Source organism: Bacillus rossius, chromosome 7 (assembly GCF_032445375.1).
Source record: "Bacillus rossius redtenbacheri isolate Brsri chromosome 7, Brsri_v3, whole genome shotgun sequence".
NCBI lineage: Eukaryota > Metazoa > Arthropoda > Insecta > Phasmatodea > Bacillidae > Bacillus > Bacillus rossius.
In genome coordinates, this window is record NC_086335.1 from 52,739,679 (window position 1) to 52,872,474 (window position 132,796).

The following is a 132,796-nucleotide window of genomic DNA, read 5'->3' on the forward strand; positions in this document are numbered from 1 at the left end:
CTTTATCTGAACCAAAAACAAACCATAGTTATAAATTTGTTTTTGAGAATTATATTTTTTTTGAATAGTACAAACATAACCTAGATTTTACTTCGACAACAGAAACAAAATCCGAAGATGCACGAACGTTGATTTCAATGAATACATAGTAGGTTTCTCGTCCGCTGGGCTTGTCCACGAGGCATATGTTAGAATGACGTAAGAGCGAGTGTGCGCTTCTGCGAAACGCGCCAGCACATGCCTACGTCACTGCGTAGACAATGCTTTGGTTTGGATACGTAAAGTGAGTATGAGCACCTGATTACTCAAATAAAATTTCTATGGACATTTAAATTACAGTTGGGTAGGGGGAAATGTGTGACAATATATTTCACTGCAATTTCGACATACAATTCACCTAATATGTTTATAAATTAAAAAACAATAGTGTCAACTCTAAAAATACCAAATATCTTGCAGTGGGTTCCGTCGCCGCTCACGAACGCACTGGCGATTGTGTGTCGTCATCGTTGGTCTGCAATGGCGTAACGATAAGAAGTAAACAACTTTGTCTGCTTCATCAGTCATTTCGGGACTCACTGCAGTGATTTTAGTGCGTATAAAACAGAAACCTTTTATTTTTGAATTTTGTTTCCCTGCATTTTCTATTTAAAACAATTCTAAAAATAAATTGCCTAGCTAAAATGTTTTAGTTAGAATCTAGGTAACTTATATTTAAAAAATTCATATTAAAAAAATTTATTCTGAAGAAAGTTTTATGTCGCATTATCCCAAAATATAATGTAGGTTACTCTACATGTAATACAATCCTAATCTGTCTACATATTTTTTTTTACAAATGAAAATTAAATGGCGTACCAAAACCCGATATCACTGAAAATACTCAACCTTTACAGACGCTGTCGTAAATATTTTATTTGTACATCTAGTTCGTAAATATGTTCAAGTACATTAAAATGTGTTTAGAATTTCACGAAAAAAAATACTGTCAAATTGCACTTTTGTTTCATTGTTAGCTAAAAAACAGCCACAAACCTGATAAATACCTACCTTTCTCTTATTTTAATACACTCACTTAACGTATTGAACCAAGATTTATCAAGACAAACTATAATATGTGTTTTCGTATTTTGCCACTACCCAATATTGATTTTGTAGCAAATTTCTCGGATGGGTTTAGCATAAACAATATATTTAAATACTTGTATTTACAAGCGGCTATTGTTTTGAAATAAAAATATTATTTGAATAATTCGACTATTTTAGGCAATTGATTTATTGACTTGGTTGTTCTCAAAGTTGAAAATGGTATCAGTAGCCTAGCCCGTAAACTTCCTTTATCATGTCTAGAGCTACATGTAATACATTTACTGAGACTTTTGCAGTGCCTTTCTAGAAGTCAGTGTGTGCTGTGCAAACGTGCCTGGATGAACCTTATTGCCTGTATATTCGCGAGTTGCGTTGGTGCTTTATTTTATTTTTTTAAATTTTATACAGCACAGGGATACTCACTAGTGCCTTGAAAACTTTTAAAACTTGTAAGGCGCATGCCTCTGTTGCTACTGTAATTCATATCAATAGGCTTCTTCCACGCTTGTACTCATCCACAAGTTCCAATATGATGCCTTCGTATTTTGTACATTTTTTGTATATAAAATGAAATAAATAAAAAATAAACTAATTTTCTTTCGTGTTCATTTTTCTGTTTTCTTATTGTGATTGTTTTGGTAACCATCAAAAGCAACAATTTGAACTTATTTCTAGTCACATTAATCGAAGCAAAAAAACAAACAAACGATCATATAAAACAGCAGATGCTACAGACATACCAAACATATTTGTAGGAAAATATAACTTTAGGCAAATTGTGAGCAAATAAATAACTGGAAACAATATGAGAAAAACAAATAACATTTCAACGTATTCTAGCACGTACTTGTTCATTGGGTGATGCATTTAGTTCTGTACGAATTCTTGTTTGTTTGTCCCGTATGCGTTTCTAAAAAATTCATCCCATCTCGATTAAATTTTGCACACTTGACCTTTAAAACACGAGGAAGGAAACCGTCTAGGTGAGATTTCGAAAAACCACCCCATTCGCCTTTTCCACACTTTAATGCAGAAATGAGGTATTTCTAGATGAAAATTGGCACACATAAAATTGAAAATAATAAGAAAATAACTGTTCAATATATAATTTTAAAAAAAGTGTAAGGCCACTGCCTACGTGAGATTTTTAAAAACCTCACAATTCCATTTTTTATTCCTTAAAGCATTCATTTCTTTGGTACAGATAAACAAAATTAAGCACAATTAATGTTAAACGCAAGATGAAATATACTGCTTTATCTGATTTCAGAATAGCCACCCCATATTCCTGTCTACATACGGTATCAGAAAAAAAAACCCTTCCCCTTTTCCAGTCCTTAAAACAGGATACTGGTATTTATTTATGACATTTTTGTTATTTCCACCCCTTGCAGTAATGTTTTGTATGATTAAAAATTATTCAGACAAAAATTTTAAGTAAAAATTATAAGATTTACAAAAAAACATTTGAATGGATTTGATAGTGTACCAACTAAGGGAGGTATGAACTTTTATTTCAAATTCTGCCACGACATTTTTTCAACCCTTTGCAACAATGGTCCGTCTAATCAAAAATTGTTTCGGACAAAAGTTTTAGATAAAAATTATAAAATAAATATAAACTTTGTATGTATTCGATGTTGTGGCTACGAAGACCTTCCCGCCTATTCGTCTGGAGTTTGTCTGAAAAATCAACTTGAGAATATCCCATTACACCTCCTCCCCCATGCAGGCTTTGACGTGAGTGTGTAAATACTAACATTTAAACATTTCAGAACTACATGTCATAAAGATATTTTTAAGCCTAGCTCAGGTGACGTGGTTTAATCACGTATCAATCATGTGGACACGAGATAAAGACGCTGTCAGTTATTTTTTCTACACGCTCACCTCTCGCTATCTTTCAAGTACGCAAGGATGATCACGTGCCGAACACAATACCACGAGAAGGGAATATAAAAATAATTGATGGAGCGGGGTTCTTCTGAAGGCTCCCGGTGATCTCCGAGTGCCGCAAGCGCAGCGCTGAACCGGGAGGTTGTCGATAAAAAGGAGCTCCCGCCGGTGTCCGGTGCTATCGTCACGATGCTGCTGAAGACTGCGGCGGCGCTGTGTCTCTTGGCGGGAGTCCTCGCCGAGAAGGCTCGCTACGACAACTACAGGGTGTTCCGGCTCACACCGGCCACCCAGTCGCAGGTGGAGGCGCTCAGAGCCCTCGAGGAGAACCCAGATGGGGTGAGCACTTACACACCCCTCGTTACATTCGTGCGGATATATTGTCTGTTGTCTATTTTCTCAACAACGTCTTTCTCTTGAGATCACTCAAGGCCGGTGCAAGGTAAATTGGCGCCCTAGGCGAAAAACCTTTATTTCCCCCCCCCCCCCCCCTCCACCCTTCGGAAACCCAAAAAAAAAAATTGTCCTTGCCCTAAAATACACCACGTAAACCTAAGATTTTGTCAACAATCAAATGTAAGCAGGCTTGTTATTTTTTTTTTCTTTTTTACTTATTACAAATCATAAACAGGTCACCGTGGACTTTAAATAATTACTTGTATCAATATAAACATTCCAAACTGTTACAAAAATCCATTTTCAGCTAGTTTCAATAATCGTTAAACATATTATATCAGCTGTTATGTGTCGTGCTGCGCCGCCCCCAGCTACTTGGCGCCCTGGGCGGTTGCCTAGTTCGCCTATATGGACGCGCCAGCCCTGAGATCACTTGCTCTTTTTCTTGCGATAATACCAAGCGGAAAAATGAATTTAATTTAGTATTTCGTTACGAATTTGTTTCAATGCAGCACGTCAAAAAATATTTGTCAGATTTAAATAGCCTGTATCTTTTCGGAGGGATTCGGCGTCGGATGTTCAAGCGAACTAATTGGTTCCACCGAGTCCAGGGGGCGCACGGAGACTAACCTCGGGGCGTGACGTCACCCGTGTGCAAGCACCAATAGTACCTGGACCTGGCCCGCACTCGGCGTCGGGCAAGCTATAGTCGTCGCTACAGCGAGCTCTGATGGCGTCCCACACGACCATGGAGGTATTAGTCTTAAGGAGTGGCTGGTATGTTCTGAAGTTGAAACCACTCTAGGTAGCAATTTGTTAACAAAACAAAACAAAACGTAGCTGCAAAAAGAGCAATGATATCTTGACGGAAACTCTCTATAAGGAATAACTGTAAAATGGCCATCTTGCCAACAAACAAATATGATAACAACACGTCAGCAAGGAATTAGCGTTAAATTCCAGTATAACCAAAAATTATTTTACTATCCAGAACGGGAAGAAAGGTTGGGGGGAGGTTGAAGGGTCGTTATAATTTTATTTATATATTCAAATTTTGTTTGGCGCAGTTAAGGCGTGTACGCCCTCCCTTACACTATACCATGATACATAAACAACGTGTATTAAGTTATATCTAGGAATCAAACATGAAATTACATACTAACAAATTACATCAATTACTGATAAATAAATAAGAATTTAACATCAAATTGTAATATTAATATAAACCATATTGTTATGATTCAACCTTAAGATGATCTCAATTATTTACTATTCTAAGACAGGGTGATAGGGGGCTCAAGACTAACAATGAAAGACAATTCAATATGGAGACTTGATTTACTGTCACGTACTATTATAGAGTTAGCGGTCACCAAATTAGACAATTATCGGGGAGCCTCGCTACCACACCTCGGCAGGTTCCTTACCCACGCTGTGCTGGGTCGCGCTCGCGGCAGGAATTCGACGACGGACTGCGGCGGCCGAGGACCACGGCGCTCCGTGGTTCCGGCGTCACGACTTCAGCCGTCCAGTCGCCGGTGACCAGAAGAAGCCCCTCCTCGACGGTGGCTGTCGTTTTTATTCTTCCGTCCGCGTTCGTGTTGACGTTCCGTGTTGTCCTCTTTTCTCTCGCAGCGGCGGTCGGCCTTCGGCGACCCGCGTCGCTGTTTCGCTGGCGGTGTTGAAATTGCTGACACCTCGTGTTTGACTCAGGGCGAGCCTCGAAGCCGCTTGCCAGAGTGCTCAGAGCGAGTCATAACAATATAAAATAATGTATTAAGTATAAAAATTAAAAAAAGTATTAAAATATAATCAATATTACCTTTAACTACTGGAAATACTAAGATAACACAAAGCATAAATGCCCGGGTAAGAATCTGAATCCAGTATCAATGGGAACACGATTTGAAAGTGACCCAGTTGTTTTCATTCAAATGTTAATATTAACAAATATATGTAATTTCACATGAATATTTCTGTTACAATTAAAATAATAATAATAATTACAGTGCTTTAAATAGCAAGGAGTGACGGCTGTCCTCTTGGTCCCGCGAAACATTCTTAAATTTCTGAAACTCACGAACATACCAGGGACACACAAAATTCAATCTTTCGTTTGTACAAGGAATCGAAGTGCGTATTTGCAGAATAAACTTGTTTTCGTCTTCAGTTGGCTGATACATCAGTCAGTCAACAAGTGACTAACATTATCTTAGCACACGGAGCAATAAACACATTGCTACACGCCAAACAGCTTCTTAGACCTGCAATTCGCCTTCCCATGCGAATAGTTGTAAGCACAATAAAATATATGGCTTGGGAATGACTGCTAATAAATTATAATGGTAGGAATATTATGGTAGACTAATGGTAGTATATACAGGCGTAGTGACGTAACAAAATTACTAGATTTAGCTTCGCGTGTACTTAGCGATGTCCGTTAGCCGGTCCCCGGGTACAGCGGTGCGTAATGTTTACGTTCGAATCACTGTTTTCGGATCGTACATCGAGCACAGATAGCAAGGGGAAAGCTGCTCGTACAAACGGCCAGAAATAGTGCTGTGTCGTTCGTGAACGATTCGTTCACAATGAACGATTCTTTGAGAGAACGAAGAATGTAAGAAATCTGTTCTTGAAGAGTCAATTACTCGCAAGCTGAACACGTTTCGGGAGAATATAAAACGCAGAGAGAACGAGAGAAGTACCGGCAAGTCTGATTCGTTCGTAAAATGACTCGTTACGTCGGGAGCACGGCAAACAAGTGATCGTAGCGTGTGCGTGTTCACAAAGGCAAATGATAAATAATCAAAGAATAGGGTAACATGGAAAGAGTAGGAATATTCCGTTCGTTACAATTATTATTCATGTACTGTCTAGGATTTTTAATAAAATTATCTGCGAGAGCTTTGAAACGTGTTCACGCACAATTTTTTGTCTCAGCTAGACGTCTGGAATTTCATATATCCGCCCAATCACCTAGACGTAACGAATACTTGAATGGACGAATGAGTTATGACTCTTGAGATGTGCCATATCCCGTTGTCGGTGGTCATAACAAAATGAGCGAATGTTTTGAAAGAATCATTTCACGGAACTGATTCAAATGAATCGGTTCGGTCAACGGAATAGCGCCCATCTCTAGCCAGAAAGTCTCAGAACGAACGTTTCTTGTTAATGTAAAAATGAGTGTTTATAATAGTGTGGGCTGAAAGTCTTCCGTGATGTCAGCATGAAGACGAGGGGGACGCACCACAACGCCGAAAAACCACAACGCCGAACGTACAATAACGCCGAAAACCATAACGCCGAATGCCAAATTGACTACAACGCTGACAGCTAGAAAACTGCTGTGTACCACATCGCCGAATTACCATAACGCCGAAATACATTAACCCCGAAAAATGTCATTGCAGGACTGCCACAAAGGTTAGGTTAGGTAAGGTTAGCACACAAATTCATTCAGTTGTTTTTCATTTTGCTCCTGTGCCCCCCCCCCCCTCCCCGCAGCAACATTTTTCGGCGTTACTGTATTTGGGCGTTGTGGTACACAGCAGTTTTCTAGCTGTCGGCGTTGCGGTCAATTTGGCATTCGGCGTTATGGTATTCGGCGTTATTGTACGCTCCGCGTTGTGGTATTTCGGCGTTGTGGTAACGACCCGAAGACGAGTAGTGTGAGGGTCAAGCAGGACGGAAGGGGAAGTAGGGGAAGGGAATACCTATCAGCGGGGAAGCACTCAAGGAGGGTTTAAAAATCTCCTTGGGCGCGGCATTTTTCTTCGGGTGCTATAACACGTTCAAAATGTGTTCACCATGTAGTGCTTAGCTAGCGATACTTCGATAGAAGAGAATTTTTTTTCTAAACAGTTGGTGTGTAACCGTGCCATGCTTCCGTAGGACAGCGCCTGCTGTTTGGCTGCGGCGGTCCGCCCCGAGCAACGAGGTCCCGTCTGACCACGGAGCCCTCGCAACACACGACGCCACAGTTCGCGACCGCCCCACTTACACGATCATATTACACAGCCACAATGAGTGCTAACTGGCAGCACGACGGGAAACGGCATAAGCCGCCCCCAAAAGACCAGACCTGACCAAACCAATGCGGACTAAAAGTCAAAGTGCCCCACCCCTTGCATAGCAGAACTTCTACCACGCCCCACTCTTCTTCCAGGACCATCCTTCTATTCCTGTAATCCACCTGCTTGTAATAATGCATGACCTTTGCATCCCGCATGTATGTGCCCAGGGTTTTCCCTCTGTCTATGGAGGTTTTACCTGGGCCCAACTTATCTAGTTTTAGTCTAGAATTAAGAGTGAGGGGAGTTAGTCATGGCGAAAACGTCTGCCATGGCTGGCCAATCCCCTCCTAGCACATGATGCACGTGACCTTTTCTGCATGGTTAAAAACCCGCATGTTTAGAGCGTATAGGGCTTGCCCTGAGACGCACTTAGAGTCTTCCCTACCTAGACCCCTTCCTTACACACTTAGTTTTAACTTAGGTTAGGGGGGGAAAACGCGCTCCAGCACGGAGTGACTGAGCACGGACTCGTGTTGCAGCTTTCCTTCTGGACGGACGTGCGAGCCGCCAACCTCTCCGTGGATGTGATGGTTCCTCCGCACAAGATCTCCGAGTTCTCGGAGATCATGGACGAGCTGCGGATGGAGAGCAGTTTGTTCATTTCTGACGTTCAGAAGTGAGTGACACGTCTGCTGTGTTTGAAAAAAAAATTATAACCTAATCATAGCGATCTTAAAAAATATTGTTACGTATTTTCAAGTAAAAGAAAGGGGGGAAAAATGTGAGCGACTTTTTCAGTACAGATGTGTAACATCTAACTTCGGTAACGAGCTAATGTGTTCTTATATTGCAAATACACTTAAAATACGTAACTCGGCCACTAATTATAACGTGGAATTCTTTTAAATAATGATGATCGTGATATATATATACACACAAATTGTGTTTTCAACTATATTTATATACGAGAATCATACGTAGTTTCCGCACCTGCCGCTAGAATTCGTTGCCGGAGCAGGAACGTCGACTATAGAATCATTCCATTTGAACACCGAAACTTTAAACTATAGAATGAAAAGGCTCGACAAGAGGGGAAAAATAATTGAAAACAATACTAAACTCCGATTTTGGTCCTGATTTTTGACAATGAATTTTGTTAAAATACTGCTTATTGTGTTACAATTCATTCAACAATCGATTGTGTGTTTGTGTGTGTGTGTGTGTGTGGTGTGTAGTCATGTGTGTAGTGTAGTAGTGTGTGTCAGTGTCGGTGTGTCGTGGTTGTGCGTGCGTGTGTGTGTGTGAGAGCGTGACGTCCGCCAAGTTTCCCACTTGCGAAAAAAAAAAAACTGGTTTATCATTACCTAAAATCGAATTCGGATTACCTTGGTAGGAGGGCGAGTGTTTTGATCACTCAACACCGATTGCAGATGCATAAAAGAAATCAAAATACATACTGTTAACAGTTTTATAGGTCATGTCTGGGAACTGGAGTGATTGCTTTCTCTTTGTTCTAGACTAGTCGATGCTGAGAAGCCAGATGGATACGCTCGAGCTACAGGGTTTGGTTGGGACAACTACTACCGTCTTGCAAATGTAAGTGAAACTACTCCAACTTTCCCAGGCTTACATTATAGTGCGGGGAGGATGGAGAGAGAGAGAGAGAGAGAGAGAGAGAGAGAGAGAGAGAGAGAGAGAGAGAGACTCAGAAACACGCAAAATTAGTTTCTACAGTTTTTAAGCAGTTATTTTTTTAATGGTTTTAATATTAAACATTTGCCTTCTTCAACTTAGAGGTCATAAATAAATAGATTTACAAATACAATATCATAGTGTATATGAAGACAATAATTATAACTAGTCTTTCCCTGAAATGTTTTCAATACTAAACGCGAGTGAGTTCACAGGGGAAAATATCTGAAGCAGCCAACCACCATTAACTTCAGGCCTTTGCATTAAATTACCTACTATGTTTTAACTAAACATTTTTTAAAAATAAATCAATAGGATACATTTATGACTTGAGAAATGTTTAAATTATCATGGAAAATTACGGTTCATATGCCTCCACCTTATACTGAAACGTTGTTACAGATCTATAACGATTTGACTTGGGGCAAAGGAATAAAATAATTAGTCGTGTAATTGTTCAAGTGAAAGCGTAGAACCACGTCAGAATCATGCACATCAGAATTCTAGCATATTTTCTGTTATATTGTCGAAGATTTATACAATTTTCTTTATTTATTTTTACCAAACAATGAATTTTTAATATAACTTCTCATGACTGTGACTGGTGACTCAACGATATATTATAATAATTAAACAGTGACTAACTCGAAACAAATGGGTGGTTTGAATAAAGTTGTTAGAACAAACATTTGCTAGCTCGTTGTAGCTATTATGCAGTGTAGTGTGTGAACTATACTCTGAACTAAACTGTTGTCAGAAATATTAATATTATAAATAATAAATACAAATACTAATAGTTCTCTCTGGATATTAATTACTCTTATTAATAATACACTGTCGAGTATAGACTCTTTGGTTATTTTAAATTTGTATCTGGGTGCCACCCTTATGTACAACTTAGCTTCGTTACTAGAATATGACTAGTGTAGTGTGGTACATAAGAGAAAAAGGAAATAATTTCACACTTCAAATCTAGAATTGGCATGAGATTGACAACAGGTAAATTAAGGTCATTAAGAAAACAAACATATACACTGTAAAAATAATAACAGGGTAACATAGGATTAAACAAATAATCTTTAATCAGACAAAATATAGATAACTATTGGTTGGACCAGTGGTATACTATTATGTTTTCTTAAATAACAGGAGGTATGTTGCACACATGATAAAACACAACAAAAGTTCATAAGTTCAAATTAATAGTGTCTGTTCTCAATCTATAATCGAATTTTAGTGTGTAAAAAAAATAATGTTTATTATCTTCGTAATTTAATTTAATTTTAGTGTACCTCGGCTGAATTCAGTATATAGATGTGGTAGAGCATCATGAGAGCTCCGTCTCATTTCACCTCTGGGTTAGAACTATTTAAAGTGTAGATCAGAATGGTAATTGGCTTAACAAAAACTTTTATCTCAGTAGGGCTTTAATGTGTTCAGCACAAAACTCAATGTTTATATTAAAATACGTGTATGCAGAAAGACAGTTCATTCAGGATAGCATCATGAGTCAGTATTTTACTCACGGTAATTCACTCCTAATTACACGTCATATAGGACGTGCCCTATTTTAAAAAAAATGTAATTTATATTCAAACGACGATTGAAAACATCCTAGTAATAGGATGATCTAATTAGCTCGTAGATATTTCTGATTTTTAAGGGGATTGAAACCCAGGCTATCTAGCCAACGCCGTCGTTGTTCCAAGACTTTTTTCTTGATTACAGTAATGACGCTTATCTTAAGTAACATGGCCTCTCATTGGCCGAGACACAAATATCGATGACTTAATTATCACATCAAAACAAATACAGACACTTAACAATACAACTTAATATGCTAAACTGTCATAATTTTAAAACTTGATTTTTCAACAATGAAAGTTTTGTTATGCAAATTACGTATAAAAAGTTCAATTTGCCGTTTCAGTCAATTTCTCCCTTAAGGGGTCTTGCTAATTGAGCTTCAAAGTCACTTGGGCTACGCCATAGAGTATGGTAGTCGTAGATATGTCCAAATACACAACAATAGAGCAAAACATAAAAATGTCAACAAATAATAATATTAATTATAAAATGTTATTTATAATAAAAACAATACACTTTCTGTGTGTGTGACAGTCATGTAACAGCACATCGTGTTTTGCCACTAATAAAATAAACGGATACAACTCCCAAAAAATTAAATATTTATATTTTCGCTGGGATGCTTACATTCAAAGTATAAATGCTTCATTCATTACAGGCTTAAAGTTTACGATGCGACAGCAAAATATCGCATTATAGTGAACATGCGATTTTTAATCGCGTGACAATCTGAAACAAACAGATAAAAAATGTTTCTTGTCAATACACATATGACAACCATTAGTGTTTACAAGTTTTTAAGAGCCCTGTGTGAGAAACATATTTTTATCCAAATAAAACATTTGTTCGGAAAGGTGATTGTTCGTGAACGTATTGTAACGAGTTGAAAAACACGTTCGAAAAATAGAGCCCAATTAACCAAATACTATTTATACTGTTAATTAGGTTACAACACTTAAAACTGTTGGTTTACAAATTAAACACTCTTTCGTTTAGTCCACAGTTTACTCTTTCCACTGGAGCTTGACTCGACAATGGCTCTCTACTGCTCGTCTTTCACCACGCACCTCTGTCTCAGCACACCGCCTCGTGCTACTCACTCGTCCGTCAAACACAAACCACAGTCCCGCGTGCTTCGGTATCCAATGCACCAGTCTTCGCACACGAAGCCCGTGTTCGACAAATCTGTGAAGTCAGCACGACCAAACTGGTGTACGCGACAGACTGGCAGATTTTTCTATTTTCATCCGTGTTACTGAAATAAGCATGATCATTTGTATATAGATTTTGGATTTTGCTGCATTGGTAGTAAATTTATTACTCGTGTACTTTTGAGGGTTTTACTTAATTAGGTTGGGAAATTTATTAAATAGGTCCATGCACTTCGACTTTTCGGAACAATATGATTAACTTTAGTCCAGAAAAATGTTTTTTCTCAAACAGGACAGTTTCAACAAATTTGTAATTATTGGTGGCTGTCGTATATCTAGTGGGAAAATATAGCGAAAAAAAATTAATATTATCTAGTTACTTGTTTCTGTTTGTGACAGCATGTTCAAAATAAAACAATATTGCATGGCTTCATCGCGTATTTCGCGACGCATCTGTAGAAATGTGATTCTAGGGTTATTGAAAGGATCCACAGGTTCTTTGACTGACTCATTCAATGGGAAAGATTGATTTAAACAATTTTTTTTTTGACATGTGCCACTGCTGGTTTACACCGTAAGCCATGGAGAAACTTCAAGAATGGACAAAGAGATGAATAAAAAAAACACACAGAAAAACCGATTTCAAAAGATAATTGCATGGACAGCAAAAAAGAAAAATTAGTCAGAAAAACACCACACCACATACGAACACAGTGGGCTGGAAAAAACGAGACAGTTGCGATAAGAAACTCGTTTGGACAACAACAACGACAAACAAACGATACCATCAAAGACACTAAAAATAATTTCTGGACAACACAACGACGACAGCACAGACGACAGCACAGACGACAGCACAGACGACAGCACAGACGACAGCACAGACGACAGCACAGACGACAGCACAGACGACAGCACAGACGAACACATTAGGCATCCTAAGTCGGAACAGTTGCCAAGTACCGAGAACTGACATCTGCTCTCGTCATGAGGCACTGTCATTTTCCTGTGTGTTTGCATATTCATATCATTTGTCAATTGTTTAGGTTTCTCTGTGACATACAGTGTAAACTAGCCACGGCGTATGTAAAAAAAAAATGAACGCGTGTAACTCAGTACACGTGATGGAAGTGAAACTTCTTTGGCAAACCAAACCTCGACTTGTGAGTGCTCTCTATATACCTCTTTGGCGTCAGAAATGTATCAGCACAATGTTTCACGACTTGTGAGTGCTCTCTTTATATCTCTTTGGCGTCAGAAATGTTACAGCACAATGTTTCACGAAAACGTTCCATCAAAATTCGGCCGTGAAATTTCACACCCATCGAAACCAAAGAGGTTTCAATCCAAACATTTCTGTTCAAATGGTGGGCTCCGTGTTCTCCTGCAGATCCACGACTGGCTGAGGTCGCTGGTGGCAGCCTACCCTGAGCAGGTGTCCCTGGTCAACGTGGGGAAGTCGTACGAGGGCCGCGACCTGCTAGGAGTGAAGGTGTCGTACCAGTCCAACAACCCCGCGGTGGTCGTCGAGGCAGGTGAGTCCCCAACTCCTGACAGCCGACCACTCCTCAATCAGATCCACCTGCACTGTCAGCAATTTCAGTAATTTGCTGACTTTGTAACCATAGTTCTTCGAAAATTTAAAGTGAAAACTTTTAACAGTGTACTACCCTGTAAATATATATATTTTTTAAATGGCAGAAACTCTGTCCTTGTGTGGGCAGGAATCCACGCCAGAGAGTGGATCTCGCCTGCCACCGTCACCTACATCCTCAACCAACTGCTGACCAGCACCAACACCACCGTGAGGAGTGTCGCCCAGAACTACGACTGGTACTTCTTCCCCACCACCAACCCCGACGGCTACGAGTACACTCACACCACAGTGAGTACCCTCGTAGCCAGTAGCAGAGCACCAACACCACCGTGAGGAGTGTCGCCCAGAACTACGATTGGTACTTCTTCCCCACCACCAACCCCGACGGCTACGAGTACATTCACACCACAGTGAGTACCCTCGTAGCCAGTAGCAGAGCACCAACACCACCGTGAGGAGTGTCGCCCAGAACTACGACTGGTACTTCTTCCCCACCACCAACCCCGACGGCTACGAGTACACTCACACCACAGTGAGTACCCTCGTAGCCAGTAGCAGAGCACCAACACCACCGTGAGGAGTGTCGCCCAGAACTACGACTGGTACTTCTTCCCCACCACCAACCCCGACGGCTACGAGTACACAAACACCACAGTGAGTACCCTCGTAGCCAGTAGCATAGCACCAACACCACAGTGAGGAGTGTCGCCCAGAACTACGACTGGTACTTCTTCCCCACCACCAACCCCGACGGCTACGAGTACACTCACACCACAGTGAGTACCCTCGTAGCCAGTAGCATAGCACCAACACCACCGTGAGGAGTGTCGCCCAGAACTACGACTGGTACTTCTTCCCCACCACCAACCCTGACGGCTACGAGTACACTCACACCACAGTGAGTACCCTCGTAGCCAGTAGCATAGCACCAACACCACAGTGAGGAGTGTCGCCCAGAACTACGACTGGTACTTCTTCCCCACCACCAACCCCGACGGCTACGAGTACACTCACACCACAGTGAGTACCCTCGTAGCCAGTAGCATAGCACCAACACCACAGTGAGGAGTGTCGCCCAGAACTACGACTGGTACTTCTTCCCCACCACCAACCCCAACGGCTACGAGTACACTCACACCACAGTGAGTACACTCGTAGCCAGTAGCATAGCACCAACACCACCGTGAGGAGTGTCGCCCAGAACTACGACTGGTACTTCTTCCCCACCACCAACCCTGACGGCTACTAGTACTCTCACACCACAGTGAGTACCCTCGTAGCCTGTAGCATAGCACCAACACCACAGTGAGGAGTGTCGCCCAGAACTACGACTGGTACTTCTTCCCCACCACCAACCCTGACGGCTACGAGTACACTCACACCACAGTGAGTACCCTCGTAGCCAGTAGCAGAGCACCAACACTACCGTGAGGAATGTCGCCCAGAACTACGACTGGTACTTCTTCCCCACCACCAACCCCAACGGCTACGAGTACACTCACACCACAGTGAGTACCCTCGTAGCCAGTAGCATAGCACCAACACCACTGTGAGGGTTATCTTTGTGGTATTTTTCAAACTAAAAGTTACATTTTAATGGATCCCGGGTTAGGACTTGATTTTTCAAAAAAAAAAAAAAAATATTTTTTTCTCAATTTCTTCCTATTATGTTAAAATTCATTAAACATTTATATTTATAAAATTTTTACACACGTTAGAAGTTATTTTTTGGATGGAATTATTAAATCTTAACCTGATACATTTCATACCACATATTATAACACTAAGTATATATTTGTACAGTTGATTTTGCTTAAACTGTAATAAACCTGTAAATAGTACCTACAAACAAACATTAACCTTATTGAGTTGATTCAACTTTAATATATGAAAGTATTTTTAAAAGTGTAAAAAAAAGTTCATATGGCGTGATTGGAACCATGGCCCCTTTGGGGTTAAGAAGCGCGTGCTATACGTCTGTGCTATTAAGCCAATTAGAAATTTAGAAGAAAAAAAAGTTTATTATAATCATTGTAATGCCTGTTTTCTTAGTTATTTTAAAACTTGGGTTCACTTTTTACTATGACTACTTTACCAAATATATTCCACTTTCATATAAATTAATTTGGCACACCAACACTTTTGGTATGTCCCCTAATGTTAACGAAAGTGACTTATATGGGTTTTCTATACGTGGGTCCGCTGTCTTTGTGTCACTTTTACGTTTTATTTTCACGAAATTACTACCACCAAATGCCGTATAGGTACAGAGAGCTAAGATGTGTACGCATAAAAAAAATTTAACATGTAATTAAAGACTGAGCCTTATTTAAAAACTATTGCATTGACTTGAAGTTATTCTGCCTCCTTATGATCGGAAGGTTATTTGATAACACTTAACAATTGCTAAAGGGACGGACAAAAAAAATGCATAATCCCCTAAGTGCTTTCCATCTCAAAGCCGTACAGGGTTGTTTCAAACCTTCCATATGTTTATCAATTTTTTTAAATGACCAACCCTTATTGAAAGAGTTGAAATTTTGTCGGAATGAACTTTGTATGGTCCCTGCTCTTGTGCACCGAGCTGAAATATGTATTTTTTTTTTTTACTTTAGGGTAGTGGCCCTCCCAACTTTCAACTGTGTTTAATCGCTCACTAGATCACAGTTCACCGCTTGTAACGTGATGTGATGGACATATGGTGATTCGATATGAGTTAATGTTGTGCCGGTTCACAAAACTATGTATCTGTATTGTATTTTCTGTGAGCTAATGCCACATCGTTCTCTACAGAACCGCATGTGGCGCAAGACCAGGAGTCGTGGACGTCTTCTGTGCCACGGGGTGGACCCCAACAGGAACTGGGGCTTCCACTGGATGGGTGAGTGTCTGTGATAAGTACTCTTAAATTTTTAATCTCAGGGGTTGGGTCTATGTTTACAGAAATTATAAAAAAAATAATTATTTTATTTTATTTTTTTTTATTTTCAGTGTAGTAATATTTTCTTTCAATGTTTGAAAACCACGCAAACAGTTGGAATTTCAAAATTTAGTACCATGTTAGCAACGTCTCAGACATTCGTGAAAGTATTTAATTATTTAGCTCGACATTAACGACACTGGTTAATGCGTAGCTTCATGAATGGTTCACGTTTTGTGTAGTCATAATTCATCATGAATTGTTTCACAGCATTTTAAGCTGTCGCAACTAAAATTAAATTTGTTTTGTAAGTGTTCCAAATTAATTCTAATTCATTATGGATATGGTCATGATTTTATGGTGATTTGCGATAGCACAATTATACACCGAAATGTGTGCAAACATGCCATGATACACTAAAATAAATCTAAATAAATAAAATAAATAAATCCTGCAGCTTAAATAACTATCCTTTTCTACTTTATAAATTTAACGAAAGCCATTATTTTATTAATTTGTACCAATAATAATTTATGGATCTAGTGGACTGGAAAAATAAGTTACATTATCAATTTGTTTAAATGTTAGGAGTAGTGCATTCTTAGTACAAATATAGAATTGTATTTCAAGTGGTTTTTGTAGTTCTGATTGAATATTTCCTAAACATACATGTTAAAATATATTTCGTTTACTTAATACAGGTAGCCTAATGCCTTATTAAAAACGACACATTTTTGGTGACGCAAGGATACATGTCTTGTTATGAATGTTCGAATGCGATGAAAAAGTAAAGAATAAAACTGTTTAATCCCTTTACGATGTAATGATGCAGACGATGCCAACCCCTGGTTCTGAGTGAGCGCTTCCATCATACTATGCAGCCCTGTTCCAAAGACTATAAATATTAAAATTAAAACAAATTTTGACTTAAAATAAAACTGTAAAATATGCCCTAGCTCGAGGCCTGTGCAGGGGCTAACATTAGACTGACACTAGATACGCGCAACGAAGTCCTCTGCTATTACCTGCCCTAGCGATTCTTTCCTTGTGATTGGCGACTGTCTGCAAGAGAAACCATTTTCCTATTTGGAAGGACCATTCAGGATACCTTTGTTTCCGCACTGGACGGCTATGACTGGTGTGTTGACAGTAGACATGCACCTGAAAAAACCCAGCCAACCACTAAACACTGACAATGTTACACAGTTTTAGTACACAGTTGGTCTGGAAATCTTTTCGAGAAAAAATACATGGACCTACCAATAGGGAAGTTTCGCCAGAATGGGAGTGACGTACCGGTCCTTGTTTGTCTGTCTAGTTTTCTGTGAAAGAAATGTTGACATTTATGAGAAAAAGTGAGAATTCAGTTGTTATTAGCCTCTAATTTCAAAGTGCTGGTAAATATCTCGAGTTTTCATGTAATGACCGAATTCACTGGGATTTGATCATTAGCATTTATAAAACTAACTCAACTGTAATTTATTAGGAAAGTCTGCCATAATTTCGTAAGATGAATCAGCAAATTTCGCCAACATTCAAGGTTCGGAGTTGGTTTATAAACGTTGCTTTAAATAGTTTATTTTTCAAAATTTCCGTGGGGAAAGCTAATCCATACATTTCCAAAAATATTTGGGGCCCCGCAAAAGTAAGTGGCCCAGGGCCCCGCAAGGTCTAGGGCGGTGACTGGTGACGCGTTGGTCTCTCCTCATGTGTTGGGGCTGTGACTGCTGTCTCGCAGATGGCGGCGCCAGCGCCAACCCTTGCTCCGAGACGTACGCCGGGCCCTCGGCCTTCTCGGAGCCGGAGACCAGGCTGCTGGCGGACTACGTGAAGACCATCCCCCGGGCCAAGGTGTACCTGTCCGTGCACAGCTACAGCCAGGTGCTGCTCGTCCCGTACGGCATTCTGAACTTGAAGCCGGACAACTTTGACTCGCTGGTGAGCGCGCCGTTCCGATAATGCGTTTGCCGACCACTGTGCACAGACATCCGGAAATTTCGCCCATTCATTTAGTCGCACTGCTGGAGTGCAAACCTTCACACTGTCACCCTGGGTTCATGATCGGACCGCAGTTATTTTGGACACGGCCCCTCTGCGACCGTGAGCCATCGATTCCCAACTAGGAGCTAATCAGGTAGTTACAATTAACAAGGATGAAAGTGTTCTCGCGAAGAAATCAACAAATGGGAAAGCAATCATGGATTGAGCATACCCATGATTTTGAGTTCTACCCTGAGGCCAGACGAATCCGCGAAATGTCCGGGTCTCTAACTATGTACTCGGAGACCCGGGAATTCCGTGGATACTTTTTGTTCACCAGTTAGACTGAAAACATTTGTAAATTAGCGTTGCTTTGGTGATAGGTAGAGACTGGAAAATTTCGCGATTTCAACGACCTCTAGGATAAACTCCGCGAACCTTTACGTACGTGGGCAAATAACTCCTGCTTATTGACTACTAACTCATGACACCTGAAAACTGGGATGCTTGTGATTTAATACTTCTTTTGTTGAGGGTTTTTCATTGGCTCAGAGTACTTTAGGTAAACTGTGGTACAATCACTAAATAAACATGAATGTCAATGAGTGATGAATCTAGCCTATACGGTCTCTAGTGATAAGTTCACACTTTTCCCACCACTTTCCAATATGACTATGGGCCAGCCAGCTATCAGTTAGCAGTTGAGAGACCAAAACGAATACCTACTCACAAAAAGGGGAGGTTCTACAGTACCTAGCATGCTAATAGGAAAGCTTATGTGGGTACAGTATACATAGGACTGTGAATGAAATTTCCTGGCCTCTTGTACATGCCCAACTTTACCTTGGTTTCTAGATTCCAATGGTGTTAAAGTCGATTCATATGTTCTTAGATTCTTTGCTATCGAAAATCAAGAGGCCTCGATTACAGTTATATATATTTGCACGTTAGACATAATCCACGGAAATTTCAATAATTATATTCTCACTTATCAAAATTGTTATTCACAATGTTTTTTTTAAAATTTATTTTTGGAACTCAATAATTTTGTAAACCAATGATCTGGAATTAGAATGGCTGTGAATAAAGGTAATAATAGATATCAGCATCAGAATCGTTTAAATGTCTACATCAGGTTGTTCCTGCAGTATATATAATTTATTTGTTGGAACTTTTCTTCTCCTTGACAGCGAAATCACCATGGACGGACACATACTTGCGTCATGTTACAAGGCAGATGAGGGTAGGGATTGGCCATGGTATATCATAAGGACAACCATTGAAAACATAAATCATTGAGGCTATTCGTTTTCGGTGCTATTCGAACGCTAGTCTATGATATGGGATGTCCATAAACATAAACAACTGGTCGTTTTGAATTTCCTATACCATCGGAGGATGTTTTTGCCACATGGAGGATTACAGACTTCTACGAAACCTGAATTATGAATTTTCAAGATGGCGGACCAAATTTAATTTCAAATTTGCAAAACCTTTGTTATTAAATTTTTTTATTAATTTTACATTTTCCCCGATTTTTTGGCATAAAAACACGCGTTTTCAAGATGGCGGCTGTAACGAAAAGTGCAATCGGGACGTCATAGTTCAAAATAGCGGCCATTGCATCCTAATGGTCGTGGTTATGACCTCGGCGGCTTGTGCGGCTTTCTCATGGGTAATTTATGCAGCTTTGGGGAATTTTCAAGCCGCTGATATTTTTGAGGACTAAAACGGGAAATTTTCCCGCTAAACGAAATTTTTTTTCTTCGAAGTAGGGAAATTTTTGTTTTATATTTTTTGAGATTTTTTGGTGAGTATTTTTTCTCAAAAACTGGGGATTTTTGTGGTATTAGTGAATTTTGGGCAAATTTTGAGGAACTTTGAGACTTTTTTTTTTTTGCAATTTTGGCCTATTTTGAAGGTATAGATAAAGGTAAATGTCAAAGGTCAACGTCAAAGTCATCCAAGATGGCCGCAATGACGTCTGGGTGGTCGGCCATTGACCCCATCCTCAATCCACACTCGGAACCCTGTAGCCGGACCTACTATTATATACTTCTTATGAGCCCAGGCAATCAATCACTTTTAACAGAACAACAGAGGCAGGATACCATTAATACCATTAATAATACTTTTAAAGTTGTCAAAATTGAGGAAGTTACATGAGACTGACCACAAAGAACTTGTATTGTAATTCCTTGCAACTTTCTCAAAATTCGCAGATGGACATCGGTCGAAAAGCCGTCGCCTCCCTGGCATCGAAACACGGCACCAAGTACGAAGTTGGCAACACTGTCGACCTCATGTGTAAGTATCATCCCGAAGACGGTTACAAATGTAGGAGGCAGCAGTCGGAGAGTGTTTTACTGTAAAAACACGAATAAAAAAACTGTGCGTGGTAGCAAATCCGAGAGGTGGGTCCTCAATGGCCGAAGTCGCTGACACGTCACGCTTGTGTGAGGGTCATGGGTTCTAACCCGATTCCCCACATGCATGACTTGAAAATTTGTGAAAACCGTGTCGGTGTTCCAAGTGATTCGGAGCCTGTTGTAATATTGAAGGATGTGTTAACGTAAGGCACGGTCTCACTCGCCATGTTGATTTTTTAACGTGTTACAACCATGGTGCTACCATCTGTGATGGATGGCGCTTACCATAGTTAACAAAGACCAAGGTAAACTTTATAGTATTGACTGTTTAGTTTTTTTTAAAAAGACGGACAGTATTTTTAATAAATGAAATGTCGGAAATCAGGTCCAAGCCGGGGTCAAGTATTTTTTTTTTTTTTTGCTTTTTTTGGAGCCGTTAAATTTTAGATCTGGTAAACAAATGATTCAATAGACGTCGTAGCTTCTTCAGCAGCGAATTATAGAGGCGGGTGCGGAATTATGTGTGATTTGCTTTAATAAATGTAGTTGAAAACACAATTTATATATATTTATCACACAATGCATTATTTTAGAGTTCTACGTTAAATTTTGTGTCAGTGTTTCGTATTATAAGCGTATTTGTAACATGAGAACACATGAATTTGCTCGTTGCCGAGGTAAGATGTTACACATCTCTGGCAAGTACTGAAAGACTCACAATTTTTTTTTTTTAATTTTCTTGTCTTTACTATTATGTAAGTCCCTTATATCTGATATTTTATAATGATATCTCCCTTTAATTTATTCTGTCAGTAATATTTTTAACATATATTCAGAAAATGTCATATAATGGGTTTGAATAGTCGCGCAAGTGATAGAAATTACGAAAAATTGCGCGAATTTTTACATGCATTATATTACACTTAGTGAAAATCTGTTGAAATTATTAGTAACAGAACAACAAATACAAGTGATAATTCGTGTTAAAATTTCAGGGAAAAAAAACCCTTAAGTACGAATAACGACGAGAAAATGAACAAAATCAACACGGCATGTGATCGAGTCTTAAGGGTGTTTGGCACAAAGCATATCGTTAGTTAACATTCATGTGAAACGTTATCATACTTGCAGACTCTTTTAATTAGGGTTTTCTTCTTTAAATTAAAACTATATGCTTTGCACATTTTTCTTGAACAAGTCCCAATCTAACATTTTGTTTACCAATACAAAACCAAAAAAGCCAAACAGGCTAAGATAATTTAAGCTGAAATGTTCGGGTATTTATCATACTTGTGTGTAAGCGTTCCAATAAATTACGAATAATTAAGACGTTTCTGATGAATCCATTGTAATCAAGGACAAGTTTATTCGTGACCAAGGGGATTAAACGGAGAAGCTGGTGACTGTAGTTAATTGGAGTTAAAAAAAAATCAGCATGGACTGTAATCGCAATACGTACGCCGACGCACAAAAAAACACTCGAGTGTGAAGTGCGCGTGCTTGCACCTTTGGACCGGGGAGTCCCTCAAGAGCACACGCTACGCGCACAGTTCACATGCGTGCGGGGCGCAGCATTGCCGCCACAGGCGGTGTGTTCGAACCACTGCCGCAATAGATAACCATTAAAACGACGTCATTTATCACTTGCTTCATTTGTTCCACTTCGCCAACATATACTCCCATTGCAAGTTAAGGAAAATTACCTAAAAAAATACTATGATACAGGCTGTATACAATGCCAGGTGTGCAAAATTTCATTTGAGGGTGGGGGGGGGGGTGATAATGATATATATTTTTTGAATTAGGGTCCCTGGTCAACGCTACTGATTAATTCACGATAAAAGTATTATTTTGTCCCTGGCAAATTTGTGTATTAAATACACTGGACTAGACTGAGGCGTCAATTAGTTCAAATGCTCACCTTGCAGACGTGTCGAGCGGCGCCAGCGAGGACTGGGCCCGAGGCACGGCCGAGATACCCATCGCCTACTGCTACGAGCTGAGGGACCTCGGCGCCTTCGGTTTCCTGCTGCCGGCCACACAGATAGTGCCCTCTGGCGAGGAGACCCTGGACTCCTTCATCACGCTCGTCACCGAGGCCAGGAAGACCTTCTAGAGCCTCTGCACCTTCTAGAGCCTCTGCACCTTCTAGAGCCTCTGCACCTTCTGGAGACCTTCTAGACATCCTAGACTCTCTATACCTTCTAGAGCCTCTGCACCTTCTGGAGACCTTCTAGACATCATAGACTCTCTCTACCTTCTAGAGCCTCTGCACCTTTTGGAGACCTTCTAGACACCCTAGACTCTCTACACCTTCTAGAGCCTCTGCACCTTCTGGAGACCTTCTAGACATCATAGACTCTCTACACCTTCTAGAGCCTCTGCACCTTCTGGAGACCTTCTAGACATCATAGACTCTCTCTACCTTCTAGAGCCTCTGCACCTTCTGGAGACCTTCTAGACATCCTAGACTCTCTACACCTACTAGAGCCTCTGCACCTTCTGGAGACCTTCTAGACATCCTAGACTCTCTACACCCTCTAGAGCCTCTGCACCTTCTGGAGACCTTCTAGACATCCTAGACTCTCTACACCTTCTAGAGCCTCTGCACCTTCTGGAGACCTTCTAGACATCCTAGACTCTCTACACCTACTAGAGCCTCTGCACCTTCTGGAGACCTCCTAGACATCCTAGACTTTCTACGCCTTATAGAGCCTCTGCACCTTCTGGAGACCTTCTAGACATCATAGACTCTCTCTACCTTCTAGATCCTCTGCACCTTCTGGAGACCTTCTAGACACCCTAGACTCTCTCTCTACCTTCTAGAGCCTCTGCATCTTCTGGAGACCTTCTAGACATCCTAGACTCTCTACACCTTCTAGAGCCTCTGCACCTTCTGGAGACCTTCTAGACATCCTAGACTCTCTACACCTTCTAGAGCCTCTGCACCTTCTGGAGACCTTCTAGACATCCTAGACTCTCTACACCTACTAGAGCCTCTGCACCTTCTGGATACCTCCTAGACATCCTAGACTTTCTACGCCTTATAGAGCCTCTGCACCTTCTGGAGACCTTCTAGACATCATAGACTCTCTCTACCTTCTAGATCCTCTGCACCTTCTGGAGACCTTCTAGACACCCTAGACTCTCTCTCTACCTTCTAGAGCCTCTGCATCTTCTGGAGACCTTCTAGACATCCTAGACTTTCTATACCTTCTAGAGCCTCTGCACCTTCTGCTCGTTCTAGACATCCTAGACTCTCTAAACCTTCTAGAGAGCTTCAAGTCGGCCGGCCATGATTTACCAACATCACAAATGAAAACACCACCAGTTGTCGACAATCCTACACGTATTTTTTTCTGAATGACTTTTTACAAATAATAGCAAAATTTAATCATATTGATGAATAAAATGTATAATAATAACAATTTTAATCTTGCTGCTGTTGAATCCAAGCCCATAAACAGTATTTCCTTCTTCCTGAATTTAATCACATTCCTTGCTATCATAATATTCTCATTTTAAATTTTTCATTTCCCAATAATTTTTATAACCAGTAAATATTTTTTTCCCTTTTTCCTTTCTCCTGTCTTAAAAAAAAAAACTTTTCTTAGTTCTTGTAAGTTATTTTACGTTTTATAGTCTACACCGTGTCCCAAATATACCTATCCACTCTTTTCATATTTTTCTCCTCCACTTCCCCTTCTTCTCTCCTGTGTACTCTCTTCGGTTTCTCTAACGCCGCTGTGTGTGAATCCCACAATGCTGCAGCATAGTCCAACATGAGCTGCACCAGTTATATTATAATTATTTATGTTATATGAACAAATAAATTATTGTGTATTCTCAAACGTATAACGATGATTATGATAAACCTTGTTCCTCTTTTCCTAGCTTTGCCACTCCACCCAGTGTGGAGCGGTGGTGAAAGCCTCAAAAATCTGAGGTTCTTTTGGCAGGATTATTCTGCGATGGTTTGCCATCGTCTATCGTCCTAATCCGAACCCGAGAAGAAATTTTCCAAGAGGGAATAAAATTAAAACCCATCCGGAAATTGACCCCGTAACTTTTGGCCGAAATTTTTAAAAGTAGAAATAACACTGTTTACTAAACTTATGGAAGTCACTGCAACGGATTAAAATGCAAAATTTTATAAACACAGAGGAAAATTTGAATAATATTAGGTTTACTTTAAAAAAGGAATTGTCTTTGCGAAAATATAGGCTTATTATATACAACTATAACATATTTATTTGCGAACAAATTTTTAGCACAGCACTATGTTAGGAAGTTATATTTATTCATAAATTTTTATTTATTTATGTGTCGAATTTTCTGAATAAGGAAAAGAAAATTCGTTTACATAAAGCATCATAACTATATGGCAGAGTTACCTCTAGGGAGTACTTTCAACTATCGAGCTCAACTAGATATTTTGCGATTAAAACAAGAATCGCGCAACTAAAGTATCAGAAGCTATTTCGAGAGAAACTCTGCCAGTGATAATAAAGCCCTAGAATTTTTTTTTCTCGCGGCAGCTACTATCACTACACTGTCATTACGTCAAGTCAAGTTTCGATGGTCGACGACATACTCGTGAAAGTTGTCCGCACCATTTCACTGACTTGATCCGCGTAAATAGTTATCTTTTCTTCTTAGTTCTGTATTGAGTGACTGCACTATTTGGTGCGCAGAGGGAACTCGACTGAAGTAGTTTCAGGTAAGTGGGCGACGCGATGTCAGAAGCCCTAAGAATACTTTTATCAGCTTTTATCAGCCAGTTGGGCTCTTGTGCAAGGAACGTGACATCGAACTGGATGGATCCAGTTGAACCATGCTCTCGGACTTGGGGGAGGCTCGAGAAAGAGACCGACAGTGCAGCCTCGATTTATCACCGTTATCGTCTCCACAAGCACCTGACAACCGCCACTTACTACCGCCAATAAAATACAGCACGTAGACAATTCTAGATAAGAGCTGACAGCATGAATTAGATAAATAACATGTTATGCCGTACGAGCTTTCAAAGAAAATCAGATACGCCAGCTTTACGACGTAGTGAGTGCTTTTCCGAGGTGCATAAGTATAATACTGGGTTTAAGAACTTCGTAAGGAACGTAAGATCGCAAGGCTGCAACATGCAGCGAACTAAGTAAGTCTATAAAACAAGCAAAGTCGTAAGACGATATCAACTCCTCAACTTGAAACAGTAAAACTGCAGGGGAAAAAAACCTTTTCTCCTTCGGGCTTCTTTATCATTAGAATTTTTCTTTTGTCCCGCGAAAACTCTACGAATCCTTAATAACTTGATTTAAAAGCATCATGTGCTTTCACTGTGCGATAGTTGAGTACATTAGTGATAACGTGATGTGTGAGGTAAAAGCAAAACTGTAGCCTTCTATACACATTGCGTCTCCAGCTGTCAAAGTTTTCTGTTCTTCTACTTTAAATATGAAACGTAAGCCGAAACGCAAGAATTTGAAAGTTGGCAGATGCTTGCTTTGCGTTTTTACGTCTTGTGTGATTCATAGAGCCATGTATTTTTCGCAAAAATATTTCCAGACCAACTGTGTGAGGCATTGTTTCGTGGTTGGCTGGGTTAATTTCAGGTACATTTTTACTGTCATCATACCAATCACAATGGCTTCTCTTGCAGACGGCCACCGGTTAAGAGGGAGGAATTATTAGCTTGGGCAACCTTACTGCAGTCAAATGAGCGTCCTGATTATTTCACGAACAATACATGCCCCTAGTGATTTATACATGGATATATGAAAATTTCGCTATTTAACTGTTTGTATTCTTGCGTGTCTTGCGTATTCTATAAACTCGGCCTAGTACCGGTTAATTGGCTCATCTGCCCACCGCCGTGCCAGGCCTATAGCTGCTGGCGAATCAGTGGGTTTACCCGCTTGCGGGGCCTGCCTTGCCGCCTTCTGCCGCTGTGAATATTGCTATAACTGAGGCTGTCCCGCTGGCCTAGCCGCGGCTCCGGCGCGAGGGGAGGGGAATGTTTGCAGCAGCCCCATTCTTTTTTACAGGTGGCTGCCTGGGCAGCTGGGCTGGGCTGACGAGTGAAGTCGCCCGCCCCTGGGGGCGCAGGCGCCCCTGGTAACAACAACCCAGGTGTGCCCAACAATAATAATGCGGGCCGCAAGGCCCAAGCGCCTAACCTCTGCATGGTTGATTCTTTCTGCCCCACCCAACTCTTCTTACCTGGACCTTTTCCCTATTGTCCAATAGTTTTCTTGCATTAATGCATGATTAATTGATCCCCGCATGGCCCGGCCCAGGACTCTCCCTGTGTCTATGCACGTTTTACCTGGGTCACATTAGTTAGTTTTGAGGCTATGCAACCAAAGAGGTACCAGCCCATGGTGCCAATCGCAGCCATGAATGGCCAGTAAACCCCAATAAGCACATGATACACGTGCCCTTGTCCTGCATGGTTAAAACCCCTCATGGTAGAGTGTATAGGCTTCGGCCTGAGACACACTTAGGTCCTCCCCTAACCTGGACACTCTCCTCTTAGGCTAGAAAAAAAATAACCTTAGTACGTAACTCTACCCTGATGATGACTGCAATGTCAACCGAAACGTCGCTGATATATTCGCTTTGGACGCGGCTACAACCCAGAAGCCAAGCTATTGCAGAAAATTGCCACGAAATCCTACGATCTTTACTGAAAAATAAATTTAAGTTCAATTTTACATACTCAACTATTTTTTCCAAGGTTTAAAATTTATTTTTGCCTTTGTAAAACATCATTAAATTTTTAAATTATGCGCCAATTTTGGTAAGCGTGAACAAATATATTTTTCCCAAACACGTATTCCATACAATCATATAAAAATGACCATAGCAATATGTTGTACAAATTTACAATTATTTTCTTCAATGATTACGAACTATTTATTGGCAAATAATTTCCAAAGGAATCTATTGTGAAAGTACAAAATAAATTATGTGTGGAGAATATTAATAAGATTCGACTCTAGGCTTCAAAGACATAATTATAGGCTTAATCATATTTGCTGATTGCCGTCAACCAATCTATACAGGAAATTCCATGTCTAGCTGATAAAGTAACAAGAGTCTAAAAGTCATTTTTGTTCTTTCAGCACCGGTAACTCAAACATCTGTCATGTCATCACAATCGATAGTCAAAATTGTTGGCATTAAACAGATAAGATATCGCCATAAAGAATATTTTTGAGCTTCAAATCAGAAAATTCAAACCACACTGAAAGCACGCAAAAACGTGTGAGTAAGGTACACACATATATATCATATACCAGCCTTCAATTTATCCTCAGTAACTACCGAGAACATGTGTCTTAAACAGATTCACCCTGCATGTTGGGCTGTTACATTATCAAGCTATTGTTTTACATGTTATACTGTATAAGCATCTCAAATTACTTTCTTTTAAGATCTGCACTAAGTATAGCCTACTCTACACGTTATTTGCTATTTGTAAATTATCAGACAAGTAATCACACTAAACATTTTTACTGAATGATTGTATCATGATAACTATGTAAATAATTGATGGAAATCAATTTACTGTTTGTATACTGCTTGGTAATATCTACAATAACTGTTCCTCAATCCACTTTACGAACAGTTCAACATAAAATTCTACAGTTCGAATATTTCACGTCGTTAAGCATTTTTTGTTCGCACAATAAAGAGAAAACACCAAGTCTGTCTTTGTCTCCTGCATATAACACATAATACAAATTTATGGAATCTGAAAGTGCCACTGCGCCTGAAACTGCACTTTAACAGTTACTTTTTATTTTCTTTCGCTAAAAAATTTAAGATATTAGATATATAACATGGCTCAGATCAATTAAATGTCACTTCTAGTAGGCGTGTTACCACATTGACTTTTTTTTTTTAATCGCTGGTACGGTCACTTTCATTCTCTTTAATTTCTCACACTTGACATGCAAGCATTCTTGTGTGCCTTTAAAGAGATATTCCTTGGCACAAGGGTGTAGTGAGGCAAACTTTCGGTTGCTATCTTTCCCCCTTCAGTGTCATAAATGAGGTTTTTGGGATATCAAAAAAAAAAAAAAAAAGGTAAGGCTTTACAGAATATAATTTTATTGCTGTTATTAGTAGCAGTATGATTCATACACTCCTGGTTAAGACAACGGCGCGATGCAGTTTGGCCGTCTAGAAGGTCCAGAAGGTTCAGAAGACCTAGAAGTTGTAGAAAGTCTAAAAGGTCTAGAAGGTATGGAATGTCTAGAACGTGCAGAAGGTGCAGAGGCTCTAGAAGGTGCAGAAGCTCTAGGATGTCTAGAAGGTCTCCAGAAGGTGCAGAGGCTCTAGAAGGTGCAGAGGCTCTAGAAGGTCTTCCTGGCCTCGGTGACGAGCGTGATGAAGGAGTCCAGGGTCTCCTCGCCAGAGGGCACTATCTGCGCGGCCGGCAGCAGGAAGCCGAAGGTGCCTAGGTCCCTCAGCTCGTAGCAGTAGGCGATGGGTATCTGGGCCGTGCCTCGGGCCCAGTCCTCGCTGCCGCCGCTCGACACGTCTGCAAGCACGACCCACAATGCTACCCTGCAACCAGCGGTCCATATCATTGGCCCAAGTGTAGTTATTTGGCAGTGACGGTGTTTAGCGACGAAATACATTTGAAATATATCACCAGCCTTGGACAAGCGTCATTTCCGCGATGTCGAGATATCCTTTTAACTACATTGTCTCGGCCTTATTGTAACTGCGTATAGATGTGCGTTATCCATCTTATTATATATATTTTTTTACTGTAACTACTTTACCCATCACGGGTATCTCGAGCACCGTGGCAACGCCACAGTGATGACAGCCGTGACGTCAGAATGATTCTGCATTAAAATGCCATTGCCTTCTGCAGGTTTGAAAAATCGCTTTCCTCGGCCGGGAATCGAACCCGGGCCCCTTGGTCCACCAGTCAGACACGCTAGCCACTAGACCAAGCTGGTGGACTACTATTCAATAGGTTGCAGAAAAAATACTTGTTATTTAAAATTAATAATTGTGACTGAAAAAGAAGTGTTCAATACAGTAATACTACAGAAAATGTACCTTTAAAAAATGTTTTCAGTAGAGTGAAAAACTTTTTCAACTAAAAAAATAAAACGTGTTTCCTGGCACGGCTCTTAAAATTATTGTTAGTGATGTATGTACTGAGTGATATGGAAGTGTAAATATTTTGAACGATGTCTAAACACAGTTCAACTACTTCGATCAAAAGTGAAGGTCTTTTCATGCACTTCGCCAACACAAATGCTTTCTTGTTTGTACTTACACATAAGGTCAACGGTGTTACCAACATCGAAGACAGTGCCGTATCTCTTGGCTAATGACGCAACAGCCTTCTCACCAATTGTCATCTGAAAATATTGCATGACATATCGAGTACTGGTACTTACTGGAATCTTCATAAATTTTGAATAAAATGTACTAACGACTTAATTTTTTAACTCACTTTTTCACCTAAGGTAAATACAATGAAGTTAAGTTCTGGAATGCCAGTAACAAATTAATGTTCACCTTAAAATGAAATGAAGTTATTCTGTACTCGAGAAGACGAAGTGGTCACAAGCAGAAAATATTAAATCAGTAAAAGTTTACCACCAAAATAGACTTGTGCGGGGCGTTAAACTTGTAGATCATATAAATAGGGTCATGGAAGAAGTCACCATGTGAGGATATTTTCTCCCTTGTATGCTATTATAAAGACTCCCGTATCCCTCTTGCAACAATGTTTTTGCACAATATTTCAAACATTATTTTAAAAGCCCAACGACGAACACGAATGTGCATTGTATGCTGGAAGCCACTTCTGTACTGAATCATCCCATTTTAAAATTCCGTGTGTGTACAGCTACTGTACCATGTAGGGTTCACTTTCCCTAGTTGCTAACCCGTATACCTACTCTACCAATATAAACGTCCCCTAAATAGAGGCCCGCAAATTTCGCGAATTCGTTTGGTGCCAGTATAAAATTCAGTCCTGTACCCACATATACTTTTCGATTTGCTGATTTTTTTTATTGTAGTCCATCCCCATCTTTGGAGTGGGTTATTATGATACGGCCACTTCACTGCTGGCTGGTGGTTGACTGGTCCATAGTCGTAGAGGGGAGTGGCGGAACTATTGTGAGCCTATCACCAAAGAAACGTTAAGGTAGATGTGTTTGCAGTCCAACCAGTGACCAAAACAATCCGCAGAAATTTCCGGATCTCTACCCATAAACTCGACTGTCGCCAAATTATAAAGCTAATTTTGCAGCTCCCTCATGATTGTTTATTCTCGTTTATCCTTCGTCTTTGATCAAACTTGATTCTTTGGTTCCATGGGCGTAGATCGGCAGGAGGGGACAGGGGGACCCGAAACCCCCTTGGAGCTAAGAAGTTCCTCATTAAGAGGGCCCCCCACCTGCGCTTGCAAAAGCGCGACTGAGAATTGGGTTTGATGTCAAAACTATGTTTTATGGAACATTTTCTGTATATCTTTTTTTTTTTGTTTTCTAGTTATTTTATCCACAATAGACCTAAATATGGGCAGTGTACATCACACAAGCACCCTGACCAGAGATGACTTGTGTCGGTTAACACCACTCCCCTCCCCCAACCCTTCCGAGCCGCGACTTTCCGCGGGCCCTCCCGGAGAATCCTCGAGATCCGCTCTCCTGGTCGCTCACCAGCGAGTCGAAGTTGCTGGGCTTGATGTTGGCCACGCCGTACGGGACGAGCAGCACCTGGCTGTAGCTGTGCACGGACAGGTACACCTTGGCCCGGGGGATGGTCTTCACGTAGTCCGCCAGCAGCCTGGTCTCCGGCTCCGAGAAGGCCGAGGGCCCGGCGTACGTGTCGGAGCAAGGGCTGGAGCTGGCGCCGCCCTCTGCAAGCACATTCACACATTCACACATTCACACCTCGAGTCCGCCAACAACACCGGCTGCAAGTCATCCGGGGATCTGCTTAGCTACGGAATTCTTAACAACATTTACGGTTGCCGAGTTAGATTTTTCTTTTCCTTTTTTTAACGTGAACCCACAATGGTCATCTTGGAATGTCACTTCCTACTTAAGAATCAAAAATCCATTCCCATCATCTTTTCCACCTATTAAAGTGGAATTATCGAATTAAATGATTTTTTTTTACAAATAACATTCAAAATAAGAAGAACATTACCGCGTATATCTTATTTATGTAGGAGGGAAAAAAAGTAAATAGCCACTGCCAAATTTTGCAAGACGTCAAACAGTGAACTGGATATGTGTTTAAAACCTTTAAAAAGAAAAAAAAAAATAGTCTATCACACTAAACCTTGAAGATGATGATGAAAGGAATGTCTGTCAACACTTTGGTTTTTTTTATGTACCTAAACCCACATGAAGCACGAAAACAGAGGAATAACTTCTCCTATTTTCATTTTGTTTATTTTAAAATATTAGTCTGAATCAAAGGTCATAATAAAAATAGTGTCTGATGCATTCAATATGCATTCATAGATAATATCCTTTATCAGTTGCATTTTGTTTTCTCCATCATGTCAAAATAGGTTTGTCGAGCTAAACAGGATCAATCAACACACCCTTCATGACACAGGGTGAGTAGATAAAAGTAAACAGCACATTACACTCACCCATCCAGTGGAAGCCCCAGTTCCTGTTGGGGTCCACTCCATAGCACAGCAGGTTCGAGCGGCTTCTTGTCTTACGCCACATGCGGTTCTGTAACGAGAACTCTTTTAAATTAATTATTATTATCTCAGAAAAAATGTCAGTGCGTTAGAAAAAAATGATCTTGAATCTTAAATGAACATTAACAACAGCAAACTCAAAACATCGACTGAAAGAACAGAAACCTTAAACAAAGATTGCGACGAATATTTAAAAGAAAATAAGACCGATGAGAATTCAGTTTTGTTTTGATACACCAAATAATTTAGCGACCAAAGTATTCGGAAATCTTTTCCCGGCTAATTTCTCACTGAATGCAGTATTCATATAGAATTCATCCATTCTATTCGGGAACAGCAGAAGTGGTGTAAGTGTACTCGTAGCCGTCGGGGTTGGTGGTGGGGAAGAAGTACCAGTCGTAGTTCTGGGCGACATTCCTCACTGTGGTGTTGGTGCTCTGCTACTGGCTACGAGGGTACTCACTGTGGTGTGAGTGTACTCGTAGCCGTCGGGGTTGGTGGTGGGGAAGAAGTACCAGTCGTAGTTCTGGGCGACATTCCTCACTGTGGTGTTGGTGCTCTGCTACTGGCTACGAGGGTACTTACTGTGGTGTGAGTGTACTCGTAGCCGTCGGGGTTGGTGGTGGGGAAGAAGTACCAGTCGTAGTTCTTAGCGACACTCCTCACTGTGGTGTTGGTGCTCTGCTACTGGCTACGAGGGTACTCACTGTGGTGTGAGTGTACTCGTAGCCGTCGGGGTTGGTGGTGGGGAAGAAGTACCAGTCGTAGTTTTGGGCGACACTCCTCACTGTGGTGTTGGTGCTGGTCAGCAGTTGGTTGAGGATGTAGGTGACGGTGGCAGGCGAGATCCACTCTCTGGCGTGGATTCCTGCTCACACAAAGACCACCAATCAGAGTCGAGCTTTGTTGCGACTCCTCGTTGTGCATGAAAGTCATTCGTTTCGCCAGTTAGGCGCATAAGTGTACATGCAATTTACCTAAGGAGGTATTATTTTTCTAAAGATAATTATTCTTGTATAGTTTTTTTGCACTTCATTTAAATTCATTTAATAACATAACTAATGGATATTTCAAGTGTATTTTCATACCCAGTGTGTTTTTATAAGTTCAAATAACGTTTTGAGCCTTATTTACAAATAAATGCTAGTGTGAAGGGAGAGCACATATATTAACCATTAGTATATATTGCCATTTCTTAGTTCTGAGATTTATGGATAAAACATTCATATACTTATTTTCAACTACATTTTTGAACGCGAATCACACGTAGTTTCAGCACCCGCACCCGCAGCTATAATTCTCTGCCGGAGCAGCTACCTCGGCCATCGAATCATTCGATTTGCAGACCGAAATTTTAAAACCTATGTAATGAAACGGCTCCATCAAAAAAGAAAAAAATTCTTGGAAAAAATATACTAAACTCCGGCTTTGGACCTGAATTTCGGCAAGTGAATTCATTAAAATACTGCCCATCTTGTTGAAGTTTCCCTTTTATGTTTGTGAACTATGGTTCGCGCCATCCGCCACAGATGGCAGCACCGCGGTTACGTGTATTGCGTTCCATGCGACTTCAGTTCACGAAATGAAATGACTTCCACCCAGTGGCGTAGCCGGGATTTGTGTATGGGGGGTGTTAAGAAGCATGGCCCCCCTCCCCCCGTATTAAAGCGGGGTCCGGGGGTCCTCCCCCAGGAAAGTTTGGATTTTCAGGTGTAAAATAGTGCTATTTTAGCAGTTTTGGGTTCTTAAATTTAAATATTGTAATAGTAAAAATGTTATTAATTTTAATATGAAATTTGTTTGAGTGATGAATAAGAAATGAATTAAAGATTTGGTGCTAGGGGGGGAGGGGTTAACCCCTAACCCCCCCCCCCCCCTGGCTTCGCCCCTGCTCCCGCCGAGAGCTGAGACGTGACGCGTGGTGCTCCTCACCGGCCTCGACGATGACGGCGGGGTTGCCGGCCTTGTAGGAGACCTTGACGCCCAGCAGGTCGCGGCCCTCCGTGGACTTGCCCACGCTGAGGACAGTCACCTGCCCCGGGTGCGCGGCCGCCAGCGACCTCAGCCACGCCTGGATCTGCGGGCGCCACGGGTCACCGTCACTACATTGACGTAGCTCTGTTCATAAGGTTGCCCAGGGGGGGGGGGGGGGACAAATAATGATTTTGATGTCATGTAAACCCATTCCTCTCTTACTCCGGGGGTCCTCCACAGGAAAATTTTGATTTTAAAAGTGCAAAATAGCGCTTTTCAAGCAGTTTTTGTATCTAACCATTGGATACATTGATGTTAAAATTATTATTGTTTCCTTAAGATAAAATTAGATGAGTGAATAAATTACAAATAATGTTGGGCAGAATAATATTATAAAATAAAAATATCACGGTCTAAGTTGGGGGGGGGGGGGTTACAGTCCCCTCCACCCAAAAAGTTCAGGGGGACACGTCCCCCGTTCCCCCCCCCCCCCCCCCCCCCGGTTCCTACGCCCCTGCGCGTCACACTCGGCTCGTCGAGGGAGCGACCAACGTGGCGAACTCCCGCGGAGTGGGGCGTTCGAGGGCCGACAGCAGGGATGGGGAGTGGACCAACACGGTGGAGGGACCCTTTTGAAGATTTATCGTTGCCTTGTTCGCCACAATCGCGGACCTCCAGCGTGAACGTTTACTTCGTTCCGTTCTATCGTTCACGTAAGCCACGCATCCGAGCTGTAAGAGCGAAAGGGCGCTAAGGGCGACATTTGCTCGCGGATCGCACGCCTCTTATTATTTTATTGTTTCACAATGAATAAGAACGGGTTTAATATTGGACATGGTACGAAAGTTATGATTTTTTTTTTTTTAAATTTCTATCTCTATTTTTCAACCCCTTGCAGGAATGGTTTATCTTATCAAAAAAAGGTTTCAGACAAAAGTTTTAGATATAAAATACAAGATTTACAACAAATTCGAACGGATTCGATTTTCGTTGCCTACCGAGGGAGTTAGGCATTTTTTTTGGTCTTCCAACCCTTATTTTTCCACCCCTTACAGTTATGGTTGGTCGTATCAAAAGTTTTCAGACAAAAGTTTTAGATACTATTTTTACGGTTTACAAATTTTTTCAAACAAATTTAATAGTGGACACGTTACGGAAATTATGATTTTTTTTTTAATTCTACCCCTGTTTATTTTTAACCCCTTGCAGCAATAGTTCATCATATCAAAAGATTTTTAAGACAAAAGTTTTAGATACAAATTGTAAGATTTATGAACAATTTTAACGGATTCAATTGTATTCCTATAAAAAAATTAAATTTTTTTTTGTCCTCCAACCCTTGTTTTTTTTACCAATCCTTGCAGTTGTGGTTGCTCGTATGAAAATTATATTCAAACAAATATTTTTGGTATTACTCCTACGAGTTACAATACGGTCAAACGGAAGCGATATTCGTCATATTTATAGAAGTTATAACGATTTTTCTGGTTTTCAAAAAAAAACTTCCCCATTTCTCCCCCTATAGTTTGATTTTGCCCATTAACGAACTCGACCGAGATTTTCCATAACTATATTTTGTGTATCATTTTGTAAGTGATTTGTACAAAATTACGGCAGTTGTCTGGTTCATAAATTGTGATATATATATATATATATATATATATATATATATATATATATATATATATAAACTTTTGAGTTGAAGATGGTTTTGGGGTCTATGGACCATAAAACGAAAAACTATATAAAAATATTCCGGAAGTCGCTCCACGGTAATGGTTACAATAGGTAATATTTCTTTTAACTCTACCTAAAAGTGAATGTTAAAATTAAAATAAAAAAACGTGAGCGAGTCTTTCAGTAGGTACTCACCAGAGATAAGTAACATCTAATCTTGGTAAATAAAAAAAATTAACGTTTCCTCGTGTTGCACAAACACTTATAATAAATACTAAACTAGGACACGAAATTAAACGTAGAAACATTTAAAATAATGACGAGAGTGATAAATGTATATGCTAATTGTGTTTTCAACTACAATTCTGGATGCGAATCACACTTAGTTTTCGCACCCGTCACTAGAACTCATCGTGGGAGCAGGTACGGCGACTATAAAATTATTTAATAAATTAACAGAACGAAATTTTAAACTGTAGACTGAAACGTCTCCGATAAAAGCGAAAAATACTTAAAAAAAAAAAAAAAAAAACTAAACCCCAGCTTTGGACCTGATTTTCGACAAGAAATTTTTATTAAAGCACTGTCCATCTTGTTAAAAAAATTCGTTAAACAGTTAATACTTTAAAGTTTCCCTTTGGCTTTATGAGATTTTATTCGCGCTATCGCCACAGTTGGCAGCACCGTGGTTACACATTTCCATTTCCACGCGACTTCCGTTCCATTCACAAAAGTACTCCAGCCAAATGCCGTATTCCGAGAACTAAGACGTTGCACATATAAAATAATAATAATAATAAAAAAATGCATTTATAAAATACATACATTTAAACAATCGCGAGTAAAGATATCCGCAATTTTTACAATACCTAAACACTGTTTGTTAAGGAATACAGAACAACTTGCCGCTTAACTTACGTTGTCAAGGCGATAGTAATTGTCCCAGCCAAAACCCGTCGCACGAGCTCCGGCTTGTGGTTTCTCGGCGTCAATGAGCCTGGAAAAAAAAAAGTATTTATTATGTCTTCCATTCGTGTCTAAAATTCTGCGGTCTAACTGGCAATGGAATTCCACCCCCCCCCCCCCCCCTAATTATAGAAGAGAGCTACCGAAGCTGCTTTATAACTAAATCTGGAATCACAATGATCCGTCTCGCCAGTCCGTGAAGGGAGGTTCCAGGAAGACTTCTCGGGAGGGGCTATCCCACAAAGAAAGGATGCAGGTGCGAAACATTGCATTGTTGCATTGAGGCTCCCATCACACCGGGCAACTACAAGCGCGCCAATAGAAACGCGCCACGCCGCGGTGACACACAACTACTCGCATACTGATTGGCACGCCCACACCAACGGGGATCGTGTACTCACTGGCGCGTTTACAATCACGCCACTTCCTTCAATACAGCTCTTTCCTCGAGTGATGGCGGGATTAAGCTTCCGCGCCGAAAGGTTTATTTTAGAAGTGCAGGCGGGAATCGCAATCTGCGACATGCTTGCCAAGCAAGCAAGTTTCGATGTTAAATTTAGACTATTCACAACAAATCATATATAAAATTGAAGTTAAACTAACCTAGTTTTTCTTACACAACATGTGCACCTTTAGTCTTAAACAGCACACATTTAACCTAAAGTCAAATTCTTCCGACACTTTAAACTGTAAACAGTAAACTGAATAAGGGTTTCCCCCCTTTTGGTTTGTTAACCCAGCGCTCTTAGCATACGCCTTACCGCCCTGGGGCCCCCACGGGCGTGGATGCGGATACGCCGCATACGCAACCAGGAAGAGCGTTAGAGCTTTTGGCTATGCAAAGGGACTGAGGCTACCCATCTCAGTTTATGCACCACCTCCGGCCCCCTACTCCACTTTGGTTAACAAGTTTGGACTAATGGAAGCAATAGCCTCTCCCATTCTATGTCTCAACTCTGGCAAATCATTAGGTAGTGGCGGAACGAAGACACAATCTTTTATAAAGCCCCAAAGGAAAAAAAATCGCATGGCGTTGTCAGGAGAAAGTGCAAAAAAAGAGTTCTGTAATCGCGACCATCGGTGCATGTTTTTGTCTCATGGGGGATCACAATTGAATTTTAAACGAATTGCAGAACACAAAACGCATTACGCTCAGGAGTCGCCATTTTGCGTAGATGCCACTGCAAGCGAGAAAACAACCAAGCAGTACTCGCGCGTGCACTTGTCTAAAACGGTTTTGAGTTACTCTTTAATTGTGACCTTTAACCACCAAATTACAACGCCTACAGAGTTGATAGTATTAAAATTTACAACTGGGACATTCTTTTATGGACACGCTGCACATGGCGTGATGGCCAGCTCTCTCACTTCTGCACGTCGGCGATGAACAGGCTGCTGTCCATCCGCAGCTCGTCCATCAGCTCGCTGAACTCGGGCGTCTTGTGCGGCGGCACCATCACGTCCACGGAGAAGTTGGATCCCCGCACGTCCGTCCAGAACATCAGCTGCAACACGGGCGTCAGGACGGACTTCGTCTTCCGTCACCATCCCCGCCCCGTGCGCCCATGAAACTTGTCTCAAAGTTTACGGTTCTCAAAAAGTGTAACGGGCCCCGCCAGTTTTCTGCATATTCTCCTGCCACTGTCGGTTCTGTCAACAGAGTTTGTGGACACCCTTCGTGTAATTGTCATTGTTCGTAAAAAAAAATATGTTTAGCTTTGCAAGTGACATTTGGGAAATGGGCAACCACTGCAGTAGTCAAGGGCGTCGCCAGGGGGGGGGGGGTAGGGGGGCAGTTGCCCCCCCCCTTAGAGCCCTAGAGATTAAAAAAAATGTAGCCAAATGCAAAAAAAATACACAATTTTCCTACAACTTGCCCCCCCCCCCCCCTTCCTAGGCCATCGGCTGGCCACGTCCTTGGTAGGTACTACTTTTGAGAAGTGTCAAATTTAAAAAACACGTTTCATGTCACACACTGGCATATGGGCTTACAGAAGTAGTAATATGCGACGTGGCTTCTCCGCAGTTGAAACTGCAGGTGTTGTAACGGCTCACTCTGTATCACCCAAAATAACATACTGCCTTCTCTGATATTTTGCAATTTTATTTTAAACCACTGCGCCCACCATATTGATAATTTTGAATACTGTAGGTGTATCTTAGTGTTTCTATGCGAGTTAAAATCTTAATTTGTGTAAAAGATATAGGCTATTTATATCTGATAAATATTTTTGACATGCTATATTGAAACAAATTCGTAATGAAATACTAAATTAAATTCATTTTTTCCGCAGAGTATTATCGTAAGAAAAAGAGCAAGTGATCTCAAGAGAAAGACGTTGTTGAGAAAATAGACAACAGACAATATATCCGCACGAATGTAACGAGGGGTGTGTAAGTGCTCACCCCATCTGGGTTCTCCTCGAGGGCTCTGAGCGCCTCCACCTGCGACTGGGTGGCCGGTGTGAGCCGGAACACCCTGTAGTTGTCGTAGCGAGCCTTCTCGGCGAGGACTCCCGCCAAGAGACACAGCGCCGCCGCAGTCTTCAGCAGCATCGTGACGATAGCACCGGACACCGGCGGGAGCTCCTTTTTATCGACCTTCAGCGCGAAATCCCAGAACGTGACCAGAGCGTGACTTTTGAAGTGCCCCCCTTCCTTCACCAATTGTCGGTTACCATCTTATCGCAACTCCTTACGAGAAAATAATCACATCTGCTCAAGCATGAATGAGTTCAAAGGTAATCACTGTTGAATTACGCAGCATTTATTTTACCGGCAGGTGCAATATTTGTATGTAGTTCTGAAGTTTCCAAATCAACTACGCCTTTCAAGCTCAAGCACGCTGCTAAGGCCCGTGATTCAATGACACGGAAACGGATCATGTTAACGGAGACGGATTTCACGGAACATGAGTATCTACGATGGCACGCGTGCGGACACGAACCCGTACGGATTAGCTCGGAAATGCTCAGCCCTTTAGTTTACCTAATTCCGAATCCAGTATTTGGCAGCAGTGGTAGCCATGTTGGTTAGCAACTTAAATACGTGAAAAATTGTTTCAAGTGCAATCATATCTAGGGTTTATTTTTTAAGTGGAAACATCTTACCTCTCCGTATACGGAAATTTTTAGGAGTTATTTAGTGAATGAAACGGAAGTACAATTAAAGGAAATTATAACCACTTTCATAAGGGCGGCAGAAGCTGTCCCATAAGTTACAGTTTGCAAATCACAGATCTTGACTGGATAATAGGATTTGCTGAAGTCTTGTGTCATTAGGATGACTGTTGATCCGTCTCTAAATTTGTGCAATATCTGCTGTAAAGGCTACTGCGTGTGTTCTGAATCACACAATTATTGAGTACAAGTTCTGCAATATGGTTACACCAACCATTGAGGGATACACCTGTTTTTGTTTTCACAGATGCAACGAAAACGACTCGTGTTTTTGTTGTTTAACTTGATGCCTTTACCACTGCATGATGGGGTAGATAACACTGGCCAACAAAAAAATATTTTTGTCATGTTTCCTTCACTTCATGAGTCAAATCTTACTAATTTTGGGTTGAAAAAAACGAAAATGACAATGAAAAAATTTATTAGCTCTAGTTTCTGTGATACACAATAGGTCAAAATATATAATGTTAACAAATTGTGGCAAATCTGTAAATTTTAAACCATAAGTTTATCAACATTATAAATTAATTTGAATTTATTAAATAGTAGTTAAATTTGTTTAAGAGTTGAAAATTAATGGCAAAATACTTGGCAGGTTGGATATTATTACCATCATGTGGATTTCATTTTTCTTTTGGCCTGTCTCTTGTAGGTGAGTTCTGGAGCATCCCTACACACGCACGACGCACCAACAGTAATCTGCAAGCATTGATTCATTCCAACGGCCCTGATATCTTTGTTACATTACAGAAATATCCTGATGGAATCTCTCACCGTGTTCATCACTGACCGCACCACAACTAGGAGGGAAAAGGCCAAATGAGAGTGGAGAAAATGAATTTTGAGAGACATGTTGCATCCAAGTTCATGATATTTTTGTAGAAGTATCCTCACCAACTGAACATAGTTATCTTCTCTTTTGTTCCCCAAAAAACCTTTAATAACTCCCTTGAACGCATTCCAAGCTTCCTTTTCTTTCCCCTCCAAAACTCTGTCAAACGCAGGATCCTTCACAAGCTCCCGAATTTGTGGCCCAACAAAAACACCTTCCTTAACTTTTGCATCACTTAAGAAAGCAAATTTTCCCCTCAAATATCTAAAGGCTTCTTCTTCTTTGTTCATGCATTTGACAAAGTTTTTCATCAAACCGAGTTTTATATGTAGTGGTGGAAGAAATATATATTTCGGGTCGACGAGAGGCAGGGCAACAACATTATTTTCACTAGGGCCAAGATTTCTTGCAGGCCAGTCTGTTTGAATGTAATGTGATTTCCTATCCCTACTGTCCCACATAAATAAAAAGCAGCAGTATTTAGTATACCCCAGTTGCATTCCTAAAAGTATAGCGATGACTTTTAGATCACCACAGATTTTCCACTTGTGTTCAGCATATTTGATTGAGTGGAGGAGGGCTTTCATGTTTTCATAAGTCTCTTTCATGTGAACTGCATGTCCAACAGGAATAGAAGGAAGACGGTTACCGTTGTGAAGTAATACAGCTTTCAAACTAAGCTTCGACGAATCTATTAATAGCCTCCATTCAGTAGGATCATGGTTCAAATTCAAAAATTTCATCAAGCCATTAACGTTGCAGCATACTACAAGGTTGTTTTTCTTTTCAAAAAAAGGAAGGAGATCCTTCGAACGCTGTCTATACTGTGATACCCTGACATCATGCTGGAGAAGATTCCATTGCTGTAGTCTTGAGCCTAGAAGTTCTGCCTTATCCTTTGACAAATCAAGGTCTCGAATGAGATCACTTAATTCCTCTTGACTCAGTATGTACGGTTTATCATCTGTTTCCTTAAAATCAGGGTCGTGAGATGTGCTAGGCTGGCTGAGTTCTTCTGCACTATCTACATTTTCCACTTCAAGTTCATAACTGTGGGGTGGGGTAGGTATTGGTAAACCATCTGAATGTGGAATTGGTCGAATAGCCGATGGAATATTTGGGTATTGAACTGTCCTTTTTTTCCTTTGTTGACAATCCCGACTTTATTTGTGGAGTCAAGCAGAAATAGCAATCATTTATATGGTTTGTAGGCTCCCACCAAACCATGGGCACAGAAAAAGGCATAGATCGTTTATTTTTTATTTTTCAGCCATTCTCTTAAAGTAACTGAACAAGAGTTACAACATATAAATGGAGCCCACGACTTATCTTGGTCACCTACCGTAACTCCAGAATAATGCTGATAAGCAGTCTTAACAGCAAGAGTAAGATTGCGTTTCTGTGACGAAAATGTTACTTCACCACAAATATAACAAAAGTTATTTACTGAATTCACACAACTACGTGGCATTTTGGTTTAGTACACTTAAATATCACTCCAAAACATTAAATTTGAATAAGAAAACAACAGAAACCACATCAAGCACTATCTGAAGAACAGAAATCACTTATATAACCTCAAAATAGCTGTACAATGTTTGGTTTTGTCAGTTAACAGGTGTACCAACATCCAAAAAAAAAATCTCAACAAAGTGAAAGTTGAGCATGTAAAAAGTGACATGTTACTGTATCTTGAAAACAAGAGCTAGTTGGTCATTTTCGAGGTTATTTTTGAACTCAGGGGGTGAAAATACATAATAATTGGGTATTTTTAAGCCCAAAACATATTCATTGTTGGCCAGTGTAATATACCATATGCTCATCTCCAATCTTATTCATTACTTCTGACATAGGCCTATTACCTAACTTCTCATACTCCTCCACAAATTTACTGTATTCAGTTACAAAGTTCTGGTTGCTTATGCGGGCGATGTTCCAATTGTTGCAACCTTATAAGTGCTTGTTCATGCGAGTCACCTAATTTAAATTCATCTTGACAATGTGGTAACCTGACTTGTGTACCTGCCAGTGGAGTCCCTTGTGGTGTGGTTTTTGAAGTGATCCTCACACTGGATTTATTCCTTTGAGCCTAGTGTTTTAGTCATTTATTCTATTTCCCAAAATTTTTGAAGCCTCCTGTCAAGTACAACGCCGCATCTGGAAAGAAATGACTTAAAGGGTGAAGATGGATCTTCTGTGTTATGTGATTTAACATGTCCAGATAGAATATAAAGTAGCTCTGTGTTATAAGTACTGGATAATAACCTTCTCTGGTTCTTTTATCCCCCTTAAATAGATGGCAAGAAAAGCTCCAATCAGATCAATTCTTCCTGGCAGATCAAACTTATCATTGGCTAGCACATCACCATGAGAAATTTTATAGCCTTGGGTGTCTATGGATACTGCTGGAACATTGTCTGTTATTTATTTATTTATTTATTTTAGTATTGCACATTTGAGATTTGTCCAGAAGTTGCTAGTGTTATAATGCAGCTCAATGTTTACACTATGAATTGCTTGAGCCAGGAAATTCCTTGTATGGGTATTCTGATATATGTCCATAAGATTCAGTAACTTGGCTAAGGAGTCTTTTATGAAGTTGCTTTGAAATGCTGAGTCGAGTAGGGCACAGCAAAGGGTGTAGCTTTCCTTAACTGTCGCATACTTTAACTATGGCTGTTGACAGTTGGCTGGTTTTCAAGCTAAAATAACTGGATGTCGAGCCCTTAGTGCTATTTGGACTGTCAATTCCAGACTCTTGTGGCGAAGCAGTGTTGTTCCACGGATTCGACGTTGCATTGTTAAGATTCTGACGCGATTATTAATTTTCTCGGTGTAGCAATGTGTGGTGTCTTTTTGTACATTTTCCACAATGGCTAGACCAACATTTTTCTTCATTGTGTGATGATCTAAGACAATTGAAGCACAAGCTGTGCTGCCTTGCATGTTCGTATCGTTGTCCTACACTGGCTTCAGCAAATTAAAAAAAATGCATGCCAAAGTAATTTATTGAAAAGCATGACATGCGTAATCCATAATGGCCTTCATTAGTGTTTTATCAGTTAAACTTGGTTTTATCATCGTCTTAGACTTGGGACCCCCCTGCTTTCAGACAATACTGCATTGCAATATCATGTACACGATGACGTAAACTAAAACTGTCAAGTGAATTTGTCTTAAGGTTATCGAAAATTTCTGTTCTATCACGTGATCAAATTTATTTTACTTTTTAGAAGTACCTGCACCAAATGTTGTATTTGTGTTGCAATTGCTCAGCTGAGGGCAACGAACCAGTTGTTTTACAGCTCAGCGATTATATATATACATATATATAGGTACACACACACACACACACACACACACATACATATCTTATATATAAAATTCTCGTGTTAGTTACAATACTCCTCCGAAACGGCTTGACCGATTTTTTATGAAATTTTGTATCAATTTTCAGTAGGTCTGAGAATCGGCCACTATCTATTTTTCATACCCCTAAGTGATAAGGGTTGTCCACCCCTAACATTTTTTTAAAAAATTTTTGGACAAAATTTTTATTTTTTATAATATGGCATTAAATAATACATACAACCTTAAATTTTCACCCTTCTATCAACAACCCCTAATTTTTAATAGAATTTTATATTTTTCAACCCCGGTCGATAGCTGATCAACTAACACTTGATCAACCTTCCCCGCCAGGAGTCTACCCGTGTCACTTCTCACCCCGTAAACAGCACGGAGTAGGGATGAGACCGAAGCCGGTCTCCTGTTTCTATCACACAATAAGCCTTCTCTCACTCCCTCCACAGTTTTTGGCCATTATTATTGTTTATGCATCAAGCGTAGTACTAAGGTTTACAATTATAATTTTACTATCTCAGTGTAACTCTCATATTAACTATATTCTCAAGTAAATTTATTATTAATTTGCGCGCGCGCGCGTATATGCGTGTGTGTGTGAGCGCGCGCACGACTCTTGCCACACGAGCGTTACACGTTGTGTCTGGTTTATAAAATACGCAAGACAAAATGTTCAGCAACCACGCTATAGAGTACCTGTTCATAAACTAATCAAGACACAATAACTCAACACAAATATTATTCAACTTCCAAATTTCTTGCGTTTTCGACGTTCGTATTTGAAAGAAGTATTCCGAGAACTTTTAACTGCACAGACGTTATGTGCATAGACGAGCTCAATATTCTTTTTTTTTTTATTATATACATCATCTTTACACTTTTTAAACTTTAACTTATTGAAATAAATCACACTATTAAATGAAATTATTGATAAGCTTCTTTTGTTTTCATGATAAATATGAACTATCAAAATTAATTCGTATTCTGTGATTTTATTATTTTAAGTTTAACAATTTTAACATATAGTGTTGGTGACGTATTGCAAGCTTTATAAACGATGCGCTGATGCTCAATGCAGCCACCGGGATGACCCCAGCAGAAATGGCCCAAGGCCACAATTCGCTCATGCCAGGAGCGGACAGCCCACGAGGTGTCTGACGAAGGGGAAGACCCAGACAAGCACCGTCAGCAGCGAGAGATGGAATTGCAACAGTGCGCGAACACCAGAAGGCCTACAACCAACTGATAATCCCGCAGACGACCCGAACACCGCCGCAACTGCAGCCAGCAGATCAAGTGTACGCCCTCAAGACACATACGTCCCATGCACGAAATAACTATAGTGTCCTATTAACAAAAAGACACTCCTCTTATCCCTTCCCGGCTATTGTATTTTTTTTAAAAAAAGTCCTCTGCCAGAATAGAAAAAAACAGGCAGCAAACTACTCTTCATCAGTTTCTTTTATAAAAACTAGCAGGCACGTTACAATTAGGGAGTAATTTGTGCAAAAGAAATTTGTGCACCAGCTGAAGGAACGTAAAAAGCCGGGCTTTGAAGTGCGGCTTTCAAAGCACCAACGGAAGATGTAGTTTTGTCATGGAATGTTTCATTTGAAAGCTGAGAAATCTCACGTAAAAATAATAATAATAATGTTGGGTCACAGTTGCGTTATAGAAAACCTGTCGAAAAAGACACGAGGTGTGTGGGAGGAAGAGAGCGAGGGAGGGAACTTTCAAGGGCGGACCCAGGATTGACTTCTGTGTGTGCCACCGGTAGCCTGGACCTAGTACAATATCTGTTTACTACTTCAGAAGTCGTATTATCCAGTGCATATTTTACCTTCGCGAGGAGGGGAGGGCATGTGTTCCCCTCTGAATCCGCCACTGAGAACAGTCACCACCACTGCATGGCTACACGCACTCACACAAACAGGCTAGTTTATTTTTAGAATTCCCCTCCTGCCGACCTCCGTAGCGTAGTCGGATGCACACCGGCTTACGGTGCGAGGGGTTCTGGGTTCGAGTCCCGGGTAAGGCATGGGTGTCCCAATTTACATGATGGTAATTGATTGCCGATGATGATTGCACTACGATACGTTTACCAATTTGCTTACTGAGGTTTGCATGATATGATATGATATGATTACGATTTGCATTACGACGCATTACCCTATGGCTACTGGTGTAACCGCTGAAGGCCAACCTAACAATTAATAATTATTAGATATCCCCTCCAGCCGAATGCCAACCCAGCAAAGCAAATCGCGTCACTATCCGGTACCGGCTGGGCGACTGGCGCAGCGGCCGGGCAGACGTGCAAAATGGCGTCATCCATTGTTTTCCACGCACTGCTCTGCTATTTCAAACCAAACCATTTATTCTTACTCGTATCATCTTTATTAAAAACCAACACAGGAGAGTTAAGTACACACATACTCAGACTCACTGCAATTAAATTTTATTTTTTACTCCAAATTATATATGTAAATTCGCATAAGACTCGCACATTTTTTAAAAACTAAAAATCAGCATAAAATGTGCTACCCATACACGGGTAAATATGGCATCACTGGGCTAGGCCCCGAAGGGAGAAGCTGGAGCACAGTACCAGCGATGGAGCAAATCCCAAGGCATGACTACGAGCCCACAGCTTTGAGAAGGTTACTCACAGCCGAAAAAATTTGTGGTGATTGTGTTGATTTTTTGATAAAAAAAATACTGTGACAGGGCTTTAATCCAACATTCTATGGTTTGGCATTTTCTGTACCATGGCACAATCGAGCGCTGACAGAAGCGCGTCAGGTTCGGAGCTGGCTGGCGGCCTTGCTAGGCCGTGCCGTGTCACGTGCCTTCCACTGACGTAAGGCATGCCATGCGTGCCTGGCCGGATCACCAGGGTCGTCGCTACTACCCCCGGCTCCCCCGCATCGTCCTGCCTCGGCGCTGTTATCTATCGCTGAGCGACCTGGGGAATTACGCGGGCCGCTGCGCGGAGAGACGCGAATTGACGCTGCTTTTTCTGAACTGTTCGGGCGTCCGGTAGGTTCGGGATGACGCAACTCGTCACAGCTGCTCTCGTCGGTTCTGGAAAGACGACCCACGAATACTTAAGGCAGCGACGCAGGCCTCTGCGGGAGTTCCGAGCAAGGTCCGAGAGTTCGGCGAGTTCCGTGAGTGAAGGGAAGTGGGGGGGGGGGGGGGGGGGGGACAGGTGGGACGTGTCCCCTTGAACTTTTTGGGTGGAGGGGACTGTCCCCTCCAACTTTCTAGACAATGATATTTTTATTTTATAATATTATTCTGCCCAACTTTATTTGTAAATTCTTCACTCTCAAATTTTATCTTAAGGAAACAATAATACTTTTAACATCGATGTATCCAATGGTTAGATACAAAAACTGCTTAAAAAGCGCTATTTTGCACTTTTAAAATCAAAATTTTCCGGTGGAGGTCCCCGGACCCCCCGTCTTAGTAAGAGGGGAATGTGTTTACATGACTTCAAAATCATTATTTGTCCCCCCCCCCCCCCCCAACTTTATGAACACAACTACGCCAATGGCTCCATCCCCCTCAGGAGTGGTGTGATGTGGATTCTACTGGATCACGAGAGTGCGGCGAGACTGTGTGTGGACAGGTAATACCGTACTTACCCGCGTATGGGCAGCACATATTATGCTGAATTTTAGTTTTAATAAATGTGCGATTCTTATCCGAATTTATAACTTGGAGTAAAAATGAAATTTAATTGCAGTGAGTCTGAGTATGTGTTTACTTAACTCTCCTATGTTGGTTTTTCGCAAAGATGTTAAGAGTGGGTATAAATTATTTGGTTAAAATAGCAGAAACTGTTGAGCCTAACTCCAGTGAGGAGTGCGAACTAAGGAGCTTGACACACATTGAGTGACTTGAGAATAAACATTTTTAAGTGCCAGTGACTCGTGAATGGACATTTTTTTAGTTCAATTATGTTTATGTACTATTTAATGTAAATATTTGTAATTAATAAACTGTAATAAAACTCAATTGGGCTATCCCTTACGAACCCAGTTTCCCTACATTATAGGTCGTAACACCTTTTTGTGTGTTTTACGACTGTTCATCTCGGCAGCCAGGTTGCATTACTGCGCTGTTGGTGTCTCCAGTTCGCTCAGAGTTAATTTTTTACTCTCTGTTTTTATTTCAGTGCAGTGTTTTCCATTTTCTAGTGGGTTACATCTCACAAGTACATTTCTTTAATACATTTTTTGAAGCATAAATCTAAATAATGGACACAAGGTGATATCAGAAACTTTTTAAACAGTAATGCTCATCTGTATATTTTTTCTTGCAATAGAACAGCTTATTACAATTTGACTTAAACACCATTATACTGATTGTGTGAAATTTTCTTCACTTTTCCTCACAAAACTTTCAATGTTCGATAACCTTGCAAAATTGCCAATCTGACTTATTCGCCATGGTCCCTAACTTGCCAGATTAAAGACTTTTTACTGCAAATGTTTTCATAAACTGTAACAGGTGCATTAGTGAGTCCCTCTTGCCGATCTCTTTCCCAATGGGTAGGCATACACTGATGAGAGATGTCCGTATAAAATGCTGAGAACTTCTCAAGCAGACAGAGATGCACAGGCAGGAATTGCATCACCTGCACATCAGGCTCAAAGGTAAATACTGGTTTTTGAACTTATTCCTCCAAAAATTTTTTAAACTAATATATCTTAATTACAACCAAGAATGATTTGACAACTGAGGAAAGTCACCTGTATACGAATAAATAAATAAATAAATATATATACATATACATACATAAAAAGAATAAACAATAAACATGTTGAATGATGTACCTTCTGAGGTTTTCCTCCACGATGACATGAAATCAGCCTAACGTACAAGACACATATCAGTGATTTGGAGAAAGGACAGCCTGGTATGTATTGGTTAGTATCACCATTATATATATATATTTACTGGTATTACCCTCTTTTATCGCATAATCGTCGCACTCGCATAATCGTTGCACCCGTATTTTAGGGTGTCAAAATTTGGATAAAAAAAAAACCTCTCACGTAAACATCGTATGATGTTTTCGGTCCCGCTATTAGATTCCGAGCGCTTTGCGTGGGTATTTTTTCTGTAACTATGTATTTTAAAATAGAAATCTAATATTTATTCGGACATTACCTTACTTATTAATTAACGGAAATACGAAGTTGTCGGATGCGTGAATTTTATTTTAAAGACCTTTAAACATTATAACCTTCATCTGTTCATCTGCGTCGCCACAGTGTACCGCTTACAAAAATGTAGCCAGCGCTCGTTGCAATCATTCATGTTTGGTTATGTTGCTTCCCATATAGAGCGCGCACACGTAGCCGAATATCAATATCTCGCCGAGTGCATGAAAAGCGCGATTTCTGTCGAGTGCCGAGTTAACTACATTTGATGGCCCACACTCTTTTGTGGTATGTACTACGGCGATAGTTACGCGTTCGTTTGGCTTGCATTTGGATCACAGATTTTGTTTTTCTTTTTAAAGTTGAAAGGTTTTTGTTGCATGACTTATTAATTTAAATTGTTGGGCGTGCTCTTTTATAATTCACTTTTAAAATAAACATGATTTCCACGAATGGGTTTTGTTTTTATGAATAACTTTATTTAACAAAAAAAATTTTTCCGCATAATCGTCGCACCCCTACTTTTCAAACAAATAAATTGTGTGACGATTATACGAGAAAATACGGTAGTTTTATTCAAATATTCTGGAAATGTTACAAAATAGAAAAAAATTCAATTTAATTTGGTACCCTCATACAGCAATAAATTTTAGCTGTAAAAAGTTGAATCATATTTTATTTTAATTTTTGACAGCTATCTGTTTAGGGCACAGGTTATTTCTAAAGAGAACTGATCCATAAAAATATGTTTATGTTGATTTGATACTTAAGTACACTGTCGCTTATTGTGTAATATTGCTATAGGTAAAATTAAAAGGAACCTTGACACTCAAGTCAAAAACAATATATCTTTTACTATTCATGCAATTCACAAGTGACAATACGTAGAATAATTGAAAATAATGACAATTGGTAATTGGCTATATCAATTTTCTCTGATGCAGTTGTTGGATGTCTTAGTGAGGTTTCACTCAAATAATTCTATGAAGCATGCATTGCAAATTTTTATGATGTGAGAGCAAAATTAATAGCCACTGTTTGAGTAAGTATGCTAGTTTTTTGTCATAAATTACTGAAAAATTTTTGTGATCCCAATCAACATACCAAAAATATTGATAGGTTATAAGTATGTAATATTACAAACACTTTTACAATATGCACAATAAGTGAATAATTTGTTAAAAGTTGTAGCTAGCACATTTTCCCCACTAATTTTTATGACCATTGTTTTTATCACATTTTAAATGTTTGATAGAAAAAAATAATACCTCATTTTTAAAAAAAAAGTTTTTATTAGGTTATATAATACAAAAAGGTAGGGTAAACATTTAACATAAATAAAGAGTCACACAGTCTTATCATTCAACTAAGATGTTATTACGGTATTTTAATTTAAACAGCCATTTGTATCCATCTATACTGAAAATATAAAATTGTCTGTGGGATAACAGTTGGGCCATATACAAATTAATTTTTAAGCAAAGTACTGTAATAGCATCTTCGTCAAATCCCAATTTGTTTAGACTCCACAGAATCTGGCCGGCGCCCAACAGTCCCTCATCTCAGGAGCCTGGAAGGCGACGCGTCAAGCACCACCGCGCTCCGACACGGACAGGACCAGGAGGCCGGCCGGGCCGCGCGACACGCTCGCCCGGGCCCCCCACGCGTCCTGCCACGCCTCGCGCAGCAGCCGGACGGCGTCCGCCTCGTCGTCGCCGCCGGGCAGGGACAGCGCGAGGGTCTCCAGCCGGCAGCGTGCGGGCCGGAGCGTGGCGGGGTCCACGGCCCGGAACACGGGCAGGGCCTCGCGCGGCCGCCGCGCCACCCCGGGGCAGCCGCGCAGGTCCACCCGCGCCGCGACGTCGCGCTGCAGCAGGCGGCGCAGGGAGCTCGAGCCCAGCCGCGGGTTGTGGGCCAGCCCCAGGAAGGACAGGTGTCTCGCAGCTCCCAGCGTCCTACACCACCCACAAGTACCCCAGCAGACATTACACAAGTTCAATACCATAGTGTGAAAAATTATTTTACTTAACAAAACAAAAAGAAATACCGGTAGTAGTTAGAAGACTTCCTTGAAATTGAAACCGAAAACAATTTTCAGTGTTAAGAATATCCTCATAATGAAAATTATTTTCAGAAAGAAACCTATATGTACTTATATGTGCATGCTACAAGTTATACTTACCTATTTGGTATTATTAAATAAACTATATAGTTAACACAGAAAAGAAGTGATGCCATTTACATTTTCAGACAATTTTCTCGACTAGTAAAATAAGAAAACTTGAAGAACACTATACTGTAGACACTGTGCTGGTTTCAGCAATTTTAATAAAATAAAAACAAGTACTTGTAGTTGTAGCTACTAGTTCAATATTAAAATTACATACGAGCATTTATCTTCAAATTTGTTTGTTATATGAACTATTTTTTTATATCTCTTGCACTTATTTGTAGAATTAATTTCAATAAATTTGGAATTGGGATCACTAGAGACGATGAAGGACGAGATGTTGTGAACAGAGCTTTGACAGAATGAACTGTGAGGGAAACATAAGCAAACTGGGAAAAACCCACAGAATCATTGTAATGACCACCAAGTTTCCCACTCGCGAAAACTCCGAGGTTCAAGCTCAGATGGATATTGAATCCCAATTGCTGTAGTCAACCCCTGTGGCACCATTGACATCCTGCTAGGCTAAATACTGTATTTACACGCATAATGTCCGCAGTAATTAGGCTACATTTTTGACAAAAAAAATGAAGTGCGGACATTATGAGGTGAACTCCGAAAAAAAAAATTTTTCCTCAAAATTTTATGTTTTGTGTAGAGTAAAAAAATTGTTCTCTCATAATTAGTTTACTAGCAGAGCGCTGGTGACTGGCGACCCTCCGCAGCGGACGTGAGAAATGTGACAGGTGTCGAGATAATTGGGTGCCAGCGATTAGTGGAAGACGCCACTCATTTTTTTTCTTCTCTCACTCACGTGTGCGCTCTTACGTTCAGAAGCCGCAGCCAGCCTACACAAAATAAACACTTTGCGTAAAAAGATATTTTTTTAATGTTTCATTGAGATGGCCACTGACGGCACGTGCAGATGTCTAATGTCTGCATTAGCCGGTGCCGGCGAGCCTCCCTCCCAGTCCCTTGCCCACTGTGTGTATAAAAAAACTGTGCGCATGTACCCCCACCACTTCTCCGGTACCTCCCCTACTTTGTGACGTAGTGTGAGATGACGTGTACTGGCTTGTGCTATATATAGCCCATCCCCTTGCAACTCGCGTGACGTCGCAGTGAGTCCCGACGGTTTCACCACGCTATAAAACCCTCTCAGCGACCGCTCCGGAGAAATGAACAACTCAAGGTCAAAGCATTGTTGACAGCGTCGGTAATTTTCCATCCCGTTACTGTGCCTTTCAGGGGTGGCCAAGGTTCCTTTGTCTGGTGCGGACTTTATGCGGATTTAAAAAAATTCCATTTCAAGTATTTAAAAAGCAAGGTGCGAACATTATGCGATGGCGGACATTATGCGATTAAATACTGTAGTCCAAGGGTGAAAGGTGGCCGCGGCGAGCCACACAGACAAACGTCACCTGGTCAGCTCGCAGACGTCGGCATCCCGCAGGTTGCAGCCGGCCAGGTCGAGCGAGCGGAGGCTCTCCGGGGCGCTGCGCTCGAAGAACAGCGACAGCTCTGCGGCCACCGAGCCGTCGTCGCTGCGGTCCTGGGGCGGGGCGGCGGAGTGGGCGAGGTTCAGGCTGACCAGCGCGCCGGGGGAGAGGCGCGCCAGGAAGCTCATCACTCCCTCCCTGCCCACGGCGTTGCGGCTGATGTCCAGCTTCTCCACGCCGTCCACTGCGAACAGGCACACGTCCTCCATCTGACGAGACCTTGCCAGAGTTGCTTCCATTATTCTGGACTTGGTAAGTGTGGGAAGAACTGGACTAAAAGTGCACACATTCGTAAGAAAACCTTGGTTAGTTTACCTTCAGTTTGGCGTGTGATTTGCTGTAAATGGTCTAAATAAAACTGTTGTAACATGCCATTGAAACAGGGACATTCTTTTATGGACATACCGTACATTGCAAATACCGTAATACTGATGCAAACACCACAATGCCCAATAGCGGATCCAGAGGGGGGGCTAAGGGGCTCAAGCCCCTTCCAAAAGCATCTGGGTCCACTATTATTTTAGTGTTTGCCTTGATAAAGCCTAGCCTCAGCTGGGTCAAGCCCCTCCCAAACAAAAATCCTGGATCCACCACTGACAATGCCCAACATGCTTGTAACACATTTGAATAAGAAATGGCAATGTGCAAATAACAGTATTGCAAACATCTACAATATTGCACATATATTGCATTGCAATTGACCAGTTATTATTATGAACACAAAACACGCAATTAATAAAGAAAAACTGTAAAATCAAATCAGGCTAACTAGCAGGGTTCAAGTTAATACCACTTTTGAGTTCATTACACTTTCCAAGTTTTAAGACACAGTTAAAATTTTTTTTTTTTTTTTTTTAAATAAAGACTATACCGTATGAATATTGATATTGATAGCTCACTGATTGCCTATAACGTGCATGCTCTGCCTAGTGCCGAGTTAACTACATTAGATAGCCCGCAATCTTTCGTGGTGTGTACTACGGCGATAGTTGTGCATTAGTTCTGGGTCATGATCGGGGTCACAGTTTTTGTTTTTATGTTTAAAGTTGAAAAAAATGTTTTTGTTTCATGACTTATTAATTTAAATTGTTTGGCGTGCTTTTATATACTACTCTACTTTTTAAATAAACATACTTTCCATGAATAGGTTTTGTTTTTTATTAATTTTCCCTAACAAAAAATGTTTTTTTTTTCCCGCATAAAAATTGCACCCCTACTTTTCAAACTTGATTTTAGTATAAAACGATTATGCGATAAAAACACTGTATTTCCGACTTTCCAAGGTTTTCCTTGCCATTCCAGAGTCGTGAGACTTGAGTATGAATTGCACATACACATTACTTACCACATAAATCTGGGGGTTCTGATTCCAAGAACTTCACTTTGAAGCCATCAAGAGTGAATCCACAGGAAGTCAATACAAGTTCCTTCAGTGAAGCCAGGCTGGAGGTTAGCGCACATAAATGCTTTACGCCACTGTTCCCGATAGGGTTGAAGCCCAGGTTTAGTGTCCTTAGTGACTGAAAAAAACAGTGCAACAGAAATTATACCAACAAAGAATTGTAAATATCATATACTAAAATGTATTACAAAATACATCATTCTTGGTTAACTGTTTTCTTGTGCATAACTAGGCCTGTGTGAATATCAGTTTTTTTTTTTTAAGTTAAATATGAATACGAATATCAAATTATTTGCAAGTATGAATATTTAAGACAAATATTATAATTAGAATTAAAATTCAAATAAAAATATTATTTTTAATGTCATGTTAACAATATCAGGAAAATTAGACTTTTCTAAAGTGAAAGGTTGTTTAAGTCAGCTAAAATAATTTATAGAAAATATTTAAATTAAAAAAATTGTATTTTTTAATTATTCAGCAACCTAACCACCCTTTCATTTTAGTTCCTATTTGCCTTATTTTCCACATCCTGTAACTTACTCTACATATTGATCTGGATAATTTTTGCGAAAGTCAAATACAGTGAAATCCACTGCAATCTACAAAAAAAAAAAGTTAATCTATTTTTTTTTAATAGGTACTGTATTCCCAAATTACTGATTGAATGACCTCATAATATTTGCGTATTTAAATCCTAATTATTTACAAGTTTTCATTGTTAACGGCAGTCAGGTAATTTTCATTTTAATTCAGCAATATTATAAACACAAATTTTGCTAATTTCATCTGGAATGTAAAACCATTATTTACACTTTATAAATATTTTTGAGTCACAACATCTGTTTTGTTTCATCATAGATAATTACAGCAAGTAAGCTGCTACTGTATCACATGGTGTTAGATCGATTGTGACTTTCGATTTATATGCTGTTGAAACTATACTTCTTTTGATCCCCATCTCAATGGAGTGTCTGTATTTTGTGATGTTGTAGTCCAAGGTTTTCGGCATTTATTTTTTTCCACTTCTGGTGCGTGTGACAAAACAAATACAAGTAATATTTTGTTTTCAAGATTGAAATGAAAATATGCTGAGTTTTGGTTAGCAAAACAGTAGCGAAAAAAAAAAAAAAAAAAAAAAACTATGAATAATTGCATGTTTTAAACGTCGCGAATTGTTCATGTTTAAGATTACGAAGTACCATTAAACGATTAAACATTATTTAAAAAAAAAAAGTATTCATATTACACAAATCACTTGATCTCAGCAGCAAATATTGGTATAATGACAAACTCATGGTGTATGCTATGTCAAGTATTCAAAAGCAAACAAATATAATATTCATTATTTCAAAGCGTTAGTATTCGAGTTCGAATTGAATAGTTTATTATTTGTATTTGAAAATTTGAATATTCACACAGGCCTAAATTCATATATTTATTTTTTTAAATTTTTAATTCACTCAATAAAAAAACATTTTTTTAAAATATATATATATATGTTTATTATATAATAGATTCTTACATGAATTAAAATACACAAATGCTTGCTGAGTAATTTTGCCTAAGACATTCACATACTTAATATATTGATTTTAAAATGACATCGTTTTGATGAAAACAGTAGTATTTCTAAATATTTTACTGTCTTATATGTTTAACCTTGCATCCCTTTCATGAAAAAAAAACAGCATTTATAAAATTAAACCATAAAATCTTGTCTCTACAATTACGTTGGCACCAGTGGTATCAACGTTGGAAAACTGTGCCTCACCGCAAGAGACGAAGCAGACCCCTTGGTGAGGTGAGCCAGGCCCGCCGAGGTAACGTTGTTGCAGCTGATATCCAGGACTTCTAGCTGGGACAGAGTCTGGAGACAATCTGCTAGCAACTGCAACATTAGAGTATGTGCCAGAACCCCAGAACGTATTTTCAATACATGGCAATGTCAGTTTTCCCCATTCATAATTACCGTATTTACCTGAATGTAATGCTAAGATTTTTACCAAAACTGTGGAAACTAAAAGTGTGGGGGGGGGGGGGGGGGGGGGTGTCGCATTATAATCGCAAAACGTGTGTCTTGCCATTGGGAACAGCTTAGTTGAAAAACTACAGGCTCTGCTTTTAAATGTTTCACTATGACACTTAAGCTGAACCTCCACTCAGTTGATAAACTATACACTTTGCCCGTAAACTGCACCACTTATGTCACTTTAGTCCAGGGCTTCCTGAACCTCTGCTCAGGTGTGACAGATGAGAGATACAGGTGAAGGAGAGGGTGCACATGGAGTTTTTCACTGGGTTCTTTCTGCTTCACTTCACTGTGGGTGCTGTGGCTTTTTAAAATCAATACATTCTCTGCTTTCTGAACAGCCACCAACTTTGAACTACAGTCATGAAACACAATTTTGTTTTCTAACTGTGGCTTGGTGTTTCAAAAGAGACCATGTAAATCACTCTACTGATGTAAGCTACACTGGAAACCAGAACGGGTATAGTAAATTTCATAATCAAAAAAATTTGGGATCACATTATACTCAGAGTCATAACATTTTTGGGTATTTAATAAGGTATTTTACATAAAAATAGGTTATCTACATATTGGTTATATCGATAACTATACCGTAGTTTGTTGTTATATCAATAAGTATATAAACTTAAAAAAAAAAAAAAAAAAAAGACAGACCTGTCGTTTCCCCGGCCTGAAGAATGCGTGAGGTGAGGTGAGATGAGGTATGTAGCAGTGATGGAATGAACTGGTGGTGGGGGGGGAGCACAGGCCATGGCAACATCCGCCTCATTTCAAACTTTCGAAAAAATTAGGATTTTACCCAGCCAGGAATCAAACCAGGTCTCACTGGTTGGAGCAGTGTTTTCTAACCAATTCAAACACAGTGCCTAAGACCACGTACAAGTAATTGTTAAAATATGACTTGGAAAACTACTATTGAATGTTGAAACTAAATCTTCACAAAACCTACTATACAAATTTAAAATTAATTTTTGAGAATAGTTAGACAATTATTCTATCTAAAAATGATTCAAGCTATAAATCGGTATTCGCACAGGACTACCAGTGAGACGACAAGCAACAGAAGAACTTGGCAGGGTTTTGTGCGCAGGGGTGAAAATCTGCGGAATCACGTGGTCACAGGTAGGTTCCAGAGAGCCGGGACTGCTGGGCGGCAGGCGGCCCCGGGACCCACCTTGACCCCCTCGTCCTGCAGGACGTTACCGCCCAGGTGCAGCCGGGCGAGGGTGGACTGGTGTCGCAGGGCCTGGAACACTGGCCCCAGGGCGCCGCCCCGCAAGGCCAGGTCGGGCAGCCGCAGCGCCCGCGACACTTGGCTGTCTGCCAGCGCCCGGGCCAAGTGCTCATCCTCGCCTGCGGGCACACCTCACACTAACAACACTTTCAACACCTTCTTCTCGTACGTACGGACAATATTTTATGGTTTTAATTTTAATAATACTTACTCCAACAAAATAACTGTAAAAATTGATATGCTGCATTTCACGATAGAATTATTTGTAATAAATTGGTCTAAAACAGATACGTTCACTCCAATAAAAATACATTAGCGAGCATTTGTGGTTTATTTTTACGTGATTCAAAAAGAGATGCACAATAAAACAAATTAGATTTTTCTGATTCATACACTTTGGTACAATTTTTTTGTCCAGAAATAATGACATTACTTGAATTTCAAACATAAAAAAAAAAAAAAATTTTTATTATTTGAATGAGGTTTTGCTTAAATGCTACTTAATTCCACGATAAAACCTGCATTTCGGTGCTATTTGGTGTATTAACTTGCATTCCGGTGTTTTGGGGTGTTTTAACATGCTTTTTGGAGTTATTTCGATTCATCGCAATTCACCATTCAATCTTGACCCTACTCAGAGAGCACACAAAAATAGTACATATTAATGAAAACAGCTGCTCTAGTTGCTCTGGGTGCAATAAAATTTATATGTCACACAGGTAAGAAGTTAGGGAGTGCATGCAAAGCTTTGCCATGTTCAAAATTGAAAATTTAACTGAGAATGACACCAAACTCGCTTTTTCCATCTGGATAGCTGAACATTTGTAGTTTTAATGCTAATTCCTTGTTGATATGTTAACGACTCTTTAAAAAATATTTCACTTCAAGATGGCATTTTTAAAATTCCTCCTAGCTAATAAACAAACTTCTAGAATTAGCTACAGTTTGCTTTAATAATAAATAAACTGCACCTAAAACAATGGGGAACCTAAAATAGGGGTTTTGAAAAACTAAACAGAATTTTTTTTTTTAAATTCTTGCTTTAAAAAGTCTTACACTCTTATTTCAGTATTTCAGTCTGATCTTCCAATTATCTAATAATTACCTAAGAATGTAAACAAAAAAATTAGGTAATGACTGCTTTTATTTATTCAACTGCTAAGTTTTTCGAATAATTATTATTTTTACTTTATTTTTACAATATGCTTGGAAGAAATCCTACATTAGAACTTAAATATCTCTTTGTAGATGGACGCATAACTGTTTAATATGTCGAAACAGAAGCCTAAACTACATATTTATGAATAAAATTTCACATTTTAATAGAAATAATTAGGTAATTCAGGTGAATTTCACTGCATTTCAAATTTATGCAGTGTACTGTCTTCCATTTTGATGGTATTTAAGTTTTGTTACGTACCACCACATGTACAGATCGCTAGCAAGCAGCGGTGAGGAAACGCAACTCACTGGTCTTGGAGCTCCTGCACGCCTTCTTGTAGATCTCGGCGATGGGCGGCACGGCCCACGACGAGACGCTGGAGCTGAGCTCCCCTTCGCCCATGACCAGAGACACCGGGTCCCCCTCCGACAGGATGGCTCCGTCTCGCGTCGCCAGCGTGAGGCTCGGCAACAGGCCCTTCTTGCTGAGGGCAGCATGCATCGTCACGCACTCTAACTGCAATGCAACTTTCCGTGATCCAGTAGACGATCTGTTAAATGTTTCGATCTCTGCTGCCATGTCCTCCAACTCACTCGAAGCAGCGCTGGGTGACCTCCTCGGCCAGCCAGCCGATGGTGTTGGCTTCGGGCGAGGGCACGGGCACTAGGAACAGCATGTCCTCCACCCGCACCTTGATGCCCCACGCGGCGACGGGCGGGGGCGGGGGCGGCGCCTCCGGGGCCCCGGACCTCTCCCCGGCCGCTGCCTGCCTCACCGAGAACCCGGCGTCCAGCAGCGACTTCTGGCCGGCCCTGCCCTTCCTCTGCAGGCTGGACACACCCGCACACCCGCCGAGCTTACTGCTGTCCTAGCTCCTGAAGTCCTTGCACGTGTGCTTTCAAGCGGTGACTATTACTTCCTTTGTGTATTTCGTGTTTTGTGCCCGCCTCGAAAGCTTCTCAACTGTTGTTGGGCATGTGTATAAAATATAAATTAAACTCTATCTTCAAAACTACAATGAGATACCATCACAAAGAGCCTCACATTAAGAGAACATAATTCTCTCTTTTTGTGAGAAGTTTCACATTTAATAGTAGTTCAGTATAATTATTTTCACATAATATCACTATTTAAGTACCACAATTTAGAGTTTTTTTCATGGACGTTATAATGATTTTCACTATATGCTATCATCCAAACTGATCTTACATTGGCAGTTCTTTACAAAAAAAATATACTTGCAATAAATATAGAATTTGAGTTTTCTAGTCCTGACTATTTCTTAAACAGCATTTGATTTAGAAAAGTATTTGTATTTGTTAATTTTTTGTATTTTTTTTTTCACTAGATAGGTGTCAAATAAGAATATGCTCTGAAAAACCTAGAAGTACAGTGAAACGTTTTGAATCTGGCACGTTCGGGACCACCACCATGTCAGATTATCGAAAGTAAATATACTTTTAACAGGAATACAAAAGAAATGTACCTGCAAAATGCAAAAGTTAACCTGCTAGAAAACAAGAAACTCTGTAATTAAATGAAATACAACGATAAATTCTGAGCAAACTAAGATGCAGGCATCACAATAATGGAACCTAGAAGTCAAAGTCAACAGCTGGAATCAACCCAAAAATTTTTTGACAGTGCACGGCTCAATTCAAGCTAATTTAATATCACAGAATTTGGCCATCCATAGAAGCATGAAGTGGACGGGATAGAATAAGATTATAAAAAAATAGATTAAAAAAAGAGCCATGGCATTACTTATGCATTAAGATTACATGATATTAAAAAAAAATATGTATTATTTAAAAAATAGGTTTCTTTGAGTATGTATAGCATATAGGTATAGGATAACCTTTACAATTACAGACATATTCAAATATTTTATATTTATATTTGCATGCAGTTTAGCAGAAAAAAAATTTCCAATTTTTTTAAGGCCCAATTTGAATCGGCATTAACACTTACTTCAAACTGGAGGTAGATGGCTGAGACACATGACGACCTGACGAAGACTCGGCAGCTGTTGAAGGTTCTATGAAATCATCTGATGTCACATCTAACGAGACTGCTGATCGAATGTTGGTCGATGTTATCAGCTTACAGCTGAAAATAAGAACAACTCATGAGTCCATGGCCGCCACATGAAATAGAAGTGAAACTTCACAAACTGGTTGTAATTTTACATCAGCTCACTAATGGCACTGTTGCTGCCATCTGTGTTGTAAGCGAATAAAATGATAGCCGATACAGTACAAATAGAAGTTATGTGTAATTTGTTTTTTTTTCTTTCAAATTTATATTAACAAGGAAATTCATTTTTATAGCAGTGTCAAGGAAGTATTAAAATTGCTACAAAGTACAAACCATGACACATAGAATTAACCATAAATATCTATCAAAATTAGCAAAAAATACTTATAGAGAAATGAGGATTTAAAAACCAAAAATATACTCAATACAGCTACAACCTCACCTCAATTCACCAACATGTTTTCTTTTCTTCTTAGGTCTGCTCACATCATCTTCCAACCAATCGTCTCCCACCTCCCGCTCAGCAAGGAAAGCCACATGGTCCCGTGGTTCCGTGTGCAACTCTGGCAACTGGAATAATAAAAGAAATTAAAAACAGAAAATAACTAGCTATCAGCTACATGTAGAAGCAACATTACATGATGAATAAAACCTAAATATCATCTAAATAAAAGTCAATACACCGCATTACATCAAAATGCAAGGCAAAACTCAAAACTAGGTTTTCTACATTTGGACAGTGTAGAGAACGTTGCAGCGAGCCAGTGGGTTTCTCTACCAAAGCATTCTGTTCCTGTGTCATCTAAATTCACCCTTTGCCCATTTTATTACCTCAATTTCAAAAAGACTCATACATTCCTTACTTTTGAGCCTTTTATAAACAGACAATGAAACACTGGTAAAAAGTTATTAAGAGATTTAAATTATATATTTACCAAACAAGAAAAATTTTCAAAAGGTTTTTTTTAAACGTATATTTGTAGATTAATATGCAAAATCATTTCAATTTATTGAGTTGTTATGAACAAGAACTTTTTAAGAGAGTTTAACAGTATACAGAATGAGTGAATTTGACCAAAAAAATTTGGATTCAAGATCATCACAGAAAGAATTAGCTGAAAAATCTGTAGGTGAATTATGGTCTAAAGTGCTACCATAGCTGGTAAACATCTCTGAAGGTGGAGCTGTACAAATTTTTTTTATTGCAAATACCAATAGAGAAAGTAATCACTGAAAATGAGGATAGTTTAAAATTAAACAAATTTCTAGAATGCTGCAAAACTTGTCATTGAGAAATGATTTCTTTGAAATAATATGGGGTAACAAAACATAAAAATGTAAACAATATTCAACTGTCACCGTAAAAATAGTCACTGTTATAAAATGATTTCAATTCTTTTTTTGATGAGTTGTTACCACCAAAAATTTAAAATGAAATCATATCATGACAAAGACAAGTTCAAAGGTGATTGTAGAGTTTGTCAGAGTACACATTATCCATTTTAAAATATTTTATTATTTGCTGGAAAATAATGGCCAAGGCTGCTCAGCAATAGATGACAGCGCTAAGGCAGGACTGTGTGCGGGAAGGAGCGGAGAAGGGAAGGGGTAGCGACGACCCTTGTAATCCGGCCAGGCGTACGACGCATGCCTTACGTCAGTGGACCGCACGTGACACAGCGTGTGACACCAGTGGTCTGGTCTCTCGCGTTCGTAACAGTTATGTTGAACAGTGTGATGAACCTGAAGCCAAAGTTAAATTTTTGGTTAAATTATAACTCAATCTGTATACAAAAGTGTGTTACATTTTCTCCTGACCTGAACACACAACACACTGCTAGACAGACCTCTGCTGTGGTCGCGGCCGGCCTGTGTCGCAGGTCGCTGATGGTCCTCACGTACTCCTCCGCAGCAGAGGTTGTGCTCTTCGCCTGGCTGCAGCCGGCAGTGCTCGTGGACGCACTGGGAGACAACCTTCGTCTCAAGGTCGGAGACGAGGGAGGCACGCCCCCGTCCGACTCCTCAGCAACGCTGTGGCTGCACACATTACAGTAAACACATTGTCATTTCTGTCACTGTTATGTATTATGGATAGGGAAAAGATTCTATGGTTTTTTTAGGTCGAAATACTTTTTAAAACAAGAGATTTCTGTGTAATTGTTTTTTTATTTTTAAACATTGGCTTTATCCATAGAAAAAAAGTTTATTAGTCAACAAATATGAAACTAAAATATTTCTTAGTATACTTATTTCACAAACATAGTTTCATTTTGTCTGCCACAAGATGCACTTACTTATTAAATAAAATAATTGGTAACAAGCATGTCTAGAACAGAAATACTCAGGAACACCAAAAATAAATCGGAAAATTTGTGTGTATTTGAAAAAGTGGCAATGTGTTTAATGTAAAAAGTGTTACTAGTTTGAATTTGAAGCTCAAACATAGTAATTTTAATTTTTTTTTCCAATCTATTTAGTTCACACATTTGGTACAAAACTCGTAATGAATTTAAAACAATTTTTTTTTAAAATTTAAGTTAAGTTTTGTCAAATTTCTGATTTATTTCATGTTTCTAGTTATATTTCTGTGCTAAATGTTGTAAATACTTTAATTTTGGTGTTATGTGTGGTACTGATAACTGATAAGCTATTTTGGTTTTATCGCAATTCAACATATTATGACTAGAAACAAGAATTTATGGTTTTATTTTCAGCCCATTTTTAAAACAGATAAATTCGGTGTTACTGTTTTTATTTTTATAAAATCAATTTTATAATACTTAATCCACCAAAAAAGTGTTAAAATTTATATACTGGTTTTTTACAATAAAGTAAATAGTAAAATGTTGGTCTAAAAATTAATTAGTGAGCACTTGCTTAAAAGTATTCCCATAAGACATGCAAAATAAAACAAATGAAATTAATTTTTCTGACCCTTGACCTTTTAAACCTCGATATGCCCATCATGATGATTTCCCGAGACCACTTCAGGCTAACGCTAGGTGGTTCCTTAATCTAAACACATACATAAAAATCTAGTAGTTTGTCTGCCTATTAAAACTCTTTAATGCAAAATCTACTCAAATACTAGAGCTGAATCTTTCTATGAACATAGTACAGAAAAAGCCCCGATTAACCAAACTCTGGTTAACCAAAACCCTTGGTATCCAAAATGCATCTGAAATCACAAATTAAAAAAAAAAAGTACAGTACTGCAGTTTGGAGGGACACAAGACACAAACAAAAATTAATGGTTCTTAATGAGTTGTTCATAAAGTATATACTGATGTACTGCAATTCTAAAAACATGTAATTTTGACATCATAAAGCACTGAAGTGTATCCCATAACGAGAAAAAGAGTTTTAAAATTCACTTAAACTTCAAAACATGTCACAATTACAAACTGTAATTAGATAAGAGCAATTATAGTTTTTCATTACTTATCAGAAAAAAAAACTGTTACCCTCACCTGTAGGGCCGGTGCAAGGTAAATTGGCGCCCTAGGCGAAAAACCTTAATTGCCCCCCCCCCCCCCCCCCTTCCCGGCCGGACACCCCAAAAGAAATTTTCCTTGCCTCGAAATACATCACGTAAGCCTAAGATTTTGTCAACAATCAGATGTAAGTAGGCTTTTTTTTTTTTTTTTTTTTTTAGATTTTTACTTATTACAAATCATTACAATCGTTAAACATATCATATGAGCTGTTGTGTGTCGTGCTGCGCCGCCCCCAGCTACTTGGCGCCCTGGGCGGTTGCCTGGTTCGCCTGCGTGGACGCGCCAGCCCTGCTCACCTGCAGTCATCCCCCGAGTCGGAGGAGCTCTCCCTGCTGCTGACGGAGCGACGCAGCCCTGTCCTGTCGCTGGCGGGGTTGCGGGAGGGTTTGAGACCTCCGCGACGGGAGGAGCTGGCAGACACTTGCCTCTGCTGGGACGAGTTCTCCCGCCTCGCTCCCTGGCCTCCCTCACTTGGTGGTCTGGACGTGTCCACATGGCATCCAGCTGAAATAACATGTTAGGAATATTAACACACAGGGTTTGAGTAGATAGCATCCTGAATTACTTTGCTGCTCTATTTTTTTTTTCAGTCATGATTTTAAATAAATTCATAATATAACTCGTTAAGCGTTTACAAAAAGGTTTTATCAATTTAATATGTTCATGTTTTTTTTGAAAAATTTAAGTCCAATTTATAATCAAACCCTAGCATAAATAGGTACGAACTAAGAGTATTTAATAAAGTAATGTACAGTTTTAAATTAGCCTTTTGTGCATAGCTTCTGTCATGCAACTCTATTTTTAAAACATATTTTCAATTTAAAAAAAAATTTGCCGATTCCTGCCAAAACTTTTTTTTTTAAAGATGTTAAATTCTAATTTTTTATTAATATATAATTGATGTCCTAAAAATAAAAAAGTTTTACAATAATAACAAAAAATGGTTAATTCATAGTTATATACCATACGCTTTCATGGTAGGACTGAAATAAAAAATGCCCTTTAAGGTTCTCAAAAGCATTAAATTAACAGTTACTGAATTAATAAATTTTTTTATTACTGATAGTTACATTAAAACTATGAGCAAATATAACTAAATCACAGAAGCAAAATAATTTAGGATACCACCTACAGTAGAATCTCGTTATAGCGAGCACGGTAATAGCGAGAACACGGCTATAACAAGGTATTTTTGAGGAATTTACGGCGTGATCGCTTGAAGCGCACTTTTGTTATTTGTCTTCTTTATCTCCACCCCTCTCGCTCGCCACTAGACATCTTGCCGTTGACGCCTGTCACATTCTTCAGCCGTGCAGTCGCCACCTAAGTGCGTGGTTTTAAAAATAGAATCCCGTCCTTTCTTTATTTTATCAAACTTCCGTTAGTTATCGGTGCCGTGTGTAGACAAAGTTTGATATTGGAACAGAAACAACGTAAGAAAGTATTTTTTACAAATTAGAAATATGTATGTTTTGGTTTTTATAATCACGTATATTTTCACGTTTTTTTTTGTTATCTTAGAAGAGATAATATTAAAAAGCCGCTCTAATGAGATTTAATTGCTTATTGGTTAACAAAAACTATTAATTGTTTATATTCCATTTATTATTATTTACACGACGTCATACTGCACGCGCACGCAATACGACTGGATTCGTTGCTGCAACATAGCAAATTATGCGGTATCAGATGTAACGAGTAATGTAAAGATAGTAACGAGTACTAATTGTTATAGTAACGAATAGATACGGGTACACATTTTTTCGTTACTTTTACACCTCTAGTAGGCACTACCGTATTTATTTCCGAATCGCTAGGACAGTTTTCTTGTAACTTTTGTTTCGGTCAGTTGTTGGGGTATTTGTCCGGGAAAGGGGTTTGAGTTTAATCCCAAATTTATTTTCTAAAAAAGTTGACAGGTTTCTTTAAATGAAAAAAAGTATAGGCTGTATCCGAATACTGGCCTAATGGATCCCTTAGCTAAGGGATCCACTAAAAGTGCATCGTAGTGGACGCGGCCATCTTTGTGTTGAATCCGAATTCTCACAAGGGATGCCGATGCATCCCTTCACGCATCCACTAATTCGAGATTTCTAGGGATGCGACACTCGCATCCACTAACGCGTCCCTACATCCATTAGCTTCGGAATTGGGTTTTATTTTGTTTGTGTATAATATTACTTCAGATTTTCTGCAAAATATTTGTTTAAAACATTATAAGCGAAAGTGATAACTTAAACAGAGACAAATTAAGACGTTAATAAATATAATAAAAATACGAATTTAAACTTAAAGGATAATTCAAAACTCATAAGTATTTTTAAAGTTTACAATTTATAAAATGTATTTTATTTGGATCGCTAACATATATAACATACACGTTACATTATTTTTTAATTGGTAGGTATTTATTATTTACGTTTTGCTGAATATTCGTAGATATCCCTACACAAAATGGCTGCGTGAACATTAGTACGACTGACAGTCAACAGGTGGTGCTAGTAGTAAAAGTATTCGGATACTATCCATCCATTAGAAATGCGTCCTCTACATTGTGGCTGCATTTGCTAAGGGATGTAGGGATGTGTGTGCTAAGGACGCATCCCTATGTATTCGGATACAGCCATAGTTTTCCAGCGACTATTTCGTTTGAGGCGTACGTGCGTTGCCGCAGCCGCACTCCTGCTATTTTGTAAGGAATTAAATCGTAGCACTACACTAGCACCACCTGTTAGGAACATCCCGAACCAACATGGCCGCCAGCAGACAGCCCGCGTCGGCAATAGATAGCAGGACAATGCTGCGTCGGCCGCTTGCTGAGATGCTATACTTACGTGGCTTGGTAGGGTATTCTGGTTATTTTGATGCAATCGGTGATCGCATCCGTACTTATGGGGTATCATTTTAAAGAGAATTCACACATCTGCTCACAGAAATTAAGATTTCGTTAATATAACCTGTTATTTTTCAATTATACAGGTTTTAACACAATTTTTATGCTATTTTCGGTTAATTTTTTTTGGGGGGGCCAAAATTTGTCCAATTCGGTTATAGCGAGGACACGGTTATAGCGAGGATCAAACCCGGAACCGTGACACCTCGCTATAACGGGACTCTAGTGTATTTAACTTCTCGTAAACAAAAAGGCAATTATAAATAGATAAGTGAGATGGAGCAGCGAGAAAATGCATTAGTGGGGTAAAACAGGAGTGGATGGAGAAAACCCACCGACTCACCTGAAAGTGTCTCAATTGTGACATTTGGGAGTTATATGCCACCAGATATCAAACCCTGCATATGGGGAGGCGAGTGATTTGACCAAGCAATCACCATAGACATATTGGTAATGAAGAATTGCTCCATGGGAACACTATGTACGTACTGTATTCGTTTGCATTGGAGACTTCACCAAACAAATAAGGCCATATGGCAGTGTTAACGGTTTCCCTCCCTCTCTTCATTGTAAATGTCCTGTGAACTGGCACCTACACAATTATCTATATGTCTATCTTGACAGGTGTTAATGACGCAACTGTGTCCAATCATTATCGTTTTTGAATGATATTTCCAATGCTTTCAACTGAACATACCGTGACAAAACCGCAGCTATCGATGTTTATAAATGCACCTTTTATATTCTTCCAGCCTTGCAGTAAACTGCATACTAGTTTTTATAGACAGACCTGACAAAGAATAGCTTGCCGCCTTTTCTCTCTCTGCGACAAAGGGATGGGTAAAAAAAAAATAAAATACAATGGCGGAAAGGAAGAAAAACGGGTATAAAAATTAGCAGTGATCTCCTTTGTCTTGTTAAGAAGTAAGGGGAATTGGATGGATTGTAAATATATGAGGGAGGGGGGGGGGAAGTGGGATGCATCCACTGAACTTTAGTGATGACAGATGTATGGAGCTGCGACCCCTCCCCTTATGTTGAAAATGTTACATTTTTTGCCCAAAATTAAGGATGCAATCCAAACAAAGGGGCAGCCCTTCTGCGGGTAAATACGGAAGGTCTATATGGATGACATTCACAATCTAGAAGTCTTGTCAATGGTTTCAAACACAATAAAAAAAAGGCACATACAAAATTGCATTAGTTAAGTCTCTCTTATTTTCCATCTCAAAAGGAGGCAAACTTCAACCTTACAAGATACTACAGTAGAACCCTGTTATAATGTTCCTGCATATAATGTTTTCCTGCTTATAATGTCATATTTTTAAAGTCCCAATATTTCCTCCATAAGGACAATGTATTTATTTCCTGCATATAACGTTCATAAATAGTGTAATTTCCTGCTTATAATGTTTGCTTTATAACATTCAATAAATGGGGAAAAAATGTTTTAAAACCCAATTATTCCAACACTTACGATAAAAAGTTTCCTTTATGTATGTGTATGTTTACAATCACTGCCATACAATACCTGAAGTTTGTTAAAATACAATTTTATGCAATATACTGAAGGTACACAATGTTCATAGTTACGTGTCAGTTGGCACCCTTAGTCAACTCTTCTCTTCCTTGCCATTCCAGTGGGTATTCAGATGCACGTGCATAGTCCTACGATATTTAAGTTGCCAACCATTGAGCGAGGGCATAACTAAAAGTGTTTTATATTGCTTACAAATAATACTTTTTTTTCATTCATACGCAGGAATCCCAAAATTAAACATTTTCAGGTGGCGAAGGAGTAGACGTTCTCACTCTTAATGTTGTCATCATGAATCGTGAGACAATTTTACAAAAAATGTGGCAGTGTATCTTTAAAGACAAACAAAATTTAACCAGGGAACAAGACAAAGTTGAAAAATTGTTGGCTTGTTTCAGAAAATTCATGTACCAAGTATACTATCTTTGGTTTTAACATTAAAGTTGTTTACATAGCTTGGTGAGTCCATTGGTACAAAGCTCGAACATTCTTAAGTGCTAAATTGAGATTTCCTGCTTATAACGTTTTCCTGCTTATAATGTTTTTTTCTTGTGCTCCCTTGAAAAACATTATAACAGGGTTCTACTGTATACATATACAGCATGGTTTTGTAGTAACTTTATGGCCCAGTCTATTGCTTGAACACTTTACCACTATACCTCCCTTGCTTTATTTACACTGCTTCGGACTGGCCAGTAGCATATTAAAACCTAATTTCCTTCAGATTATCACTGTCATTGGTACCTTTCTCCATGGCCTTCCTCAAGCGAGCCTCTAACGTCCTGAAGTACAGCTGCTCACAATCATCCATCTTCTTCCCGGCACGTTCGTACCAGCCCATCAGGCAGGCCAGAGGCATCTCACCCTGAGACAGGACACAACGCACACATTGCTTACCAGATTAAATCAAAACAATTACCTTTTGATACAAAATAGCAGACATTTCATACAGCAAATGAAAAAAATTTGAATACACTTACAGTATTTTAAAAATCTGCTTTTACAATTTTACCTGCACTGGTGAGATAATTATACTATGAGGAGTTGCTTGGCTATTGGGTTGCAGCCGTGTCGAAGGCAAGGATGTTGCAGTCGCCAAGATCAGGGAGCAGTTACCTGCTGTTACAGTAGGTCACGAAAGCCTGCGATATTTACTATGATGTATTCTAATTAATTACTATGAGGTATTATATATTTATTTCTGAAAAAAGTGTGATGATTTGCACAGTAAAATTTGAAATTGCTAAATTGTTTGAACTAACAAAAAAAACTCCTTAATTGGATATTTATTAAGAGAGTTTTACTTATCTATTATTTTCCATGAATTAGAATTGATTAGCAGCTAAGAAATAAATAAATAGGAAATGATAAATAACGAACGACCACAAAAAAAAAAATCAAGACTGCCAACATTTACTTTCGATAACATAATTTGTTACTGCAAGCTAACATTTGTTTAGCTGTAAATTTTTATATTTGTTTGTACTAACGAAATATATTTATATGTGTGTCAAATAATATTAATAAATATCTGTAAAATAAAAATGTTCTATAGGTCTTGAAAATTCTGCCAAATATATCGCCGCCTGAGTATTGGAGTGTTCTATGTCCACTTTTTAGGTTTTTTATGCTATGGACACGAAATTAATATTAGTATTCATTTGTACTATATCCACACACGTGAACGCACATAAAAATGTTTGTTCTTAATTTAAGACCAATATTATTTTGTTCTATGTCATGATATTCATAGTTATTTGAACTTATTCTGCCAAAGATATAGGTACCTAACCATTTGAAGTTTGCCAGTGTCCACAATTGTAGCTGAATGAACGACAGTGTGTGTGTGTGCGTGCGAGTGTGCGCACCTCATCCGTGCGGGCCGTCGCGGACGCGCCCCGGTCCAGCAGCAGCTCCACGGTCGCCAGGTGGCCGCAGGAGGCGGCGTCGTGCAAGGGGGTGACGCCCCCACACCCCTTGCCGCCCCGGTCGTTGACGGCGGAGCCCTTGTCCAGGAGCAGCTCCACCACGTCCCGGTGGCCGTGGTTGCAGGCCTCGTGGATGGGCAGCCAGCCGCAGTGGTCGCGCACGTTCACCGGGTGTCCCTGGAACATCAACATCAACATCAACATCAACATGAAAGTACCAGTGGAAACTCGCTCAGTTGGATCAATTGGAACCGGAGTCAAATTATTCATGAACGTCAAATATTTTTCAACTCCAATTTAAACATAAAGTTATACTATTTTTTCTTCCAAATTTCACAGGAGTAATAAAAATAAAATAAAAAAATAAAAAAAGCAGCTAAATTAAAACACACACACACACACACATGGTACATAATAATAGAGATGTAACATGCACGCAGATAAAAAAAAAAACGGTGAATTTTCTTAAACCAGTAACATTTTAAGTTTGAAAATTGTATAGTTGATCCAACTGATTAAGTTTAGCAGTGTTATATAATGAAATGTATGTGCACAATATTGCAGAAACCAATGCCATTCCTAATTTCAGAATAAATCTTCTCGAATTCAGACTTTTTTTTAAATTACTGATTTATATTTTTTCTGAGTAGTTCTGTTCTAGACATGCTTATTACTAATGAATGATTTTTGTGGTATAAGTGCATCATGTGTCATTCAAATCGAGACTGTTTTAGTGAAATAAATATGGTTATAAGAAATTTTTTGTTTCATATTTGTTAATAATTTACAGACATGAAATAAAAGCAAAAGGACACATAAATAGACAACATAAAAACAGGACAGTATATAAGTAAACACATGAGGATTTACTCAAGGATTATATGATGAACTAAGGTAAAGAATTAAGGTAATAAATTCTTTTCTTTTTTCTTATTAATAAATAAGGGAATCAAGCTATTGAATTCATTGAAGTATTTAACAATACTAAATCAAATATCATTTGCTTCGTTTAAAGAACATAACAGTGGTTGATTATGACTACTGAAGGAAGATATTTTGATTTCAGTATTTTTTAGAAGATAACTACAATTAAGTTTATATCATAGGAGTTACTTACAAATAGGATATACATATATATTTTTTTCTTGATGACAAAGAGCCAAGAAGAGAGTATAGATTTACAATGTAATTGAAATTTTTAATTTTTATTTTGACTTATATATTTGATTAATAAATTTTGTACTTTCTCAAGTTTATCACTATCAGTTTTATTAATGGTGTTCCAAATGATAGAGCCATATTCAAGTTTAGATCTAACTAAAGATTCATATATGAAGACTGAGAATAACAACCAAAATTAGTAGCATAAAATGTAATGTATTTAATGAGAGCAAGAGTTCTGTTCACATTGGATAAGATACACTGAATATGATAATGAAAAGTAATTTAGAGTCGAGATGGATGCCTAAATCTATAATAGAACAAAATATAAAATTAAAAACAATAACACCAATAATTGCCTGTTTTAAAATCAAAATTGACCTAAAAATAAAATCACAAAAACTCTTGTCCTAGTTATTAGGGTTTCATCGTACCTTTGTTCCGATGCCCAGCACATAAAATACAATAGTATAAAATGTACAGCATCAAGGTGCGCTACCTGCTCCAGGAGCGTCCGAACAGCCACCAGCCGGCCACTGATGCAAGCCGTGTGCAGTTGGGTCTCTCCCTTTTCGTTTCGGCGCACCTTCAGCCTGGGTCGCTTGCGGGCCGGCTGCGGCCGGTCAAACTCCTCCCCCTCGCTGGCCGACTCATCTGGAAGTTACGTTAAACTACTGTTACCTGCCTCAAAATAAGCAGACTGCAAATATAAACCAACCTATTTATTCTTTATCACCTCCAAACCAGACCTTGTATAAACAGAGCTAGAACGGTAAGTAAAAACCTTCTTATTATTAACTAGGCCTGTGAGAATTCTAGTTTTTTGATGCAAAGTGAATAACACATTAATTTTTTTAAATATTCTGGAAGTTGAATCAAACTGCGAATACTGTGCTTGGCGAACTGGTATAACACCAAATTCTATAAAATACAGCATTTTAAGTAAAAAAAATAATAATTGTTTAAATTTTGTAATGTTTGAACTGATTAAGTAATTAACTGACTGAACCATATATAACATCATTCAATAAAATTATAACCATGCATTTAAATGTACTGTATGTTTACAATAATATTGTTATAGCTCAAAAATAAATTGTAAATATTATGTAGATAATACCTGACTTATTAATTATTTAATTTTAATTGTGATTGTCTGCTCTTTGATACTATAATTATTATTATTTTAGAGTTCCTTTTATCTAATTTAGTCCCTGCAAAAGTTTTTCTAAATTGTTAGTGGACATGTCATAAATAAATAAACAATATTTCAATAATTTTGTATAATTATTTAAGTTAAGAATAATCATTGTCAAGTATGAGCACATATTCTGTTCAATAAGTTTGGTGCAAGGCTTATTCTAAACAACAAATATTTTTAATTATGATTTATAATTAGGGGTGCGAGGCATATTCGAGAGTGCAGCTTTTTTCAGGTAAATATAGTAAGAGTTCCACGTCTTTATATTTCATGGCTTTGGGCTCTAACAAATTCCAATAGCGATTACAGTTAAACATTCTGTTCTGAGTTAAAAAAAACCCTGTCCCTGACTCAGATTGAATCAAAGTTACTGGCCACGGAAAATAGTATAACAAAGAGGAATGACCGGTACCTGACAACATGTCCAGACAGATATCATCCCCAACATCGGGCATCTCCTCTTCCACGTCGTCATCTTCAGTGCTACTGCCTGCGTCTCCCGCCGCTTGCTGTTTTCTCCGGAGCTCCAGCTCCGTCTCTCCTGAAAGGCAAGCAGCCTTGTGAGACACACATATACAACTATCCTAAGCAAACTGCAACACTATTAACTATTAATCAGAGATGGTCTGATGGATACAATCCCAATTTTCTCAAATCCTAATCTTCTTTTATTCAAATCACAAAAAGTACCTTGAATCCAAACCTCGAATGAAAATTAAATAATAAAACAAAAATTAAATAATATTCACTATTATGTTGAAACATTCAAATTCAAACTTTCGAAGGTTCAAGTTTCTCAAGTCAATACATATTGTAACTTTATTTGCATAAATACATATTAAAAGTACCGTAATGTGGTGTAATGTTAAGTAGTGACGCATCAAATCCTTATTTCCTCGAATACGAATTCCAAGAGTACTTCGAACATACCTCTCAAATCCGAATCTAGGTCTCAAAAGTCCTAAATAAAATAATGTACAGTAGAACCCCGATTTAACAAAGTGCTATGGTTACCGAAAATGTTTACTCTAAATCGATGTTTCGTTAAATCCGATTTACCGATTTTCAATGACCCCCGCACTCATAATCGCGTTCCTACGTTTCCATATCGTAGACAGGGTCGACGCTGATATCTTGTGCTGCCGTGTTATCCCAGACTTCGTCAACTTTACATCTTCAACGTCTTTTAATCTCGCTCGTACGGCCCCCGGTTCGTACGTACACCTCGGTCGTACATACAGATTTTCAGGAACCGTGAAAAATTAGGCATAAAATAAAAAGTTTAAAAATATGTAATGTGTAAGAAATACGTTAAAGTTTATTAAAATACAGTCGCAACCTGCAGCGTTTATAACAAATACGAGCTACATACACATTGCGTCACAGTAAAAAATTAAAAATAAAAAAAATGGCCGCAAATTGATGGAAAATTTCCGTCAATAGCGCGCCGTACGCGGAGAAAGGTCATTGTACTAGGTCAGCTGCTGTTACGGCGCGGCATAGCCGCCGGCTGACTCTTTGTTCGCTGAGCTGCGCAGCACTTATAAAAAACGTATTCCAAAAACTAAAACACCGCGCACAAAGCTCTTACTTCGGTACTAAGTAACAGGTGCGCCATCTAGTAACGAGTAACGAAACATTACACACGGCTGCATCTCGTTACTCGCATTTTTCGTATGTTTTATGCATGCGCGCGCACATTCGATGAATTTGCGTTATTAAGAACGATGTTTGTTTATTAAGTAAAGTATAATTTGGAAATTCGTCGTCAAAGTTTTTTACTGTTTATTAAAGGTGTGTGTGTAGACAAAGTTTGAGATTGGAACAGAAACAACGTAAGAAAGTATTGTTTACAAATAGGAAATATGTTTTTTATTATCGCGTATTTTCACGTTTTTTTGTTCCTATCTTAAAAGAGATAGTATAAAAAAGCCGCTCTAATGAGATTTAATCGTTTCTTGGTTAACAAAAACAGTTAACTATCAAATATTGTTAATTGTTTATATTCTATTTATTATTATTTACGCGACGTCATACTGTACGCGTACGCAATACGACTCGATTCGTTGCTGCAACATAACATAACATGTTATGCGGTATCAGAAGTAACGAGTAATGTAACGTGATATGATAGTAACGAGTACTAATTGTTATAGTAACGAATACATACGGGGACACTTTTTTTCGTTACTTTTACACCTCTAGAGAATAATGATAATGGTGTATTGGTGTGACGTGGTGACAAGTTGAAAAAACCTGGAGGATGGGAAAGGGAATATTTGGAAACGTGTGATTATTGGCTAGCACTGGTACTATGCGGGCGTGTTTGGAAGATAACGTGGTGAGTCAAGCCAGGGATATTGATGGGGGAAGGGGGATGCGGACAAAGAAACCCTTCATGACGTCATGTGTCGCGGACAGTCTATCTATCCAGGTGTGCGCAATGGCACGCACCTACGCAATTCAGTTACAGCGCCCGGAGTTTTTAAGCAATTTGAACAATTTTTTTTAATTTTTTCGTATTTGGACAGATGATGCAAAGGCACATATTAATATATAGTACCTCCATTCTATTACTGACACCACAGAGTGTATTTTTTAATAAGATTCCCTTACAATTTACTTTCATTTTTTGGAAATCTATATTATTATTTTAATAAATTGGTGTTTTATGATGGTTCCTGAAAACCTTTACGTTAAATCGCTGTTTTCGTTAAATCCGTGTTCGCAAAATCGGGGTTCTACTGTACAAGAAATTAAAAATTTCAACAATGCTGTTGAAACAATTAACCTTTTAAATGGTTTATTTATGAACTAAGTATATATTGAGAAACAATAAATACTGCAATTTTACTTATATAATTAGTACATGTTTAGCATACTATACCTTGGGGAATGATAACAGGAGTGGTATGAAGAAAAAAAACCCTAGTAAACTTCAGAAGTTATCAGTGTTAATTTTTGTAATTTACTTAATTTCCTCTAATATTTTTTTTCGAATCTTTTACCTTGAGTATCGAATCTTCAAATACTAAGGGTCTCATGGTATTTGAGGATTTTGACCATCTCTAATATTAAGAAAGACAGAAATTAGTTTAATTAACTTCAAAGTTATCAAGAGTAGTATCTTTTAATTTATTAAAGACATTTTTAAAAATATTTTTCTGAGAATATAAAAATACTAACGTTTTGACATTGTTTCAAGACTCATTATTTTGACTGGCCAATTCCTACTTGTCACTGTTCAGTAATCAAAATTATACAAAAATAACAATAACATTCACATAACATTTCCAGATCTGCATTAGAGAGGTCATGAGTTCAATCCCAGCTAACTACTGTGCCTTTAGGTCATTCCTATCACCATTGTCATTCCAGGTAAATGCTTATCACCAATTGCCTAATTGGTATCATGATGTTGGCCAGCACTATATAAAAAAACTAAGTAAGAAATAAAAATATATTATCATCATGAATTACTGCTTTATTCGTATCATGTTGTTATTACAAGACACTACAGCATGAAATACAAAACACCTTTCTCTCACTGTAGCAAGCTGATGCTAGCAGAGTTCAATCAGTGGAACATGCAGGGCTGCAGTGGCTAAAGTGGTGCATTCCAGATATGTAACCAGACAATTCAGGAATCTCTTTCTGTCAAAAGCTGTGCAATTTATAAACTCAAGACAAAGCCTGTCTCATGCATGTCCTAAACTGACAATAAATTAGGACATGTAGTACAGTCTGCTCTCTTATAATCCGGTATTCTTTGGTTATACACATTCTGTGATTCGGCACCGATTGAGTGTTAGTATTTGAGGTAGAATCGAATATGAATAGTTTATTATTGTATCCGTGTTCCGAAAATTTGAATATTCGCACAGGCCTAGTAACTAATGTTTAATAATCCAGCATGCCCATAGTTCCGAAAATGCAGGATTAAAGACCCTTTGCAGCTTGCTATAATGTCTTTATGACTGAAAGAAAATACCTATTAGTGATGGCCCGATATTCGATATCCGATATCGGAGATCGGTAATATCGGCACATTTTTCAATATCGGACATCGGTAAATACTTGCGATATTTTGATAACCGATGTTTGCTCTCGCCAATAATACTTCTCACATAACCTCAACTGTAATTCCAAGCTTATTTTCCGCGGGCGTAATTGTCACCATATTACATAGTAATTCCAAGCATATTTCCACTGAAACAATTTCAAGCCTATTTCTTCTTTCTGATACTGCAATGCATCCCGACGGTACAATTCTTCCATGTGTACACAAATCCCAGTCATTAGTGCATATTTATTCGTTTCAGATATTCGCAAAATGTTTTCGCTTGATGAATTTTCGAAGTTCACTAAGTGTACATAAATTGAAAACATAAATGAAAATAATTACGATATTTAATTTAATAAGTGGTGTAGCCGCAAGTAAACATTGGGAAGAATAAAGTTGCTGCTTGATATGACCATAGAGTAGGATATAACAGGCATTTTCTTTCCGTGTCGTTTCATGGTCGCCAACTGCTGTTCTATACAAAGAGACGTTACGTAAGTTTTACAAAAGCTAAAATATGAAACATATTTAAGTAGGGAAAGTTGCAGCAAAGGTATTATGTTGGCTATATTGAGTGCATTGCCAATAAGAGAATAACATAAATAAAGATGTGTGGTTTTATAAACTCTGCAGTACGTTTCAAAGTTGTATTGAAATTACTTTTCACGTATTTTTAACGTGTTTTCGCACCAATAAATGGAGTGATACACTTGAACAATGGTCACAAAATTTGCTAATTGAAGACCTTCCTTTCTAGCGTGTCGTTTACCGTGATGAAATTTTACAATGGGTACAAAAGTTGGTAAAGTTTGATGTTTTTCAGACTGTATTTTTCGTAGATTACAGTTGAGACACTGGACTAAGTACATGCAGTGACTTGTGAATTTGAATTTAGAGAGCTTATTTGTAGGCCATTATGATAATTTCGTTATTAGCTTTCATTTAATGTGAAATTACAATATTTTACAATTAATAAAAATAATATACATTCACATAAGTATGTTTTATTAATATTTAACATTTTTCATTATTGTCTCTAACAATACTCCAGAACCACAATTTTATAGAATCAGTATTAGAAATGAGATAGGCCTATTATCGGAATATCGGGTATCGGGTATCGGATCGGTAAATTTGGAAATATCGGAATCGGAATCGGTATCGGTATCGGGTTTTTGGATATCGGGCCATCACTAATACCTATTAAGGGGCCCGCCTACCTGGGCACACATACGGTGTACAGAGCTTCAGGAAAAACAACGCGATTTCAAAACTACTCAAGATATCCGAGTGGAGCCTATTTACGAATAGCATTTAAGAGTTTGCTGAGGGCCGAAAAGTACTTTTAATTTCGGATTAAGTTTTTAAACTGTATTTTTAGAAGCGTTAAAATGCCTAAAACGCGTGTTTTCAGAGTAATTTTTAGGCATAAAACAATCAGTACAGATTCTTGAAAGCACTTAAGGGACTTGCATAACACCTTTATCTTCATTTCTCCGCCATATAATGTTACGGTCACCGCTCAAATTTCACAGTTAGCCTGTGACGACGAGACGAATGCGCGCCAGTTCAGAGCCTTGCGCTTAGAGGCTATACCGCGCTGGAGCACCAGCGAGCGTTGCGCTTATCATCCCGCCTCACTAACACACATACACCCCTGACGAGGCGGGCCCCTTAAGGATTGAAAAGTGATGAACCGGGTGGGCTCTGCGGAAGGGCGACGTACCCACGAGCTCCGGCCTCTTGGCCCTCTGCAGGGCGAGCAAGGACTTGAGGGCGAGGACCTCCAGCCTGCCGTTCCCCGCGGCGGCGGCCAGGTCCCGCGCCGAGCGGTACGCCCCCGCCACTACCGCGTAGTCCGCCCCCTGGAGCTCCAGCACCTCCGCCACGTTCAGGGTGGTCTTGCACGCCTGCCAACATCAGCCATCGGGAGGATCAGCAGGATCTCATAATAACTGGGATCACTACCAATCCGTGGTAACGAAAATCTGAGATAACCAGAGAAATAACAATAAAATCAATACAGGGAAAAACACCTTTCCATAAAACAAAACGTCTGAAGCATATTTATATATTTATACCATGTTTTCTCGCATAATCGTCGCACATTTTATTCTAAAATCAAGTTTGAAAAGTAGGGGTGCCATGATTATGCGTAAAATTTTTTTGTTAGGTAAAGTTATTCATGAAAACAAAACCCATTCATGGAAAGTATGTTTATTTATAAAGTGAAGTTTAAAAGAGCATGCCAAACAATTTAAATTAATAATTCATGCAACAAAAACCTTTCTTCTACTTTAAATAGAAAAACAAAATCTGTGACGCGAACGCAAGCCACTGGAATGTGACGTGAACTAACGCGTAACTGTCGTAGTACACGCTTGCTATGAAAGAGTGCGGGCCGTCAAATGTAGTTAACTCGGCACCTGACAGAGAGCGCGCGTTGCATGCAATCGGCGAGATATCGATATTTGACTACGTGCGTGCGCTCTATACGGACAGCAACATAACCAAACACAAATGATGCCAACTAGCGCTGGCTACATGTTTATAAACAGTACACCGCAGTGACGCAAACGTTCAAATAAGGAAAATAACGTTTTAAAACTTCTTTAAAAGAAAATTTACACGTCAAACAACTTCGCATTTCCGTAAATTACATAAATAAGTGGTAATGTCCGAATAAATATTAGATTTCTACTTTAAAATACATTGTTTTATACGGAAAAGATACCTACACAAAGAGCTCTGCATCTAATAGCGGGACCAAAAACATCATGCGACGTTTACGCGATAAGTTTTTTATCCCAATTTTGACGGCCTCAAATATGGGTACGTACGACGATTATGCGAGTGCGACGATTATGCGAGTGCGACGATTATGCGATAAAAGAGGGTATTATAGCCAGAGACAAAATTTTATGGTTTTATTTTTAGTCCAATTTCTTTTTTAATACATTATTTTGGTGTTATTTAATAATAACTCCACCAAAATAGTGGTAAATTTTACACTCTGCATTTTTATGATAAAAAATTTGTAATAAATTGGTCTAAAACAGATACATTCAGAACAATAAAAATTAATTAACGAGCATTTATGGTTTAAAAATGATTTAATAAGAAATGAAAAAAAAAAAAAATTGTGATCCATACACTTAAGTAAAATGTTTTGTCCGGAAATAACGACATTCCTTGAACTTCAAAACTCAAAAGATTACTTTGTTTATGGTTTGAATTAATTTTTGGTTAAATGCTACTTAACTTCATGAACGAACTTTCATTTCGGTGTCGCTGTGTTTTGACATGGTTTTCAGTGTTATTTCGGTTTTATCACATTTCACCATATAATCATGTTCTTAGTCATAGCTTACGAGCACATTACTACAACATAAGCCTCTTTGCAATTCTTGTTCTAAAATAATTATTTGTACATTTCAGCTCTCTCAGATTATCCTGGAAGATTCTTATTTAAATTTATTTGTAATTCTAAATAAATCTGGCTTATCAGGGGATACAAGTTGCCAACCTAAAGGTATAATATTTTCCCAGACTAGCATCTTTTGCGCCCCAACAGACCTTCTCAATCAGACACACAAGTAGTGTCTTACCTCGACAGGGTTGTTATCGTACAGCTCCAGTTCTCGCCTGAAGAACTCCAAGGCTTTATCGTACTGCCTGTTATCCTTGTACGTCTGAGACAGCGACACGTAAGCTGGGGCCAAGCTTTTGGGGCCTTCGCCTTGCATCTGCACACACTGCACAGACAGTCGAGACCCTGTTCTCATCCCCACGACAGCAACTACTAGAACGTTGTCAATGTAAGGCAGTGCCTGTCCTAGCATTTACAACAAATATGAGAGCAGAACTCAAAACTACCTTATCTAAATAAAGAGATCTATTTTTTTTTTTTATTTTGTAATAAGTTTTTCCATGAATTGGAATATTTCTATTCACATAGTCTGCAACCATGTGTTTCATGCGAGAACCATGTGAGAACCAGCGATGGGTCTAGACCCAATTTTCTCAAAACTTAATCTTGAATTCAAATCTCACAGAGTGCATCATATCTACTATATACTTCAAAATGAATTTATATCTAATGAGTCAGGAATACAATTTTTGTATGAGCAAAAACATAGAAATTAAAGTTTTTAATAAATACTCAACTTTTAACATTTTAATTTTTAAAAATATATACAAACCAAGCATACTAATGAATTAGGTCTTAGGATCTAATCAATTCCTTTTGTCACAACTGTCACCTGCAGTGCTGTGTTTGTAATTGAATTATTTAATTTTTACTTCCTTTAAAAGCAATTTGAGGATATAAGAGACTGTTATAGCTGTAAAAATTTTTTTAAAAGATTATTAAAATTATTACAAGCTTAAGTAAAATAATACTTATTAATTATGACAGTTATTAAGTTATCAACTCCAACGTGACTTGGATGCTACCATAACCTGAAACTGTAATAGCAGTATTTTTGATTAGGTGGTTTTTGGTTTTTATTACGCAGTGCAAGCTCACACTGATAAATATAGGTATTACACAAGGTTGGATTGGGTGCAAAATGAATAAAATTATGTTCCCCAAATTGGGAGGGGGAAAAAAAACCTCACAAGTTATAAATAAAACCACCGGCAGTTTTTGAAGTTATGAAGAAGTTGCCAAGCCTTCATGTTCCACTGTTTGGTTGACAGGAAGAGTCAATTGGGTCATGTTTATTGGTGCCATAAAAGATGTTGCTGATAAATTAATTAAATCCAATTTTGTTCCATCTGCAATTGTTTTCCACTGGTGCAGTGTCATTTTTCCAGGGAAAAAGATTTCATTACTGAATGATAAGAAACAGTGGCGAGGCGTGAGGTTTACATGAGGGGAAGCAATAACTCCGTTCACACCAAAACATGATGAGGTTGGGGGGGGGGGGGGGGGGGGGGTCTGGGGGCCCTCCGCCGGGAAAATATGTATTTCAAGGTACAAAATGGTGCTATTTAAGTAGATTTCTTAACTGAACATTGACTATTCCACAGGTAGAAAAATTGACATTTTTTTTAAATACATTATTTTTGAAAAATAATGATTGACTTACATTATTCTGATAGTAAAATACCTACTCTACATTACTTATATACTAAGTGGGAGTGTAGTATCATCGTACGCCCACAAATCCCCCACGCACTGCCAGCCAACAGCCCGCGGGAGAGATGCGCGCGCCCCGAGAGACGACCGCCGACTGAAACGCGACATCGCCACCTGCCGTGCCGAACTGTACCGGACATAGCCGAAGCAGTCGGCGGAAAAATTCCACCGTCTGCTTCGGCCATGTTCGCTCCAGTTCGGCAAGAAAGCGTTACCTTCGTAGCTTCTACCGCGTATTTTTCCAGCCAATCCCCTCCCTGAACCTTTGTACCATGCCACCCCCCTTCCGAAAGGAAACTACTGCGGCAGCCTTCCTGCTGAAAGCGATCCTACCAGCGCTTCTAAACCTAGCAACGCTTCTAAAACAGCATGTTTTTGTGTCAACGAGTTCTTTTTTTATAGCGCACAGCGCACAGTATTGGGTCCCAAGAAGATAGTGTAAAAAATACATACACCTAACTGCACGAGCCAAAGTAAAATACTATTCTGAATAAAATATTTATTTAAAAAATACAATGTCTGGAAACTGCCTGGGCAAGCACTGCTTGCCTTGCTTGCCCTGACGAGACGCCACTGATAAGAAACTACACTGTTCGTGTGAGAAAAGTAAATATCAGTGGCAAGTGCAATACTGTTTAAAAAGTCTAAAAAAAGGGTGAAAACAAAACATAAAGTAAAAGGTATTTAATTCAGAATTCTATGGTTTGGCACTTCCTGTATTTTGGCACCAGTCGAGCTGCTTGCAAACAGATATTTTTAGTGGCTTCCAGCTGCTGATTTGGTCACCAGGTTGCATTACTGCCCTGCCTGCATTTATAGTTTGCACAGAGCTTAGTGTTGCTGTCCATTTTCATTAATGTACAGTGTTTCCTGTCTTCTAGCGAGGTAACATTTTAATTTAATGGGTACATTTCTATCATGATTTTTGAAAGAGACCCATGATCATTTGTATTTTTTTCACATTGTTTTGAATACCATGGTACTGTATCCTTCGAAGTAATACTGTTCAATTTAGATGATTTTGAAGTAACGACACCAATAAATTACGGCATGATTTGAAGTAACATGGTCATAGATTTGAAGTAGCACTTTTTTTTTAAGTGAATTTTTATTTCCATGCACGCACAATGGCAACAGAACTTGTGTAGCTTTAAATACAATGCAAAAAATTAATAATGTAACAAATAAAGAAAGAATCTTTTGCTCTTTCCTTTATAGCTATGCACATTCTTCATTACATATTTATTTCCGATGATGGGCAAAGTGTTCAGCCAACATTTCTATTACGCCATCCTGCACGTCAGCAGCAGCTCTGGAGAGAAAAGCCAGATGGTATCAGGGCTAGCTTACATCGTGCCTACTCGGATGCGCTCGTGACAAATCATGGCAGACACACATCTATGAAACAAGTCGGGAATCACGTTAACATTTAAAATCATCTTTATAATAATAGAAAAAATTTATTTTATGATTTTTAAAATCTTTTTAGAATTGAAATAATATATCTCCTTAATAAGTTTTTTTTTTTCATTGGTCTCTCTTACCCAAGCCCTATTATGTATACAAATGTGGTCAGTAAATTTTTAAATTAAATTTCAGGTTGTTTAGTTGCAAACGTTACTCAACATTTATTCAAATGTAGGTACTTCAAATGTATTATGACACATGTTAGTGCTATAAACTGAATTTAAGAGGAGTAGTGTCTAGATTTAAAATGTTAAAGGTGCAAGATTAAAGACCTTTCACGGTGCTTAAGCACGCACATAAATTAAAGACCATTGAGGTGACAAAATAACCGTGAACAGCAGACATGCTAGCAGACAGGCACAAGCGAGAGGCAGACGAACTGCTCCGAACCTCCAGCATCTTCAGGTAGAACTCGATGGCCTTGCCGTAGTTCTTGACCGCCACGCAGCCATCGCCGAGCGTCTCGTACAGCTTCTTCCGCTGGGAGACGTCCTCGTCTTGCACCACCGCTAGCTGGTCCTCTGCTTGGCTCATCGCCACGGCTAGGGGCGCCAGGGCAAGAGCGGAACACAGTATCAAGTAGGCTTCTGCCAATACCGTTTTTTTTTCCCTTCATTAAAATTGTATTTAGAATGGAATATCACAATATTCACGAATTAAAAATATTTGTCCAATGGAATTTAAGGATAAAGTGGACTAAGAAGCGCTAGTTGCAAACCATGGCAGACATTCGTTTAGTAAACAATAGTGTCTGGAATTATGTTAACAGTATAAATAATCTTTCTAATAATATAACACATAAGTTTGTTTTATAAATTCTTATCAGAACTGAAATATATCTTCTTCATCAAGTGAAAATTTTTTTTTGTTTCCTACCCCACACTTCAAATGAGTCCGAGAAAAATTTATACAAAATACAGTAATATAAAAAAAGAGAGTAATATACATGAAACCATAATGATTAGATGTAAAATAAGGAAAATTAAAAAAAAAAAAAAAAAAACTGGAAATACAGTTTTTTTAACCAGTAAATTTTAAGGAACAAATTTAAAACATCAACAAAAATAATATGAAATTGATGAACTACTGGCAGGAACATATACATATTTACATTTAAGTTAGGAGGCTAAAACCTTTATCAGAGAAAATTTCCATGTGATTTAAATGGACAGTCATCAGTTATTTATATTTGATGTGGGACTATAACCTGAAGAGATGTATACAAAATGCAAGTTACCAAAAGGCTGCAGGAAATTAAATTTTTATGACTTCCAGCACTGTTCAAATTTTTTCAGGATTTTTCCACTACTTTCATGAATAGTCCTTCAGTTTCAATACTTTTTAGAGAAAAAATGTAGTTGCAACTTTATTTGTGAGGAAATATCTATTCATAGAACAAAACTTGTTAATTAAAATATATTGTGCTTAGGTACCATGGTTCACAAAATTTAGCATGTAGAGTATAATAAATGAAGTACTGCCAAGTAGGTATTACAGATTTTCACTAACCATTAATGATTTAGACATCCAGTTATGGAACCAAGGAGTGGTATGTATTTATTACGAATACAGAGAAACTTAAGGACATCTCCAAATCAGCATTACATACCATAAATATTATTGGTCATGTAGCTCTTGTAATAAGAAGGTAAATTATTTGCAAAGTAATTGACATAAATATGAATCCTAAACTTATTTTAGTTTTTAATTATTAAAAGGTTTGAAACCTGTGTAATTTTTAGTTAAATTACTCGGTGGATAGATTATCTCGATACTGTATAGAAGTGGTGTTAATTATTTTGCAGAATCTAGTATCTGATGTAAACAACAATAAGTGTTGAATTGTATGCATAAATATGATTGCTGATAAATGTGCCTGAAAGTTGGCAGTATGTATCATAGCATTGACGAGCACTAAGTAGTTGTGTTTATGTTGATGGAAGTGCAGGCAGTTGTTAAACACTTCCATATTCAAAACTTAATCTTCAGATACTTAGTGAAAAATTTTAAATTTTGTAAACTATAGAACTTTAAGTAAAACATCCTTTAATTAACAAGTTAAATTTTACAACAAAATCTTTCCTCACATACAAAAGTGCAACCAAATTTTTTTTCTCTTGTGGTGTTTGATGATGATGACACATATAGTTTGTTCAGCATTCACATTTATGTGCTTTAAGTTACGTCTGAACTCTGCAGTTGTCGAAATACCTTAATTTTCCCATGATTTTAGGTAGTTGTTCCAAACTGAGTTGTAAGTGTTGCATGCCTGCAAGGTATTTCGTTCTAAATTTTATTTTAGTTTCTTGCGAAAACGGTGGGGCATAAGGTAGTACAATAACCAATAAGGTGACCTTTATTATTACTTTTGACATGTAAATTAATAATATGCCTTTAAAAACCGTAATTTACCTCAGTGACAACAAAATTAATGGTAAACAGGGATGTTACCTTAAATTATATTCACTAAATAATTTTACTTCTGCGACAAAATTAACAGTGTGAGTATTACTTTGTTTAGTTAGACACTACGCAGGTGCTTGGCGTTTCAACGTAAATAGTTTCATTATTATTTTCAAAACATTACTTGTTCAGGTGCAACTTCAAAGGTGTATTTGGGAAACACTTTAGACCATATGTCATACATACGTTTTCAACTGCAGCTGAATTTTGTCAGTTGAATTCAGACTCACCCTATATCTGGAAATAATCTGACTTTAATTTACAAACAGGCCAAACTGGCATTTGCCCAGATGCCAGTTTCTCTGAGGGGTGGGAAAATTTGAGATGCAAAAAAAATTGGACAAAAAATTTGAGGGACGGGAAAAATAAGTTTTTTTTTGTATAAGAATGATTTGCTTTTAAAAAAGTAAAGACAAATCCTACAATTAAAAGTACAGCAGAGAGAGGTGTAATGTCCCCGTGCCGTAAGAGAAACACATAACCTGTTGCAACCTGAAATCCAAGCCTCTGTATAATTGGTAGATTTGAAGTACTCTTTGTGATTCAAATCCCAATTTTTGGTTCAAGAAAAATTAAGATTCAACCAATCACTATTGAAAATTATTACTGTGCTACAAAAACCCATCCCAAAGCACCATAAAATAACTATAGAATAACGAACTTACCAATTTTCAAGTTCTTTTCGACAGCATCCCTTTCAGCTTCGTTTGGCGTGCGAAGCTTGTATGCCTTGTGCAGTGCGTGTTTGGCTCCTCGGAAATCTGCCAAGCTGAACAGCACCTACATCATCAAGATACACAATACCTCTACCTCTACATCTCTTCCCCCACATACTACATCTTAAGTTGAAGTTAGTAAAAATACACCGTGAGACACAAACACAGTTAACAACAAATTTTGTATGGTTCAGAATCTATAGCATTGACAATACTTATGGTTTATGTTTCATTATTATTAGTGGACAAATGCACAACTACTATTTATTTGTGTATTAGACCAAACAAGTGTTTTCAAACAATGGTATCAGACACACAACACATAACAGTAATTTATTCAAATTGTTTTACACAAAATGTACCATAAAAATGTAAAACATATATGATAAAGATTGTACAGCACTATGTTGATTAATAAGTAGTATTACAAATATTTAAAAAAAATGTCCATAGTAAAAAAGTAATTTAGAGTTTTTTAACAATAAGTTTTTATGGTACTTAAATACTTAAAAAAATTCAATTTACGTATTTTGAGATATTCTGCCATGGATAGCTGAAATTTTTGAAACATTAAGTTAAAAACATTTTTGACATTGATAAGAGATGATTGACACTTATTTGTGTCCATGTGTTTGTTTCATCAAACAACCTTAAACTATATGAATAAATATTTGAAACATAATTTTTATAAATATGTATGATGTCATTATTTATTTTCTAAATCTAAATTCAAAGCAATTTTATTAAACAAGTGTATCACTTGGAGTTGCTTGGCTTATGGGTTGTAGCTGAGCAATTCCAGACAATGGCCACTAAAGCCTGTGATCCTTACTAGTGTATCACTTATTTATTAGGTAAACATCTTCATTTTTATTAACTTTTATGTAGTTAAACAGTCACCCAGTTATTAATGTCCTTTAATGACTATGTTGAAATAATTCAAAAAGGATAAAAAACATTATTAAAATTATACAAACAAACATGGCAAGTATTATTAAAAACTCAGTTTTAAGATACTGTTTGACCACACAGGTTAGAGCAGTCCCCACTTGTTAACCAGTTTTATTAACCATTTATATATTTACACTGTATGTAATTGGTGTGGTTTTTGTTATCATGTAAAGAACAGCTAATTATTCTTTCAAGGAAGTATTTTCGTATTTTGGCATTTGCAAAATGTTTTATGATCATAATTTACAAGAGTTAATGTTGAAAAATATTTCTAATTTGTTTAAAGCCATTTGACTAAGTAGTTTAAAGTTGCTGTTACCTATATTTTTTTCTGGTTGTTTAAGTTTTGTGTGTGTTCATGTAATTTTCTTTTGGATTTTTTTTCTGCTATGGTTCTTTGTTAGAAAGCTGGCTGATGAAACAGTCAGCCAGTTATGAAAGCATAACAGAGATAGAGATACCTGTAGGTGGGAAAGACTTGTGATTTGGCTGAAATGCTGTTGCCATGCGCCAGTATTGGCTGATATTTTGGTGAATACCTAATTTTGTGATTCGTCAGAAATTACATCACATGGGCACCCTCGTCTTTCTAGACATGTATTTGTTTTCGTGGTCAGAAGATGGCAGCCATGGTGACTTGTAAATTTTCGTAAAGGATAAATAAAAAAACTAGGGTTGTGCGAGAATGAGATTTAGGCCTCGAGAAATTTTCGAGAAAGAAAATATTTTTCTCGCGAGAAATGAGACGAGAATGAGAAATTTTTAAAAAATCAAGATTTACTCTTGATATCACTTTCAAAATATATTGTTCTGTACATAAAACTGTTGTTTATCATATAGAATGTCAATTTAGTTGCCTGTGCACAACTGACATGACCCAAACACATTATGTAAGCCTACACTAAATTATAAATAAACATTCACTCACTTAGGTAAAAGTCTAGTAGCTAACATGTTAATTGTGGTTCCCGTTGACTTATCGCCACTTTTTGTGTAATACTGCCATACTTATATGTCCACATCTTCCATTTTATCGTAAAATCAAAGTTTAATTTGACAACAAAGTTTACTTCTGTTAAACTGTTATATTCCCGCAACACTTTTTTTCCCACTTGGTTACGCCGCAGTTAGAGATAAAGCAGTATTAGGAAATTATTCTCATATTCCTAATAACATTTTACAGGCGTCACATTATTTATTCATACCCGCAGAGTAGCTCGCGTAAACGGGAAACACTGGTACTGTAATGAAAACAAAGAAATTGATACTAGGGAGGCTTTGGCGGGATTCATTACTCGTGACGTCTTACAACTGAGTGAAACAAAGGTGGAAAAGAATATGGGATGAACATACTATTTATTCTGCCTTTTCAACGGTTTTGAACACACACATTCACGTAGTTTTACGTAATACAAGGGCGTGAATTGTTCTGCGTGTTCAATCCATTCCTTTACATTCCAGTCCATTAAATAATCACATACTTGCGCAGTCTTTTATTGGAATGAAATAAGAAACGGAACAGCGAAGCAGCCGGTCTAGCAGCATGACCACCATTTCCTTTTGTTCGTTAAAAATTAAATTTTGTATTTTGCCGTAATAATCAACATTTCAGTATGCTATTAAACATTACCCAACAAAATATTATGACTAAATTAAAGGTAATGCTTTTAATAACTTTACCGTAGTAACGTGTATGTAAACAAAACCAATTTTGTAGGTTAGGTTCAAACGTATTTTATTATGTATTACGCTTACGTAATTTAAAAATTAAATACGGCAGTTTTTCTTTCAGGATGAATTGGAATTTCATATGACAGTTTTTATTCACAGTTTCGGTTATTGATAAAGGTTTTGGTTGGTTGACTATCGGCTAGTCTAATATCTCTTAATGATTGCATCATGTTTGCTTTGTGTTCCGCCAAATCATTTTTCGTCCAAACAGGCAGACGCGTTTGGTATTTTTAAAACATTTAAACTAAAATAATGGCAGTGTGTGTGTAATGTTCAACATATAAAAATACAACTATCAATATCAAATTTAGTTTCCATACCAAATTGAGTTGTTACCGGTACCAAAAAAAAATCTCGTTTTTTTTTCGAGAAATTATTTTTCTCGCTCGCTGTTCGAGAATGCAATATTTCTCGAAATTTTTCTCGAGGTTCGAGATCTCGCACAACACTAAAAAAAACAGAAGAAATCAGTTTGTGTCCGAGAGACTTTATTTTCAGTGATCAATCATCGACAGTAAAATCCTTTTCAAACTTAAAATATATTTTCAGCACCCAACTAATTTCTTCTAGTGTTAATGTATGTGCACTCTTTGTCAACTGTGAGCTAGTCAGGGATCTGGACTGTAACATACCTCCGATACCTTGGTAACGAAGAGCTAAATATCAGCATATTTCCTGTACCAGTTTCGAATGTTGGAACAGCACCATTTATTACCAAAAAGTGATCAGCTGTCATACTAGAAATTTATGAGATTGGGTAGGGAAGACAATGAATTAAACTAAATGACAAAAACATGGTAGAAAGCAAAATAAATACACAGGGACAGTATCATAAAGAAAAAAAAAATAGAGGATAGAAGAACAAGGGGGACAGAACACGAGAGAAAGAAAAGCAGGACAGTGCACAGGAAACACAGTAGTGTAAAGCACAAGGAGAAAATCAATGAGAATAAAAAAGAGAGCAAGAGGCATTAACTACCCAAATTCCCCACAAGTAAAATAAAATAAAATAAGAAGTTACGAATTTAGTAAGTAACGTATTGTGCGAACCTCTGCTTTGGACAGGAGAGCCTCGGTGAACAGCAAGGCCTTGTTGTCGAGCCGGCCAGCGACCTCCAGGGCCTTGTTGAGCAGCGTGAGGGCCTTGGCGGTGTCCCCCTGGCGGTGGTACACCATGCCCAGAGCCAGGTAGCAGCGGTACAGGTCCTCCAACAGGTCGTGGCACCTGCACAGGCCTACCGCCTGCAAGGACACACACACACACAACCACCACTCTAGCTACTCCATGGCTGGTCTTTCTACTCACTAAGCCATCTTATTTATTTATTTATTTATATTTGTACCATGCACACCAACGGTCAAAAGACTTCCGAGGATGAGCCTGACATAGACACACAGAACACCAAGAACAGGACACAAACAGTGAACGATGGTGAAGTAAACAAACATATAAAAACCATATACACACAATAATCCTTCTACAACTATTAATTAAAAATAACAGAATACTAATAAGTACATGACTGAAGTAAAAAAAAAAAAAAAAATTGTGATGTTTGAATTGATTGAGTGAGTAACCAATTGGGCCCCTATATATAAAATAACCATGCATAATAGCAAACCAAGTGCCACTCTTTAATTTTTTTAAGTAACCAACTTATTCATGCAAACCATACACAACAAAAAAAAAAAAAAATGATGAGCTAATCTTAGACTTCCAATGTTTTAAAGCTTTGCAACAAATGTGAAGCTTCACATCAGATGCGAAGCTTTGCATCACAACTGAAGCTTCAAATAAAACTAATAGCAAATTTCCTGGTGCAGCCAAATCAAACATTAAAAAGAGATGTGACCGATTTGCTCAGTCGAGAACACAGGCAAGTGTTGCTGGTGACCAGTTTGCAAAGAAGACTCCGGCTTGCAAAGAAGCGTCTCGTCACACAGCCTCTCATCACGTCGAACTTCAAGGCACCCGAGAGTAGGTACCTACCGAGGAGCAGCTACATTTGACCAAAATGAGCACGCACACACCTTTTGGATGAACTCTATAGCTTTCTGTATATCCTTCTGGGACTCCAACACCAAGCCGATGTTCAGAAGCAAGCGCGCCTTCATCTCAGACTGCTCCTGCTTGCTGATGCCAGTCAGTCTGGAAAACCCCAAAAACACAATGAAACAATGAATAAATAAATTATTGATGGGTCAAATCCAATTTATTTTCAAATACAAATCTCAAATTAAATTTTTAATTTTTTTTTAATAAAAGCATATTTACAAGATTGGTACACAAATCACAAAAGAAAAGAAAAATGGACAGCAAGGACGATGAATTTTAAATTACTTTCACATTTTGTCAATAGCAAGGTTATTAGCAACAGAAACATACACCTCAAGTAGGAAAACAGAAGAAGAAGTTAGTCACTGCAAATAGTAATTCGCTACTTCATCATTTTTATGCAAAAGCACGGAAAACCAAAATCAGGCTGGCTGGACCACGATTCCACCAAAGGTCCTCTAGACCCAGGGTTAGAAAAAACCAGGTTAAAAAAAAAAACAACTGATTTTTGTTTAAAACCAAATTTTATTACATTAGTCATTTTTTTGCTCACCATATTCAAATGAAAGCCATACAACATCCCACTTTATACCACTCCTGTTGAACCAGAAAAATTGTAACATCAAAGAACTAAAGTACAGCAAATCTACACATCTGACTGGAACTTAACCACAGAAAGGGTATTTCCCAACAGGAGGAGGATTCTCCATAGAATGGGTGTTTCCCACAGAATGGGGATTTACAGTACAGTTGAGGATTTCCCATAGAACAGGAAATAACTATTTAATACATACTTTTAATTTTACAAGAGTATTTATCTGGGTATGATTAACAACTTATTAAGATAATTAAAATGATGAGATCTTGACAACTATGTAATTTTTTGTTCCTGTAAATCCCAAGAAAAATTAACAACCCAACTTTTGTTGCTATTAGAGAGGAATTAGACCTTTCGTTTAAAAACCTTTATTTAAAAACACATTATAAAAAAAAATGATGATTTTTGACGTGACGTCTAATAAATCGATGAACGCCAGCTGCACGCACGAAAAAGTGTCCCGTAATGCACATTGTCCCGTTACACTTTGTCCCGTTACACTCACTGTACGCTTGCGCCGCATCTATCTCTCTTCCACTCGATTGTAACAACCATCTATTTGACTTTTTCGAGGCACATTAAACTTGAAACACTCCCATTTGTTTCCTACTTTTCCTATCATCGCCCTATCCTTAACAGAATAACACAGATTGAAAGAAGTTAAATAGCAAACATGTATAAAAGTTATAGTTAAAGTAACAAACATTTTTGAATTAATGAGTGCAAATAAAAGTAAATTTATCAATTAAAATGTAGATTTCATTTCACTCCTTCTTTGTATCCATACAAAATAGTGCTAATTCAATAAAAAATGATTCAATTTTATTCATAAAAGTATGCAATCATTTCATCAATGTTTTGTTATGACGCTGTCACGTTAAACTATCGTCCGTAAACCGACTTTACAGACAACCAATTTTTTTTTTTTAAGAACCACTTGGTTTGAACCGTGTTTTAAACCATTGCTGGTTTAAAGCAGCCAATCCCGTCCAGACCACGAGTCGGGACTCAACTGCTCGCAGATGCGGAGGCTGCTCGTGTAGGCCCGCTGGGCGCTGGCCAGGGCCTGCCGGTGGCCCGGCTCGTCCGCGTCCAGGCTCTCCGCCAGGCAGAAGTAGGTCCGGCCGATGGTCGCCAGAGCCCTCTGCTCCTCCACCGCGCTCCGCTGCGCCCGGGCGATGACTGCCGAGCAGACCGGCACCAAGGCCCTCGCACACGTCCACAACATACTTCAACTATTCACAGGCAGTGAAAGAGGATGGGTTCACGCTCTGGTATACTTAAATTTAAATACTAATTTTTTACTTTTTAGTTCATACAACAATAAAAGCAGGTTTTTTATTTTTAAAAATATAATTTTATCTTTTACTTTTTATTTCATTTTGAAATACATTTTTTTTTATTATAAATTCCTCGAAATGCACCACAAAATCAATTTTCACAAGTCTCGAAAATTTCAGGGGCAATTCTTCCTTCTCCCCCCCCCCCCTTCCCCCCCGGGAATGCCAGAAGGCCTCAGATGCACGTCAAAATCAATGTACTACTTCAATTTTCCTGACCTTCCAAAAATTTGGGGCAAATGACCTCTCCCCACAATGGGTGGGGCAGTTGAACCCCAGACACATTCATAAACTCCAATACCGTTTGAACGATACCAAACCCCGGCTTCATAGTTCAGAAACACTCCAAATCAAAAGAGAATCAATGTTTCAAATTTCCAAAAATTTGGGTGTTGGCCTTCAGAAGGGAAGAGGGTAGTCAATTCCTGGGAAAATTTCCCACCATGACCCAGCCTCATTGACAGACAAAAATCATGGTTATTTGCCCATAGCTCGAAAGTTGTGGTCGTACAGGTAATAGTCACGAAACTATTGTACTGTCATTTGGATTACATATACTTGCAAAGTTTCAAATAGATACTACAATTAGAATTCCAAGATTTGATTACATAGTCACAAGTAAAGATAATAAAGGCGTGTTAAAAATAAACGCACTCAAGTGCTTCTCCTGATGGATGAGCGCTTCCTGGAAGTTGCCCATGTTGTTGTACACTTCGCCAATCATGCGGTTCGCCACCGCGACTTGCAGCAGCTTTCCTTGAGCTTCCCATGATGTCTCTTCTTCCTGCATCGAAACAGTCCGCATGCTAGGTACATGTTTTTTTCGAAGAACGAGTACTGTTCAATCAACTGCAGAGTTTTATGGTAGAACCAGCATGAACACACACATTCACACACACGTTGAAGTACTGGCATTGCCTTGGCTTTACCCAGTGTAAAAAAAAAACTTTTTTTAAGAAAATAATTCAAATACAAAATGCTATTTTTTGGTTCAGAAATTTAAAGTACCGGTGAATGAAGGATGGGAGAAGATTTTTCAGTCAAACGCAGACTGAAATTTTTGTCTTATTTTAAATTTCAATGTGTTCAAAATTTCATCAAGAAGTACCATTATTCTCCTTTAAAAGGTGGGAATTTAGGATGTTTTTTTTTTTTCAATTTTTTATGTATTATTATGTATTACTATTATTTTTTAGATGCAGAAAATAATTTTTGCCAAATAAACAATAATCCATAATGACATATAAAAATTAAGCTTTAAAGGATAAGAAAGGTGAAATAGGGTGGTTTTTAGAAATCTTACATAGTACATAGTTGACATTCCTCTTGTTTTGTAGGTCAAGTGTGCAAAATTTTATCAAGCTCGGAATAAAACTACCTATACCTATATTTGTATAAAAAACAATCATAAATTTTATTTTTACATTTACCTATGTTTAAACGTACATTTATTCACACAATCATGTTTATTTTTATTGTAAGCAAAAAACTAATAGTACCTATGCAAAGTATCCAAACCAACAAACTGAGCTATGTATTCAAAGTTACTAAAACAATAAACTAAACAAATAATAAATAATATAGTTTTCTTAAACTATATAGTATTAAATATCAATAATAAGTGACATAATAAAAAGTGATGGGTTTCGAACCTATAAATATCAAATACAAAACCAACATATTTACCTGAGTTAAAAAAGACTAAAAATATAGACTGAAAATATTTTGTTATCAATATTGTAATCACAGGATTATAACGTGTTTCCAAATTTGAGATAATTTATTTCTGTGACTATTCATACTTACGAAATGTACTCCAGAATAGTTTTGCTATCACAAATATTTATTTGACACACCAACAAGCTTGGTACGTCCCCCAATGTTCACGTAAGAGAATGCATAATTAATGCACCACATGCTGTCAGCTATCTGTATGACTTCAGCATGTACGTTAGCAGAAAAGCATATGCGCAACAGACTTCAATCTGTTAAACTTCCATTCATGGTGTGTGCGCAATTCATAGTATTTACGTTTCTTACTGAAATTCCACCCTCAATGTGCTGAAATAAGTACAGCATCAATAAATTCCCTGTAATCATGTGACCTACCTTATATGCTTTCAATGCTTCTTCATACTTGCCACAGTTTGAGTAGAATTCACCCAACTTCCTGCAGGTAGATGCCAATATTTCCAAATTGCCATCCTCCAACGCACGTTGCTTCCTCCGTTTGAGCTCTTTAACACAAAAACATAACGCGAATACTCAATGCTGTGACGTAATCCAAATCTACTCTGTCTGACACAGTGCAACAGAGCACTGAAGTGTACTAAATAAATCAAGAAATAAAGAAAATAAAATTTTTTTGTGTTCACCATAATAATTATGAACATAGTATATTGCACCTTATCCTTTAATGTCCTCATAAACTGCGTACCCATTTCGCCTCAACCACCTTCCAACTAACTCCACTAAAAAAAGAGTGCCTCCCTCTACAAAAGTTTACACACATGGTTTCTCCTTCGCAGCTTGTATCCCAGCTGACATCATCCTCCCTTACCGCTGAACACCTAGAACAGTCTCCTACCCCACAGCCTGTTCCACTTAAGGAGCCTGTGAGTTTCTCTCTCCTATTATCCCTTCCATTCCCGTATACCCATCATCCTTCTTGCTGCACTCCGTTGTGCTTTCTGCAACTCACGCCTCTCTGCCACTGGGTACGGGTCCCATACAGCGATCACACCAGCCTGAACAATGTGGTCCACACTCTAGAATTCACCCTTCTGGCCATCACCTTCAGAATACAAGTAGGAATACAATTTGGAAGTTTCCAAGCAGTCCCAGTGCTCTAAGCCATAACTGAGGTATTACGCCCCTTTTATCACAAACCCTCTGCAAGGGCACCCACAGACACCGACATCTATCTCCATCCGACTTGTCTATCTTTCCTGCCCCTTCCAGCTACTGGGCATAATTATGCGATGTGGAATGCCACCTATCACATCATGTCTTGACGATACTATTAGATAAATGATGTTACACAGCTGATTAGTATCTGGAAGAATGTCAATAGACATGTAATACTAACACTTTAATTTCTTGTGTCATTGTAATAAAATTACATTTATATCTTCTCCTCCAGTACTGCTATAAATATAATTAGTTTTGTATTAAAAATGCTTTGCAAATATGGTAAATTTTGGTTTAAGTCGAAGACAGGTTGTGATTAACAGTTTCATGTTGTTAAAAGGCTATATAAGTCTATGTTCCCATGTATTCTTGATTGCAAACTCTCATAGTACTTATCTATTACTGAGAAGGCCCAAAAATCATCTGATGGATGATGATGAAATGCAATGACCAGTTTGAAAAAAAGTTGATGAGGAAGAGTAATGTAACGAAGGAGGTTTATTGTTGGAAAGACCAGGAAATACAAGAGGCAGAGGAGTGCAAGTACCTAGGGGGTAACCCTGCAAAATAACCTAGGATGGGCAGAACAGATGCAGCAAGGTGGGGTTAGGAAGGGGCTGAGGGGTCTGGGGCTGCTTGGCAGGACCCTGCAGGGAACAGGACGAAGGGTAAAAGGTAAAAGTCTGGGACCCATACCTAGTGACAGAGATAAGGGAGCTGGAGAAAGTGTCGCACAGAGCAGTGATATCAGTCATGAGTATGCAGAAGGGAAGAGCAAGTGAGTTAGGGAACTAAGGGGGAAAATTCATAGGGGAGGAAAAGAGTAGAAAGGTTTGAAAGGTTATTCAAGGTAATACAGGGAAAGGGTATGGAAAAAGCTAGGAACTAGGGTACACAAAGGTGGGCACAGAGGAAGTAAAGATCACGAGTGGTAGCTCCGGGGGAAATAGGGGCAAACGGAAACAGGGGGGCACTCATTACTGGTGAGGACAGGAAAAAAGGGGGGAGGCGGTCAAATTGGCTTGAGGGAGAAATATTGTAAGTGACGGATACCAAAGACCCAAGGGAAATGCTAAAGGGAGTACTCCTTGCAAACGCGTGGAAGCCCAATTGCTAGATTCAAGTTCAATCAATGCTTACTGTGTTCTTCCATCGCGTACGTTTCGGGTTTCGGAGCACCAAGCAACTATAGATATACTACTTAATAAACGAAAGACGTAAAATTCCAACTGCATTCAAACATTTCATATGACTGATTACATACTTTAAATATAAAAATCATAGAACAAGTTTCTAACTTAATTACGATACTTTTCCCGCTTTTCCCCACTACTGTCAAATTAAAATTCTAAAACAAATAACTGTCACACACTGTTTACAGCAACCAGAAAACTTAGGAAAAAGGTTTTTCATTTGGTAGAAATCATTTATCGTACTGATAAGCAATAATAAATTCTAAAAAGGTTTAATCCACCAATAAATTATCCCAAAACATTTTATTTATATTGGTATTCGTTATTCTTCAAAATAACTTTATACCTATTTAAAAAGTTAGGTTTTTAACCTGACTGTTCGTGTGTGTGTTTTGATTTTGGAAGTGAACGTGTTTACATTGTTTCGTAGTGTCATTTAATATCTTGTCAATTTGTAATTTCATTCCAGAAGAAGAAAGTTAATCTTCAAACCACCAAAATGGATCCAGCATTACTTCGAGAGCGAGAGCTCTTTAAAATGAGGGCAATGTCTACCCCGACGTAAGTTTACCTAACCTGTAAAAAAAAAAAAAAAAAAAAAACAGCTGATTTCATTTTGCTTCGTACTAGCCTCTTCTTGATTTTTAAATTTTACTGGTAGTTGGACATCAGCGAGGGAGGTTTCACATCTCCTGAACTCTTAACACCCCTTTCGCCTCTACCACCTTATCCTCACGTTTGTACCACTCTCATGTAGGCCTTACCGAGAAAGAGTGCCTTCCTCTTTCTTTGGTTCTCTACATCCTCTGAAACTTTCACCCATGTCTCTCCTCCCTCTGTAACCCCCTTTTCCTTTGTACCATCTCTGTAGTCAGTTCCCCGGCTTGCCCCATCCGCCCTCACCCTTCACCACTCTGAACAGCAACACTAGCCGTTCTACCTGCCTCCTACATTACGGCATGCCCCATCCAAATTCTGCAACCAGTACAGAAAGCTTATTAGTCTCCCCCTCCTCTCCCTTCAGACCCTTCAATCCCCACATACCCGCAAGCAGCTTGTTTCTCTCCGCTGCACTTCCTCAAACTCATGCGCCTCATTCACCATGCATGGGCTCCACACAGCTGCACGAAGCAGACAAAGTGATGGAGAAAGCTCGCAACTAGCGGGCAGGGTGGGTCTCCATGATTATACACATTTTAAAGAAATAAGAGGTAAATATTTACTTGGGCGGTATTTCCGAAAAAAAATGTTAAAAATCCGAAAATACCTTTATTTTATGCTCTTCAACTTCCTCTTTTCATTAAAATCGGCGGAGATTAGAAATTCCAAATACTTTAGGAGATATCGAATTTTTAAATTTCTTCATATGTAGTTGAGCGGTATTTGCGAAAAAAAATGTTAAAAATCCGAAAATACCTTTATTATATGCTCTTCAAATTCCTCTTTTCATTAAAAGCGGCGGAGATTAGAAATTCCAAATACTTTAGGAGATATCGAATTTTTAAATTTCAGCACAAAACCAGCGCATTCCTGTGGCGTGCGTGCACCATTGTTTCTTGTTTACTTACGAGTATCTATTTTTTTATTGGATAATGATGTCACGTGATTGTTCGTGATAGGCCAGAATTCAAATGAACTAATACGTGATTATTTAGTTAAATTATTGTTTAAAACGGTGTTTAATTACCGCCTCCAACTTAGGTGAGTTTTTAACGTTTCTAATTTTAAAGTCTTATTTGTTATTTTGATATTCTTGCGCAAGTAATAAGTAACAAAAAAATTTACGTGAGTTGTTACTGTACATCCTTTGTTACGGGTTTGTTAGGTAAGGTCAGTTACATTATAAATAATTTAAAATTAAAGAATAATTAAAATTAATTCACATTATTTTTAATATCACCTTAGTTTGAAAGTATTTATAATGTAACTGACCTGACCTAATCGACCATTTTAGTTTACTGTTCACCCTCTGTCCGGGTTTGTTTGGTCAGGTCAGTTACATTATAAATATTTTAAAACTAAACAGCCATTAAAATTAATTCACAAAAAAATTTTTAATGTCGGCTTAGTTTGAAAGTATTAATAATGTAACTGACCTGACCTAATCAACCATTTTATTAATTACGCATTCACGATTCACGTATTCACGAACACACGGCAAAATAACAAAAATGGCGCCGCTCGAATGGTTCCACAGGTCTTGTATTGCAAAATTAAAAAATTCGATATCTCCTAAAGTATTTGGAATTTCTTATCTCCGCCACTCGATATCTCCTAAAGTATTTGGAATTTCTTACCTCCGCCACTTTTAATGAAAAGAGGAAGTTGAAGAGCATAAAATAAAGGTATTTTCGGATTTTTAACACTTTGTTTCGGAAATACCGCCCAAGTAAATATTTACCAAATAGGAAAATATTTGCTGAGTTTTAAAAACCCAGCATTTTTTTTTTTACAAATAATATGTTATTTCACTGAACATTTACATTGTAGGGGAAAAAAAAACTTTAAAAATTTACACACACTTGCAACAATTCTGCTGCTGAAAAATTTACAGGTTCTTCTCGTTCCAATTGACTGTGTAAACACGCCCCAACTGTAGTCATTAGTTAATTTTAATGCAGATTTACTGCTTCAGAACACTTAAAATGTCTGGCCTATCAACGACAGGTAAAACAGCTCATTGTTGCATATACAACCTTCAAGCTGAATCTTTTGAATGTATACATTTACAATATCCAAAATAAATTTGTATAGAATAAATGAGCCACCTCGTTCGTTAGAGATAAAATCCCTCTCTGTTACAAGTCCTTGGTGTGTCACTTGGTACTTCATTAACTGTGCAAATGACTCATATTAGTAATTTCCTAGAGCTCATCTAAAAAAAATTGTCTAAAAATGGTATAATTTGAGTAGGCCTATCAACCTTACAACCATTCATGCTATTTAACATTATTTTTAATGTAGCTAACCTAGTAATTGTTCAAATAATTTTACAGTATTTTAAGTTTAGTTAACCTGACCAATTGTTCAAAACTGTGAACTACCTACTTGAAATATCGCAATTACATTTATAATAATCATCAAATAGAATAAGTGGAACAAAAAAAAATTGTATTTTCTGAATTTTATTTTATATTTTTCAGAAGAAATCTTACACTAGAAGATTACTATAATGTTAAGACTCTAATTACAACAGATGATTGCAATCCTGTTACTAACAACAATTTATTATATGCCTTATTCATACTTCTAGAGTATTTATTTAAAAAAAAAAATTGTTGATTCGCTGGTCCATTCCGCAGTCAAACAACATTGTCTACCTAAGTTTTGGTGTTTTATTTAATTTTTCCAGGAAAAAAAAAAAGGTTTTCGTGTTTGTCTTGCATTTAGTGAGGTGACTACAGTAATTTATTGTATGTTTCAGGGTAGAGAAGCGGAAGAAAGAGCCGGATGTCTCGGCCAAAGAGGACGCAGTCAAGAAGAAGTCAAAGCCACCGTCCACGCCAGCTTCCACTGGTCCGAAGCTGGATACTGTTAAGTAAGCTGTAAAATATAAATATTGGAAAGAAATATTGGAGGTAACGTAGTATTATGTTTGTATAGCTATTTTTGAATACTTCCTTATAGGACCCTTTAGCATAAAGCAGTGTTGGCCAATTTTACTCTTTTCGAGGAACAAATATTTTGGAAACTGATCTGAGGGCCAGACACATGTGAATAAATATTAAATTTCTTATAATAATTTTTTAATATATATTAGGCCTACTATAGGATAACTAATATCACAATTTTGTGGACACAATAACTGTTACAATTTTTCACAAATCACTTCCAAACTGGTACATAAAAATAAGTACATAGTGGAAAATCTAGGTTCAGTTCGTTAATGGGCAGTATCCAACCAAAGGCGTAGAAATGGGAAAGTTTTTAGAAAAACAGAAAAATCGCTCTAACTCCCATAATATGGAAAATATCACATACTTTTAAACATATTCTAACTTTTAGTAGTAATACCAAACAATTTTTGTCTGAATAAGCTTTTGATACCACCAACCATAACTGAAAGGGGTTGTAAAAACAAGGGTTGAAGGACAAAAAAAAATCATTATTATGTTCGTAGGCATTACATTGAATTCGTACAAATTTTCTTTCATTGTGTGAAAGTTTAAGTTTAATCATGATGTATATAATAAAATTAATATTGTGGGCTTCTATGCACATAACAGCTGCATCTTTAAAGGGTTTAGCCATTGAAAACACAAATTAAAAAACAAGAAAATTGGAAGTTGAACAATACCTGTGTTGTGGTATTGTGTCTTGCGTAGTTTATAAACCGGTGCTCTAAAAATGTGATTATTGGTATTTGCGTCTTGCGTGTCTTGCGTTTCTTCGGTAGTTAATGTAAACGCAGCCTAACGCAAGTGTGCTGTCTGCAGTTACAAGTCGATGACTGGCAGCTCCAACTACAAGTTCGGGGTGCTGGCGAAGATCGTGAAGCACATGCGGCTGCGTCACCAGGAGGGAGACGACCACCCCTTGTCGCTGGAGGAGATCCTGGACGAAACCAACCAGCTGGACGTCAGCTCCAAAGTGAAGACGGTGAGCTTTATTGGTATAATGCAGTTTCTTGGACGTACGCCATTGCAGTTTTTCACTGTTTGTCTTGGGAAAAAATTTGTGAATGCAAAATAAGAAATAAAAATCTAATCATAAACTCGCAGATAAGAAGCCTAAATCAGCTGATGTCAAACAGATAAACCCAACGATGAGCATAAACAGGTATTATGGACAAAACAACGACGACAGCACAGACAAACACATGCAAACTGAAATACGAGACAGCACAATAATTCCATGAGAGAAATTTATTCATGAAAAATATAATAACATTGGGCTAACAACAACGCGATAGTTTCAACAGTAATAGTAAATGCGGATAGACAACAAAACCTGGACAACGCAGCAAATATACGAACACAACGACGAAGATAAACAAATATTTTGGACAACACAGTGGCTACAACACTGAAGAACACAGTAGGTTTCCCATGACAAATCAGTTGAGACGTTTAGGGAACTGACATCTGTTCCCATCATCAGGCACAAACAGTTTCTTTAAGTTTTGGTTAAATGCTACTTACTTCCATGACATAACTTGCATTTCGGTGTTATGCAGGGATTTGAAATTCTTTACGGTGTTATTTCGGTTTTATCGCAATTCACCTGCTAAACTTGTCATTATTTATAGGTCCTTTGTTAAATTTTCAAAACTTTTTATACGGGAAATCTTCTCATGTGGGATTTTTTTAATAGGACTTTACTGTGTTTGGTGGCAGCAGTGTTGCGCCTCTGTGTGCAGTGGCTGCTGACGGAGTCGCTGGTGAGCAACCCCAAGCTGGAGCTGACCCTGGACGCCAAGTACCTCTTCAAGCCGTCGTACAAGATCAAGGACCGCAAGAACCTGCTGCGGCTGCTGAAGCAGCACGACCTCAAGGGGCTGGGGGGCATCCTGCTGGAGGACATCCAGGAGTCGCTGCCCCACTGCGAGAAGGCCCTGAAGGTGCGGGTCCCCTTCGCGCTCGCCTCTGCATTTCCCGAGCAAACTGTCGCCAGTGTTGCTTGTTCACACGGTGCTAGACGGGCAGGATGTGTAAAAAAAATAGGCTTCTGTGATGACTTTTCTTTTTTCCCCATTCAAACCAAATTTTTTAATCGAATATCACAATATTCATGATTATTGAATATTTATCTAATAGAATTTTAAGTAACAGTAAAAAATGTTTTATTCACACATCACACAGCAGTCCAAGAAAAATTTATCCAAAATACAGTAAAATTGAAAAGAGAGGAATATACATGGAACCATAACAAAGAGGTGTAAAATATAGGAAAATTAAAAAAATGTGGCGTACAGTAAAATTTTGAAGTTTGGAAATACTTTTAATTAGATAACTTATTATATATATAAAATAGAGTATTATTAATAATTTTAATTCATAATCACCAATATTTAAATTAAAGTCAATGTGTGAATAATGTTACAGAAAACGAATCTATAGTTCACAATAAATATCTTAGCCTCAACATGTTATTTTTTATTCTGTTTTTCTTTTCTTAATGAGTTGATGGTGTAAGATGGCAGTGAAGGTCAGTAAAATGAGTTTGAGTGATTGGTTTTCCCAGCTTGTCCAGAACGAGATTCTCTACGTGAACCGACCAATGGACAAGAAAAAGATAGTGTTCTACAATGACAAGACCGCACTTCTGCCGGTCGACGAGGAGTTCCAGAAACTTTGGCGATCCATCGCTGTGGAGAGCATTGACGATCAGAAGATTGACGAATACCTGGAGAAGCAGGTGGGTGCACTCCACAGCGAGCATGCATGCATATCTCATTGAGCATCACACAGCTTGATTTTCCTTTGCTCCGTTAATGTACAGTAAAGCTTGAATTATAATGGTTCGTCACCTCCGTCCATCAATCACGTGACCTAGTGTCAATGAGATGGCCCTCAAAATTTCATCCGTCCATGTGTCTAAAGTCTGGTAACTAAATACTGTATTTACCCAAGGATACTGCAACACTGAATATAGCGAGACCCTAAATGTTTTGATTGAGAGTCTAGGAAAAGAATGTCTGGAGAGAAGATCACAGTTAAAAGACATAGCAGTTAAATTTTAAAAAAAAATTAAATATGTAATAAAATATAAATATTTTAACTTACCTAAGCCAATATAAATTCGAGTTTGTACAACACTAAACAATAGTATTTACATTAACACTTATTTTACATAGATATATTAACAGAAATTATTTCCATTATATTTTAAAGTTGTGACACGAAGTTGTTGAATCAATCTGCTATTTGCTTCAACTTTCTTATAAAATTCCACTAAAACTATAATTTTTTTAAAAAAATATTTATTAAGCCTTCTGTATTAGATGTATCATTTTCTAACATATCATTGATTTATCATAGTTAATTATGTTATTTCATTGCTGCATTGCAATATTTATAATTGAATCTCATTATAATTTACCTTGCTTTAAGGTATTTCTTACTTTATGGTTTATATTTTCAGATTCATATAAGAAATTTTATATTTATTAATAATTCAGTATAAAGTATTTTTAATTAGTAATAACCAAAACTTTGGGTTCTTTCAGGTATGTTGTAATTATATTTATTACCGTACTTTATTTTTATTTATATTGTAATGTTATCAAGTTCTTCTTAGCCGGGATTTTGCCTTGGAAGGGGATATATGTGTTTGAACTTGAATTTTCAGTGCACAGTTTTTGAAGTGTGACTACAAATGCAGCATGGCACCGGCAATTTTGCTAGATTTCAAGAACGAATGTTTACCGGTATCCTCCCTTGGTTTTCACCACAAGTGTGTGTTTTGTTCTGAATCCTGCGATAGAGTGTCTGTAGCTGTGGTTCTACCGTGAGGAAAGTGTTTCAACCGTGCGTTTGGTTTCTTGCAGGGTATCCGTTCAATGCAGGACCACGGGCCCAAGAAGGTAGCACCACACAAGCGCAAGAAGCCGAACCAGCGCAAGAAGCATTTGAAGAAGCCTCGCGACAATGAGCACTTGGCAGACGTCCTGGAAACGTACGAAGAGAACCAGTGACATGCTGGCGGAAACAATCAATGACACAAGTTCTGCAAGAGAGCCACAAAGTCGCACCTTCACCACGTCTAGTTCATAGTGACTGGGTTAATTTTTTTGTAATCCAGAAAACAAACTTGCTTGAGTCAAACTTTAAATGCAAGGGATTTTTTTCCCCCTTGCTCATTGCAGAAGCAAGTTTATTTGATTGGGAAGCATGTTGTATACATGACTGATTGCGTTGTGCAGTATTCAAAACATTTTATTATTGAGGTTTTGCACTTCCTCAAGAAGTTGATTAGAAAGTGCTTTATTTCAGTGAAAATTGTCCTCTGTGCATGAGATAACTTTGAAATTTTGTTATTTAAATACAGCAGTTTTTTTTTTTTTTTTTTTTTTTTTTACTCATTCTGGAAGTGTGTTTTTAAGAATTTTAATCTGACTATGCATATGTATGTGCACATTACATACATACTTATAATTATGTGTTTATATGCATTTATGCATGTGTTAATTTGCGTATGCATTTTGTTAATTTGATAAAAACAGCACATTTATGCTGAACTATGTACATAAATTAAAGTTGTAATAAACTGTCTTTAGTATACATATGTTTTAATGTTTATTATTTACATACCTTTGTTGAAGGTTCTTTTCAATTCTTATTTTTTTTAACATAATTCTTCTTGTCAAACAGTTAGATGACAAATCAATTTTTTAAAAAAAGTTAACAAAATAATAGTAGGAGTGTTCTAAACTAAGGGGAAAAAAAGCACTGGGATCAAACAATTTACAATGAAGAAAAATACACAAGACCTTACAATGTTACTGGACCTGCAATCTGTTCCCTTCTTCAAGCAAGACTTTGGATGCAGTAGTAAATCTCTTCACCCTGTTGGTTTTATCAGGATACATAAATTTCTCCAACCCAGCAGTGCTCCGTCTCACCATCTCGTCTCACATCTGTCTCTAATGACATAAATGTTGTCAAAACATTAAAACCTATGAATTCATATATTCCTTTAGGTATGTGTACTGTAATGTTCGACATACTATCCACTAATCTTACCTCATTCTTTGTAGACCAAAACTGTTAATACACGTGTACCACTACAGTCTGGATCATGTAACTTATCTCAAATTTGATATGTGTCTCAAAAGTAGTCTGCCTGTCCTCTTGTGGGCTGTTTCGTTTCCCCAGTGCCTCCAGAGAGGGCGTTCTGTGTTTGGAGATATTCCAATTACACGTAGTAGGGCAGCAAGATAATCATGGTGTGCTGGTGTTTGTTGGTGGCCCTTGAAGCAGCCATTCATGCTGGAAACCTGTCACACACACAAAAAAATAAGATGATTCAAATGTTGGTAATATTATCCACAAAGAAAACAGGATAATACCCACAACCAATGTGAGTGACATTTCCGGTTATATCATGCCCTTTTTTATTGGACCAACTTAATCATAGGGGATAAACTTTAATTGCTGAGACAAAGACATAGTTTTTGAAGTAGTTTAGTGCCAACCTGCTAAATAGTATCTTTCATGATATATTACTAACATAGCTACATTTATTGTGAGACGTAATGTATCAGGGGGTGCGGAAGACTATCACATCGGAAGACTACCATAATGACAGTATTTCGCCTGGCCTCTTCGAAAAAGGCGGAAGTACCATAACGGAAACCTGCCATAAGTTCAAAGGACGAGGCGGAATTCTACCATATTTCCTTATACACTCCATGGAATGAGTACAGCTGCTTTGCTCTCGAAGTAGTATATAGAATATGTCGCTATGTAGCACTGTTAACCTCCTAGCTGTTTCTTAGGTTAACTTAAAAGGCTACAGATAGCGCTTCTGACGGTTACTTTCTGTAGTTCCAGTCATAAATCAACTCAACGGATCGCGCACTAATAGAAACAAATGTTTCCAAAAAAGAGTTATAGGAAGCAGCACTGTATACTTATAACCGCGATCTGTAAAAATAAAAATATGGTAGTTTTCAGCTATGGCACTTTTCCTCCTGTTTTTACGGGGGGCGACGGAAGACTGCCATACTGGAAGACTGCCATAATGTGAAATTGCCATAATGGAATAATTCCGCCTGGGGGAGAAGGAAACCTACCATAAGTTAAAATGTGATCATACAGTCCTAATACTCGAACGACATGAGTAAATTATGTCTACTATCTTAGAAAGAATTTGTATTAATAAGCAGCATACAAACAAAGTCTTGTGATTCTAATTAATGTTTTAACTCCAGGCCACTAGTTGAAATGAAATGCAGTCTATAGTGACCTAAAATCACAATTCCCTGACAACCAACGGTTAAGTAAGTAAAATATTGCATTATTTATATCATATGTTTAAAATGCCACGACAGATTAGCACCACCAGGTGTACTTATAGTCATCTATACTATTGAGGTGGCATTTTGATTGAGTTTATTTTATGTAATGTCTATCAAAAGAACAATAAAATAAACTTAAGCATTAATGATTTCACAGAAAAAAAAATATTTTTACGTTTCTACATCATTAATAAACCCATATTATGTTTCTAATGGGCTATTGGGGTTCACTTATCGTGGGCTGACTTCACTACTACCTTACTTCTTAATGGCTGTGGTGTTGTTTTTGTTAAGTTGGGGATGTTACAGGGTATTGTGATTCCAGCATTATGTTTTAGCATGTGCTGTGAAAACCATTAGAAGAGTATTTTAACATATAGATGTACAGAAAAAAAAATTGCCATTAAGAATAGATAAAAACAATCACAGAATTTCCAATCTGTGAACTGTGATTACGGAATATTTGTTATACGTTACTTGAGAACGATTTACCTACGTTTGCTGTTTAAGTTTTGCTGATTAAGTAGTTGTGAAATTAGACCTATATTTTAACTGCCTCAATGACTAAGAAATAATTTAGAAATACTGTCCTACCAATTTTCTAGAAAAAATCGGTGGGTCTGTATTCAGACTCACGGCCGTTGGTTTCACGTGAAACTTTCTATGTCAGTGAGTAGCTTTTAGTATAATGGTTTAAAAAGAAAAACAATAAAAACGAGAAATTGTCTACGTACTAAAACTTTAATTCGAAACAGACACTAAATGGTATCTTACTATTCATTTCAATAAATATTCGACGAAAATTCTGTTTAACATTGGCATAAGATAATATAAAAAAACATACCAATGGAATAATATAAAACAATGTTTTTTTACGTGACGTCTAATAAATCGATGAACGCTGGCTGCACGCACGAAAAAAGTGTCCCGTAACGCTGTATCCCGTTACGCTCGTTGTACGCTTGCGCCGCATCTATCTTTCTTCCACTCGATTGGAACAACCATCGATTTGACTTTTTCGAAGCACATTAATCTTGAAACATTCCCATTCGTTTACTACTTTTCCTATCATCGTCCTATCCTTAACAGAATAATACAGATTGGAAGAAGTTAAATAGCAAACTTGTATAAAAGTTATAGTTAAAATAATCTCTTCGTTAAAGTAATAAACATATTTGAATTAATGAGTGCAAATAAAAGTAAATTTATCAATTAAATTGTAGATTTCATTTCACTCATTTGTATCCATACAAAATAATGATAATTTAATAAAAATGATTCAATTTTATTCATAAAAGAATGCAATAATTTCATCAATGTTTTGTTATGACGTTGTCACGTTAAACTATCGTCCGTAAACCGACTTTACAGACAACCAATTTTTTGACGTGAAAACGTCTAATAAATCGATGAACGCCGGCTGCACGCGCGAAAAAGTGTCCCGTTACGCACATTGTCCCGTTACGCTGTGTCCCGTTACGCTCATTGTACGCTTGCGCCGCATCTATCTCTCTTCCACTTGATTGGAACAACCATCGATTTGACTTTTTCGAGGCACATTAAACTTGAAACACTCCCATTCGTTTCCTACTTTTCCTATCATCGTCCTATCCCTAACAGAATAACACAGATTGGAAGAAGTTAAATAGTAAACATGTATAAAAGTTATAGTTAAAATAATCTCTTCGTTAAAGTAATAAACATATTTGAATTAATGAGTGCAAATAAAAGTAAATTTATGAATTAAATTGTATATTTCATTTCACTCCTTCTTTGTATCCATACAAAATAGTGATAATTTAATAAAAATGATTCAATTTTATTCATAAACGTATGCAATCATTTCATCAATGTTTTGTTATGACGTTGTTACGTTAAACTATCGTCCGTAAACCTAATTTATACACAACCAATTTTTTTTTGTGTACGTACAATCTGTATTGCCCAGTGTTGTCAGTTCTATAAACACAATCACACGAATCACAGTGCTATCACATCTGAGTCGTGAGCTACAATGAACAGAATTTTTTTTCCGAACCTAAATTAAAACTAAGTGTATTTGGGAGGTCTAGGTAAGGAAGACTTACGTCCGTCTCAGGCCGAAGCCTATATAGTTAGGAAAATGTTAAAGCAAAATGATACAGACCTTTTCGTCAGACCTTTTGTGGTACCCATATGTTTCTCTGTGATTTTTAAGACGTTTCACCTCAACAGATATGACTATTACCAGTCGGGATTTGAACCTATGTTCTCTATGTACGAATATAGTGTCTTACAACTCGGACCATAAACTTCGATAGCGTATCTTTTCTCATCTTCAGATTGCCTTGTAGTGATTCCTTATGCAACAGGCGTGAGTGTACGATTATTGCATAACAGGCTATCATCACATGTCTTGGAAAAATTATTTACATCTAATATTATAAGTACAACTATCAAAAATTAAGGTCTCCAAAATTTTAATTCACGTCATTTGAGTATATCGTGTACCTACTAGTGCGTGTAACTACACGTGATTTGTTTTACACATTTACCATGGGTGTAGACAGCATTTGTGGAAGGGGAGGGCAGAAGCCAATCCCTCCTTCGGAAACTCTTTCGCAAAGATAATGCTTGAAAATACATTTTTATGTTAGTTGACGATCCCTTTAGTACTTTTTTGAAATTCCTGCCATTGTAATTTTAGTAAAATAAAATTCTTTGTCTAAATAAATCTGGCAACCGTACTTCCCCCCTCCCCCTTTTTTTTTTACTACGCTCTTGACACTTATTGTTACAGAAACAGGTTCCTCTTTTGAATAAACTTCTCTGCACTAATACCCGTGCCTCGTTAACAGAAGTGTAAACAAATATACACATAAAACAAACAAAACACAAATCTGATTAAAGAAAGTCAGTATCTATGTGAATATCAACAAATTCAGCGTAGTTCATTAAATAAAATTTCCACTAAGAAACAAAATTTTAATTAATAGGTAAGTTAATTTAAGATGTAGTTTCGAACATACGCCATTACTCATTAATCTGTATGTCATGACATACCTCAGTCTGTTAGGGCCTTAAGAAGAGAATAGATCTCTTTCCCAAAACGCCGCAACTGTTCTCTTAGGAATCATATACTGTGTTAATCTGCGCTATCATCGTTGTGGTTTTCAAAACATCTGTTTTTTTCTTCGCTATAATATCTAACATTTATTTCAAAATAACTTTATCATCGAGTTTGCAAGCTCTTTACATATTTTTTTACTAGTCTATATTTCTATATAATTATTGTACAGCGGAACTGTAAGTTTCTTTGCAGGAAAGTAACTAAAAAATTGCCAGACTAGTTATACAAATTATATTTCGCTGTTATGAAATTACATAATTAATGCTGAACGAACAACATTAGAACACATAAATGTGTTCGTTACCGAGGTTAGATGTTACTGCACGTACTGCACATGTTGATACACGAAACTACTTTAAACTCGTGGAATAACAGCATGTCAGTGTTAAGAAGACTGCAAGTATTCGCTCTATCACTCTGGTTCTGGGGTAGAGCGCCTGCCTTGTGACTTGTAGGACCCGGGTTCGCGCCCCGGCTTCTCCAAGGCGGATTGCCCAGACAAAATGGTGGCATTTTCTCTGGTAGGAATACAATCCATTGTAACAAGTCAGGCTATCAAAGAAACGGTGGGTGGAACAGAAAAAACCTTCCAGGTGGCTTCCAAATGTGGAGCCCGTTTCTTTTCTTGGGCTCCCCATGCGGTGGCCATTCCGGGGGTTTCTCCGGGGGAACGGAGTTTTGCAAAAAATTTTTTTTTTTTAGTTTTAAGTGTTTTAGATTTGAGTAACTGTAGCATTATTATTCCACCATTTAATAAATAAAGCTCAAACCATCATTTTTTTTTTTTTTTTTGCTTTTGTACATAAAATATTATCATTAAGTGTGCATCAGTCAGTGAGTGGTTGTGCGTTCAACCATTTATCGGTATAATATATTTACTTGAAGTTAAATTGACGGTTAAATTCTATTCAGAAACCTTTGTTTTGTAGTATTTTAGCAGTTTATGACGAAAAAATATTTATAGGCACATTTATTTTATTCGTAAAAATATTATTTCTGTAAAACCACATAGTTTTCAAACAGGAATATCGTCTTTATCACAAACTTTTTTTATATGTGTATAATTCAGATGTAAATAAAATATTATATTTATTTCAACATGAGCGAAGCCTTTGATACTTCCCAACATAATCTTATGATCAAAAAATTATCAATTTTAGGCCTCGTCAAGCAATGCGTGGTATATATGTATTAATTATCTTACAAATTCAGTCAAATTTTCAAATTCAATTTCATGGTATTAGGTGTCCCGCAAAGTAGTAGTTTATCTCAACTACTCTTTAATATTTAATAAATTATATTCCAACTGTAATGAGGATTAATAAAAAAATATAATTGGGAAATATGTTTGTGAAACTATTCAGCAAGATATTTCAGCTGTCCGGAACTGATTTTCAAGTTAACAAAAGTCTCTGAATTACGATAGCATTTATTGTATAACCTTTAGTCAAAAAACTAATTTAATTAATCAGAATCATCACATAGTAAGTAATGACAAAACTTGGGATCCTCTTTTAAGACCTTCGAGTTATATTGATGCCGAGCTTTATTTTCACCAACATGTAGATAATACTATTAACAACACATGAAGATCTTTAGGTCTTATTAAATTTAAAACGTTCTCTGCATGAAAATGATTTTAATTAGAAAATAATTGAAAGAATGCAGAAAAATTTCTTAAATTATTATTTAAAAATTTTACTCATTTAAATTATTTTGAATATGCTACATTCCTATATAACCTATTTTAATTTTATATTTATTAGGCGTTCGATCAGTGATATACATTCATGGGGGAGAAACCCTAGTTACGGAAACTGAGACCTAATTTTTTGAAGTAGTTATGGGCCCGTCCGCTAGATAGTAGTTTTCATAATATATTGCTGACATAACTACACTAAGAGAAGTAATGTATAAGCTATTATCTGGCAAACTAACCAGTGAAAATTCACTCTATTTAGGTAGCCACTAATTTTGTGGTGTGTAATACAATGAGTTTTTGCACCTCCTACTCCTTTATTTATTACATGACGGTTTATTACAAAACAGCTAAGTATTTTCGCATCGATTAAATTAGTTTTACGCCGCCAAGGAGATATCTTAATATAACCAAAAAAAAAAACGTATTAACTAAAAGAAAACTTTGTATGAGAACCTCTATTCCGATTTTTTATTTGCTGGCAGTTATGGGCTCGCCCAACAGATAGCGACACATGTCGCGTGAAACATGGTTTCAGTTTCCACGGTAAGAGTCGCACTTCTTTATTTTCCTTCCTTGTTCTGTGCCTCCAAAACAGGATCACCGTCTACCGCACCCACGTCATGTCACACCTCACGTACGCCTGCCCCAACTGGACTCACTCATCTCTCTTCAACCTCCAACCCATCACCAGAACATATTTCCTCGGCACCAGACTCATCCTGGGACTTCCCCGCTCCACCTCACGACAACAACTCCTGCAGCAGACCGGACTCCCCCACATCCATGACATCATCATCATCAAATCAACCAAGAAATTCCTTAAGAAATGTTCATACAGCCTCAACCCCCTCATCAGACTCAATGCCGATCCCCCCCCCCCCTGACTCACCACACCCCAGAAGACACCCTCTTCACGACCACCACCTCGAAGCGGAGGACTCTGAAGAGGAAGACGACGACATCCCAGTGGGAGGGGCCGGCGGCTAACCCAGGGGACCAGCACTTCTACAAGAAGGCGCTGCGGGACAAATGATTCACGGTACTCCAGCATCTCTGCCATGACCACCCCACCGAAACATCATCCCAGTTGCCGTCTGCACAGGGTTCTGGAGTGTTTAATTGTAATGTAAAACTATGTAAATACATTTGAATTTGATTTTTCGTATTCGCTACAGAGTTCACCGCGCGGGTGACGTCCTCGGTCAGCCACGCTCGCCTCGGAGCTAGAGGCTGCTCTTTCCACAGAGCTGGCGCCGGGCAAGCGACCATCCAACCATCAGCAATGCGACAGAGCGACGTCCGCCATGTCTCCACCCCTCCGTCGGAGACGGGCCGCGACAGAGTTAATAATTTACTCAAATTCTCTTAGAGAGAGAGATCGAGAGAGAGAGAGAGAGAGAGAGAGAGAGAGAGTGAATTACATAAACACGGACTGCACTCAACATTATACAAAAGTAAATTTGTAACGTTTGAAAATATTAATTACATTTTTTTTCCCCATGCAGTAATGTCTCTGAAATACGCTGATAGATATTTTTTCTATGATTTTTAGTGAACTAACAAATAATTCTAAATAACAACCTTTGTTTTGGCGTACTTACGTATTTATTTACTCCGTGGTTTTCATATGACTGCATTTTTACGTCGTAATGATCTGTTTCAATTCACGCAGTTCTTTATATTCTGGGATTTATTTTAAAAACACATTAATTCTTCCGTATGCATATTTAAATTGTCTTAGATACTTTAGTCGCATTTTGATATGTTCTTTCCAGGAATGCTAATAAATTTCAGTGCATCTGTTTTCTACGAAAAACTCCTAGCTGTTTTCAACGCGGGTAAGTCAAGTTATATTCCCAAATAAAATTTAGCTTTATTTTATTGTGCTTATTTTACTTTGCGTAAGACTGTATTTTTTAAAAGTTCTTTCTTGGTTTTTACTTTATTTTTAAAGGGAAAAATATTTTGTTGCGAAATGTGAGACAGGAAAAAAAACGTATTATTTAGTCTATTATAGGTAGGCCTACCTGTTAGATAGTTATATTATTCTGTTAGTCACTAACGGATCTTTACTGAGTTCACGAGATGTTTTCTCATTTAGTTGCTCCTTGCTACCCTAAATTGGAACATTTACATATGACTAACAATTTGCCAGAATATAAAACAAACTCTCGATTTATTCTTTAATAATTTCTCGCAGATCACTTCACGACACATACTCTTAAACCAAGTCAGTAATTTGAATCAATAATGTTAATAACTGAAAAGTATGCTAACATTTTGGCTGGTAAATCAATGAATTTAATTATGAACGTAAGATTGAGTAGTGTAAAATTAGTGAATCCCACAGATAAAACAGTGAAATTCAATTTCAGAAACAAACTGTAGATTTCTAGTAGGCCTAATTCAAGTGGAGCATTTGCAATAAGTACTCTAATTAACTAATTTCAAAGCAGTATCAACTAATGCGAATTTAGAGTGAATCTAACTACGCGTTTCGCCTCAAAATCTTGTCACTTCAGTAGTTATTATCCTTTCCATAGGACTGTGTTTCCTGTTCCATACACATTTATTTCGATATTTTTATTTAAGTGGTGAAGCAAAAATCAATGTTTTGATACCAGCTACCGACGTTACTCATTTCAATTTACAAGCCATGGGTAGCCGAGTCGTTCGAAATCCATTGAAAAAAAAAAAAACAATTAGAGACCCCGTCATCTTCAGTCACACTTCTTTGTGCGAATATAATGGTTTGAACTAGATAGCGCCAACAGAATACATTCAAATTTGTAACGCTGACGTACTTCACATTTTCACACGGGTACAGGCTTTTTCCTACACAATTACATTTCACTATGTTGTGTGACCTTGGTTTTGACAAAATGGGAAGTAAAAATAAATTATTGTTGTTTTCAACAAACTATCGGTTTTCACATCTTTTCAGGCCTTGTGATTACTTAAGATATAAAAACAATTATTTTAGGATAGTCACATGTACCTACTATCCTTTCAAAGCAGTGTTGTTTGATATCATTACCATGTATGTAAAGTAGTGCTGATAGAAATTTGACATATATTTCTGATGCAGGCTGTTTTCTGCCGATAATCAGTCATGATTACAAGGACATCATCTTTGCCATCATCTTTGTCATCATCTTTGTCACCTGTGTGATCGCTACGTGCTTGATTCGGTACACACCCAAGAAAAAGTTGCCGATTCCTCACCGAGATCTAATAACTGTGCCATCCGATGGCCTTGCGACAACATTGGGAATCGATCCCAAACTACACGTTGAGCCAAATTCTGCAGAGTCGTCACTCGCAGTCCAGTCAGAAGAAAACAAGTACTCCGAGACACATTGTGCCCAAAACAACCCACGGTTCGAGATACATTCGTCAGAGTTGTCACTAACGGACCAAAATAAAAATAGCTCAATCTTCAAGACACATTCAGCAGAAACGTTTCTCGAATCCAAAAAAGGAAAGAGCTCACATTTCAAGCCATGCTCTTCGGAATCGTCACTCGACGTTCAAACAGAGAACAGTCCACGCATAGTGCATTGTTCGGTAGAGACTTTGCTCGAAGTTAAATCTGAAGATAGCCCACATATCAAGCCGTGCTCTTCAGATGAGTTTGCATTCGAAGTTCGAAACGAGGATGACAAACGTTTCGAGCCAAGTTTTTCAGTCACAACAACCGAAACGAAACCTGACGAGCCACGCTGTTCAGGGTCTGCAATCAGAGGCCAAGAAGAAACTAGCCCACATCCCGACCCGTGTTCTTCGGAGGTGACAGCCGACAACAATCCACGCGAAGAGACACGTCCACCGGCCCGAACAGGAGATAGCCCACATCCGACAGAGGGAGTCAGCGGGGTCCAAGCGGAGACGGTTGGCGATGGTCAGGAAGACCTCGGGACGTCGTTGAAGCACGCCGGTCCACCGAGCGAACTGGACGAGCGTCGCTCCAGCTCGTCGGGGCTGTCGACGGGGGCGTGGGAGTCCCGCGACCCCGAGGTTGCCCCGTCCGGCGAGCAGCTCAACCTCAGGAGCCGCAGCATCCACAGGCGTGAGGACACCGGTTTCCACTCCACACCCGACTGGTCGTCTGGACATTCCGAAAAAGTAACACAATTTTCTTTCTCCTCCACCTCATAATTTTATTATTACTTTTTTTTATTTCACATCTGTTGATTTTATGCAGTGTGACACTGATTTAATTACACATTTAAATACGTAAGTTATCTCTAGGGACTGAAAAAATTCGCAGTTAACTCTAAAACACCTACTCACTGGCTACTAACTCATGACGCCTGTTAATAGGGTTGCTTGTGATTCAATGTTTATTTCGTTGAGGGTTTTTTAATTGGCTCAGAGCCCTTCCGGGTGATTTTCTGTCCAATCACTAAAGCAGCATAAATTTTCAAAGAGTTTGGATTCTAGCCTATCGCGAAATAAACCCGCGAATTTTTTCCGGTCTTTAAATTTGTCCTTTGAAACTAACGGTGCTGAAACTAAAGCTTTGTTTACTATTATTAAAAATTATAATATGATGGAAAAAAATTTAACTTCGATTAACACAAACTACTAGAAAATGTTTGTTTACTAAAAGTCATGTTCAAATAAGTACCTATTTTTCTTTCATCAGTGAGACAAAGTTCAACTTACAAATTTTTTGTTTTATGTCTGAAAAAACATTATTTGTATGTAAGGGCACCATATGCCTGGCACACAAACGATGCGCAGAGTTTCAGGAAAAACAACGCGATTTGAAATCTACTCGTGATTTTCGAATGAGGTCTATTTACGAAAAGCATTTAAGAATTAAAAAGTACTAAAAAGAGAGTTGAAACGTACTTAAAGTACTTTTGATTTGGATTAGCCTAAGTTTTTAAACTGTATTTTTTAGAAGAGTTAAAATGGCTAAACAAAAACCGTTATTTCAGAGTAACGGTAAAGATTCTTGAAAGCACTTAAGAGACTTGCATCACACCTTTACCCTTATTTCTATGCCATATAATGTTACGGACACCGCTCAAATTTCACAGTTTTCCTGTGACGACGAGCCGACTGCGCTTCAGTTCAGATCCTTGCGCTTAGAGGCTATACCGCGCTAGAAGCACCAGCGAGCGTCGCGCTTATCATCCCGCCTCACCAACACACATACACCCCTGACTGGATCGTAGGCTTTCGTGGCTACAGTCACTGAGTACTCGGCTTCTGGGTTGAGACAAGCACTTCAATTGCAAGCGTTGCCCCAGCCCAGAAGCCAACAAGCAGTCAATGCTTTGCACTTCCTGACTTCTTCTGGACACAAAAACCCGTTAGTTTCCTTCTATCAGAATCTGTACATACTCGTATATATATATATACGTATATATATATGTGTATATATGTGTATATACGTGTATATATATGTGTATATACGTATATATATATGTGTATATACGTGTGTATATACGTGTGTATATACGTATATATATATATATATATATATATATATATGTGTGTGTGTGTGTATGTATATATATACGAGTATGTCCAGATTCTGATAGAAGGAAACTAACGGGTTTTTGTGTCCAGAAGAAGTCAGGAAGTGCAAAGCATTGACTGCTTGTTGGCTTCTGGGCTGGGGCAACGCTTGCAATTGAAGTGCTTGTCTCAACCCAGAAGCCGAGTACCCAGTGACTGTAGCCACGAAAGCCTACGATCCAGTCAGGGGTGTATGTGTGTTGGTGAGGCGGGATGATAAGCGCGACGCTCGCTGGTGCTTCTAGCGCGGTATAGCCTCTAAGCGCAAGGCTCTGAACTGGCGCGCAGTCTTCTCGTAGTCACAGGATAACTGTGAAATTTGAGCGGTGACCGTAACACTATCTGGCATGGAAATAAGGGTAAAGGTGTGATGCAAGTCCCTTAAAGTGCTTTCAAGAATCTTTACCGTTACTCTGAAATAACGTGTATATATATATATATATATATATATATATATATATATATACATAATCAATCAAAAAATGGATGGTCTCTATGTAATCTAGAATCTATAATGGGAAAATGAAAGATTATTGATACTGAAAATATTCCATTATCTATCTTATGCCCGGAATGGGTTTCAATGCCTCATTATTATTATTATTATTTTGTAATTTGTTTGAAGTAGGTACACACATACAAAGCATCTCTCTCTAATTCTCTATCTATGTCCTATGAAAATGAATTTACACATGGTGATCAGTTGAACGGTGTAGAAGTTGATGCGCTGCAGCGGAGAGTTAAGAAAAAACCGTCTCCATGGAAAAAAAAAAAAAACTTGGAGCGATCGAACGGTGTCGGAGTTTATCGACATCATGCATATATATTATATATATAATGTAGAGGGGAAGAGCTGGTGCGGGAAGGGTGTAGTGTGTGTGTGTGTGTGTGTGTGCAGGAGGCAGGCGCGGCGGTCGCCGCTAGCAGCGCGGGACGCCGAGGGGCGCGCGTCCCCCGCGGGCGGGGGGGTGGAGGAGGAGGAGGAGGAGGAGGAGGAGGCGGCCGGGTCCCGCGCAGGCGCAGGGCTCGCTCGCTGTCGCGCCTCGGGGCAGGCGACGCGCGCAGGAGCAGCCGCGACCAAGGTCAGTGACGGCGGTGACTCGCACAGTCCTACATTTGGTTACGTGTCACAAAAAAATATATATAAGTTATTAGAAATTTATGAATGGTTTGTAATAATTTTAACTATCGTATTGGACGTTTGAATACCCTTACAAGTAATAATTTTTTTGCTTTCCGATGTCACACACACAGTATGTATATATATATATATATATATATATATATATATATATATATATATGGGCTGTAATATAAGTAATTTTAGTAAAAAGAAAAAATTATACATGCATTGCTATCTGTTGGGTGGGCCAATAACCTACTTTCAAAGAAAAAATAATGACGGGAGGTTCAAATTCAAAGTTGTTAGGTTTGCAATGTTAATTCAACCACAAGACTACTAATTGATTAGTAACAAATATTTAAACTGTGCGAAAAAAAAATTTGCTGCTGTTTAGTGATAAAAAAAATTAAGTTATACGTAATTTAGTAGGAGATGCCACACTACAAAGTATGTGGCAACAAGAATAAAGTGAATAAATTTTTATTGATTTGTCGGCCTGATAATAGCTTATGCATTACTTCACATAATCGAAATAGCTATGTTAGTCATATATTATAAAAGGTACTAGCGGGTGGGCACAATGAGTATCAGCGTTGCCTGCCATAGACCACACAATTCGGTTCCACGCACTTCTACGGGGGTGCGGAAGACTGCCGTACTGGAAAACTACCACAGTGACAGAATTCCACCTGGCCTCTTCGCAAAAGGCGAAAAAGTACCATAACGGAGAGGAAATTCTGCCATATTTTCTTATACACTCCATGGAATGAGTACAGCAGCATTGCTTTCGAAGTATAGAATACTCGGTAGGTAGTGCTGTCAACTCTCTAGCTGTTTCTCAGGTTAGCTTCTGACTGTCATAGTTGCAATCACAAATCACCGCATAGATAGCGCATTAGTAGAAACAAATGTTTCCAAAAATGTGTTATAGGGAGCAGCACTGTATTCTTATTACGACGATTTAAAAAAAAAATGCATTTGGTACCTAGTATTCCATTCTGCCAAAATTTCTTATACATTCTACGGAATGAGGAAAACGGCCTTACTCGTAAAAGCTTCATAGAATTTACATTTTTCCTCGCTGTAATAATTAAAATATTTAATTATTCAATGAGTGCAAATCCAAAGCAAATATTCAAGGGTTTTCTTATGTAATGTTTTCATTATTAGGGTGATAGAACAAATGTTTAGGTTTTGAATATCCATATTAAATTATTTAAAGTCTACAAAATGTATTTTTTAGATGCTGAAATGCGAGGAAAATATTTTTGTGTAGTTTGTTGGCACAGGTCAAGCAGCATAGGAGACATAGGCTCCTGAATCGAATGTTGGTGGGCTTTGCAGAGGCTTGCAGTGTTACAAAAATAATTTAAGTATTTTTTTAGGAAATGAAAATTTGACTATGCGTAGATCAGATTGAAATTCAGTTTTATTGTGCCTTACAGCACCTATAAACTAATTATGACCCAAAAAATAACAACAAAACACGAAACAATACAACACACACAAATAAAGTTAGTTAACTAATTGGTTACTTTGGTTTTTACAAAAATCTTATACGGAAACTAAAATGGTGTATACAAAATAAATATAAATTATTCGAAAAGATTTTTAATTTTTTACACATTTTATAGTTACTTATGATTTTAAAAGTGTCACTAATTCTGTCTGAACCAACAAAAAAAGGTGATAAAATGTATATAATAAAAAGTGCATCACTAACTGAACATCTAATAAATAGAAAATTAAGTTTATATTGGAATGTAGCATATTCAAAAGAAATTTGAAAGTCAGACATTTTTAAATATTAATTTAAGAACATTTTTCTGCATACCTTCAATTCTATTCTAATTAAAATTAGTTGATGCAGAGAAAGTTATAAATTTTATAAGACCTAAAGATCTTTATGTGTTGCTACATGTTGGTGAAAAAAAGCTTGGCATCCAATATAATTCGAAAGTATTAAAAGAAGACACCATGTTTACTTACTATGTTGATAATTCTGATAAATTGAATTAGTTTTTTACTAAAGGTTATACAATAAATGCCATCGTAATTCAGAGACATTTGGTAACTTGAAAATCATATCTGGACAGCTGCAATATCTTGCTGAATAGTTTCACAAATTTCCCAATTATATGTTTTTTTCTTCTGCATCTTTTCTTGATCAATTCAGATTTACAGTTGGAATATCATAAATTAAATATTAAAGAGTATTTGAGATAAACTACTACTTTGCGGAACATGAAATTGAATTTGCAAATATGCTTGACGAGGCCTAAAATTGATAATTTTTCAGTCATAAGATTGTGTTGGAAAGTATCAAAGGCTTTGCTCATGTTGAAATAAAAATATTTTATTTATAATTCTAAAATCACAAAGTTTTCAATCAGGAAGAAATAATATTTTTAGGAATAAAATTCATGTGCCTATAAATATATATTTTCGTGAAAGACTTATAAAATACTACAAAACAAAGTTTTCTGAATAGAATTTAACCGTCAATAATACTTCAAGAAAATATATACCGATAAATGGTTGAACACACAACATCGCTATACAACCACTCACTGACTGATACACACTTAATTAAAATATTTTATGTTCAAAAGCAAAAATATTTTTGCAAAACTCCGTTCCCCCGGAGAAACCCCCGGAATGGCCACCGCATGGGGAGCCCAAGAAAAGAAACGGGCTCCCCATTTGGAAGCCACCTGGAAGGTTTTTTTCTGTTCCACCCACCGTTTCTTTGGTAGCCTGACTTGTTACAAGGGATTGTGTTCCTACCAGAGAAAATGCCACCATTTAATCTGGGCAATCCGCCTTGGAGGAGCCGGGGCGCGAACCCGGGTCCTACAAGTCACAAGGCAGGCGCTCTACCCCAGAACCAGAGTGGTAGAGCGGATACTTGCAGTCTTCTTAACACTGACATGATGTTATTCCACGAGTTTACTGTAGTTTCGTGTGTCATTAACACGTGCAGTAACATCTAAACTCGGTAACAAAAAAAAAATTATGTGTTCTTATGTTGTTCGTTCAGCATGAATTATGTAATTTCATAACAATGGAATATAATTTGTATAACTAGTCTGGCAATTTTTTAGTGTATTTCCTGCCAACAAACTTACAGTCCCGCTGTACAATAATTATATAGAAATACTAGCCGTGGCCCGCGACTTCGTCCGCGTGGTATTTATTCAATCGTTACAAATAGTACTTCATTGTGAAAATTTATTCGCAAAAATTAACGATTATATGATACATAGCTGAAACCCGCGACTTCGTCCGCGTCGGAAACACTTCATTAATTGAATATAGCTGCCCGGCCCGGCTTCGCACGGTTGGTGTAGCCATTTACAAAAACAAGACATTCGTTGCAGTCGTTCAGAGTTATGCGCGCATCTACAGTACATACATTATTGTTATATTTGTAATTTTTTTTTGTGCTTACCTATATAGCTACTATTATATACTTACACCTATTTTCATTCTATCAGTATATTTTGTATTTTTTTTTGTTTTTTTATGTATTATTTCGTTTTTTTTTTTTTAAATTATTTACATAATACATGCACCCTTCTTTTTGCAATGGAGGTTACTAAAAAAGAGTATATCAGAAGGTATTCGATATAATAAATTCGATGATTATTTTATTATTTGTATCCAGCTACTATTCTATACACCAAGTGCTTCTAGAAATGACCACCAGCATCGTAAGGCAGCGAGGCAAGGCGCGCGGCAGCCCCGGGGGTTTGTCTGGCTCGGCAGGGCGCCAACAGCTGGACTACCGCGTGGACTCGCTGGAGAGCTGCCTGCGGCTGGAGCGGGCGGGCAAGGAGGTGCTGGTCTCCAGGCTGGCGGCGCTGGAGGCACGGGCCGAGCGGCTGGAGGCCGAGGTGGGGGAGGCACGCGGACACGTGGGCGGTGCTCACAAACACACGACTGACGACAGCAGGGACGTCGGAACAGGGGGGAAGGGGGGGGGGGTAAAACAGGGGCGAGTCGCCCCGTGCTGTTATGCATGGGAGGGTGAGAGTAGCATTTCGCCCCCCCCTCCTTTTCCCCAGAATAAATGTTTGGTCCTAGTAGTATTTTTCTCAACCAGTAGTTACAAACGTTGCATTAGTGATCACTAGAGACCTGCAAAATTGGCGGGTTCATTTCGTGATTTGCTAACATTCAAATAATTATACCTTAGAGCTGCTTCTGCCATTGGTTCACTGTTAATCTGGAGGACTGAGGGCCAGTTAGAGACCCTCACTCGTAGAAGTGTCGAATCACAGACACTCGGTCGAGACGACTCACAAGCCAGCAGCCAATAAACAGTTGGCATTTGCCCGAGTGTGTAGAGGATATTGGAGTCTATCCTGGAGGTCATTGAACCCGCGATTTTTCCGGGTCTCTAGTGATCACATTGATTAGAAAACTCAAATTTATGATTGTCAATGTACTGTAAAATGATTGCAAATTCCTAGATGGTATTTCATCTAAATTGTACTACATCTACTGTCAGAGTAGTATTTAATACGTACTACGTCATCAAATTCTTGGAATGGTATATTTAATATTTTGGTTCGGAAACTCATTAAATAGCACAATTTTGCATCTAAAATGACTGAAGTGTGATACAATTTTTCGCCCCCCCCCCCCCCCCCCCCAGCTCATGAAAACGTTTCGACGTCCCTGGAGGACAGTCATAGCTTTAATCATCGAATTGATCCGGATAACTCAGAACTGTCTCAGTTTTTTAACACGTAACTTAGAAACACACGACTTGGAAAAGTCATAACTTAGAAATCAAAACCCTACAACTACTGCGAACTTAGCAACACGTGACTTACAACTGTATTAAGTAGAAACACCCAACGCCGAACCAACACAATCACAAAAGTTCATAATTAAGAAGCACACAACTTAGATATTTTATAGCTTAGAATCAAGTACCTTATAAACTCTCAACACGGAACCACACAACTTAGAAACGTCGCTACTAAAAATAAAAAAAACACAACGTATAACTGTCATCACTTTGATTCACGCAACTTAGAAAAACACAGTATTAAAACTCACAACTTAGAAAATCAATACTTATAACCATTACTACTTATAAACACACCTTAGAACTATCATAAAATAGAACATTGTAACTTAGAAACACACAATGCCGAATATCTAACTTAAGAACTATCAGAAGTTTGAACCTCAGAACTAAGATAACAGCAAAAAAAAAAAAATTTAAAAATGAAATTTCGAGGTTTCCGTCTGATTTAAAATATGTCTATGAACCAATGCCAATATATGGTTTTCCCAGTATATCATAGAAAATAAATAGACATGCTTGTGGTTTTACTACGACATAAAGAGGAAACCAACAATGTCGTATGCCCATAAAAAAAGTTTTGAATAAATCTTCCCCACCACGGACAAAATATCTGAAAGGCCGGAAACTCAAAGTTATTTTTTTCTGTACCCAAATACAATCACCGACTACACTGCCATCTATGAATATACAAATGAAGTAACGAGATCGAAAGTGCGTGACTTAGAATGCAATGAAAAATCGATTGTCAATTTTTTAAGCTTCATCGGAGGCAATCAGTATCCCATAATAGAGCACTCTAATAATAAACTACTCAAAGCTTGCTTAATTTCAGAATGATGAATATTTTTTTTTCGTTATAAAAAATGTCCTTTACCTGCTAATTTCATTTTATTCAGTTATTATAAGGAATAAAATACACGTTTAACAAAATTATTATTATAAAATAATTTCTGTTTTCTTATTATTTAATTTATACGTATAACTCCATAAAGTTCATGTCAATTGTTATTTAGTTATAAGTGTTAGCGCTATGTTAAAGATACAATCAAACGTTTTTAAGTTGGTAGCACTAGTAAGTTTTGTTTTGTTTTAAGTGTGAAGATGGATGATAATAAGATGTATAAAAGGAAGTAGAAATACACGTTGTTTCTGTGATATTGTCTTTTAATATGTAATTCACGCCCTAAAAGATTAATAATATTTAATACGCTATCTATGAATTAACCAATGAACTAGCTGGATATAGTAGTGCTATCTATGGAGTCGAATAGGAACAGGGAAGCCTTCTTTTCACAGACGAGAGAGCCAAACGCCCGATCGTGCATTTTCGTGGTTTTTTTTGGTTCATTGTAAATAAATATGGCGGTGTTGATAAAAGGATACTAATGGTCAATTAGGTAAGGTTAGCTACATTATAAATACTTTAAAACATTGTGGACGGATGATTTGGTTAGGATAGCTACATTAAAGATACGGAAGAAAAAAAAGCATGAACTTCGGGGAACTTCGAGTTTTGGCTCTCTCGTCGGTGAAAAGAAGGCTTCCCAAAGAACTAGCTGGATATAGTAGTGCTATCTATGGAGTCGATTTAAAACGGGAAGCCTAGGATGCACATAAAGTTCTGCCATTCTCGATTACACCCGAACAATTCACTTTCGGCCAACCTCGGGTTTATTTGTATATATATTTATATTTCTCTGTTTATTTTAATGTAGCTATACTGACCTAACTAACCGTCCATGGTGTTTTAAAGTGTTTTAATGTAGCTAACCTAACCGACAACTTTTGATATTTGAATTCATTTTTCCTGCGCAGAAATAATACAAATCCCGAAGTTGGCCGAAGGTGAATTGTTCGGGTGTAATCGGGAATGGCCGAACTTTATGTGCATCTTAGGTCTCCCGTTGGAAACACTGCTCGGGCCACTAGAGTTGCTCGTGTCGGGCAGGTGAAGGCGCTGCAGTCGCGCGGCGCGGGCGGCGGGAGCGCGGCGGGCGCGCGCTGGCCCGACGACGACGCCCGGAGGCGGCTGGCGGCCCTCCGGGGGCGGCTGTCTGGGGGCGGGCCCCGCCTCGCGCTGGAGGTCGTCTGCCGCGACCTGCTCTCCCTCGCCACAGGTGCGGCACGGTCGCCCCCTTAGGCTGGGTTCACAATTGAAAAAATAACAGTAACAGTAACAGTAGGTCGTGTGCATAGGATATGAACGCCATGTTTCCTAACCTAACGATTCACAATAGCAGAAAGTTGGTCGTGTGCATGTGAGCGAGGTCGTGCGCATAGGAGTGAAATGAATATATTTTATTTCGGTCGCGTACGCATGGCACAACAGCCAATGAGAGAAGAGCAGGGTGCTTTTTTGGCGGGACTAGAAATATGTTTATATTTATTAACCATATTGTGGTAAGAAAATGTCGAGTTAATAATAGTTTTATCATTATTTTGAAAGTTAATATGTTTATTTACTAACACTGCTAACAGATGTCGCATAGTTCGCGAAATTTCATTGGCTGAAATTAACAGTAAGAATTCAATTGTGAACCAATTTCGCAGTTCGCACAGGTCGTGTGCACAGGTCGTTTGCATGGCTTGCTATGCACTCGCTTAATTTTTTTAATTGTGAACCCAGCCTTAGCTGTTTGCCTCGCTGCCCATGTTACAGCGAACATCACCATCGCCGTCGTCATTAAAGGCCCGTCTACAATAGTCCGAACCTGTGCGTGGTCCGTGTCCTTGTCCGAATGTGAGTGACGTCACATTGTCTCACCGAAAAACTGCCCTGTCCACAATTGCGATGTCCGATGTCCGAATTTATGGATTTATAAAGTTGTCACCAGAGCGCAGTAAATGTGCCAAACCAAATGTTTTTTTGTTTATTGTTTTGACGCTTTGTAGTTCGAGATTGAACTTTTGAAAGTTGTGGGAGTTAAATTTTATATATTTATTCAGTAAGGCAAAGTGGCAAATGTAAATGTTAAAAAAATGAACTCGTATCACAGCAATCGAACAGCACTAATTTAAATGTCGTCTTGCTCTTCTTGGATTACAACACCTTCCATTTCCTTCAATAACAAAAACAAACACCACGTTTTCAAACGGGAACCAGAAATTCAAATATCGTGAGTGTTCTGTTCCTTTTCTGTGTCCGAAGTACACAGGTTGGGACATAAAGTTCAAATTGACGAATGTCTTCGGACCAGGTAGGTTCGGACCTTCGCCCACTTGACGCATGACGTCAGAGGGTCACGTGGACCAATCAGCGACGAGTGTCCTTCGGACACAGTTTTGGACATTGCTATTGTAGACGGGCCTTAAGTCATACAAGTATTCATTTCATTTTTTGGTGTGGTAGTGTAGAATTTATGTAATAATTTTTTTTTGTTTGTAAAAGAACTTGTGTTATTTTGAATTTTTGAACCTGACAATTTTATGGTATTTTTAATTAAATGAACTTTTTTTTTGCATCCTCATTAACAAAATCGTCATCATTATCTTCATGATCGTCATGATTTTAATTTTCATCATTGCAATCATAATCACACTATCATTGTCATCATCTTCAGAGTCATCTTCTTCAACATATTTATCTTCGTCTTCATCATTAGTATCATCATTTTCATCATCATCAAAATCATCATTATTAAAATAATCGTTATTATCAATATCGCGGCCCGATCAGCAAAGTAAAATGCCTCCATCTTCCGCTGTCCCTCCACCATTCCTCCTTCATCAAAATAGTTTAAACGAAAATAATACCAGTAAAAATCCTAGCTATTTCAGGAAATCACTGATGTCACTTTTTTTACATCGCCATCGCCATTTATTTTGTAACACTTGATACATTTCGAAATGGTGCTTGAACACGTCTGATAATGGTTAGTTAAATATGAATTATAATCTCCGTCGTCAACACACAGTCACTTGTACAAAATGGAGTCATTTAAAGCTGTTTCCACAACAAACCCCGTACTTCAGCCAATAGTAACCAACATGGCGCATGAGCTAAAAAAAAAAAAAAAAAATGTTTCATCCGGTTAATACGTTATCGTGGAGACGTGTCTTCCTGAAATAGAGCATAAGTCAAGTTTTGACTTTTAATCTTTTTCCTTGTAGGAATTAAAGAATTTTGACGTATTCTGTAAAAACCCTTGTAATGCAGCAAAAATATTTACTGCTGACTTAAACTGACCACGTCCCGATATAGAATTAATTCCATTTTGACCATTTTGTGACTTACGCTCATTTTCCCTAGCAGTCTATAATTAATATACATTAAAGCAGTATTCAAAACAAGTTCTAATAAGCTAGTTTGTGGGAAGAAACAAACACATTAGCCTTACTATTAAAATAAAAAGTTCTCTGTTGTATCACAGCGTGTTCATCAACAAAAACCCAAATCTACCCGAAAAAATCCGAACGCGTGCTACTCAATCCGTGCCGAACCGAAGAATGCCGGATTAAAGCTACCGAATACTACGCTAGTTTTTAAAATACGCAACTCGTAATACGTCATGGAACAACTTATTTTCATAACTTTTGATTTCAAGAAAACGTGTGAAAATATTTTTGCCTTCATTTTAAAACCAATTTTGCCTTTACAGTGCTATACTTAACTAAGTTAAAATTTTACATGCATGGTAAAAAATAATATTGTGTTTTAAACCGTTTTTCGGAACACTTCACTTCAAAAATGTAGAAACGAAAATGCATGAAGTTAAATGTTTGTCGTACTTGCGTTGCTTTTTTTTTTTTTTTTTTTTGCATTTCCGTACGTGATTAACGGGTATCTTGCTTTTCTAGAATTCTTGCGTTTCTTGCTTAGTTTGTAAGCATGGCTTTAGTCTATATAGTGGATGTCTGTTTCAAATTTAAAGTCACCCTTGTTGTTAATTTTTTTAGCAAAACAAACGGTAGCTGTATAAAGGCTAATTCTCAAAGTTTGTTTAATAGCTTAAAAGTATCTCGTTATAGATAGAATTTAAAAAAATGTCATATGTAGTTAGAATTGTTAAAAAAAGATTTCAACAATACACCAGCAAGGAATTATTAAACTTAATTATAACAAAAATTAGTTTTGCTATAAAGACAGGAAAGAGGCATGAAATAGTTTTAATTTTTACTTTGATTATTATAATTTCCAAACTTGCATACTTGTTATCTACATGATGAAAATGAGTTATTTACGAGAGCAGATAATTTGAGAATTTTGTTAAGAAATATATTCCAGAAACAGAACTGACTATAGAAGTAAAGTTGTACACGAACCCCGATGTGAAAAAAGAAGAAGAATGTTGAAGTCAGTGAGAATTGCGCGATCAACCAGAAAATAACTTTAGTTACGATCGTTGACTTGACTCTAAAATCAACAGACAACGTGAACAATACTCCCAGCAAGAACATTAATTATAAAAAAATGCAATGTTTGCATTAACATCCACATTAATCTTATATCTTTAAACGAGGAATTATTGCATATATATATATATATATATATATATAATCTGAATCTCGGAAACGGCTCCAACAATTTTCATGAAATTTAGTATGCAGGGGGTTTCGAAGGCGATAAATCGATCTAGCGATGATTAATTTTTAGAAAATGTCGTTTTATCCGTGTTTTCAATAATCAACTTTATCGATAATCAACTTAAACATAAATTACTCTTCTTGACATCTATTGGCGAGTAATAATTCAATGTTTTTTGTATTTGGGATCAACTAACTGCTTTAACGACACAGCAACACTAAAGATACTCCAGTAGATGACGTTGTTAAGCAGCACTAAGCCAATGAGTGTTTGGTTTGAGGTTAGACCAAGAAAATCAATTGTTTACTTATATTATTTGTGTCTTTTTAACTCATTTGTTCACTTAAAAATGCCTAAACTATCTTTGAAAAAAAAAAACTATTATTATTATGTCGGTCAGATCGAAAAATATTATTCATATTACATCATTTAATCAGTATGTAATTGGTATTTAAATATAATTTCTAAAAAAACACAATTTACAAAAAAAAAAAAATACCGAGAAAAGCTCGGTCATCCGGTACTAGTCTTTAAATGAAATTGAGCTTTGAGGCCACTGTGGTGCAGAAATTGCGTAGGGACCAGCAAAATTCGTCTTATAATTTTACGGCAATATAGATTCCAAAAGTCTGAAGTACTTACCTTACGCAGGATTTAATTTGGTGTTGGGGGGAGGGGGGTGCCTGGGATGGAACCACTTTGCCCCGCTGTTTGCTTTCAAATGCTTTCCTTTTGTAGGCGAGAATGATAAATGTTTTAGGATTTCGGGGGGAAAGGGGAATACATCCCCCCTCTCACCCTCTGGACACCCCATGAACGTCTGTACGCGTGATTGACCATTTACGTTGGATCACGAGTTCTTTAAAGGACTATAGTATAGTGAGTGACAAACTCACAGATAAACATCCTACAGAACTACGTGATACCCGGATACGTCACAGAAGCCAACGAACACATGACATTGACTTGATTACGTACACGTTTGTGGGTTCTGCCCTGTAACCAGGAAATAAAGGGAATTTTGTAGGTCTCTAGCAATGGCGTAGTTCTATAATATCTCATAAAATCAGCCATTTTTTGTTGGGAGCAGTAAATTAATAAATCGCTAAGTTTAATTAACTTATCCGAATATACGTAAACATTTATATAAAAGCTTTCTCTTATTTAAGAATAATTACTTAATCTGACTCAAAATTGCATGTAGTGTTAATGCTTTGCGGTTTGCATAGGACAGTGTATCTACAACGGTACTTAAAAACATCCAAAATATCTCCAGGTAAGCAGGGGCTTATGTACGCAAGGAATGTGAAATAAGTTTCAAATAAAACATGGTTTTGTTGCAGCCAAAGAAGATAGCTCCAAGCAACGTCTGTAACCTCCGAAGGCGGAACTTCCTGGAATGATAATATATATGCTCGTGTTCAACCAAACAAACCAAAAATTTTAAACCTGTCTGTGTCTCATTTCACGTCTAATATGAAAAAAAAAAAAATGTCTTGTTTTAGTTTTCGAAGTTAAAATATACACTTCTATTGAATATACTTATTATTTTAGACAAAAAATATTTATTTTTTACCAAGCAAACAATACTGGATCTGCAAAACTGGTTTTTTTTATAGTTTTTTAGTCGTTAAGTAATTTTATAGTTTACTACTTCCATTACTTTAAATTGGTACTGCACAATTCGCGTTAGTCAGATTATTTGGTCTAGCTGTTCTGTATTTAGGCGGTGTAATTTAATAAAAAAAAGTGAGTAAATATTTCAGTGCTCACCAGAGATGTCTTACACCTAATTTCGTAAACGAGAACATTAATGTGTTCTAATGTTGCAAAGACACATATAATACGAAACTCAGACACGAAATTTAACATAGAATTCTTTAAAATAATACGTAACGTGATAAATTTACGCAAATTGTGTTTTCAGCTACATACATTTCTTGACATCCAAACACTCACATATTTCGCATTTTCCTGCTAGAATTTGTTGCAGGAACAGCTACGTCGACTATTGAATAATTCATTTTGCAGAGCGAAAGGCTAAAATATGTAATAAAACGCCTACGATAAAAGCGAAAACGATATGTAAACAATACGTACTAAACCCCGGCTTTGTACCTGATTTGTGTCAAGGAGTTTTATTAAAACACTGCCCATCTTCTTATAATTCATTAATCAATTACCAAACTGTATAAAGTCTTGTTTTTGCTTTGCGAACTTTGTATCACGCCAACTGCCACAGATGGCAGCACTGAGGTCACACATTTCCGTTCCATGCGACTTCCGTTTCATTAAAAATATTTACCACTACCAAATTTTTTATACCGAAAGTTAAGATGTTACACATCAAAAATATTGTTTGCCTAAATAAATCCTTTCTACTTTATTTACCGAATTCTTAAGCTTTCATAGACATCAGTATATCCCTTGAGATGGTTGATTAAGAAAAGATACATATATTTAAGGAATTTTAAATCAGTTTAAGAATCATTGTTTTTACATTGTTGTACAACAGATTGTCACAATATAGTATACTAGCTGAAGTACCCGGTGTTGCTCGGGGTGTAAACATCGTGATGTAAGGAACATCACCACCGATTTTCAAGTCTGCAGGACGTACACTTGACAAACGGAAAATTATGATTTTAAAAGCCCATTGATACGCACGATCTCGGTGCATCAAGGCTACGCATCAGCAAAACTGGGAGGTATGAAAGGCGGAAGCAGACCTGCGAGCAGGCAGTGAAGTGAAGAGGGTTAGTGACCTCTTGACGAGAGATAGCGGGCGACGAGTGAAGAGCTTCGTGTGCGAAGATCGTAGCATCGGTGACTGTGTCGTAGTGCGAAGCAGTATGTCGGGACAGAGGTGCGACGTAAGAGACGAGCAGTAGGGAGAGCCACTGTCGAGTCAAGCTCCAGTGGGACTTATGATTATTGGCCTTATGAAAGTTGTGAATAATCTGTGGATAGTCATCTAGATTGTAATAATTTATGAAATAATTTAATCTAGTAGTTAATACATAAAACTCAAATTAAGTAACTACTTTGTGCTATGCTATACAGATCTGAATTCCCAC

General features: G+C 38.0%; 4 protein-coding genes across 4 annotated transcripts; 2 read left to right on the plus strand and 2 right to left on the minus strand.

The window, feature by feature from the left end:
• Positions 1-3,071: 3,071 nt before the first annotated feature.
• On the plus strand, positions 3,072-24,544 carry LOC134534016 (zinc carboxypeptidase-like). The gene is made up of 10 exons (XM_063371905.1): positions 3,072-3,324; positions 7,937-8,073; positions 8,915-8,993; positions 13,218-13,362; positions 13,552-13,712; positions 16,218-16,305; positions 18,083-18,282; positions 20,547-20,631; positions 22,622-22,820; positions 22,895-24,544. Exons 1-9 carry the CDS (start codon positions 3,175-3,177, stop codon positions 22,807-22,809), a joined length of 1,233 nt encoding a protein of 410 aa, XP_063227975.1. The 5' UTR covers positions 3,072-3,174; the 3' UTR covers positions 22,810-22,820; positions 22,895-24,544.
• A 4,238-nt stretch (positions 24,545-28,782) lies between these two features.
• LOC134534017 (zinc carboxypeptidase-like) lies at positions 28,783-39,625 on the minus strand. The gene is made up of 9 exons (XM_063371906.1): positions 39,421-39,625; positions 38,383-38,519; positions 36,967-37,045; positions 34,330-34,474; positions 33,105-33,265; positions 32,341-32,428; positions 31,394-31,593; positions 29,995-30,079; positions 28,783-29,238 (listed from the first exon to the last, which is right to left on the minus strand). Exons 1-9 carry the CDS (start codon positions 39,568-39,570, stop codon positions 29,051-29,053), a joined length of 1,233 nt encoding a protein of 410 aa, XP_063227976.1. The 5' UTR covers positions 39,571-39,625; the 3' UTR covers positions 28,783-29,050.
• An 11,243-nt stretch (positions 39,626-50,868) lies between these two features.
• Positions 50,869-98,085, minus strand: LOC134534018 (tonsoku-like protein). Its single transcript, XM_063371907.1, has 25 exons — positions 97,894-98,085; positions 95,953-96,080; positions 94,498-94,627; positions 93,517-93,685; positions 91,881-91,998; positions 90,900-91,091; positions 87,117-87,231; positions 84,379-84,530; positions 80,987-81,133; positions 79,105-79,288; positions 73,728-73,856; positions 72,614-72,768; positions 70,894-71,130; positions 69,770-69,890; positions 64,892-65,099; positions 62,946-63,135; positions 61,541-61,668; positions 61,033-61,170; positions 59,655-59,891; positions 59,370-59,545; positions 57,840-58,018; positions 56,408-56,524; positions 54,577-54,751; positions 53,154-53,415; positions 50,869-51,517 (listed from the first exon to the last, which is right to left on the minus strand). Exons 1-25 carry the CDS (start codon positions 97,904-97,906, stop codon positions 51,148-51,150), a joined length of 4,170 nt encoding a protein of 1,389 aa, XP_063227977.1. The 5' UTR covers positions 97,907-98,085; the 3' UTR covers positions 50,869-51,147.
• A 41-nt stretch (positions 98,086-98,126) lies between these two features.
• On the plus strand, positions 98,127-106,170 carry LOC134534019 (general transcription factor IIE subunit 2). Its single transcript, XM_063371908.1, has 6 exons — positions 98,127-98,507; positions 101,371-101,484; positions 102,383-102,545; positions 103,306-103,506; positions 104,130-104,303; positions 105,436-106,170. Exons 1-6 carry the CDS (start codon positions 98,446-98,448, stop codon positions 105,580-105,582), a joined length of 861 nt encoding a protein of 286 aa, XP_063227978.1. The 5' UTR covers positions 98,127-98,445; the 3' UTR covers positions 105,583-106,170.
• Positions 106,171-132,796: the final 26,626 nt, after the last annotated feature.

Coding starts and splice junctions, on each gene's coding strand:
- LOC134534016 (XM_063371905.1), top strand. CDS start 3,175: ATGCTGCTGAAGACTGCGGCGGCGCTGTGTCTCTTGGCGGGAGTCCTC. Junction 8,994..13,217: donor ACTACTACCGTCTTGCAAAT/GTAAGTGAAACT, acceptor GTTCTCCTGCAG/ATCCACGACTGGCTGAGGTC. Junction 20,632..22,621: donor CAACACTGTCGACCTCATGT/GTAAGTATCATC, acceptor CTCACCTTGCAG/ACGTGTCGAGCGGCGCCAGC.
- LOC134534017 (XM_063371906.1), bottom strand. CDS start 39,570: ATGCTGCTGAAGACTGCGGCGGCGCTGTGTCTCTTGGCGGGAGTCCTC. Junction 33,266..34,329: donor CGCCGTCATCGTCGAGGCCG/GTGAGGAGCACC, acceptor TTGTGTGAGCAG/GAATCCACGCCAGAGAGTGG. Junction 29,239..29,994: donor TAACACCGTTGACCTTATGT/GTAAGTACAAAC, acceptor TCGTGCTTGCAG/ACGTGTCGAGCGGCGGCAGC.
- LOC134534018 (XM_063371907.1), bottom strand. Junction 93,686..94,497: donor CCATCAGGAGAAGCACTTGA/GTGCGTTTATTT, acceptor TCTGCTCGGCAG/TCATCGCCCGGGCGCAGCGG. Junction 59,546..59,654: donor GTCACCCAGCGCTGCTTCGA/GTGAGTTGGAGG, acceptor TGCTGCCCTCAG/CAAGAAGGGCCTGTTGCCGA.
- LOC134534019 (XM_063371908.1), top strand. CDS start 98,446: ATGGATCCAGCATTACTTCGAGAGCGAGAGCTCTTTAAAATGAGGGCA. Junction 98,508..101,370: donor AGGGCAATGTCTACCCCGAC/GTAAGTTTACCT, acceptor TGTATGTTTCAG/GGTAGAGAAGCGGAAGAAAG. Junction 102,546..103,305: donor TCAGCTCCAAAGTGAAGACG/GTGAGCTTTATT, acceptor CTCTGTGTGCAG/TGGCTGCTGACGGAGTCGCT.